Raw genomic sequence first — 144,179 nt, forward strand, 5'->3', positions numbered from 1 at the left:
TATCACAGCCAGGTGTGGCCACATGGGGCTCTGTAACCCTAACTCTATGAATGGTGGAGATAGATGGATCCTGGGTGGCTGTCAGCTTAATTCCAGGTTTAGCAAGAAATCCTGTCTTGAAGAAATAAAGAAATGACATAGCAGGTGCCCTACATCACCCTCTTACCTCTGTATAGTATAAAGGCACATGTAACTCCGAATATACAGACATGCACAAATACATACACAAACATATGTACACCATATGTACACACACACACACAAAGGTTACTGAGACAATTATTGTTCACTTGTGTATTGTTTTCCTCTCTCCTGAAGCCAGTAAGATCTCAATTATTATTTTTTTTAGATCTCATTTATTTTCAAAGAAAATTTGTCTAGATATTTAAGGCAAGTAGAAAACCCTGAGAACAAATACATTCTTAGTCCATTTAAAAAAGTACATTGAGAGATTCAAACTTTGAAAGTGTTGGAAAATCCTCTTGGGGGAGAGAATTATAGGCTAGCCTTCTGACACAAGCTTCACTTGTTAAAGTACTCATTTTAATTTCACTTGGTCCAGCACTTACAGCAATGATACAATTCCCTTTGCTCCTTTATAGCTGAGTAAGACAGCAACTCTTACTGGCCTTCCTCTCAGACTAAAGTGAGTGTTAATGGAGTACCATATGCTTAATAGTACAGGTACTCCTGTTCTTTTAGAGGACTCACTGCCAGGGCCTGTACCACATTTGAAACTGCATTTGTGAACCAAGGCCTACAAATCTTTGTGTTCCAACATCATACCAGTTAGCAAGAGACAGCTCAGTGCCAGCTTGCATTTTTATTCTCCAAATAAGGGAGGTCATGGTTTAAATTTTATTGCCATGAACAGGAAAAATATTATCATTCAAAATGAATACCTCACCTCTATTAGCAGGAATCTAATAAATATTAGAAAAGTCCTCTGGCTGCAGATTCACTAACAGCTTTTACAACTCAATGGGATGAGGCCCCTCACTTGGTATGGAGGGAATGGATATTTATTGATCATCTTCTTAATACTCTGCTAAGTGTTTCAGGTACACTCTTTTCATTAATGACTGTCATAGCCTTAGAAAGTCACTTTTATGGTTATCTATGTTTGTGTTTGTGTGAGCGAAGGCTGCGTATGCACATATGAACACACACATGAAAACCAGCCTCAGTGTCATCTTAAGGCACACGATCTGCCTCCTTTGAGACAAGGTCCCTCACTGGCCCACTCAGCTCACTGAGTAAGCTAGATGAACTGGCCAGCAAGGTCCAGGGATCCACCTGTCCCCAACCACTGCAGGTTGGGATTATAAGTGTATGCTACCATGGACAGCTTTTTATGCTATTTTGGAGTCAATGGCAGGCCCCCTCTGCTTCAGATGCAAACACTCTGTAGCCTAGAAAGGGGAATTAATCCACTGAATCGTGAACTGGCCTTATTTCTTGGCATATATTGAACAGGATAAGGCAGAAATGACAGGTTGCCATATCCAAGATTAGGTTACAAAAGATTATGGTTTCTATTTTGGATGTAGTCGTTATTATTGTTGACTGACAATTTGACAGGATCTAGAATCAACTCAGGGCATGTCTGTGAGTGAATTTCTACACTGTGTTAGTTGAAATGGAAAGACACACCTCCGTGTGGCTCACACCATTTAACTGGCCGGAGTCCTGGACTGACTAAAAAGATGGAAGTCAGCTAATCCTTCATCTCTCTTTGTTTCTCGACTTCTGAACCAATGTACCCAACCAGATGCCATGAGCTCCTGCCACCAGGACTATGGCCTCAAACTAGGAGCTGAAATAAATGCTTCTGTCTGGAAGTTGCAGTGAGAAAGCCTGTCTCAAGAGAATAAGGTGATGAATGCTAGAGCCTGACCTGAAATGAACTCCAGTGACCTCCTTATGGCTTCCCATGGCCTAACCAGACTGTGACTATTATATCGTATTCTTTAATATTTAACCCAATTTTATCTAGTCTATTTGAGTGATAAAATACATGGGCCAAATGCCGAAAAAAAGAAAGTCATCTAAAGAGAGAATAACACATTGTAGTGAATTCTGTGCTGCATGATGGTCCAGAGCACTGCAATGGGATATTTGTTTGCATGATTTCTCACAGGTTCTGTTGACTGATCCAGATGCCTCAACCCCAGCCTCGTACAATTGTCCAACCTCATTCAATACTTGCCACCTAGGAAAGCACAGTGTCACTTTATGATTACAAGATACCCATCAGCCAATAGAAAAAGAGGGACAAGGTTATATTCTTCCATGTTTAGGAAACTCAGCTTAAAGGCTGGAGAGACGGCTTTGTGATTGAGAGCACTTGCTGTTCTTCCAGAGAGACCGTGCTGGTTGCTCACAACTACCCATACCCCAAATAAAATGTCCTTTCTTGATTTCAGTGTGCACATATCCATATAAATGAGGTATACACAACATGCATCACACACACAGACACACACACACACACACACACACACACCTACTTCCCAAACTTTAGTCAACTTACTTACGATCAGTTAGAAAAGTTTCATCACCTCCAGAGGACAGACATAACAGTATAACAGTACATACTTAATACCTTTGAAATATATTTAGCCTAGAGACATGGGGAAGGTACTATACCCAATACCAAATGACTTGATAGATTTTGATGATCCCTCATGGAAGGCCTCACCCTCCCTGAGGAGTGGATAGGGGATGGAATGGGGGAATCAGGGGGCGGGGGGAGGATGGGAACAAGAAGGAACTGGGAATGATTTGTAAAGTTAGATGAAATGAAACAATAATAATAAAAAACTTCCACCCACCTGAGCAAGACTAACTACTAACAAATAATGAGTAACCAAGTAAGCAAGCAAACAAACAAAAAGAAATACAATTGCTAAAGCTCATGAATATTAAATAAAACAGGGAACTGTAAAAAGAAATCCCCAATATCTTATAAAAGTATGACATGGGAGCCAGACAAATTCTAAACAAATCCTTAGTTCTATCGTTTTGAAACCTATGATTTTGGAGACACTTTTGTAACTCATGATTTGCTAATGTGTAACGTTTGAAAAATAGTATTTCCTTGCGTGACCATGGTAAAGATGATACACACCATGAGAGATCTCTAAAAAAGACTAAGAAGACCACTCCATAGATGGTACAGTGTGCTAAATAGTCCTGGATGCGAAATCTAGCTCCCACTACAGAGACAATTGAGGAAGTACACATGGTGAATTCAGACAGTTTCTGTTTGTGAGGTAGAGCCATCCCTTTCACGTGTGCAGTAAACTTGCCACCACTGGGCCATCCTTCATCCCTAAGTATGATTTGGTAGCTTTAGGCAGAAACTCAGCCTTGGTTAACTTAGGTGAAGAATAAAGCATTATAAACAAAATAAAGAAGAAGGGAGGAGAGGAGGGGCAATGTAAAGCAGGAAGGGGCGGAGAGTGGAGGAAAAGAGAAAGAAAGTTAAGATAGATAAGGAGGGGAGCAGAGGGAAAGGGTTATTATAGGGACATCTGCAATTACTGTACCTGTGAGGGTCTCAATTCCTTGTCCTGCCACTTGCTTAATCAGGAGCTTCAGAGTCCCACCCTCCAGCATGAGCATTAGGGTCCCGGAGCCTTCAGACAGCTCTGTGGACAGTAGCAGGCCATCCCTGTTCCATGTTCGAAACTGGAAACTCACTGACAGTCCATCAATCTGGGGAGTGCCGGGCAGTAGCAAATAACTGCTTCTGGGGTTGACAAATGTGATGGGGACTATTTGTGGTTCTGAGCAGGAAAAAGTGACATTGCCCTGAAAAACAATAGAAAAGCAAACATATAAAAGCCATTTTTTATTCCACAATCTGACAGTTGGTATAAGCAACCATCCAGCAATGACCTTAATTTCAGGACCACGCCACATCCAGCTCCGAGATCTTAAAGGGAAAAATATGCTATCTTCGCTCAATCAGGCTCACAGCACTGCTTCCTGTTTATGTTTTAAGATCTTTGTGCTATCTGTAAAGGCAGTCTGAGATTCCAGGGAGAGGGAAGAGGAAGAACCAACAATCTTCTAGTTAACCCCCCAAAATAGAAACATGATTATTAGATTATTACATTCACAGCCCAAGAAAAGCCAGCTGTATGGTGAGTCAACTAGGTGACAAACTTTGCATAGCATTAAAAGCAATACACATAGGAAAATACTAGCACAAAAAGGAAATTGATCCCTGGCTCCCAAGGAAGAATGGTATGGGAGAGAGAGAGAGAAAGAGACAGGGGGAGAGGCTTTCTAAGCAAATAATGCTCTCATGAGAGTGAGGTGGGCAACTAGAGGGAGGAATATGCTATGAGTGTAACTGCCTGCAAAGAATGCATTGTATAACCTTGGGGAAATTAGCAAAATGGAATTATTGGGGAAGAACAGAGAAAAGGAAGGGGCGTGAAGGGATAGTAAATTCCAAAGATAGAAGTCAGAAACAGAGATCAACACTAAAGTGATGTTGACTGCATTTCAAATTTAGTAAATTTATTTGCAGTTACATGGGGTAGCAACTACAGGAGAGGACTGAACCTGGGAAATATTATGTGTTAGTGGCTGGGTAGTGGTGGTGCATGCCTTTAATCCCAGCACTAGGGAAGCAGAGGCAGGTGGATCTCAGTGAGTTCCAGGCCATGCCTGTCTACAAAGTGAGTTCCAGGACTGGTAGAACTACTACACAGAGAAACCCTGTCTCTAAAAACAGGGAAACAAACAAAAAAGGGTGTATTAGTAGAGAATGTAGCTCACTTTGTTGAGTGCTTGCCTACCAAACACACAGCCCCTAAACCATCTCCAGTGACACATAAGCTAAACATGGTGTTGTACAGCTGTAATCTCTATATTCAGGATGTAGGGGCAGGAGGATCAGAAGTTCAGTTTCACCCTGGGCTATTTACTGAGTAGGCTATATCCCAGAGATGCAGGAATAGTTCAATTTATAAAAATCTTTCAATGTAATCCATTATATAAAAAACTGAAATAAAAACACCCTACATGATCATCTCATTAGACATTTTAAAAGATTTTGACAAAATCCAACCTCTTCTTCATAAAAGTCTTGGAGAAATCAGTGATACAAGGGATGTACCAAATAGAATAAAGGCAATTTACAGCAAGCCATTAGCCAACAAACATCTAATTAAATGATGTGAACTCAAAACAATTCCACTAAAACCAGGAACAAGATAAGGTTGCCTTTTTTTCCATATCTATTCAATATAGTACTAGAAGTTCTAGGTAGAGGAAAAAGACAAATAGAGGATAACAAGGGATGCACATTGGAAAAGAAAAAGTTACAGCATCCTTATTTGCCAATAATATGGTACCTCAAAAATTCTACCAGGAAACTCCCATAGCTGATAAATACCTTCAGCAAAGTGGCTGGATACAAAGTAAACAACAAAAACAAAAAGCAGTAGCTCTTCTATATACAAATGACAAACATAGTGTGAAAGGATTCAGGGAAAAACACACTTCAAAATTGCCACAAATAATACACCAACCTAGCCAGAAAGCCTTCAACATTTAGTTTGTCCACACTGTAGAGTGTTCTTGGACCAGAGCCTAGCAGAATTGCCATCAAAGAGACCAGAGATTTCATGCAGCACTTCAGAGGATAAGATGCAGTCCCATAGTCAAACATTAGGTAGAATGATCAGAGGATGCAAAGAGGATAGATAGTGACACCACAAGAATATGACCCGCAGAATAACATGTCTGGGATTGATGGAGTCTCAAAGAAATCAGGGAACCTGTAGGAGTTTGACCTAGGACCTATGCATATATATTATAGCTGAGTAGCTGCAGGTTCTTGAGGGATTCCTGCCAGAGGGAGCAGAGGCTATCTCTGACTCTTTTGAATATTTTTCCCACTGTAATGTCTCATCCAGTATTGATGTGATGGTATGTGCCTGGTTTTATTGTAGATTGCTATGTTGAGATTGGTTGATATCCCTGGGAGCCCTCATCTTATTTGAGGGAAGACAGAGCAGGGTGGATCTGGGGAAGAGGGAAGATAGAGAGGAGAGACTGGGAAAATTGGAGGGCTAGGAAAATACAGTCAGCTTAGAATATAAAATATGAGAGAAAACTGAAAACAACTAAAAAAAGTTCCTTCCAGATTTCAAACCTGCCTTTGGTTGTACTTGACTCCTGTGCTTTCTGAATAACAACCTGGGTAACTACTACCACACAACTCCCTATGCTCTATATAATGATAGTACACGCACATTCACCACTACAAATGCTTGCCGTATTAGCTACTTTTGTTGCTAACGGTCAGGCTGTGGTCAAGCACCTGACAACAAATAACTTAAAGGATGAAGAGTTTATTCTAGTTTACAGTTCAGGGGATACAATACATCATAGCAGAAAAGATATGGAATCGGATGTTTTTGTTGTTTTTGTTTGCCATAAAGAGACACCATGACCACAGCAACTCTTATAAAGGAAAACAATTAATTGGGGCTGATTTACAATATCAGAGCTTTAGACCATTATAATCACTGCAGTACATGGCGGCATGCAGGCAGACGTGGTGCTGGACAGGTAGCTGAGTGTTCTACATCTTGATCTGCAGGCAGCAGGAAATGAACTGTGTACCACACTGGGCATAGCTTGAGCACATGAGAACTCAAAATATTAAAACACATGAGACTATGGGGACCATTGTGTTTCAAGCATTCCACTCTCTGGGCCCCATATACTTATAACCATAACATAAAACAAAATTCATTTAGTCCAATGTCAAGTCTCCAGTGTCTTTAACCATCTCACATTTTCCTAAATGTTCAAAGTTCAATGTCTTTTCTGAGATTCATGAAATCTTTTAAATGTAAGCCCCTATAAAATCAAAATACAAAAGACAGATCACATACTTCCAACATACAATGGACAAAGTGGCCATAGTGAGAAAATACTGGACCAAAGTACTAGCAAAAACCCAATGGGCAAACTGCAAACTCTGCATGACTGACATGAAATTGCTCTTCATATCTCTAACTCCTTCAGATTTGTTGACTACAACATATTTCTTTCTCTTGGGTTCCATCCTCTCTTATCAGATCTCACTGGCATTTATCTCACAGCTCTGGAATCTTCAACATCTTGGGGTCTCCAAGACAATCCAGGCTTTATCTTTATAACTTCATACAGCTGCCCAGCTTCAATAGCTTTCCTTAGTTATGAAGGAAGATTCTATAATCCCTTCCTTGTATTCTGTACTCTACAACCCAAACCACTTAGCCAAATCTCCCAAGATCTACGTCTTGCTACATCTGGAATATGCCCCACCTAGTCAATTGCATCTTAACCAAGGTTTACATTTTCCATGATTTTCTTCACTTCTGAAGCTTGGTTGTCCTGACACTCTATCTGTCGACAAGGTGGTCTCAAACTCAGAGGTGTGCCAGCCTTAGCCTTAAGTACTGTGAAGAAAGACATGTAGCACCATGCTTGGATGTAGGATGTTCTTTTATTCCTTTTCACAACTTGTAAACTTAGCTGGGTAGGATCTTGTGTTGGGTTCACCACTCCCTTTATTTCATTTCTTAATAATTTATCTCCTTGAATACAGGAATTATTTCCATTCCACTTGCTGGTGTCCTTTTTGCCTTCAAAGTATACATTTTGTGTATTTCAGTGCTCAGCTTGATCCTTTTCATCATAGACCTGTAAAAGAGTGGCTACTAATAACCATACAGCAGAGTCAATACTAGGATATTTTGAGAATTCCTCTGCCAACAGAATTAGTTCAAAACTCTTCCCTTTAGCTTCAGGCAGACTTTTGGGACAAGGTCAAAAAGCAGCCACATTATTCATCAAAACATCATAAAAATGATCTCTAAGCAACATTCTAAAATTCTTTTGAGCCAAACTCTCACAGTTCAAATCACCCTCGACACCAGTTTTTTTTTTCCTGTTCTTACTAGGATAGCCTACTATGTACACTTTAAAGTATTCCATTAGGAAATTATAGGTTTCCTAATGTATAATCCTAAAATCCCCATTCCTTCAAACAAAAGCATGGTTAGGACTATCACAGCAATACTCCAGTTCATAGCACAACTGTGTCTTAGCTAGGGTTTCTATGGCTGTGAAAAGACACCATGACCATGGAAACTATTATAAAGGAAAACATTTCATAGGGACTGGCTTACAGTTTCCGAGGTTTTGTCCTTTATCATCATGGCAGGACATGTGACATATAGGCAGTTCTGGTGCTGGAGAAGGAGCTGAGATTTCTACAACTTGTTACACAGGCAAGTGAACTGCGTACTACGCTGGGTATAGCTTGATCATGTGAAAACTCAAAGCACACCCCAACAGTGACACACTTCTTTAACAAGGTCACACCTCCTAATAGAGCCAGTTTTTATAGGCCAAGCATTCACACATATGGTTCAGTGAGGTCCATAACCCATTTAAACCACCACATCATGTGAGGTAAACATGATGGTATAAGCTTGAGACAGATGATCACATTGTATACACAGAGAATTTTGGGGCACCCTAACTCCCTTGATCGAATTTTCTGCCTGGCTAAATTCTGCTGTGCCATTCGCCAAAGCAGCTTTATTCGTCCACCAGTAAAAGCAACACATATTTGCAGGAGGCAGATGCCCCTCCCACATCATCTCCCTTTTCCTGTCTCAATAAAAAGGAAGGTTGGCTAAGCCTCACTCTGTTGAGCCATTGGGTGAAACAGCTTTATTAACCAAGCAGTAAGAGAAATGCAGAGCCTCCATATTTCAGTTGCTGTCTGAAATTAAGGGGCAACCTGATTCTGGGCACATATAGTGCTGTGGGGGTACTCGCTAACTATGGCATTGGACCGCCTGCCTAGAGTATTTCTAAGACATCTGTTTTGTCTGGCGAGGAGAACGTCTCCCCTAAATCACCCAGTGCACTATCCCCGAGGTTACTATTTCTCTTGTCCTAAAGGAGAACCCATACCCGTACTTTTCTCTCAAACCTCCCTCTCTTCAACCCCCAAAACTAACACTAATTATATCAGCTTTCCAGATAGGTCCAACCTGCAACCTTTATGTTATGAACAGTTATAACTGAGGCCCAGCACAAAAATGTAAACTGACTGAAATCATGGGAACTTTATTTTATAATTTAATAGAGTAGTATTTAAACAGGAACTCTGTAGATGAAAGTGTCTAGACAAGAAATATTAGATCACGGTACTTCCCAGACAGCATAATCCAGTTGGCAAACTCATTGTAAAGAACCTTAGCATCAATTTGTCTTGTGTGTGTGTGTGTTTGTGTGTGTGTGTGTGTGTGTGTGTGTGTGTGTATGTGGAGAGAGAGAAAGAGACAGAGACAGAGACAGACAGAGAGAGAGAGAGAGAGAGAGCTTCCTGGAGAGAGGTAGTAACAGAAAAGTCATTTCTAACTCTTTGGCTACTGAACTATTGAAACAATGAACTGCAAGAAACTGAACCTGCTCCAGGAATCGCAGGCTGGGAGAAAGACAGAAAGACGGGCCCAATGTTCCAATGTTAGCCAGAGTAGGAGCTTGTCTCTCTGAAAGAGATTTTGCAGTTATGACAAGTTTCCTATCCACCTTGCAGGAGATATTGGAGCCCAGGTACCGCTGATGGGTAGCTGTGGTTAGCTATGAATACTGCTTGTCTGTTTTTCAATCTAAGCCTCTGATTAAGATGCCACGGATGGATTTGAGGTGCACATTAGACCTCTTCACTCCTCATGGTAGCACGGACAAATTGAACAGATCCCATCCTCTGCTTTTAACTACTACTTGTATGTTTAGTTGGCCTCTTGGAGAAAGGCACCTGAGCCAACTATGTCAGGGCTCTCATAGTCCAGTCTCTAACTCTAGCAAGTATGCAGTGTGTGTGTGTGTGTGTGTGTGTGTGTGTGTGTGTGTGTGTGTGTGTGTGTGTGTGCGTGCGTGCGCGTGCGTGTGCGCGCACACACACCTTAGTTTGTTCTATGGAGAAAGAAAGCTGACTAGTATAAATAACAAAATGAGTAATAAACTTATTTTCAAGACATATTCAGGTACATTTGGGTGAGAAAGAGAAGCCTGACTCCTGTAACCCTTTGCTGACACCATGAATAAAGTTCAAGCAGGAAAAAAATCTCATGGTTCCAAACTGCTAAATGACTATCATCTGCCTTGTTTTTGTGTTACATCATCCCTATTCAAGTGTGAAAACACTCTAACAACAAATGAAGCTTTTAACTCAGTCATCTATCACTTGATGTTGTTTCTATGGCAACCTGACTCATAAGTACACCTGGGGCCTGTTTCCTATAGCACGAGTTACCTCTCCAGGTTCACAGCCACCATCCCATATTCTCTGCCAGTTTCCCAGTGATCTGTCTTCACCCACACCTAAGCCCCTTGTAGAATCCGCAGCTTCACCGGTCCTGCCTTCCACGGTGGCTTTAAAATGGTGTGTTTTATCTGTAGACATTTGGTTATTTCCAACAATACCCTACAAAAGTTTTCTGCTACTTTTTGTTAAGAGTGTAAGCATATAATAGTGTGACAGAAAGTAGGTATGTGGAGACAGAGAGAGAGAAATAGGGGGAAAGAGGGAAGGAGGGAAGGAAGGGAGATCCAGGTTACCATATAAACAGGCCAGCTGACAGAAAAAGACTGAAAACCCTTCTCAACCTGGGTTACTTGTAAACAAACAAACAAACTTGCACTAGAAATACCAGGTAATGGGGAGCAGGGTTAATGATGCCTGGCCCGGGGCTTTGGAGCACACACTTTCCCCACAGAAACTGAACATATATATGTAGATTGCCGTCCATTGCTCAGTAAAGTAGAGATAGAAACAGACAAGCCGGGCAGTGGTGGTGCACACCTTCAATCCCAGGATTCAGGAGGCAGAGGCAGGCAGATCTCTGTGAGTTTGAGCCCAGCTTCCAACTTAGGCTACAGAGTGAGTACCAAGACAGGCTCCAAAGCTACAGAGAAACTCTGTCTCAAAAAAAAAAAAAAAAAAAAAAAAAAACAGGCAGAAACCTTTAATGGAAGCTGCTTACAGATGTGCAACCCATGACTTGCTAAGACTGCTTTCTGAAACGATCTGGGACCACCTGCCTTGGGGTGGCACCACCCACAGTAGGCTGAGCCCTACCACATACATCACCAATCAAGAAAATAGCCCACAGACTTGTCTACTGGCCAGCCTGATGGGGGCACTTCCTCAATCGAGGATACTTCTCTCACATAATTTCCACTCCCTCACTAAACAGCGGGTTTTCCTTTCTAACGAAACTGTCTGTCTTCTGTTGTTCTGTGTTTCTGGTCAAATGATTTATGCTAGGAAATGAGGAAACCGTGGCCGGTACCCTCCACATCCCTATCTGCTCCTGTTACAGAGGGCACTAGAAACGGAATACAGAGCAGTCCTGCTTTAGATTTTGAGAAGAAAGCAAGAGTGTGGCATTATAGCAGAACTGGATTCCTACTGTATTAGGAGAATGGTAACACAGGGCTTAATGTGGGTGGAAAGAACCCATATGTAATACTGGTCCTGCCTGGCACCTTCCTTTTCCCAGGGCTTAGATGAGTTTTCCTGTTTGTGACCTAGGATATTGGAGCAGATGGTTCTAGTATTCTCAAAGGTTCCCACATTCTTGGAGACACACACATCTCTGTGGTACCTCTCCTTTGTAGCAGGAGTCATAGCTGAATCTTTCTATTTTTGCCATGAGAAGTCTAATTGAGCATTTCCATCTTAAAAGACATTTTCCTTGGGTGAAACTGCACATACAGAGGGAATAGTGGGCTTCCTTCCTTCCCAAATTTTTGACACACTGCAGGAAAGAACCCATCATCAATCAATATGGCTGATAACTATGAATATGCGTGTGTGTGCGTGTGCGTGTGCGTGTGTGTGTGTGTGTGTGTGTGTGTTTGGAAGCTCCTCTAAAGTACCACATGGGATGGGAGCGATACCCCCACACTTTTGAGACAGAATCACTCTCTGTTAACCAATTCAGCTAGACTAGCTGTCCATTTAGACCCAGACATTCTCTCATCCTCTCAGCACTGACAGTACAAGCACATGACATTCCACCCTGCTTGAATATGAAGTGAACTATCTCCTAGTCAAATGATACATGCAGATTAGCAGAAGACAAGATATGAAATTTAAGAAATGTTATTTTAAGTGCCCTTAACAAAAAGTGGCTATTCCTTTTCCCACCCCTCTCCATGCTAAAGCATTTTCTCAGGAGAATGCTTGGTTAACACTGAACTTTATAGAGAGTTCGAGTTGCTGACTTCACTGGAGATGATGGACTGAAAGAATTATATGCAACAGCTTAGCAGTGTGCTGGTCCACGAGCTACACAATGAAAAGCAGAGGTATGAGTTCTTATCAGGCTTCTCCTTCTAAATATATTCAGTTCATTCTGCCATCACATCTGAAGTATGTCAAATGCTGACTGAAATACAATAAAATCCATCCAACTAAAAGCTTTCAACCGTGGCAGAGGGGCTCATCAAAACTGAGATCTTGTAGTAATAACACAATTATAGTGATTTCCTCATGATTGATGGGTGGGATATCATGGCAGCAGCTCTTGTTCAAGGACTTCTGACAGGAAGGACTGGGTACCATTTAAGTCTCTGTGAAGGGACTTCAGTATAAATCAAATGCATTGGCACTAGTCTTCTACAAACACATCAGTTCATAAGATGTTGCTTCTCTGAGACACTGTGGACACTGACATGAGCTTATGTGTCTATAACTCAGGGTAAGAAAATAGATATGCTTCTTTGGGGTTATGGACTGTAGTCTAGAGAAGTAGACAAGATCTGAGTAAATTAGGAATGTGGAATGGAGGAGGAAGAGTGTAAGGGGAGGAGGGAGAGTGTAAGGGGAGGAGGGAAGGAAAGTGGGGAGGAGGGAAGGGAAGGGGGAGGAGGGAGAGTGGAAGGGGAGGAGGGAAGGGAAGTGGGGGAGGAGGGAAAGAAAGTGGGGAGGAGGGAGAGTGTAAGGGGAGGAGGGAAGGAAAGTGGGGAGGAGGGAAGGGAAGTGGGGAGGAGGGAAGGGAAGGGGGAGGAGGGAGAGTGTAAGGGGAGGAGGGAGAGTGTAAGGGGAGGAGGGAAGGAAAGTGGGGAGGAGGGAAGGGAAGGGGGAGGAGGGAGAGTGGAAGGGGAGGAGGGAAGGGAAGTGGGGAGGAGGGAAAGAAAGTGGGGAGGAGGGAGAGTGTAAGGGGAGGAGGGAGAGTGTAAGGGGAGGAGGGAAGGAAAATGGGGATGGGGAAGGGAAGGGGGAGGAGGGAGAGTGGAAGGGGAGGATGGAAGGGAAGTGGGGAGGAGGGAAAGAAAGTGGGGAGGAGGGAGAGTGGAAGGGGAGGAGGGAAGGGAAGTGGGGAGGAGGGAGAGTGGAAGAGGAGGAGGGAAGGGAAGTGGGGAGGAGGGAGAGTGGAAGGGGAGGAGGGAAGTGAGGAGGATAACATGAAGGAATGGGAAGGTCAAGTTGGGGGAAGGGCAGAGAAGGACAGAAAAGAAAGAAATATCTTAATAGAGGGAACCATTATGGGATTATGGAGAAATTACAATGAATACATGAGGATGACCCCAGGTAAAAGTCTAAGGAATAATGAAGAGGGGAACTGAACTGGCCTTCCCCTGTAATGAAGGGATTGTAATTGCCAAGCCTTCATCCAGTAACTGACAGAAACAGATACAGATATCCACAACTAACCGAAAGGCCAAGCTTTGGGAGTCCAGTCAAAGACAGGAAGAAGGGATAATGTGAGCAACAGGAATCAAGACCACAGAAACAACTGAGCAGAGCTAGTGAGAGCTTGCCTACCCTGGACTGACAGCAGGGGAACCTGCGTAGGACGGAACTAGACTCCCTGAATGCAAGTGACAGTGGGTGGATGGGGCAGTTTATGAGGCCACTGGCAGGGAAACCAGGATTTATCCCTAATACATGAACTGGCTCTTTGGGGCCCATTTTTCCATAGAGAGACAACTTGCTCAGTCCAGTCACAGGGGTGAGGGTGTTGGTCAGGCCCCATCATGTTGACGGGACAGACTTTGTTGAGTCCCTGTGGTAGACCACATGCTCTGTGAGGAGAATATGGTGGGTGGGGTAAGAGAAGGGTGTGTGGGGTTGGGATAAGGGGAGGGAGAACTGAGATCGATATGTAAAATTAAAAATAAAATTAAATTATAAAAGAAAATACATCTTGTTGTAATCCAGGCACACTGGGCTCTGCCCCTTGGGGGCCTGGCAGAGTGTCCAATCCTACACACATGGCAGGCAATACCTTGGCTCTGTAGGCAGATGCAAAGGTCCCTTTAAGAGACAAGCTCTACCCACTCCCACTCTCTCTTTCCACCATTTTTCTGAGGAAGCAGACAGATCTGTGTCTTTCTGACCCACCTCTCTGTCTCTGTCTCTTCTCTTCTCTTTCTTTCCCCCTTCCCCAGCTTTCCTCCCTTCCCTAATAACCCTTCCTTCCCATGTTAGTTTTGCCTGCTGGCATATCTGTCCCTTACCCACTATAAGACTCATACCCCACTCATAACAGGTCTGTTTGTCTTCCTGAAGACAGAATCAGGAAACTCCTGATACCATTGATAAGCTCAAACTGCCCACTGAGTCAAGCATATTTCCTAGAAAACTCTTAATTGTGATGTCAAAATCAATAAACACAATACTTTATTAAAACCAATGTGACCTAAAACCTAGAGGGCTCTTTTTAGTGTTCTATCTCATTCATAAATCTAAATAGTACACTTCATAAAATGAATGTAACTTGAGAGCTACCCAAATTCTCTATGTGGGCATATAAAGATACGGAAGCATAACTTGCCTTTGATGATCCCATGCCTATGCTATTAGTGTGATTTCAAGAGTGTCATCTTTATTGTTCTAATAAGTCTTTAACTATGTTTCATACTGGCTCATCCTGAAAATCTTTTCTTAGTGATGCCATAACTCTTGGGATTGATCTGAGTGGATATCTCTGTAAAGACATTGTGCTTCTGCTGGTGATGCTATAAATGTATGGTTCCACCTCTGCTGCTGACATTTCCAGAACATTCTGCACCCAACATGCAATGTAGGTCCATCAGTTAACAGGCACTTCAGCCAGATTGCAGCATTTGCCAAAAATATCATAACTTATTAAGTTAAGACAAGCAGTTTGTAGGACTGAGAATTCTGAGAGAAATTTACAAAGAATAGACTGCTGTGAAACCATTTTTTTTTTATCTTTATAATTAAACAGTACCCATTTGGAACAGAACAGTTTGAAAAGTGCAGAGATAAAATAAGAGTGAATTCATAAAGTAAGAATGCTGTACAGGGAGGGATTAACCTTGCTGAGCTCTGGAATGCAAGATAAGCAAAGCTCTGCCAAGTTCACTCTCCTTCCTCTGCCTAGTCCTCTGTCATAGTCCATACTTCAGGGCCAGGGAGAAGCATTCAGTGATAGTTCTCCTCCCTTTATCTGTCACAGGTTTTATTTTTTCACATGCAAAGTTAGTATAATAACAATGTATTTGAACGATACAGAGAAATCAAGCTAGATGTGAGCTGGAAGCTTCCTCCCTGCAGGTTATTTTTCAGAGTCCCAGAAGGTCCTATCCATGCTGTTGTATATGTGTGTGTGTGGTGCCATCAGCAGTTTTAAACATCTGTGAACCCTATGAAATATGAGACCAATATGCCAGGTTATATGTGCCTACTTGTGATTCAATGGCACTAATATTATGATGGCAATCACATTCTGATTAGATTTGAGGTCTACTAAGTAGGAAAAATCCACTGCTGCTATTGTAAATCTGGTCAAAAACCCATGGCCAGAGAGGTCATTGGGCCTAAGGGAAAACTGAGTGTTGATGTTTAGCTAAATACAGCATCAAAGTAACTTATAAAGTATCTGCATTTATACCCATAAACAAAAGCAACTTTTAAGTTTAATAAAAGAACCTCTTCTTACAGTGAATAATGGTAAATGAAGAGACCTGACTGCACAAGGGCCTAAGAATAAGGATGATTGCTCAGACAGGAACAAGACACTTATAATGTCTCTTCCAAGGCTCAAAAAACAGTACAAAAAAGAGAAGAAAGAATGTAAGGCCCAAAAACCAGAAGGGTCATGAATGTTTTTGTGTAAGACACAGATATTGCATTTATGAACTCACAGCAGCTACAGATGCCTGCACTAAGTTTGTACCAGAGTGGGATCAGCAGCAGCCAGGCATGGTCTCTAGATCCTACCTTTATATGCTACCAGTAGATTAATGGAGAGAAGAGGCATTGCCTCAAATTATATAGCCCCAATTACCTTGCCTTGCTCCAAAGGATATTTCCAAGCCAATGGTCACACATGACCCTGACTAAATTAAATGGCTTTCAAAACATAACTAAAAGTCATGAATCTTAACAATAGAAAGTTAGGGAACAGGTCCACTTGGACAGGATTAGAAGGGAGATAGAAGATGGTGAAGAAGCGAGTAATCTACATGTTTAAAACCAATAAGATGAAACTACAGGCATCTTAGAGACAAACATATTTTATACCTGAAAATTTTACAATATTTTTTTGTTAATTAAAAATAATGTGTTAACAGGGATATAGGAGGTCAATCACGAAGGAAAATTCCAAAGAAAGGTATAGAACAATTCTCTACTCCGTGTCTATCAAAGAACCTATGCTGAAAGAAAACACTTTTCCATGTGCAGAAGCCTTCTTTTACTCTAGTCCAAGAGTGTCCCTTTTGAGTATGGGGACTGCTCTTCCTTCAGTTGTATAATGAGCAAGCCCAGACATGAATTAAAACCATCTCCATCCACTTCTGTCTCCAGTTTCATTTTCTGGAGGCTACACAGAGTAAGACTCCCGCTGACCCTGTTAGCACTTTAGTTGAGTTTATTGACCTATAGGACAACTTAAACCCTACCAGTAAAAAATAGCTCACTGAAATTTTTACTAGTGTGGCATGTCCATTTGCTGGAAATCTACCCTCTTTTAAGTTCTTACTTACTTGCCATTCTGTCTTGGCGTTGTGAACCATGAGTCATGGCAGAAAGAGCTATCTATGATTCCCAAGTATGGGCAGTTGTTTTATCCCAGCAGGGCAGCTATGGCTTGCTGACTCCTAGGCAAGCTGAGAAAAAACAAGGTCCAGGTTCACAGAGAAACATGGTCGAAGGAATAGAAGAAGAGTAAAAGAGAAGGACACAGAGGAGCTCTTCTGGTCTTTGAACATGTGTGTAGATCTGCACACATACAAGTGCAATAACACACATATATAACTATTAAATATATAATTACTCATGATATACCATAAATGAATAAATATTTAAAAGTAAGGAAAAACTATCATGTCCTTTGCTTTAAATTATAACCAGGATATAAAATATAAACAAAGCAAGAGAGGGAAAGCACTAATCTTTATTTATTTGTTTTGTTTGTTTGTTTGTTTTGGAAACAGGGTGTTTCTGTTTTGCTTTGGAGCCTGTCCTGGAAATAGGTCTGTAGACCAGGCTGACCTCGAACTCACAGAGATTCACCTGCCTCTGCCTCCCGAGTTCTGGGACTAAAGGCGTACGCCACCACTGCCCTGCTAAGCACTAATCTTTAGTCATTCTCAGTTGGCCTGGTGGTTCACCCACTTCTACTACCAGCCTCTGCCTTGGGAGCTTCGTTTCATAGCAAGAGTAGGGACTAGAGAGGAAAACATCAAAAACAGAATATGAAATAAGCCAATCAGAAGAGAAAGACTAGAAACCATTCTCTAAAAACAGCATATGTTCAAGAAAAACCCAGGATAGATAAACATGGGGAAGGCAAAGTTCCATAAATAATCTGGGAAGTATCATATGCTCGTGGCCTTACAGCCCAGTACTTCAGGGCTTACTCTTAGTTCCCAGCTGACCTCTCTTTCCTCATACAGTATCTTCACTTTTATTTCTAATCATGGGTCTCTGGCCTGGGACCTGAGAGCCTGAGAACTTTCTAATGCACTGGAACTCACAAATATGCCTACAATAATTTCACCATTCAAACACTGGTCATTTTGGTTTTTGGCAATAAACCCCTGGGCTGGGCTGGACTCTCCTTGCAGAAACACAAAGGGGATAATGAATCTGGTCACCATTTTAAAAAGGCCCAAGGTCACAAATGAGAATGGGATGAGGTTAAGTTTGAGTAGACGACTGACCAAGGTGGAGGTTCCCTGGACTGGACTGACATATGGAGAGCAGATGTGCAGGTCCCTGGAACGCCCCAAGTCTAGTCAAAATGAACTGTTAAGACCTTCCCTGCATACCCTGTTTTGGTTGTGACTGGAGATGTATCAGGTATGGTTGATACCTTTTGTTAAGATTGTCTTTTAAATTGTGTGCCTTGGGTAGGGGCCATGCGCACAAATGTAGGAGCCTGTGGAGGTAAGAAGAAGGCACTCGATTCCCTGGAGTGAGTTACATTCTGTTTTGCATCCCCTGATAAGGGGGTTAGGAAACAAGCCTGGGTCCTCTGCAAGAGTGATGCTCACTCTTAACTGCCGAGCCATCTGTCTGCCCCTTCACCCTAATTTTAAGACACACCCCACAAGAATGTGAAACAGACCCAGCTTGAAGCTTTTCTTTCTTTGGCCGATTTTCGATTTTGTTAGAGGGGCTATTTACAGCGTTCTATCACTGTGCTGAACAGTTATTTACAAAGAACGCTCATTGTGGGCGCTTGTTGGGTTTCTAGTCATCATTCAACCACTACCACACACTGCTAGGAAAGAAATAAAGCAAGCAGTTCAAGGCTGAGTTTCAGTCACGAAGCACCAAGCCGAGCCAATCAAGCATTTAGAGGCTGAGGAAAACATGATCTTGATTCAATCTAATTTGTGGGGAAAGATTTCAAAGCCAATTCTTGATTTTTTTTTCCCAAACAACTATAACCATTTCTAATTTGATTTATCTGAAAACTAGCCAGCGTGACTGGCATGCCACCAGCAAATGTAGGGAATAACTGTCTATGTGCTTCTTGATTTACAAATTCAGGGAGGGCACTGTTTCAAATTAAGGCTCTTTCCATGTCTATGAGAATAATAGGCTCCTTCACAGATTCGTTTGCTTGTTCAACAGATGTCCATAAGCAGCTCATTCCAGTGATGCTTGGTTCTCAGGCTAAGAACAGAAGTCTGGAGGAAACCATTGCCCACCTGAAGTTTGCACAGCCAAGTAATGAGCCACAAAGATCATGTAATCAAGACTATTTGATCAAGAGCCATGAGGGTGGCATGTATCTCCCTGTCATAGCAAGTATCAGTTTCTTTACATTTGAGCTTTGTAGACATCTAGGAAGGATTTGAGATGGGAACAGAAATTGAATGAATTGACAAAAAAATGGAACATAAAACAGAAAGGCATCCATGCATAGTTTGAGACAAAACAGTGTGCTTAACATCCAGATACAATGGATACCAATAGTTTGTTTCTGTGAAAGGAGGCCTTCCAACCTAGAGATCAGGCCCTTCTGAGGTTCAGTTAAAGAAGATTTAGAGGGGAAATGTGGGTGATATTGTAGGGAGAACTCTACCAATGGGCAAAATGCATAAGGGAGGCAGACATCTCCTTGTAACCCAGGCCTGTCAGTCTCCCCCCCCCCCCCCACCACACACACACCCAACAAACATAGGCTCACAGAAAGTAGCTATTGCCTTTGGTCTTAGTGTTTCTCTCCCCCTCCCTCCTTCCCTCCCTCCCTCTCTCTCTCTCTCTCTCTCTCTCTCTCTCTCTCTCTTTCTCTGTGTGTGTTTGTGTGTATTTGTTTAACCATAAATGACACATTGAGGTCAGAGGACAACTTGTTTGTGGGAGTCAGATGCTTCCTTGTACTAAGTGAGATGGGAGACTTGAACTCAGGTGGCAAGCGCCTCTCTACACTAAACCATCTTGCCAGCACTCCATCTTATTTTTGCGACAGTGTTTGTCTCGGCACCTAGAGTTAATCATCTCAGCTAGATTGGCAGGCATGTGCCGCCATTGCCATATTTGTACCTGGGCGCTGGGTCGTGACCTTGGCTCTTCACACTTGTGTGGCAGGCAGTCCACAGACAGCCACCTCCACAGTCCCCTGGTTCAACCTTTGTCTTTACCACTTCTTTTCTGTCACTAAGCCTGAGGCCTTGGATTCTATTTTGATTCCCCAACTATTGACATCTCTGTTTAAAGCCTAAGTTTTACGTTGTTCTCTGGGGCACTAAAAACACAATTGCTATCAAAGCATTTAATGTCTCAAATAATTTTAGCCTTCACTTGTAAGACAAAATCCAGAGTAAAAATTTGAGATTGAAGATTGAAAATTAGACCCATGATTAAGCTTAAAGAAACTTAGTTTTAAATTAGAAGCAACTTTATTCTGAATACTTCTATTTTCAAATTTTAATTAAAAGTACTTAGCTGATAATATAAAAACTGTACACTAATAAGACACCTACCTTATGATGCTTCAAACACATAAACATATCATATAAGATCTAAATCACGTTAATCCTGCCTGTCTTCTCTATTCTGAGTCCTCTTTCATTATAAAATAGAATAAAGCCATTTTGGTATATAAGTTAAAAAAATTCCAAAATGTTAATACTTTTTTTAGACACAACCCTCTAGAAATTTGTTGTAAAGGAATAATCTGAAACTTATAATATTCTGGAATAGAGATATATTATATATATAATAATAAAGGAATAATCTGAAATTTATAACCCAGATATTATTTATAGTAAAATAAAACTGCATGTAAAATTACAGGAAGAATTAAGCAAATGTTTGCAAATACATGTGATATTTACTACATGTATTTGAGGAAAACATGAAAAAAATAATATCAAATTGAGTGAACTGAACACAGAGTGTGCATACAAATGTGTAAGTATGCATTCTTGTTTGGAAATAGGAATAAAAATCAGGTGGATTTTTTATTTTATAAATTCTGGGTAACAGAATCATGGCAATTTTCTTTTTCATAATTAACATTTTCTATGCTTTCATGACATTTAATAAGGAAGAAGCAGGGGCTGGAGAGATGGTAGAGTGCTTAAGAGTAGTGATTGCATTCCCAGAGAACCTGGGTTTGATTCTCAGCACCCACATGGCAGCTCACAACTGTCTGTAACTCCAGTTCCAAGAGATCTACTGCCCCTTCTGGCCTCCGAGGCACTAATTACACGTGGTGCAGGCTCTGAAGACTTTAATCATGTACATGTGATCCCTTGGAAGTGGCAACATGTGAAGAATGACCAAGTAGCAGAGGGGTGGTGGTACTGGAAGGGTATGTTTATGGTTTCCTGTGGGATTTTGTTTTCTTTTTCTCATTTATTCTTGCAGGGTCCCACTGCAGCCCAAGCTGAACTTTGATGTCTGAGCATCCTTCTGCTTCAGCCTCCTGAAAGCTGAAACCACCATCCTTGAATTGTGATTTCTTTTCTAAACTATGTTTCTTGGTTAACAAACAAAGTAATTACATGTGCACAGGTGCGAGCACATAGCTGCATGTGTGTGTGTGTGTGTGTGTGTGTGTGTATGTGTATGTGTGTGTGTGTATGTGTGTGTGTGTGTGTGTGATTGTATGCAGGTATGATTGTATGCAGGTACATGTGCACATAGAAGCCAGGCATCAAATTTCAGTGTCTTTCTCAATAGATTTCCTTCTTGCTTGTTTGTTTGTTTGTTTTGAGACAGAGCCTCTCACTGTTTCTGGCACTCACTAATTAACTGGATTGTGTGACCACAAGTCCCAGGGGCCTCCTCTCTGTGTCTGCACAGTGCTGAGAGTTCAAGGGCAGGCACATCACCACATCGAGCTTGTTTTACATGGAGACTGAACACCGGTTCTCATGATTGGGAGGTAAGCTTTTTCGTGACTGAGTCAGCTCCCTAGCACCCATTATATACAGCTTCACTTCAGACAACACTGCAGTAAGTTAATTGTGAAAGTGATGATGTTGAACTTAACTAGTCATCTAGATCCAAAACAGCAGAGGAACCAACATGTTCTGATGCAAGTGGTGTTTTCTAAGGAGGACACATCACTCTGCTAAGCCAAGAAAGGAGACAGTATCACCAGAGGGAGGCATGAAAAGCACCTGACTTCATGAAGTGAGGAGCCCAACTATGCTATGATGTTCTTTGTCATGTGTTCATATGTGTGTACGTGTGTTAATGTATACATGCTTGTGCTTGTTGCTTGTGTGTTTCCATGTATATGTGTGCATGTGTGTATCTGTGTACATGTATGTCATTTTGTATGTTCATCTATGCATGTGTTCATGTATGTGTGAATTCATGTATGTGTGTGCTTGTGTTCATTAAGTCGGTTGTGCTCATGTATGCTCATGCATGAGTGTGTCTTTGTGTATCTGTCTGTGCATGTGTGTTCAGGTGTGTGTTTGTATGTGTGGTCATGTGTGTGCATGCCTGTGTTTGCAAGCATTCATCGGAGAATGCTAGTGCATAACCTTATATGCCATGCTTCAGGAGTAGCCCACCTTGAGTTTGAGACAGATTTTCTCTCACTGGCCAGGTCTTACCAGGGACCCTGCTGTCTCTGGCCCTGTCCCCCAGTACTAGGAATCCACTGGGGCATTGCAATATCATCTTTTTATATGCATTCTGGATATTAAGCTCAGGTCTTCATCCATGGTTTTAATTAAGATGTAAAAATGGACTAGGAGATAGGCCAGTTATTTACTTATGAATTGTTGTGCCAAAGTCACCCTTCTTGGCTGAGCTTTTCATAATATAGTCAACACCCTAAATTTTCATCTTTGGTCAGGTTCCTGTTATATATTTGACTTTGTTACTCTGCCATCCAGGGACCACTGTTGGGGATAAGAGAAGTTTCTTCTCTCCATCATTGTTACTCTGTGCGAAGCCCAGGGTTTCTGCACATGTAGTTTACAACTTCACTTCGTTTGTACATGTGTGTGCATGCATGTGTGTGGAGGTCAAAGTGGAACACAGAGGTCCCAGAGCTGCAAGTCAGGATGCTATCCTTACAGCAAGTCCTTCTATTAACCAAGTCATCTCACCAGTCCTAAGCATCTCACTGCTTCTGTTCCGTCCTTAGGCTTTTGTCCATGCCATTCCCCTGCTTAGAAGAGCTTTTGTCTCTGCCTAGAACTGTCTGGGAGACATTTGCTCTTCAAAGCCCAGACCAGAAAGCTCAATTTACCTAAGAGGAGTAGTAGAAGAGCTTTGGGAAAGCTAGGAAAGTGTTTCTTGGGAAGCACTTCATCTCGGACAGGGTGCTCAGCCTTTGCATTCAGTCAGGAGGATGAGCCCAGAAGTTGTGTCAGAAAGCAGAGGTGGGGGAGAGGAATTAGCTTGTCTAGATACCCTACTCTTCGCTACCACCTCACATAGTCTTGTCAGAGATGAAGATTCTGCTCCATGATCTTCCTTCTCACAAACTGCCCAGGAGAGATTTCTTAAGTAATTATCCAATGAGAGGGGCCATTTCTATAATGGCTTATGGATCTTTAATACCCAGTTGAGCACTGTTGTTCATAGATCTGCCCAGCCTTGTGAGCATGCATTGGTGAATGTTTCTTTATCCCTGCCCTTAGATTTGAAAGTCACTCAGGACCTCAGGAAAAATAATGTATAATAAAAAAGCTGATTGTATCATGCTTCCAGGATGGGAACAAAGGGGACTGTGAATGGCAGAGTCTCCGAATTCTCATCATTGGCATTCACCAGCCCTGCCTATACACTGTGCTTTCACATAAAGTGTGGATGGTAATGGCTGCTCTAGACCTGCCCCACACAAATGAGTTGGGGACAGAGGCAACCAATCCAGCCCCAGGTCATCAGTCATCCCTGTCTTTCTTGTAGTGGCATCCTAATTTGACACTCCTTCTCTTTAAGCTCGCTCTCTCTGAAACACATGTCTCCAAAGGAAAAGGCCATGTCTGCTATTCCTGTAGGGTTAAGAAGGAAAGGGTAACCTGCTTAGCTAGTTAAAAAAAAAATCAGAAACTGGGGTGACTCCAGTCTCTAGCAGTTTTCATTGTCATCCAACTGTTTAAAATTCAGAATCACAGTAGTTCCTTCAACTAAATATTTTACAAACATAAACAACTCAAACTTCAAGCAGTTGACTGTTAGTGGAATACAGACGAACTAAAGAAATGTTTAATATCCAAACAGATTTTTTTTAAAATTTTAACAAAAATGTTGAAGAGATTAAAAATATTTAAAGTAAAACTTAGCCTTAAAATAAGACTTTCAGCCTGGGTTGATCTCTCAGCTGATGGTTATCTTCCCACCTACACAAGAAGCTCTTAGATTCCTAGAACCTCCACATAAAATCTTCTTGTTTAAGGTGGTAGCTCTCTGAATTTGGAGCTCACAAATGCAAACAACTTTTAATGATAATTGCTTGTAAACTGGACACTGGGAAAAGAGACAGACATCTTGGGAGCTTGCTGATGGTGAGCTCCAAGTTTGCGACATACCAACTTATTGAAAGGAAACATCTCACATAGACTCTTGGTGTGCACTGCACAGACACACCACACTCACTCACACACTCACACACATTAGCATACACGCTCACACACATATTCACATACACATTCACATATGCACTCACACACACACATATTCACTCTCACACACACTCTCACACGCACAGACACATTCACATACACACTCACACACACACAATTGTATCCGCCATTCACACCATGATCTGTAAAGCATATATTTACATATGAAAATGAAATACATACAGATAAGGATGGTGCTATGTCTTCTGCTATTTTTTTTTCTTTCAGTGTTCTGTTTTCCATAGGTTACATCTTCATCAAGAAATATATAAGGTGATTCAGTGAATAAAAATTCTTACACAACAGAACCATGAAGCCAGAGTTCATGTCTCAGAATCCATGGAAAATAGGGATGTGCTAGTATGTATCTGTAATCCCGGCACTCCTGTGGCAATGAGTCACAGGCAAACCAGCCTGAAGTATACAGAGAGTGGAAGGAAGAGAGAGCTTGCCTCTTTTGGGAGAAAACTGACTTGGGCACCTTTCCCTGTTTGATGGTTTCAATAAGAATAACCATCAGAGACTCATACATATGAATGCTTTGTCATCAGAGAGTGATACTACACTAGAGGATTAGGATGTGCGCCTTTGTGGGGCAGCTGTCCTCTTGTTGGAGAAGGTGTGTCACTGGTGCACTAGACCTAGGGTCCCTCTCTTCCTGCTGCCTCTGGATCTGGAAGTAGATTCTCAGTGACTTTTTCCAGCACCATGTCTGCCCATGTGCTACCATGCTTCTCGCCATAATAATAATGGACTGAACCTCAGAAGCTATAAGCAAGCCCCCAAGTAAATGTTCTCCTTTATGAGAGTCGCCAGGATCATGTGTCTCTTCACAGCAACAGAATGCCAACTAAGACCTCCTGGAATCTCCACATGCACGGCATGGTATTCATGTTTACTCTTCCATACACCGAACAGATACACTAATAATAATAGGTGAAGTTTACTTTTTACATTAATAGAGATAGTTTTACAGACTTCCTCAGGAAGTTTTGAATCAATAATTTCATGTAATTATTTCCTCAAATGAGCTGATTACCTTAGAAGAATGTTGCAACACTGAATGGAGGCCATTTTCAGAGAAGATTGCCTCTGAATTCTTAATTCTTGCATCCCTTGAGATTTCCGCACTGAAACACAATCTCAAATGTAAAGGTCCTACAACAATTACCATGTTGCATACTCTGTGATGCCCCCTTTGGTCACCAGACTATTTAAGATGGGTCCTAAGAAATGGGAATTACACTAGGATTCTCATGCTAAAAGAAGGAAAAGACGGGCAAGACGCCACAGAAGATGGGATCTCACAGTGCTGACAACTTATCAGACCCCTGTGTGGGAGAGGCTTGAACTCAGATTATAGCATGCCAATGATGGGCAGAACCAAACAACCTTGACCAGGACTACTTAGTCATGAATACCTCTTGCCGTCTATAAATAACCCCCATGTCAGGATCTATCAGGTGCACTTGGGGACAACTTGTCTTCCTTGTTCTTCATTTCAATGCGGCCACATGGAATTAATCTTTTTTCTCCGTTTTTCACTATTACTTGTTTTAATATTTTATTGAACTTACTTGGCTTATTGGGAATAGATGGCTGAACTTGGCATGTTAGCACTACCAGGAGCCAGCCTCTGACCCTGAGGACTCTTGAACCATTAAAATGATTATTTTAAGAGGGAGGCCTTGCAGGAGATGCTTAGATCCTGATTAGACACTTTTCTATAAAGACCTAGATAGAGGTAGAATACTGTCAACCCAGAAGCTGATTCTCTCGACACTAAACATACTGCACTATGAAATCTAGGCTCCCAGCCTCCAGAACTGTCAGAAATAAATTGCTCTTGTTTATAGGCCACCTGCTTTATGGAATTTTATTCCAGCTGCCCAAATGAATTAAGATAATGACCATTGCACTGTTCACTTATTTTACTATTATTTAACTTTCAGCCACATTATTCTTCATCTGACCTTGAACTATTTCATCTCAATTTCTCAAAGAACGGATGGAATTGAGGCTCAGGAATCTAACAACTTAGAAATCATTTTTCTTAGGGGATGAGAAACACACAGCAGCGGGGCAGGTGATGTGAATGTCAGACTGGTCAAATGGCTAAGGAAGACAGCCATCATCAAGTGAAAGTATCATTTGCCACAGGAAACACTTGCAGAGATGAAACACAATCCTAGGGACAAGCTGAAGAGATTATAGGCTTCACTAGACAAAAGGTAGTATTCTCCAAGCAGCTTAGATGAGTGTCCGTGTCATAGGAAGGTAAACCAAGTTTACTCTTCTTGTGTGTGTGTGTGTGTGTGTGTGTGTGTGTGTGTGTGTGTGTGCGTGTGTGAGAGTGTGTGTGTGGGCACGCACCTGCCCAAATGACTGCAAGATCCCATACATTTACACATGTACTTTGTAGTCCCTTAGTGGCAGTTTTTTTTCCTGGCTACAGAGGAAATGAATAACTACAAATCAGTAAGTTTTAAGCCAGTGCAGGTGCAGACAAATAATGACAAACTCACAAATGCTCACTGCTGCTCATTTATATGTCTAGTTCATGCAAGTCCAGGAGAAATCAACTTCTATATTTCTATTCCAAAAAGTCTTGTTTTAAAAGAGCCAAGCATTTAGTCAAGACTGGAGTGATCATTACATTTCTCCAAGTGAAAGAGATAGACAAGATTGTAATAATATGGATATTCAAAGCCACTTTGTAATTGACACAATTCAGGGGCAAATATGATTTAGATGCAATCAAAGGCACAGAAACCATGTGTCACCCTATTCTTGCACTTTGTTAAATGGCAGGTTAGAACTGGCTCACCTGCCAACTTCAACAGGACACTTTACTCAACAACTTAGGATGTCAGGCATTCAGGTATTCCCTGTTTTGGCATTTAAAAGGAGGTACCATAATCCTCCCAGTCTTCATTAGTGAGCACCAGTATGTGGTACTTGCCCAAAGCTACACAGCGAGTGATTTGTGAATCCTCTGTACTCCCCCTACCGGAGAGCCAGGAGAGTTTATGGCAACCCTGGTTGAGGAGACCATCATGTCTGTCTAGAATAAATGAAAAGTAACATGATTTTTCAGCAATACTAGCTAGCCATGTGGCTGTGATGTCATGGTATGTTTAGTCTTGGCCTCTGTCCATCCAATGCCTTGACTTCAGCTACTTGGAGGCAGCCTCACACACGTGAATAGACTTGATCAATGGGCTTCGTAGATAATTGTATAAAACTTGCCATTTTTGCTTTTAGCTATTTGCCTTTTTCTCCTCTTTGATGGAAGACCAAGTCAAGTAAAATGTTTCCTTTGTGCTGTGGTGTGCTTGCATCTGCGTGATAATGTGTGTACATGTATGTGTAGGTCAGGGCACAACTGTGAGGTACTGTCACTTCTTAGGTATTGTCCCCCTTTCTTTTTTCTGCTGATGACAGACTCTCCCACTCTCCTGAAACTTGCCAACCAGACCGGGAATCTACCTCTGCCTGTCTCCATCTCCCCAGCATTGAGGCTTTAGGATCATTTCACCATTTGAAACTTCGTTTTGCTTTTCTTATGTAGGTTATGGTGAACCAACTCAGGTTCTTGTGCTTACAAATGAAACAATTTATAAATGTAACTATCTCCTCAAAGCTGAGCTTCTCTATTTTTCCCTGAGACAGGGTTTCTCTGTGTAGGCTTGGCTGTACTGGAACTCACTCTGTAGACCGGGCTGGCCTCTAACTCATAGAGATCCACCTGTCTCTGCCTCCTGAGGGCTGGGATTAAATCCATGCACTGCCACAGCTTGGCCACAGCTGAACTCTTAGGTTTATATAAAAAGAAACATCATTTGAATCCTTACATGAAGGGAATGGGAGTTAGCCAATGACCAAATCATCAAGTTACTCTCCTTGTGTCAAAAAAGAAGGGAACACACACTCACAAAAGAAAGGTCACAAGAAAACATCACTTCTTATAGAGCACAGAGTTTGAAATTAATCATGCTCAGGAAGCTATCAAGGCAATATGCTTCCTATATTATGTGTATAATAATCCACATTACAGCTACTACACGCACACTTCAATGGACCATTTACTTTCTGATTATTTATTATATGGAGCTATATTAGCACAAGGAGGTGGATTTGGGGAAGAATAGCTAGGTATTTTTTATGTCTACTTTAAGCTGTTAGTTTTACTGCATTCTGAAATGTGGAAGATGGTCCTGTAGTCAAATCGGGCTATAAAGACTAAATTGAATGATCCCCATGGAGCAGCTGTTAAATCTCCAGAGAGTGGGCAGGGATGATGGAAGAAAGGGATGATGGATTGCAAAGGGGATGCTGCCTGAATACAGCCTACAAGAAAGACTTGTGCTCCATGACTCAGAGGGAGGGCTGAATGGCCTTGAGCCTGGAGTCAAAGTTTGTAATTTATAGGCATCAACTCACCCTCTTTATTTTTTCCCTTAATTCTGCGAATCTTGTGATGAACCCTGAACTTCTGTAGCCTCCTGAGGATCACCATGAGTACTGGAAAACAAATAACACACAGAAAACTGAACCCCCCTTTTCTCTAGACTTCTTAACAGCACCACAGTGACTGTGTGACTTGGAACAAAGTTGACTTTGAGGCATATTAGGTGTCTTCAGGGGAAACTTTAAGCTTGGTTACAAGGATGGAAGTATCTGTGCTTTTGTATTTAATAATGTGAATCATTACATCACTTGAGGATTGCCAAAGAAATATACCAGATGTTACACACACACACACACACACAAACACACACACACACACACACACACACACACACACACACGTGTGGGAGAAGAATAATGTGTGTTTCTTTCTTTATATTGATAAGGTGAAAGCTAAGATTTTTCTACCTGCACAGTAAAATTGTGTTTTTTTTAGATTAAATCTTTTCTTCCAAATGCATTAGTGCTAAATGGTTCTCTGTGCCTCATAATAACTATATTGCCAATCAAGCCCTGAGGACTTAAATGTACTAGAAAAGTTTCTGGCAATCTGGTAAATGCTGTAGCTAGTAAAAAGACTGGAAAATATTTATTAACATTTTGATTCAGGATTCACCCAGAAAAGGGAATAAAATAGAGATCGCTGACATCCACAAACCCATATTGTCTCTCTTCACTCTATTGAATTTCACTTCCAGCTGGTCTGCTCATTTTGTGACTGAATTTAACATTGTCTCATCATTAAAGATGGAAAGTCACAACCCTGTGGATGCCTCTTGGTCTCATCAAGAAATCAAGACATGCCTCTACCTCTGTGGTCTGTCCATTAGGACAAGAACAGCCTGGAGCCTGGAAGATGGTTCTGAGGCCTTGGTGGAAAAGTAAATTCAGCTTCCTCTGTCACCCAGCTGCCCAGGGCCATGGCACCATTGAATCTTTTATGCAGGCTAGGATACTAGGGTGGGTGATTACTTAGTAAGTACACAGACCTTACACATACACACACACACACACACACACACACACACACACACACACGCACATGCACGCGCACGCGCACACACACACACACACACACTGTTCCCTGCAAAGGCTCTTTCCTTCATGCCCTGTTAACACAGGGCAACGGACTGCCTAAGGATTGAAAAAAGGGCTCTCTTCCCTCAAAGCTCTCCTTCTTCAGGCCTGATCATAGCTGTTCTAGGAGTGACACCCCTTCACCTAATAACACTTATTCTGAATGGATTATTATATGGTAACCTTTTTTCTAAGACTGTGCTCTTCCTTTGAAATTTCTAATAGGCGGTGCCTTTTAGAATGATGGTGTATAGAGAGCTTCCCTTTGTGGATAAAGCCGAAGGGAGCACGGAGATTTCTACACAAGGCATAGGCAGCCTCTGCCTCTCAAAGATCCAGTATGAGCATACGGCAGAGTGAAAGAACAGACTTCACATCTTGACCCAAAGCCATGAAGCAGAGTTCCAGCACTGGAACCTTTGAAACCTTAAAATCAGCCTTCAGTGTCACACCGACTCCAAGAAGGCCACGTACCCTAATCCTTCCACCAAAGTTGCACCAACTGGAGACCATGAATTCTAACTTATGAGCCTGTGGTGGATAATTCTCATTCAAATCACCATAGTCAATTAGGACCAAATAAGCAATTTAAATAGGCCTATAACCTCTAATGAAAGAGAGGCAGTCATCAAAAGTCTCCCAACCAAAACCAGCCCTGGACCAGATGGTTTCAGTGCAGAATTCTACCAGAAATTCAAAGAACAGCTAATACCAATACCAATTCACTCTCATGTGAATGGCAGCAGTAAGTAGCATTTCAATTTAAGTTTTGGTGAAGGCTAGGGAAATCTTAATTTCAGTCTCTGTGTAGGGCTATTGAGGTGAAACCTCCCCATCCTGTGTTTTAACAGAGTCTACATTTTAAATGGACACTTTATGATTTACATAAAATAATAACCAAAATATCCAGTTTTCCTAAAAATATCTCTTGTTATCTAACTTCTGATTAAATAAAAAGGGGACTGTGAGGATTGTCTACACTAAGATGATGGAGATGTTAGAATCATTGGGCAAACTATAAACCGACCTTGTAATGAAAACTGTCTCAAAAAATCAAATTTAAGAGGTAGGAAAACAGAAAGTCATAGTAACAAGTGCCAAGTCTAAATAAGGAAACAAAATGTATAAAGAAAATCAAATCAAATTTTCACAACCCCAAAATATGGTATGTAAGAGTGCTTCCTTTGCAAGCCTGAGGATGAGCTTCTAGCATGAAAGCTGGGTGTGGCTGTATGCCTGTAACCCCATCACTGCTTAGCGTAGAGAAAGGTAGATCACTGGGAATACTGACTGGCAGCCAGCTCTAGGTTCAGTGAGGGCTCTTACCTCAAGAAAAAAAGACTAAACATAATAGAGCACTCTACATCCTCCTTTGGCCTCCTTGCATACTGGGGCATACACCATTGTATGCCATTGTTTTATACTTCTCATTGTTATTACATGCATGTTTTTCTTGAGGTAAGGGCCCTCACTAAACCTAGAGCATGCACATATGCACAACACACACACACACACACACAGAGAGAGATAAATATATTAAAGTTTAAAAGAGAATAAATGCATGTAATAACAATGAGAAGAATAAAACAGAGCAGTGGTGAATCTATATCACCAACTGAAAAGTATATGGCAAATATGTAAGAATTAAAGCCATTTAGTTTGATCAATGTCTAAACCAAAAGTAGCCTTGTAAACTGGGTAATAAAAGGATGCTGTGGTTCAGAAACAAGATATGAAAGACACTAGCTATAAAAGTACCCAGACAGAGGCTGGAGAAATGGCTCAGTGCTTGAGTGTGTATGTCTCTTGTAGAGGACCCAAGTTTAGTTCCCAGTGCCTATACTGATTGTGATAGATCTTTCAACATCCTGTAACTCTGGCTCCAGGACATACTATGCTGTCTTTTAATCTCTTTGGTTACCCCGACACATGTTCCCACACTACTCCACAGCATCCACATTAATAAAAGTCTATATATAATTCAACATATAGTGATAGAAAGTGGCCCAAACAGGGTAAACTACCAGAAGCTCCTACATTCAAAGACTTGAGAAAAACCTTAACAGGAAAATGCCAAAGAATCACAAGCCATGCAACATCACACTCAAACACTTAACATCAAAGACAGACTTTGATATAATCCAGAGAGAAAATACATAGCACCCTCTCTGGGAAAAAAAAAAAAAAAGGAACCTGGTTGCTGTTGTCACTGAAAGAAGAGGGAAGAGAGTTAACATTTCCATGTGCTATAAAAAAGAGCAGACAATCAATCATAATAGTCCCAGCTGAAAAAAAAAGATATGAGAATTTGGCATAGTTACATATATGCTAAAAAGCACAGCTAAAAGAACGTATCCAAATAGGAAGGGCATAAAAAGAGATTTAAGGGAATAAAGAAGTAAAGGACATAACATATTTTAAAAATAAATCTTAGATTTATGTAAAGCAATGCAGTCTTTATATATATATATTAAACTATATTAGAATGATTTTTGTATTGTTTTTAACAGTTTAGAAAGTGTAATTTTTAAGGTTGTAAAACTCCGCTCGAAATGGGTCAGTGTGACAAATGTGCTCAGTGATGAGTCGTGTCTAACAGTCAGTGTAGCTCTCACAGACACTGCCTCAGTGGAGGAGTACATTGTACTGTTTTGCAACCCTGGTGCTTGCTATGGTGTTTAATGCACAGAAAGTTGAGTCCTCACACCACCAACGGGGAAAAGCAAAACAACAGGAACCACGGGCAGAGCTGAAGCTTGTGGTGCGGGGGTTCCATGCCCATTTATGACTCCTGTTATTTTTTGTTCCCCCCTCCTTCCTTGTGGCTAATAGTACCCCCTCTTTGCTTTCTCTCTAAATGTAAAGTTTACAAAATGAACAAACCCAGTAAGCATCTGGTCTCTTAAATTTTTTAAATTGTGTTGGAAAATTAAAGCAAAAGCAAAACCAACTGATAAGGTTCTAATTACAAGCAAAGAAAATAATAATGAGCACAATTAAATAAATATAAGAGAAGGAAGGATGGATTTAAGAAGAGGTAACTTTCTGTATTTCAATTATATTGATCAAATGATAAAATTAAGCTACAAAAGTTATGTATATACATTACAGCACCTGAGAAACCACATATGTAGAAAAAAAATTCACATATCAAAACTAGGTTCTAAAATTCATTCAACACACATTATTTTTAAAAGTAAGGAAAAGAATTAAAACAATTGAATGAACAGAAGGCAAGAACTATAAATAGGTATTTAAGCTTTCACTTATCAATGATTGCACTGTGTAAATGATCCAAGTGTACAAATTAAAATTTTGAGTAGATTAAAATTTATGACCCAACTATTTAATATAAACAACAAAAAAATGATAGAAACGACGTAAAAGCCAATCTATGGGGGAAAATATAGAATGCAAATGTTGAAAAGAGCTTGATGGGCTGTTGTGGTACATGACTTTAACTCCAAGACTTGAGAGGTGGAGACCAGCTTAGTATACAGAGCAAATTCAAGTCAGCCAGAGCTACCCGGAGAAACCTGGCCTAAAAAAACAAAACAAAACACAGACACACACACACACACACACACACACACACACACACAGAAAGAGAAGAGCTCAGATGTTAATATTATGTTAGGTAAAGTAGAATTCAAAGCTAAGTTATCATTCGAGAAAGAAAATGCTATTACATGACAAACAAGCCTGTTTACCCTGAACAAGTATTACTAAATAGAACTCAACATGAGATAGCATCAAACACAAAGAGAACTAGAAGGAATATATATACATACATATACACACATATACATACATACTATACATACATACATATATGTATGTATTCTGATGTGTGACAGTGTTTTCTAGGTCAGGGAAGTTGTATCCGTCAATCTCCACAATACAATTGCCTAAGCAAACCCTGCACAATGACAATCCAGTTGACATAGCAATGGGGATAGGGGAAATCTCCCTAGAGGATGAGCTGCAGGAAACGAATGGCTGCTAAAAGAGGGATGCTCCAGGGATGAGCCTCTTGACAGGTTATCCAATCTCAAGCAGTCTGCCCCAAAAGATATGCACATGAGCAACAAGAGATGCACTCAGCTGCTTTTATTTGTGTGTGTGCATTTGTGTGTACATGCATGTCTGTCTGAATGATAATTTAAAAAGTAAGAGGCCAAAAATTTGAAAGGAAGTGCAGGGAGATGTAGGAGCAATTAAAGAGAAGAGAGAAAAATTCAAGGATAACTTTTTTTAAAATACCCCTCATAAAAGTCAAGGTGTGTTAAGGAAAACAGATGTTGTTGAATTAATGAGGACTTTAATCCACTACAATTCTAAGTGATCCACAAGGAACCTCTAAGACACTAACATTGCAGTATCATTTAAAGTGTCTGCTTAATATAATCAATCAGTAAACATACAATGTCTTAGCCGCATAACTCAACAGTATCTAGGCTTCCATTGCACTTCTTGGAAATTTTTAAAGAAAATCTTTAGTAGCCTGCATAGATTTCAAATCGTCCACACAGCCAGGAAGGTAGCATTCTCTGACTGTCTGTGCTTGATTTTCCCAAGGAAATTATTGTCAGTGCCTCTTTCTCAGCTGGTTCTTTTTCCATACAAAGTGAGCTAATAGGACAATGATAATTGCTTTATTTCATTTTTAATTTTTTTTAAAGTAGGACCTTGTGTAGCAAAGGTTGGCCTCAGAGTTGTTATGTGATGGAGGATGACTCAAAATTTGGACCTGCCTGCTTTCACCTCCCAAATGCTGAGACTAAAGGTGTGCGGCTCCATTCCAGTTGTGGGTTGAGTATGAAATATTCTCTATAAGCTCAAGTGTGAACACTTAGGATCTAGAAAGGGGTCCTGCTTGGCACAGTTTTGGAATCTTAAGGATGTGGTACCTTGCTACAGGCTAGACACTGGTAGAGGGCCTGAGACTTTTATATCCTGATCACAATTCCTGTCCCCTCTGTGTTTCAAGTGCTAAAGAGATGCTGTCACCAGCCTGCCTCCTACTTCTACTGCCTTGTTTCCTCTGCGATGATGAACTATATCCTCTCACACTATGAACCAGAATGAAACCTCCCTAGTTGAAATTGCTTCTTGTCAGGCCACAGTTAGAATATGTACTAAAACACCCATTATAATGGGGAGCTTGGGATGAAAAATAGGGGTGTATGCATGCTGGGAAGCGCTCTACCAATTGAAGTACACAGGTGAGCTTGGCTGATGAAAATTCTAACTACATAAGATAAACACAGTATGAAGAGGGGCAGAGACAGAGTACCAAAGCCAGGCTTACCCAAGTCCACAAACCATAGGGTAACAGAGACAGTGAACTCACCACAGTGTAGATCTGATGCTTGCGTCTTTTAGCCAAGTCAATTATGTTTACTCCGTTGTAGTAAAGGTTTTCAATACAGCCATGGAAGTTTTTCTTTAGAAAGGTTCCAGGTTTGCTTGGCACTGGAATTCCTCCAAAACTGAGCTTCATGGTGGAAAAAAAATCAAAATCAACTCTTAGTTATATGCTCTGAAGAAGTAGGGATATAAGAGAAGTAAATGCATTCTCTAGGTTTAATTGTATGTGTTAGGCAAGAGGCTTTAGTAATTACAGATGCCACTTGATTACTCATTTAAAAGGATACTGATTAGCCTATATAAAAATAGCTGTAATTGCTTACCTCTTACGGGCTTACTTTACAAAACCATGTTCATTTCTTTCTTACAACTTTTTAATACAAATAAAACAGTAATTTGCAAGGAAAAAATAAGAGAAAGTATGAAATCAACACCTTTATGTTTATCTGGAGCAATAGAGAGGACACAGATATAAAAAGGCTAAGGAAACAGACACTTGGTCCAGCAATACCTAATTCAAAAACTTACACTACCAAAGATCTTTTATGCACAGCATTTTCCCCCAACTGTTATCTATAAAGATGAAAGGTTGAAATGATGACAAATATCCTATGGACCTGAGAAGCAATTAATATCATTATTCTGGAATTGTTAACATGACAATCATTAAATATTTACAGTAAAATGGGAAATGAATGCAATTTTGATTGCAAAATACAGTAATTACTACCCTCTGTGAAGTGCAATTTCATCCATGAGGAAGTTGTGCACACCAGGGCCACACTCAATGGGTAAAAGCACTAGCCACACAGGCTCATTGGCCCAAGTTTGATTCCTACAACTCCTGTTAAAAAATAACTCAAAGTAAAAACCAAAAAAAAAAAAAAAAAAACCAGCAACAAAAAAGCAAGCCAGTTGAAGTAGCCTGCTCCAGCACTACTATGAATAGACAGTAGGGCAGGACAGGAGAATGATCCAGAAACTCATCAGCCAGCTAGTCTGGAGTTAGCACTGTGGCAACTAAAGCAAGAAAGACTCTGTCACAAGGTGAAAAATGAACAACAACTTAAAGTTGTTCTCTTACCTTCACAGCCACAACATAGCATATCTACACATGTATACATGAAAGACACACACACACACACACACACAAACCTACAAAGTTTAGGCACAGAACTACATTTTAATGGTAGACGCCTAGAATAATTACAGATGTTAGTTTTTTTTACTATGTATATATTCAGTAATTTTTATTTTATTATTATTTTTCAACTATTTTTCTTATTTTACATATTGATCCCAGTTTCCTCTCCCTCCCATGCCCCCCAGAACCCTCACCCGTCCCATCCCCCATCCCCTCTCCGGGGAAGGTGAGGTCTTCCAGGAGGGAATCATCAAAATCTGTCAAGTCATTTGGGGTAGGGCCTAGGCTAAGGGAGTATCCCTCCATGGGGAGTGTGCTCCCAAAGTCCTTTCCTGCACCAGGGATTATGTTCGGTAAATTAAAACAAATAATTTATAGTAGATATAGTGAATAACAAAATAACCTTTGGGAATAGTGTTCCTACTGTACAAGACAAGAGGATCATACCTAGCCTCTCAGTTGCAACGCACCACTAGCCAGGAGACAGTTCCTCTCCATTGCTTTGAAAAGCCACACTCTCCACCCTTGCATCTCCCTCCTCTCTCTCATCCATCTCCTTCATCCCTGTGCCCTCTTCCCTCTATTTCTTCTGCCTCTCTATTGCTTCCCCCATCTTCCCTCCTCTTTCTTGCATGGACAATGTTAGGGGAGGACACGTTCTTCCAACCATAGCATCTTCTCTAGTTTCTCCCATCTTTAGTCATATACTGATATACTAATATTATATTGGGCCCAGACATTTATTTTAAGTTACAAAGGATCTTAAATGTTTCTTAATGTGTTGGTGCTATCTCACATTTATTACTTTTCCTTCTGCTTTAGTCTAAACATAATTATGAGGCTTTTGTTCTGGTTTAAACTTGAAACTCTAACCACTATTTGCATATGTTTTTAGGTAATTTCTTTGAATTTGAAATGTACAGTCATAAGATATGCACAAAACACTTCAATCTTCAACTTTGTTTTCTGTATTTTTATTTTACTTTGTTTTTCTAGTCAAAATATTCTAAGACCTAACAAAAGCATTTTAAAATTTTTTAAACAATCATAATATAGAACTTTTTGGAAACAAAACATGTGAACAACTTTCTGTTTTCTAATTACACAAAGCAGTGATTCTGACTTCTTCATTGAAATTTTTCCCCTTATTTCATATATTGGTTATTTATATTTTCTACTTTATTGACATATTATAAATAATAAGGAAATAATTTTATTCTTTGTCTTTTCAAAGATAAATACCATAATATGTAAGAAGTACATGGTTTATTCTACCAGTAAGTAGAATTACAGTCCAGAGTCCTAAGTTCACAGATTCACTGGGAAATTATTGAACCATTCTATATTTCATTTGCCTTAAAATGAACATAGACACATATAAGTAGCAAATAAATTTAAGGTTTAATATCTCTTTGAAGTCTAAATTTTTCTAACAGGAATTAAAGAATTTGTTGATTTTATAAAAATAGTTTGTAAATCTTGAAAAAATTTTAAAAATCTATGAAAAATGTTGATAACTTATTTACAAAGACACTGCTGATTTACTGCATCATCCAAGTACTTTTACTATGAGCAGTTTCAAAGAGTACTTTCTTCATTTGTGATTATTTGCAAGAATTAAAGTGTCAATGTAAAAGTATTATGAGGTACTTCTATTTTTATAAGTTTCATCAGACGATGGTAAGTTTATTCCCCTCATTTTTATGCTAAGCATCTTTAATTTAGAAACTCCATAATCCTCTGCTTCCCACATAGAGAATATTGGCTACAGAATAGTTCTTGAAAAGGCTGAAGAAGAATAAAAGAGCATTGTCTTTTCAATACCAAGACTTCTGCCCAAACATTCAGGGTAGAAAGAGTATAGACGGAAACTATGCAGAATACTGAGTAGAGCAACCCGCAATGTTGTGTGGAAGATTTGGAAAGAGATTCGTTGGGGATGGGAATAAAGCCATGGGGAGTTTGGGGGCTTCCTCTCTGATCGTATGTGGGGGGTTCCTAAGGAGGAAGCGGGCCCTTGTGATGGCTAATATTGATAGTCAACTGAACAGAATGAAGAATCCCTGAAGAGAAAATCTTTGGGCATTTCTGAGAGATGGTTTCTAGGCTGGTTTAATTAATGTAGTTTTGTTCCATCCTGGGGGCTTGGCCTGAAGAAAAAGGGAGAAGGGATGTCGTACATAGCACTTGTCTCTCTCTGCTTCTTGGCTATGGATACACCATGGAAAGCCATCTCAATTCTTGTTGCCATGATGGACTATGTCCACAAACTGTGAGCCAAAATATACCCATCCTTTGTTGTTGTTGTTGTTTTATATATATTTATTATTTTTTCTTATTTTACATATTGATCCCAGTTCCTTCTTCCTCCTCCCATTTCCCCGGATCTCCCTCTATCACAAAAAGAGGGACATGGTATGTCCTCACTCATATATGGATTTTAGACAGAGAGCAAAGGATTGCCAGCCTATAATTCACAGCGCCAGAGAAAGTAGGATACAAGGAGGAACCTAAGATATTCATACAAGGTCCTTCATAGAAGGGGAAAGAAACCCATCCTTCTTTAAGTTGCTTCTGTCTGGGTAGTCTGAGCTACCGATATATAAAGTAGCTAAGAAAGCACTTACACCCTGGTTTGTAAATCCATTATGCTGCAACCCTGTTAGAGTTGCCTAGGACTCAGAATAACCCCTGAGCCAAACCGCTAGGTGAATGATGGGCAATGTGGAAGGCCTGAGAACTTTTCGGTTGGGACTTAGGCATTCGTGTACGGCTGCCAGAGGCACAAGAACAGGAAGACAGGATTAATGTGCTGAGGCTCTCAGAACATGCACGGATGGGGGAGGGGAACTGGATTGGGAGGTTGGGAGAACCCGTGAGACACATCTCACTGGCTACAAAACAAGCATCACATACAGAAGCATCAAGAAATTGTCAGATGATTTTCAGAGACCCCAAAACAGCTGAAGTTACTGGGTGACGTTTGCAGACGGAACAAGTAAATCGCATGGCTGTAGTGATGATGCAAGAAGTCATGACTGCCACCTGATTGGTTAACAGCCCATAGAAGAGAGATGAGGGACTCTATGATGCAGATAGCTTTAAGCATTGACTAGTTACTAGTCGGTGTCTTAGGTAGCGGCAGCTGTCAAGTTGACACTGACCAGCATCATTCATGGGAGTTTGAACTGAGGGACTGCTCACATCAGATTGGCCTTGGCCGGTTGCTATGTTTAAGAAAGATTATCTTGGTTGCCTATTTGAGTGGGAGGGCCCACTGTTGGCAGTACCAGGCTTCAGCAGGTAGGTCTTGGCTATATCAGAAAGCTAGCTGAGTGGAGGTCAGAGAGAGCCAGGGTTCTGTTCAAGGTTCAGATTGAGATCCTTCCCTGAGTCCCCTCAATGATGGATTGTGACCTGGAAGTGTAAGCCAAATGTGACCTTCCTGACTCCAGTTGCTTTGCCAAAGTGTTTTATCACAGCAGCGGAATGAATGTAGGACAGTCACCACAGTTACAGTTATCCGTCAACAATTGTGACTCGTCATGTCTCTCCCCACCATACCCCAGTGCTCATGGGGAACAGACTGAATCCAGCTAAAAAGAGACAATCAAAATTGTATTGAGGTATACTTGACCACGAATATACATTCCATACTGAACATATACTTTTGGCTTTTTATATTAGCAGGGAAAAAATTAAATTTATTTAGGAAAAATATGAAAAAAAAAACCTCCTGAGAATGGAGAGGTTTCCAGTGGACATATATCCTCCACTTTTTAATTATTCCATAGAGAATCTGACATTATAATGGTACTACGAATTGGAAAGTTAGTTCATTTTCTCATAGTCGGGATGGAAAACTGCTTCATATACTAACAATGTTCCTTCATACACAGTATTGATTTCTCGAAATATTTCCCAAGACCATATATGCTGACTTAATAAAGAACTCCGAATTCTGCATTAGTAATCACAGCCTCAGATCAGCAACATTTGATTTTTACATGCTATATGAAAGATTTAATAAATAGTAAAAGTAAAAATTTGGCTTGCAATAATCTCTCTGGCCAAGTCATACTTGTGTGTGATTTACAACAGATAAACTATGGAAGCGATTATTTGCAAAGACTGCAATTGGCGCCAGTGAACTGTCCCAACTTGTTCAGGTAAATGTGACAGATGTCTAAGCTCTCAGTTTGGGTTTTCTCCTTGATTTTATGAACTGAAGTTCTCAGGAAAATGTTGTAACTGTGTCAACCATTCTACAAAGCTGGTTTTTTAATTCTCCCGTTGCACTGAGTGGGAATCTTGCAGGTCTGGGTTCTTTTTAGTCCCCTCCACAGCTATCCGTTGCTCAGTTCTGTGTCTGACCTAACATCCTTGAGATCAGGTAAGATCCCCATTGGAATCTACACTGCTAGCTTCCACCAACCAAAAGTTTTAGAATGTCATCAGAAAACACTGAAGGTCTATGGACACAATCTATACCTGATTGTGTTTTTAAAAATGACCTTGATGCACAGCTTTTGTTATTCTGTATTTCCATGGTGGCACATGCCACTGGAGGCAGTGTGAATGTGTATTCTTAGGTCAGGACCGCTCATAATTGGCACGGAATATACTATTCCTTTGGCCATTCACTGAGCTATACAACTGTATTGCTTAGACAGATTCCCTTAACTTTTCTCCATTGCCTCCGACAAGAAAGCTGTTCCAGGGCAGCTTATAGTAAGGCAGAGTAGCCCTGTGCTTTTAGAATGGCAGTGCATAGTTTATTTTCTCAGTGTTGCAATTGTTTGTGTTTTATGTGAAATCCTCATACAGTCAATGCAGAGCAAATGAGAGAGCATAATGACAGACTTAGCATAACCTTTACACTTTTAACGTAATGTTTACTTTCAAAGATACCAATTTTCGTATCTGTGATGTTTTCTGTATCAATTTAATGAGTTTACCTTTGAAATATGTTAAATTACATTTACTTCAAAGGTTTATCTTATTAATTTTTGTGTATTAATTTTAATGTACGTGTGCATGTGTATGCCCATGTGTATACTGATGGACATGTGTGTACAGGCTAATGTTCAACATTGGCTGACTTCCTCAATCGACATCCACCTTCCTTTTTGAGACATTGTCTATCACTGAACCAGGTGTTTACTAATTTGGTGATACTGGTTGTCAAACAATCCCCAAGCTATCTCCATTTCTATCTTCTCAGTGTTGGAGCACAAGCAACTGTGGCTGCTAACTTTTTCCATTGGTTTGGGAGATGAAATTCAAGTTTTTATGATTTGTACAGCACACACTTTATCTACTGAGGTACCTCTCCAGAATCGTCAATCCTGAGTGTACCATTCAAGCAGAGTAGATCAAAACAGTACTTGTTGACTTAGATCAAAAAGTATGACTCTGCCCTTGCCTTGTGCTTTTTGACAATTTTGTCACCTGTTCCCTTGCTTGTCCTCTTGAATTGCACAGAGTGCCTTTCTTTGATCTTAGGTTCTGTTGAAACGAGGTAGACTATACATTCCACTCACAGCTTGCCTTGGACAATATCCTCTTCCTGGGAATCTGATGGGATTTCTGGTGTCACAAGCAGGCTACAGCTGGCAGAATTGCAGGAAAACAAAGCCCTCTTTGATGTTAAATACATGGCATTTTAAAACTTGCCTCTCTTTTCCTCTGACCTTATTATATTCCCTTTGTCTCAGGTCTGCCCTCTTTTTTTTCTGATCTTTGGTGCTTTGATGAAGACGAGTTCCTCTCTCCATTGTTAATTTTTTTTTTAGCTCAGTTTAAATGTACAGTTTTGCCTTCACTCTGGCAATCAATTTTGTGATGGATGGTCTCCAAGAATGGATGTGAGGTCTTGCCTTCTTTTCCAGTCTCCTCTGAAAGGTAACCAAGCTGGGTGTCACTGAGCTACATAGAAATGACATGACCACAAGAAGGGGCATCACTTCCTTGGAGTGTATCCAAAGTTGATGAATTTGTGCCACTGATACATAAGATCCAAACTCCTATTTTTCTGGTATAAAACTCTTTATTTTTAAATATTGGCTTGAAGGCTGGTGAAATGTTTTTAGATCATGGTATTTATCACAGCAATAGATGGCAAACTAGAACAATGTTCTACGGACAGGAGTCAGGTCCACATTTTTACTAGGCAAGTGTTTTCCAACTGAGCCGTCTCTCCACCATGTCTATGTGTTACTGCATGATTTGGAACTTCAGTAGAGACAGCCCAAACTAGATGTCTGGAATTCAGTCATGGTTGATGAGTTTCTGTCATCAGAAATGAAGCCAGACTTCTGGGTAAATTCTGTATTTTTAAAGCAACAATTTATTTGAATGCACAAATGCCATCACCACTCTGCTATCATAGAGTCCAACCCCTAAACTGTGAGGCTCAAAGAAAATCATTCCTCTGTAAGTTGCCCAGGTCACGGTGTCGAATCATAGCACTAGAAAGGAACTCATACAAATAAATTATCTCCTTTAATCTGGAGCTTGCCAATTCAGCAAGACTGGTTGACCAGGAAACCCCAGGGATTCACCTATCTTAGCTGCAACAACACTGAGATTATAAATATATACCACAACATCCAACACTTTTGAAGTCGACTATCAGTCCATCAGCCAACCCTGGCACTTTGCCACATGCATGATCTTCAAACGCCTGCTACAGCCCTCGGATGAAAAATCAGATGGTAGAGCAGAGTAACAGATGCTGCCAGTGGGTTCTTGGTAGTACAAATTGACCAGTCTAGCTTTCCCACAGGAAGCACACTGTTCATGTGCTATAGGATCTTGCACTTGAGGATGGATAGAGACAACCTTTTACATCAACATTGTTTTGGTTTAGGCCAGCAGAGAAGTAATGCCTATGGCTCCTCCTGCTAAATGAATAAATGGATGTCTTTCACAGACTCACCCCAGGGAATGAACCAGCCAGATTGGTCTAACATAAATTTTATGGGTTTGGTCTCTATGTAAAAGTCACTAGGTTCTTTGGCCAATTGGCCAAATGTATACATTTTATTCTTCCAGAAAATATCTGGTTAGAAATATGTCCTTTAGTGTTCTCCATATGCTGAGCCAGTAAAGGCTCCTGTTGGGACAGGCATTCATCTCTACATCTACAGACCACACCCTACTTCATAGGAGCAGTGTATATAGGCCAGGTGAGATGACCACAACACATCCAAGTCACCTGACTTAAGAGTGCCATGACACCATCACAATAAACAGGTTTTCCCCTCCCATCCCTGTTCTTCTGAGGACAAAGGGGGGGGGTGATGCTCACAGCACTGACAGATGTGGGGATGATGCAGTGGGATTTCATGCTAAGAGAGTTGAAAACACATCTTATTGAGTAAACCCTTTGCTTCATTTGGACCATTTTAAATATTTAGATTACAGCATGGGGCTCTCCATTTATATTCTTGCCCCAGGCTTCCTGTATGTCTGAAAGAGCCTGGCTAATTTTCTATTATTTTATTAATGAATATAGTAATGCAGCCAGTCTTAAAATGGCTGATTAGCCACCTCAGTGAGAAGAGGAAGGCTAATTAAGCCATGCTATCAGCATTCTAGCAGAAACTTGGATAAAACAAGGAAATATCTTATCAGTTGATTCTGTGAATGTTGATAAAAACAAGAAGTCCAGGCTGGGTGGCTCAGGGATGTGATAACAGGTGATTTTTAGGGAGATCAGTAAGAGCATAAGCAGCTTTGTTACACAGAGCCCTCAAAGCCAGGCTGAGCTTTTAGGGACTAAGAATAAAAATTAAAGCTATTAATGAAGTATCTGAGGCAGAGGCTGAGTGGTAGAGTTTTTGGCAATTATGCTTTACAAAATGTCTTGGAAACCATTTGCCTGGGGATCTCTGGTTATTTTAATGACAGAGAAACAGTTGTATAGTGTACAGACAGTCCTTGAATCCTGCATGTGTGAAGAGGGATGTCTTTAGTAGGTAGTGTCAATTGATAGCAAGGACAGCAGCAGGGGCAGGCTCTGAGGATGTGGAAGTTACCACCACCTTCTCATGGGTGACTGGGAGATATCTGAGCTGAGAGAGTGCTTGCCTTGCCCACATGAGGCCCTGGACTCCATTTTGAGAACTGTAAAATCGGGGTATGGTGGAGCACACTCATAACCCCAACACCTGAAGGGCAAAGGTAGGCAAATTGGAAAATTAAGACCATCTTCAATCACATTATGAGTTGGAGGCCAGCAACTTGGGTCACCTGTGACCTCTTCTCAAAAAATGAAAAGAAAGAAAATCTTACAAGTACAGAAGCAGGTTAGGATTAGGTTGATACTATGTTAATTTGCACAAAGAAATTAATTCATTTATTTAAGAAATATACACAGTATTATCAGAGAGTTGCAGTTTATAGAAACAAATGAAAAAGAAACACAAAAATCTCAACCCATATGACGGACTTAAATTCCATGGCATGTGTTTAGTTACTTAATTTGTTAGTTAGTTAGATGTTAGTTGCATATATATATCATCCACCCTAAGTATTTAAATAATAAATAAATGTAATAAAATAAGTAAATAATCTAGGAGGAGAGCAAGACAAAAACATCCAGTGTGGAGCTCTGGCCATCATACATATGTGAATACACATGGGTGGAGACTCACATGTACACAGCAATATGCACATACACAAGACACATTTTAATATGTATTAAAAGTAAACAAATCCCATTGAATATTATATATATATATATATAATATGTACACACATATGTTGTAGAATATTATTTTAACTAGGCAAAGATGTTCCATTTGTTTATGCACAAACCAAAGTGTGTTGCTTTTGTTTATGCTACATTTGTTTAATTCATTATGAAAAGATGTGCTGCATTTGTTTCGCCTTGACTGTCAGAGGAACCTGATTGGTCTAATGTACAGCTAAATAGCCAATATCCAGACAGAGAAAGGATAGGTGGGACTGGAAGGGAGGAAATCCTGGAGAAGGGAAATCTAGGCTCCAGAGAAAAAGGAAGAATGAGAGAAGGAGGAGACGAGAAGGAGGGACACACCAGGGGAAAGAAGGCAGGCAGAGGCCAGACAGACAGATATAGAGAAGCAGTGAATGTGAGATATACAGAAGAAGGGTAACAAGCCCAAGGCAAAAGGTAAAGAGAATCAAATTAATTTCTATTAAAAGAGTTAGCCAGAAATGATGCTAAGCAAGGCTTAGCATTCAGAACTAATAATAAATCTCTTTGTCAGGACTGGGGAGCTGGTTGGTGGCCTAAAAGAAATACATACATACATACATACATACATACATACATACGTACATACGTACATACATATGGAAAGAGAGAGACAGACACGCAGAAAGACAGAGACTGTCTGTCCATTAGCTATGGTTGTCCTGGAACTCACTATGTAGATCAAGCTGGCCTCAAACTCATAGAGATCTGCCGGCCTCTACCTCTCAGAGCTGGTATTAAAGGTGTGTGTGCCACCATGCTCAACAAAAAATGAAACTCTTAAAGAAAAACTTGAATAAAAAGTTACAAGAGCAAGTGATTGCAGAAGGCCATGTAAAGACTATGTCATGAAGCATCCATCTTTTCTGTGACCTCTACTTCTTTCTCAAATGTGGCTCAAAATGTAAAGTTATTCAATGGTAGATATTAAAACATAAGATTTCTGGTCTCTTTAATCTTACTCCAAATTCTACGTCAGCAACTTCATATCCTCCACGTTTTTCTTTTTAGTTTGTTAGCTTCTTTTTAAACAGAATCTCATGTATCCCAAGCAGACCTCAAATTTGCTTCATAGCCAGGATGTTCTTGAACTTCTCGTCTGCCTGCCTCTACCTTCCAAGTGCTGGGATCACAGACACACCCCATCCCACCCCGTTATGAGATGTTAGGAATGGAACTGGGAGCTTTGTGTGTGTTTGGTGGGCTCTATATCAGCTGGCATTCATCAAAGTCCTATACATATGTTCATGTTTATTTAATATTTTATTATATAGTAAATACCACTCAAGTGGCATTACACATTGATTTCTATAATAAATATCTGGGACTGAAGAGATGGCTCAGAGGCTCCATGGTTAAAAATACAGACTGATTTTCCAGTGGTCACATCTATAATGAGATGTGAAGTTCACTTCCATCTAATGCCCTATTTTGTTTTGCAAGTAATACATGCAAATAGGACACTCAGATACATAAATAAATACATCTTTCTAAAACAGAAATTGCATTTCAAACAAAAAGGTGGGTGTTGTGGGGGACACTTACAATCCCACCACTTACAAGGGGTGAGGCAAGTGAATATCTTTGAGTTGGAGGAGTGCTTGGTCTACAAATGGAGATGCAGGTCAGCCATGGCTGTTGCACAGAGAGACCCTTTCTTAAATACACACACACACACACACACACACACACAGATAGATAGAAGATGGTACCATATCAGAACACACTGGACTGTTTCGTTTCTTCTAAGTGCATTATATTTTTAAGTGTTTCTCTAGCATTCTTACCCTCGGTGAGTGAGATTCAATAATATGCAATCTGTTAAATGAGGAAGATAGAAGTCAGTTTTAAGTTGAGCCATTTTTGATTTGCACTAAGACAACAAAGGCCAAACACTGTGGCTCCCCATATACCTTTCTCTGTATGTACGCACAACTAATTTTTATGTTTACAATATCTGTGTTCTTTTTTCTAACCATGTTCAGGTTAGTTGATTTGTCAAAACTATATTTATTAAGTTGTTAAAATATTTTATTTTAACAGTATTTTATGTTATTTTGTGTTATATGATGCCATTAAACATACACATTTTAGTGGAAGGACATTTAAAATATTTGTAGAAATAAAATTATCATATGCCTTATTTATGGCCCTCTAAAATCAATGTAATACATAGAAGAACATAGATGCTTTCAAATGATAAAACTGTTATTTCCTTTTTTCATATAATTCTATAAAGTTAATCTTAAAGTTCTATTGCTATCTCACATGCATGTATTTCATACTGGTAATTCATTCCTTTATAATTTTATTGCATATGTATGTAAATATATATATATACAATTATCATAATCATATTCTTTGCCATTATACTCGTGCATTCCCTTCCCAATGACACTGTTCTTCTAACCAGTCTCCCTCCTGTTCTCATACTTTTTCCTTGTTTGCTTGTGGCCCACTGTATGTACTCCCTTGATTGCCTCATAAATTATTTGTTTGATTTCTAGAAAGTGCCTCAAGTAGCTCAGGCTGGTTACAAACTCTACATAGCCTGGGGAAAACGTCTCATCTTCATGCCTATATCTCTCAAGAGCTGGGGTTGAAGGTGTGTCCCACCTCTTTCTGACACATGCAATTATAGATATTTTTGGCTTGTATTTTATAAAGCCTGATCTGTGCTAAATATTGGATAGAATTGGACCAGACAGCTGCAAACATCTTCTGATGGCAAACATTACCCCAGATGATTAATAAAATGTCATAAAGTCTCTGATGTAAATCCATAAAGTTGTCCCAGTTACCTTTTTATTGCTGTGATAAGATACCACGAGCAAGGAAAATGATGGAAAAAGAGTTTACACATGCTCACATCCCAGAGTCCTTTAACATCATGGGATGGGATCACAGGATCAGGCAGACAGGGATGTGACCGGAGCAGTAGTTAAGAGCTTCTATTTTGATCCATAAGTACTAGGCAGAGACAGAGCTATTTGGAAATGGCTTGGGCTTTTTGAAATCTCAAAGAACTTCCCCTAGTGGCATACCTCCTCCAACATGGCCATATCTCCTAATTCTCCCCAAACAGTTCCATTTACTGGGAACCAAGTATGCAAATATGAGCCTACGGTTGCCCTTTTGATTCTAATAGAAGGATTAGTAGGCACATTTTCAAGCCACTATTACAATATTTTGGTAAAGTTTGTAACTGAAGATAGGGTTGCATAAAATAATTAGCCCTGACATAAACTATAATGGAGGAAATCTGAAAAATATCCTGACATGTTCTGACAGTGTGTTCCAGGAAGTGACCTCAGCATCATTCCAACTGTAGGAATCCATTCTCATGTGTACACAGAGTTCAGGGCAGAAAGTGGAGTGTGGTTTCTACTTAACCGGATGTGCTGTGACAAAGCAAGTCCTCAATATGGACAGCTATGATTATCTGTGCTCTTTCTAACAGCTGCAATGGTTTTGTTTCTGAGTAGCTAAAATGTCAAGTTCTTGTCCTTTAGGTTTATATCCGTGTGTGGGTGAGAAACGACTGGATAGTACATTGCTCTGCACCCAGGAGGCCCTTTTCTTCCTGCCAACTCCTTTGAGGTAAATCTTCAAGACTGGAGACTTCTGACACATAACCCTTGTCTTCCAGTACAGCTGGTGTCTGCCATCATCCTCAATCTGTCTTCTTTTATGATACCTAGAGCAACCTGTCTGTACATGCTGGCAGTCGTTTGAGGTCCCTGAAGTAGCAATTGCTTCAGAGAAATATTTCAAGGCGTTTTTGTCTTAAGAAGAGACTTTCACAGGCAAGGCATACCAGAAGGAAGGGTTCCCAACTTCATGAGCGGAGTGCTATCTTTGAGTTTCATTTCCCTAAAATCTAACAGTTATTTCAATGGTACACAGCTGTGATCTCAGAGACTATCTGTACAAATGAGATCATACACTGGCAAATAGGCTTGCAAGTCCATGGTGAATTAGGTAATAGCATGGATTTTAGAACAGTCACCTTGGACATTAAAGTGTTTGGAAAGTGAATGGTGAGACTGAACAATGACTTCATGGTTTTCCTTCTGTCAGTGTTGTCTTCAAGTTCATTAAAGACAGCTCTGTTCTTTGAGGCAAATCTAAGTTACTGCCTTCTCTTTGTTTCTTCAATCAATCGCACACATTGACATAGGAAAGTGATGGGTACCCAAAGATTTTCAGTTTTCAGCAATTCAAAAACACCTACCTGGCATCTTGCCTTTGGAGTCAAAGGATGTCAATGCGTCTTTTAAAGTCACTGAATGACATATATTATCCATACTATACTGAGCAGAAGATTGGATCAAAGGGAAACATGTATCTTAAGGCTCTTGATAATGATTGAACAAAGAAAAGGTCTGCTCTTATTACTTCCACTCCTTCTTTATACCTCACCCTTTCCCCCATCCCACCATGGACATAAACTGTGTTCTAAGGGTTCCTCTTCATCATCCAACAATCCCTTCTGGTTTAGTTTCTTTTCCTGATAAAGCAACTTAAGGAAGGAAGGACTTCCATCAGCTCAATGTTCAAGGTGCAGTCCATTGTGGAAGGAATGAGTTTAAGGGACCTGCTCACATGCTACCCACTGTCAGGAAACAGAGCTGTGAGTGATTGTGCTTAGTACCTCATCCTAGGATATAGTGTCATCCACAGTACGTGACTTCTCAGTTGGCTTAATCTAAAGAATCCCTCTGTTCCCACTGGTTGTATCTCAACTTCACATAAGCTAAAGTCATTTGGGAGAAGGGAACCTTAATTGAGAAAATTTCCATACAAGACTGGCTTATGGAGAAGCATGGGGCATTTTCTTGATGATGATTTGTGTGGGAAATTCTGCCTCACAGTGGGTGGTGCCATTCCTAGGATTTTGGTCCTTGTTCTGACATATATAAGAAGCAAGCTTAGTAAGCTGTGAGGAGCAGGTCAGAAAGAAGTTCTCCTCCATGATCTCTGCATCAGTCCCTGACACCAGGTTCCTGCCCTATGTTCCTGTTCTGACTTCATGGATAATGGACACATACTTGGAAATGAAAGCTGAAATAAACCCTTTCCTCTGCTGGTAATGGTATTGGTAATGGTATTTTATCACAGTGATAGAAACCCTGACTAGAAACACCCTTATAAACATGAAACATGTATCCCAACCTAGATAATCCCTTATAGGTTCAACCTAAAGCTTGCCACTGGATGGCTATGTATCCTGTCAACCAACTTCATAATTAACAAAAGTTGCCAATTACTCACACATTTGTTTCACCCACCTGAAAAATCAAAGGACATGAATAAATTCCAGAGGGGGAGGGGAGAGGGATCCAAGATAGTGGCCTTCAGACAGGAAAGAGTATAAGAATTGCCTACAGGATTTCTGAGCATAGACAGCCTATCCCTCTCCCAGAATTTCTGACTCAGTAGGTCTGAATAAAGCCTAAGTGGGTTCTATTAAATATATATATATGTATATATATATATATTTGCAGTTGCTGATGCTCTTGCCCTTGAAATGAATAATTAGATTTGTTAATTTCCCTCTAAATAGTAGTTCAATATTCTTTATATGCCATAATTCAAATTCTTTATAAAGGCCTATATATTCTCCATCAGCTAGTTTTTGATTTATCATTTTTTGTTTGCTTGTTTGGTTGGTTGGTTGGTTTGGTTATTTGTTGTTGTTGTTGTTTGTTTGTTTGTTTTTGTTTTTGGAGACAGGGTTTCTCTGTGGCTTTGGAACTAGCTGTATACCTGGAATTAGCTCTGTATACCAGACTGGTTTAGAACTCACAGAGATATGCCTGTCTCTGCCTCTGGAGTGCTGAGATTAAAGGCATATGCCACCACCACCATGCTGACTTATCCTTTTTATTTAAAAAAGTTACATCCATTTGTGGGTGTGGGATATATGCCTCTGAGTGAAAACGGCCCAAGAAGCCAGAAGAAGATGTCAGCTCCCCTGGAGCAGGAGGCAGAGGGAGTTGGGCTTCACCTCACATATATAGGGAACTAAACTCAAGTCTTCAGCAAGAACAATATGTGCTCTTAATCACTGAGCCTCTTGTGCAGCCTCTGGCTTAATTTAGAGCCTTCCTGTCCTCAGTGAGGGACACACACACACACACACAGAGAGAGAGAGAGAGAGAGAGAGAGAGAGAGAGAGAAGAAGAAGAAGAAGAAGAAGAAGAGAGAGAGAGACCACATCAAACACACAATCCCCCCACAGCCACACCTTACCATGCCACACACACACAATACACCCCATATACACAAAAGTATTTACAAGTGCAACTGCATGTGTGTCAAAATCATAAGTGTACTCTGACTAAAGCATCCATTGCATGTAATTCAATAAAGGTAAACAAGGTATTTATCTTTGTTATAGTCTAACTCTGTGTGACAATTCCTACAGGGTACTCTTGAGCCTTTAAGATGTATTTCTCTAAACCTTTATCTGTAATCAAAATTTCTTGTTTTCTTCCTTCCTTCCTTCTTTCCTTCCTTCCTTCCATGAGTTTTTAAGAAAGCAAAAGAAAAAAGATCACTCTTTTCTGTCTAGTGGAACAGGCCTGCATGTCACATACCCAGTAGGCTGAGGCAGGTAATTTAACAAAATCTTTCCTTGAATATTAAAAAATGGGGACTGGGAATACAGCTTTGTTGGTAGAGTTCCAGCTTTAGCGCCACATGGAGAAAATTGTGGGGGTGCACACCTGTATCCTACTACTCAGGAAGTAAAGGCAGGGAGATTAGTAGTTTGGGAGAGTTCAAGGCCAGCCTGGGCTCCATGAAATCCTCTCTTAAAATAATATAATGATTGCAATCGAATTGAATTAGTAACCTAAAAAATGGAGTGTAGATATAGCTTACTGGTAATGTGGCTTCCTAACATGTGAATATCTCTAGTTTCAATCCCAAGTAACACACACACACATACACACACACACACACACACACACACACACACACAGAGGCAGACACATGCAAAAATTAATCTTCAACAGTTAAGCCATAGAAAGATGGACTTTCAATCAAACGTAAGATTTCTGACTCCCAGGCCAGGCCGTTTATAAAACAATGTGTCAGTCTTCAACTTGCAGTTGTATACATCTAAGACTTCTCCAGATGGAGCAGTTACAACACTTCTGGTGCATAAGTAACTAAATGAGAGATAATTTCATAGCAAAATAATTAAAAATTAACAAATTTATTTCCTCTAAAGTATCTCATTTAATTCCCAATCTGTTTAATCAGGTTTGATTATGGAAGCTTTCTACCAGGCAGTTTTAAGAATTTCTGAAACCTGTAGCCTTTCATCATCCTCTTGTACTTAACTGAGTGCTAGGGAGCATTGCTATAGTTTAAACTCTGTCCACGGTGTGGTTTGACAGTCCTGCTTCGTACCTGCTACACACATTCATGACTTCCCTTCTGATCCTGCTAACCTGATCGGTAAACACCCAGTGAGGTTTTCTGCTGGAGGACATTTGCTTCTTTCTATGAGCAAACTGCACTATCCTCCCTCCCACACCCTGGGGGACCCATCCTTCTAGACACTGTCCCCTGGTCATTATGCTTTGTGGTACTTTGACAATGAGACCAGAAGATCCACAGCCTTCTTTATTTGGATGCATTACGCTGATGTCTTTTATTGGGCCTCCAGGTTCAGTCCCTAGTACTACAAAAATGGAACAAACATGTTAGTTAAAAGTTCAAGTGGGCATGGATGTAAAAAGACAGGGCTCCTCTAAGAAAATGGGTTTTAAGACTTCCAATGATTTTTAAAAATTAGACTTCTACTACGTGGTTCTGGGGAACTGAACTCAGGCTTGTCAGCAAATCCCTCTATGGCTGAGCCATCTTTCTAGTTGTTAGTATATTCTGTATTGTTTAATATTGCAGCTAATTAAAGTTTTTGTTAAAGAATGATATATATATATATATATATATATATATATATATATATATATCCAAGAGACAATAAATAACACTTCGAGGCTGCACACACACACACACACACACACACACACACATATATATACACACTTAAAGACACATGCACATTTTATAGTAAGCATTAAAGATCCACTTGATAAAACTTAGAATCTCCTTGGAAGAGTCAACTGAGTTTTTATTAGACTAGCCTATAGCATGTCTGTAGGAGACTGTCTTGGTCATTAATTGAGGTAGGGATATCAACTCTTAATGTGGTCTACGTCATCACCTGGGTTGTGGTCTGAATTGCATAAGTGAGAAGAAATCTACTTTACAATAAGCAAACAAAAATGAATGTATTCTCTTTGCCTTTGACTGAAGCTGCAATGCAACGAAGTACTTCAGTTCTTGCCTTGACTTCTTTGAAATGATGGATTACTGTCAGGAATCATAAGCTAAATAAAGCCCTTGTTGACAGATGTTTTTCTCCTTGTTGGTTTTGTTTCTTTGTGTGTTTACACAGCAATGGAAATGAAACTAGCATACACACACATACATGAGGACAAAGACGCACATGTCTATCCACATACATACATATGTACACACAGAAAGTAGAAGAGAAATCCTGGTTTTAATGCACACTGCTGATCCCTCCTCAGCCACACAGAACTTGGCAAAGGCATTCACCGACTTTGCTGTGTTTGACTCCGCCCTTGTAGCCTAGTCCAAATGGAGGGGCCAGAAACCTCTGTTTACAGGCACCCCTCTCCTGGGAACGTCTAGGAAGGTGACTTACCTCATAGTCGATGTCCAGGACATCCGTCTCACCCTTGGTTCGGAAATGTAGCGTGTTTGTGTCCACAGTGAAGTTCGCCTGCTTGCCCACCCTCTCCAGGAGAACCGAGTGCCAGTGCTGGTCATCCAGAAGGCTACCCAGCATGGCAGAGGGAGCAATGTTGCTGAGTCTGGCTTTGCTGTCATCTGCAGAGGAAGGGAAGCAGAGTGGAGTCTTAGCCCTGGCAGCTTTGAATCCTGCCCACCAACAGCACTGAATACCAGGTACCTGAGTTTTCCTCAAACGCATCTTGAGCTGCCCCTCTACCGCAAACATTACCGGGCCTTCTGCAGGGGTCTAGCTCAAATGATACATACACCCACTTCCTGAAAAGAACCGTAATGTTCCTGAGACACCAGCAATTACAAGGTGATGGGAATGCTTATGGTATTGGCCACAGAAATAAAAATTAAAAGAAACGTTTCCACATTTGGAAAAATAAAAACTAAATTCATACATTTTTTTTTTTTTTTTAGTATTAGGAATGAAGAAAGCAAATCTTGAACTGGCTTGAGTGAGAGGAAGCCAGTGGACATACAGAACGTTTCTGCACAGAGAAGGACATAACCATCCCAGCTGCAACTGTTGAGCATGTATTATATGAACTGAGTCCTTCCAGCAAAATAGTTATGGCTGCTACCACCACACAGAATTTGTCTCAGCTTTCAGGGGGAGCTATCATTACGGATATATAATATTTTAAATCTTTGTACATTTCATGTGTGGGGGAGCACACGTGCAAGTGCATGATGTCCATAGAGTTGCTTCTTTTCTTCTGTCATGTATCATGTGTGTGGTGCAGCGTAACTCCGGCCATCAAGTTTGGCAGCAAACACCTTTACACACTGAAATATCATTTGGGCCCCTTATGCATTAATTTTAATTTGAGAGAATAGTTTATGTCCCCACCCCGTCATAGATTCTGATAGCTAAGTATAGCTCTTCTTTCTTGTACTGTATCATCCTTGACCCAACCTGTACTCATCTGTGCACAGGTGACTATGTGACGACATTCAGGTGTCAGAGGCAGTTAATCTCCCCATGGGCTGCTTACTCCTACCTGGTGTGGCCTAATGGTACTGTCTGCCCCACTGCATAATGATGATTGGCTTTCTCCTGAAGTTGGAGGGTGGATGGCCCACTTAGCACAGTTGCAAAGGGGAGCTGGCAAATTAATGTGTGATGCTGTTTGGTGATTTACTATTCATGTATTCCAGAAGCCTTGAATTCTCACCACTGTCAGATTATGCTAATGCCTTAGTAAATATCCCCTCTCTTCTTGCTGTCCTTCCTCCAACAGATATTGCAATCTAGCAGTACGGGCCATACAGAGAAAACATATGGAGGGAGGTAGAGCTCTCTCTTCTGAGAGTTCCAGTGTTGGTGGATTCCAGCAACAGTAGTGAGGACACATGACTACTTAAACACAGACGAAAGGCAAAGGACAAAGGAGGAAATAGTGTCTACCCGGTTTGAAGAAACCAGTGACTAGGCTGAGGGGTGGTGGGGATAATGGAAGGGTCCCTCAGCAGAGGAGAGCTAGCTGACTGAGCTGGCTGCACCCTCCAGGACAGGGTGGGGTTTCTGCATTCAGATTAACATGGAAGGAAGTTTTGATTAGCAGTCATATAAGATCTGACTGTTGTTGCCAATTCGCCTCCTTTAAAAGTTATGCCAGCTTTAACTCCTAGTGTAAGTTATGAGTATCTGATAGGTAACAATTATATTTCTGAGTAATTTCAACACGTGTGTGTGTGTGTGTGTGTGTGTGTGTGTGTGTGTGTGTGTTTGCCATAATGTACCTCTGAGATCATGGATAGCCTATAATGTCAGCCTTTACCTGTCATTTTGTTGCATACAGGTCTCTTGTTTGCCCCTGAATATCCAACCCTCTCCAAGTGTGTCTCGCCATTTATTCGTTTTGCATTTAGAAACCCAGTTCTTGCATTATGTTGGAAGGCAGGTAGTTGGAGCTATCTAGACCCCATGAGTGCACCATCTCCGATGAACATCTTGAGAAAACATGGTCACCCAGGCTCAGACACAGCAAGATGTGCTGCTACACTGAAATCGGGACATTAGAGCAGGACCTCTAAGTACTGCGCCTTTAACCTAGTCATCTACTTTCTTCAAATGTATTCTAAGGCAATAAATTAATCTGTGCCTGAGAAAAGTCTAATGATTTAAATATTGGAGATCATATTCAGTAGTTTGGAGAGAGATTAAACTTACATATAAAATCAACAAAAGGATATTAGATAGCTGTTGAAGTGGCATTTATGAAGGTCTCATAGCACTTTTAAATATTTATGAGCCAAAACTACATTTTTAGATGAAATTAAAAGTGACAGCTAATAAAATATCTAGCAACTTAAAATTCTTAATTTAGTGTATGTACAAGTAGAATAGAAATGTGTAAATGCACAGTGAACATAAATGTGCAAAATCACTTTAAACTCATAAAGTGCAAAAATTTGCCACGTCAAAAGTACTTTTATTTTCTTCTCTATTTATCATTAACTTCTTTAATATCTAGAATGAATATTCTCTAATTATTATGTTAATCTTACATGAATTACTGACCACAACCTGAATTGCACAGAGTTTCTCATGTGCGTTTCTTTGGTGACTGCAGGATGAATTCAATGTCTTGAATCCATTGTCAAACTATTAATATCATCTACCACTGAGTTATGCCCATATTCACAGGCTCAGTTTTTATCACACATATTTACTGATTCATGGGGACAGTGTGAGTGTTAGCATGCAATGGTGTGGACGTGTAGACCGGAGAAAACATTGTGGGAACTGGCTCTCTCCTTCTGCCTCCTGGATCCCAGCATTTGAATTCGGTCTGTCAGCCTTAACAGCATGCCTGCCCAATGAGCCATCTCAGCGGCCCACAAGGCTACTTCTAACAGACGCAAGAAGAGGAAGATATGAATGAATTCCAACCACTTCTTTATTTTTCACTAAAGCTAAGATATCCTACATTAAAGTGAGAGAGAACTGGTCTGATCAAATACATGCAGGAAAAAAAAAAAAAACCCTGCTATTTGAGTATTAGTAGTTTAGGATTGTATTGATGAAGACAGAACAACGATCATCTAATGAAACCGCCCCTAGAAATCCAGACTGTTGTTATGGAAACCGTAGAAAAACACAATTCCCAGCACACTATCACAGCCTTTATCTTGGGACACCTGTTTCCAGTTTTATCTCAGTTGCATTTGATGTTCAATTATCCCATTTTAACGGCTTTTCAGTTTATTAAGACAAGATAAAAATCCTCCGGAACAGCTGAGAAGAATACAAATGAAATAATGAGGAAAAGCTGGCTCTGGGGCCAGAAACAAAGATATTTGTGTCTAATTAAATGGAACTTTTTTTTTTCTGTTTAGTTTGAAGATGACATAAGTATCACCTAAGCCTTATTGGAATGAATACGGGAAGGGATGTTTGCACTTTTAAAAGATTTATTATCTTTAACTTTTAAAATTTTATATACATGGATATTTTGCTCATATCTGTGTTTGTGCACCATGTGCATGCCTGTAGAGGTTAGGACAGGGCCCTGAGTGACTTACAACTGAAATTCTGGATCAAGGGTTTTGAGCTGCCATGCGGGTCCTGGAAATTGAATTCAGATTGTCTTAAGAGCAAAAGTCTTTTTACTCGCCCAGTCATCTTTCCAGAAGCCCATTAAAACTTTCCTTTTAGTATCTGTGTGAGTGTGTGTGCCTGTATCTGTGAATATATATGTGTGGTTGAGTGCAGGTGCCCATGGAGGCCACGGCAGCACCCCGTCTTCTGGACCCAGAGTTATGGGCAGTTGTGAGCCTCTCTGTGTGGGTACTGAGACCTACATGCCCATCCTCCACTCTTTTAACTACTGAGTCTTCTCTCTAGCCCCAACGCTTACATTTTTACCTTCTTCTTTGTTTTCACTCTCCCCCCCCCCCCCTTATCCTTAGAAGCATAGCATGGGCTGGATGGGCAGCCAGTTCCAGGAATCTACCTGTTTCTGCCTCCCTGCTCCTGGGGACACAGGTTTGTGCTCCACAGTCTTTGTGGACTCTGGAGACCACACTCAGCTCCTCATTCTTAAGCAGCAAACCCTTTGCCAAAGACTTATCTCTCCAGCCCTGTCAAATTTCTTCTTCTGGGTTTCTCTGTAGCTTTGGAACCGGTTCCATACTAGAACTCACAGAGATCCTCCTGCCTCTGCCTCCCAGTGCAAGAATTAAAGGCGTGTGCCACCAACTCCCAGCTCAAATTTCTTATATAGGTAATATTCTTTATATTGTTTTGGTATTTTTAAAGGTGTGTGTGTGTGTGTGTGTGTGTGTGTGTGCGTGTGTCAGAGAGAGAGAGCGAGAGAGAGAGAGAGAGAGAGAGAGAGAGAGAGAGAGAGAGAGAGAGAGAGAGAGAGATTGCTTCTCCTAGAGCTAGAGTTATAAGTAGCTCTAAGCTGCCTGATCTTTGGAACCAAACTCCAGTCCTCTGCAAGAGCGGAAAGTGCTCTTAAGCACTGGACAATCTCTCCAAATCCCAAATCCCTCCATTTTTGTTTTGTTCTTGTTGGTTTTTTTTTTCTGTTTGTTTGTTTGTTTTTTAAAGAAATTGGTTTCAAAGAAGCTGTGTGACTTTCACAAGGACACAGAGAACTGGTCACCACTCAGCTCTGTCTGACCCACAGCTAATACTCTCTCCATTCTTCCTGCTGGCGAAGAAGGCTATCCCACCCCCCACCCCCCGCCCCGTCATCTCTGTGTTCTCATTATCTGCATTCAATCCTACTAGTCTGTTGTTTATGAGCACTAATTCAGACTAGGAGTGGAGAAGTTAAGAAAAGCAACTGGATGAATTGGAGAGCAGAGAGCTGAGCTGAAGGAAAACAAAGGTAGAAGGACATTATATAGAACGCCAAGGCAAAATATCACCCCATGGGTTAGCAGGACTCACAAAGTGGTCTCCGAAGCATGCAAGTGAGAATACTAAAGCCAAGGGAGGTGATTCCAACTGCCTTCTCCCCACCCCACTCCTGCTGCTTTCTCAAAGAGACAGGCCAAATCTCTGGGTGTCACTAAAACAATGCAATACAAATCTGTTTTAGGAAATCCAGTATGGGTTTCTCCATCCTTGGTTCTAACTGGTGTCCACCTTCTGTGACTGTGCCGCCATAGAAAGGTGTTAGATGATGAGTTTATGTGACAGGGTTTAGCTGGTGCATGGGTGCTACATTGTAATAAATGTTACAAAGCTTGAAGATAAAGTGATTGACCAACACAACTTTTTGACCAATGGCATTAATCTCATTGCTTAATTGCTGGTGGGTGATAATTAAAGTTACTGCCAATTTTGCAGGATCCAGAATCACCTAGTAGACAAATCTCTGGGTGTGTCTGTGAGGAAGTTTCTAGACTGGGTTGAGGAAGAAAGACCCATCTTCATTGTCGGCATCAGCTTTTCACTGCTGGACACCAGGAGTGAATAGTGAGGAGAAAGTGAGCTAGAACAACATTCATCTCTCTCTGCTTCCTGACTGCAGATGCCAGGGGACCAGCGATCATCAACTCTTAACCTGCCATGATGGATGGTACACTTGAGTTGTAAGATGAAATAAATCCTTTCCTGCCTGAGGTGCTTTGGTTGGGTGTTTGGCAGAGCAACATATGCTTATTTCACAAGTTGCAGAATTTATGAAGAATCTATCATACCCATTCACACTGTCTAAAACACCAGTCCTCCTATTTCACAATCAATGCCACAGAACTTGAGATCACCTTGGATAATCATCTTTGCAGCTTTACATATAAATGTTGGCACCTGGCGTTTAGTACTTTACTGTTTGATGGAGACGTATAGCATCTTAGTGATTTGTGTCAGGACACTAGGTAAGATCTGAGATCTGAAGAGCTTTCAGATCCATATTCTCAAGGTGTGCAGTCATGGGAATTTACATGATTGACAGTCATCACAGGATGGGTTAAAAATAACATATAGGAACATTGGAGATGTAGCTCAATTATTAGAGCTCTGGCCTAGCATCCATGATGTCCCAGCTTCTAACCCCAGTACTGTATAAACTTGGCATGTGGTGTATGCCTGTAATCTCAGCAGCCCAACGCTGGATGCAGGAGGACCTGAAGTCCCATGTCATTCTCAGCTCCATAAAAGTGTAAAGTCAGCATGGGATGCATGAGACTCTGCCTCCCAACAAAACAAAGCAAAATTAATTGTTGAAAATTCAAAGGAGCTATAAAGTAAATGGTCACCAGTTTCTTTAGAGTTGGAGAAACTTACTATTGTCTTGAGAAACTGCCATGGTTCTAGCCTTTGAACCCTGGACCTGGCCCTCAAAGAACACTCAAGCCTGCTAGTGTTCTATGACAGGCCTTTCACTGTCCTGCATCTGTATGTGCTGGAATCACGCAGCACTCTGCTGCAGTTCAAAACCATTGGAGTCCTGTAAGGATGAGTAAACTGCCTGCGTGCTCTGTGATGTCCCCTTCAGTATTGAACAACAGTTCTCCAGTCACACAGGTCTTTCACCCTTTGATTCTCCCCCTGCCTATTATACCTTTGCCTTTCTACAGAGGGCAGATTGCCATGGGCATTTGAAGTTTGTGAATCCTGGGAGGGGAGTCACCCAACCCCCATTGCCCATGGATTGAAGAGGGAAATCTCATGCCCAGTTAGTAATCCTAGAAGTTTGTATTCTACCCTTGGAAAGTAGGACAAGCACAACTGCCTAGTGAAATTTCACCACAGGACCAATCCGGTCTTCAAAGGACATAGCACAGATAACTAGATACTTGAACAACAGTGTGCTGTGAATGTCTCCAGTTTACCTTTCTTATTTATTGTTATTATTTATTCGTGTGTGTGTGTGTGTGTGTGTGTGTGTATCTGTGTGCGTCTTGTGTTTTTCTTCAATTACTCTCCATGATGTTGTTTTGGAATTTTTGTCTGTTCATTTGATGCAAGAATTCCCACGGGGTGAGAATTCTCCAAGGCTAGGCAGATGGCTGGTGAACCTTAGGGACCCATGTGTCTCTGCCTCCCAAGTACGGGGGTTAGGAGCATTACAAGCATGCACTACCAAGTATGGTTTTTCATGTGGGTTGCAGAGGTTGACCTCAGGTCCCTATGCTTGTATGACAAGAAAATTAGCAGCAGAGTCTTCTCCCCAGCCCATGGTTTATATTTTGCCTTCTGTGTTAGACATCACTTTTATGAAATAATCTTGGAAATTTGTAGGTTCCTTCTTCTTCTCTTTCTTATATTTACCATGGAGGCCAGGAGGATGCTTGGAGTTGCCCCTGAGGAAGAAGCAGCTTAAACGCCTACATTGTTTACTGTTGGGAGTGAGGCTGCACTGTGGAGACTCTCACATTCTCCTGATGACCTAAACACAGCCTGCTCTGGTGTTACCTATGTACCCTGAGCTTGTTCCCAATGTTGAACTATATTCATCCTTCTTGCCTACTTGATAGTAAATATTAATAGCCATGCATTTCCTATCTTTATATTAATAAATATTAACTGGGATACAGGAAGGGAATCTTGGACAAAAGAAGCAGTGTGTGTAGGGCCCAGAAAGATTGCTCAGCAGGTTAAAGGCATGTGCCACTGAACCTGATGACATAGTTGGACGCTGGGGAGCTATGTGGAAAACAGAAAGATCCAACTCCTAATTGTCCTCCGACCTTTATACCTGTGCCATGGTGAACCACTACCACATACAAATAAATGAATGTCTTTAATTTACAAAGCCACTTTCTTTGCCCTCTGGCATACGTCTTTTCTATGAGGTTTCTCTAGATGAGAATTCCTTTGGTTTTCTTCTGTGCCCTAAGGAACTCAGCACCTACCTCCTGCGGCCTGCCTTGTCCTTCCTTTCTTCTGTAAGAAGTCATAAAGGAACTCGTCCCTTTTGTCCTGGGGTGCGAAGCTGGGTATAGTGGAGGTAGACCTACTGGCAATGGAGCAAGCCCAAGGAGGAGCTCACTCATAGGGGTAAGTGGCATCCTAGCATCCTGCTGCACAGAGGCAAAAGGTGCCCTTTGCTACCTCAGCTGCCATCCAGGTCCCAGGCTCATCCTTCCAGGGCCAGGTCATTTTAACACAGGAAAGCCCAGTGACTTAGTTTTTTCCCCTCACACATTTTACCTCCCTAAGATGAACAAAATGATTGCCTGTTTCTCTTGACATATTTTTTAATGTGCCTAGTTAGCTCAAATATGAGAAGCTCATTATAATGAGTACACGCTTAAACTTTTTTAAAGTTACTTAAGAGATTGAAAAAAAAAAGTCAGGTTAAGTATGCACATTAAAAGATATGTAAAAGTTCCATTGTAGCTTCCCTTATATAAAAATATTGTCTTTTATAAGTACTGTTCTATCCACATGAAGATGATATTTTTCAAAATAAGTGTTGTTCTAATTCAATAAAAACAAAGGAAATAGGTCACTTCGATAGTGGTCTGATGACTCCATTTAATGGGCTGAAAAATCTTGCCATATATGTTATAGTGACCTTGTGCAAACATTGGTAAATATCAGCACCCGTGGAACTAAACTTGAACCCCTAGTACCCATATCCCAAAGTAATACAATGATGATGATGATAATAGTAATAGTGATAAACAAAATAAAATTGTATATGACTGTGAGTGCCTACCCCAACGACAGAAATAGGTGGATCTTAATATCTTGCTAAACACTCAGCCTAACCTCAAACATAGGCTTTTGTGACATTAAAAGATCTTGTATCTAAACAATAGGTCAGAAAGAGGGGGTTATCTAGTGCCTTAGTCTGTCTCCTACATGTATGTGCATGTATATACATGTATATACACACATGTATAATTATGTGCACATAACACATACACACACACATACACACACACACACACACACCAAAATAAGTGAGCTATGTGTTCAGTGAACGACTGCCCCAAAACACAAGTTAGGGGTAATAGAGTTCTGGCCTCAACAGTTATAAGTACATATGCATGCAAGAAAGATATCACCACACCCTACCTAGGTTCAAGTACAGGGCTAGTCTGCCCTTCTGTAGCTCCAGGGTGATATGGTCTCCACGTTGACCTTCTCCATGGAACAGAACCCCATCTCCTTGCATGCTCTTGAACTTCAGGGAGATAACATCCTTGAGGGTACTCATCATCTTCTGATTGAACCTGTACAAAAGCGAGCTCCTGCCATCAAAGTCAGCAACATCAGATTCTGGGAGCAGAGAGAAGAGACAAAGAAATATCAATATGTTTCCTCAAGTTACTCTTGCTTTTCATCTTTAGTTCTGCTCAGGTGATGGGAATGTTCCTGAACTCTTAAGAGAGCTCTCTTACAAGGAGGCACATGGAGCAGAACCAACTTAAGTAGAATACAAGGAACCGTTCATTTGTAGGCAGTGCACCCACACCAGACAGGAAAAACTTGCATTAGTAATCATTGGACAAAACAAGAGATGAACAGCAACATGTCATGGAAAGGTGTTGACACATAACTCTCTCCAATGAGGAATTGCACAAGAGAGGCTCGAGATCATGATTGGTCCTCAGACAGGAGGGATATCATTCAACAGAGATATAATGGAGCCTTAGAAGGTAGAGTGGTTTGCTTAAATGCCCTGAGAGTTTCTTCATTAATAGGAAGAATAAGAAGAGGACAGGGTGAGTGAGAGAAATATATAGTTGTTATGCAAAGGATGCTGAAAAAAGCCAGAAGAACCTCCTCAGAGAGGAACGCTTAGAGCTCTCATGAAGAAATCTCTCTGAGGTATCTGGCACCCATCCTTGGATCAAATGAAAGGACCAATATTTTATAACATTTAGAGGTGGCAGACAAATTGCTTATTAAATCCTCTACCTCAGTGAGAGCTGAAGGGAGCTATGGTGTGGTATGGTTAAATGCCCAGGATAAAGGTGCAAGCCCATGGTCTACTGTGATGTGCCAGCCTATGTTTAAGGAAACAGGATAACAATGCCACAGGCATCTGCATTAGGATTTGGGGCCAGTGCCTGGTTTATAACAACCTCTCATGGTTTACCCTTCTTTCTAATTTGCTTCTAACATCTAGAGCCACTTGATCTCTTCATCCCAAGCTCTGGGCTGGAATTGGAAAAGAGACCACCTTTATTATGATAACGCTGGTTGCGTAATCCAATATTTTCAAGAACCTTGTGCTGAGAATTCTGAAGATTCCTTGGGGTTTAGTCAAGAAGAATAATGTATGGAGACTGGCAATTTGAACATATGGTATTATGGTATATATGCCTTGGTCTGGGTTGCTGTTTTAGGGTTCTGTGCAAAATATCCTGTCATTATTATTATGTTTGAAATTTATCCTTGTCTGAGATAGTCCTTTAGTTGAGATATAAACTTAAGGAATTGTATGTGATAACATGTAATCTCTCAATAATTACACACATTGTCTAATGTCAACTCAGAATAAGTATATCTTGTTTCTTAAATATATGAGACTGCTTTGTTGATCAGTATGGCCTGTTTCCTCTGCATACAGCATATTGAACTCATTATTACTTAAGAATAGAGATTAGCTCAGCCTCAGAGCCATGGCAACCAAGTAACCAATGCAATAGACAAGTAGCTAGGTCTATGGTCATAGAAATGGAGCTACTGATGCTGCCTAATGATAGAAGGGAGTGGAGGGTCACCAGACGCTCACCTGGAAGTCAAGCCATTATTCCTTCCTGCCCTCCCCAGCTTGTGAGGACTTGACCTTGTGAGATTTTAATATGTAGGGAGCAGAAGTTTAGGGAAGGGGATTCTTTGCAGTTTACATGAGGCTGTCATCTACACAGGGTTGTCCTCTTACTGGAAGCACCTTTAGTTAATCAATCACCTACCAATGCTCTGTAAGTATGAGTACTCAGTTTGTTTGTTTGTCAAATTAGGCTTTGGTAGGAAGCCTTTAAATCTTGTTTGTTTTTTTTTTGTTTTGTTTTGTTTTGTTTTGTTTTTCTCTCAATTTTCTTGAGATCAGCTTGGCCAAATCCCATGCAAGATATGTAGCATTTGGCATCATATGCCAGCCTCAGTTCATTTAGCATATTGTCACTCAGTCCTGTAAATATGAAAGCCAGAGGGAGAAAGTCAAGAAGTCATGATCTAAACAAATTTATGTAGTAGATGTGTATATAAAAACTGATGAGCCTGTCAAAATATGCAGTGAAGAAATTATTTGACCCTGTGGGGGGGGGAGAAAGAGAGAAAGAAAGAACATACATGGTCACATGTGTATGTATGTGCATGCATTTGTATATGCATGTGGACATCTTGGGTTAACACTGCATGTCTTCTTTAATCACATTCCACATTGTTTTTGTTCTTGTTATGGTTGACAATGAGATTCATAGAGTCAGGCTGTTAATTGAATTCACAACACTGCCAAGGAAGCCATTAATCTTCTCATCCTCATGCCTCCATCTCCTGAGTGATAGCATTATAAGAGTGTCCTATGAATTTGGGTGTTAGATAGTGCTGGGGTCAACTCCATTCCTTGTGCATGGTAAATACACTTTCTGCTCACTGAACTGCCTCCCTAACTCCCATCTTTCACTGAACTTGGTTCCCAGCATTTAAGCAGACTGGATGGCCAGTGAGCTCTAGGGATCCTCTTGCCTCTACCTCAAAGCTGAGATTACTGGCGTGTGCCACTGTCCCCAGCATTTCACATTTGTGCTGAATTCATGGTGCCATACTTGTGTGGCAAGCACATTGCCACTGGGGAATCTCTACCACACCTTGGAAGAATTATTGTTGGTTACTTTCATATCCTTTCACTATTTTTATTACAAAAAAAAATTTTTGCTGTAAAATGTTATTACTCTTATAATACAAAAAAATGTAAGGCAACTTTATTATAGCTTGGAAGGGATTCATGATATACCATCTTAGCAGGGTGAACAAAAGGTGACAGGATATCTGGACAGGATAGAATTATTCTTATTTGAAATCCAGAAGCCTCAAAAACTCAATTTTTCAGGATTTACCAAGCAATTAAAATTCTCAGATTGAGTATTCATAATGATAATAATTATTTTTCCTGTTCAAGGATATAGAATTACCCTTACTTAGTAAATAAAATGTTGAAATAAAATTAAGAATCATGATTTCCTGGAATTACCTAGGAACTAAAATTCCATAATTTATTTTTACATATCCAGGCTCTGACTCCTAACATATACAGGTCATGACCCTTCATTGTAGAAAGAAAAGCAAGATTTGGGGAGGTTTTCACAATCTTTTGGGTTCTTCAGAACCTTCCCATCATAAGCTAGTGCTACATATATGAGCATACTGTGCTCACTGAGCTTCTAGCTGAGCCACCAGAGCTCTTGACACTATTGTCCTATCTTGAGAGCTATAGCATGCCAGCTGGATCACCTCTTCAACTTTATGTTTTTAAGACTTAATTTCATACATAAGATGTATACATTAGAAACACATAAAACACGTCCTTTAGAAAAAGACCCTTCAGGGCTGGGAAGATGACTCAATGAGTAAAATGTTTGTTGTGTCTGAATAAGGACCTGACTGTCCAGATCCCCAGCATTCCTTTAAAACAGGTAGGAGGGCCTGTAATCCTAGAACTACAGAGACAAAGACAGGTGGATCCCTGGGGTTCACTGGCTAGCAATTCTAGCCAATAGGCAAGTTCAAGGTTCAATGATAGACCCATTCTCAAAAATAAGGTATGTATGGGGCTGGAAATATGTCTCAATGGTTAAGTGTGAACACTGCTCCTTCAGATCCCAGCACTCACATGAGATGATTAATGGTTGAATATGACTCTCCAGATCCTGGTCACCCGTTGTACATATGCCCTGCCTGCCCCCCAAAAATATACTGTGGTGATATCTTGCTTGTATAAATAAAGTCTGTCAGAAGATCAGAGAATGGAACTTGCCACTAGCTAACCATAGAGGTCTGGAGTTCTCTACTTACAGACAGGAAGTGAAGTGGCTGGGTGGAAACAGGAAGTGAGATGTCTGAGGACAGTCAGGAAGTGAGACTACAGGGCAGAGAGAGGATATAAGCAGGAAGAAACAGGAACTCTTTTGTCTACTAAGATGTTAAGGAGGTAAAGTGTGGCTGTGACTTGCTTCTTCTTCTCTCTAATCTCTCAGCATTTTCCTCCATATCTGACTCTGTTTTTTTTTATTATTATTATTTAGACCAATTAAGAACACCATCTACAATATACTCATAGTTAAAAGTAAAATAAAAATATTATGAAAATGAAGTGTTCAGAAAAGGAGGAAGATGCCTGATATGCACACCCATGTGAGCAGGAACACACAAGCATAAGCAATGTGTTGAAACAGTCCAGACAAGTTAGAAGAGAAGACTTGGGAGAGGCAGTTGTGATCATAATACATTGTAGACATTCATAAGATTATCAGAGAATGGATACACAAGGAAATAAACAAAGAGATGGATAATCCAATATTAATTGTGCTAATACAAGTCACTTGATAGCACATTAAAGATCTATACCATCTTACCAGACACTCTACTTGTTTTAAATCACCATGAAATAGATTATCAATTATGCCTGGGCTAAGTGGAAGAGCAATGAGTTCATGAACTGAAACTCTTTCACCAAATGCTGCTATTTTATTCTGGTGTCACGGTTTACTGTCCAATGTGTGCCTGGTTGAGCCCTACTGAGCCTTGTTTCCACTTTCTCCAGTGCTGTTGAAATGTACCACCTGGGCAGGTATGTGTATGGTGGATTTCTGCTCTCTTCTGATTGCTGTCCCTCTGACACCATTGAAGCTTTACTGCCTGGCAATGCACAGAACAAGTACATAGCACCCAACCAGTTTCAACAAAGACTAGGAAGGTCCAGATGTACAAGGCAGCATCAGTATGCTGGTCCTGAATAATGCACTTGAGGAGAGAAGGACCCAGCATTACAGGGAGACATGGGAGGACAAAGACCAGGCTACGGGCAGCACAAACACTGATTTCCAGCCTGCTTACTTTCTAAAGGCTATGGTCACACCTAACCAGTAACTGAAACTCAACATTTACTCACAGGTGTGTCGGTCCCACCTGCATGAGCAAATACAGCATTTCACCTCTACACTCCCACGGCATGGAGAACATTACTGCATTCGAGTGTCATTGCCCAACACTGTGGTAAGTCTCTCCCATATCATCCCATTGTATGTGCAGGGCTGAGTTCAGAGGGCACCTGACTCCAACCTTTTGTACCCTGGGATAAAGGATTGCACCGGAGACACAAGAAATAGTTTGTTAAGAAAGGGAAACCGGTCCTGAGGGAGAGAGTTGGCTAGTGAGCAGAGGGAAAGGCATGTGTTCAAAAGCCCCAGGCCAGGAGCTACATGACACACTTCATAGGATAATTGTACAGCACCTGTGTGCATTCTTTTGTGTAGCATATGCATACTCTACCCGTATGGCAGCCTGCTGAGGAAGAGACCCCAGTTCCCTTCTGCCTTTCACTCGTGTGTTAATCTTATGCTGCAATGTCCAGTCCCTATTCTCATTCCACAATCCTAAACTAGAAACTTGGGAATTACATGTAGTAGTGTCTGACACTGGTCCGGCCATGTTCTGTGTATGTTGTGGGGAAACAAGGATGGACGAGTGTGGTTTTGCTTTATGGAAGCCACAGAAGACTACTGGAAGAGGGCTGCCTGAGAGCTTGAGTAGGATAAACATGTGCTAACTGCTGTTAATTTTTAAAAAGCAGCACAAGAAGAAGACACCATGCAACATTGAGTTCAAGGAGAATGTTCTTTCATTAGGGGGAAGGGTTCATAAAAGAAGGGTAATGGGAACAGGGAAATTGGCCTCTGGGGACAAGAGCATTGGGAGAGGGAGATCATAGTGAATGTGCACAGGTGGTGCTCTTAGTGGCTGCAGCTGAGGATGTATCCTGTCAGAACCCCAAGGACAGACCAGTACAGATGCCTGAATACTAACACTAAACATAGACTTTCTTTCTTTGCAGATTCATGCATAGTGATGCACTTGTTTAAAAAACAAATATTTAACACACACATACATATGTACATGCACACACACACACACACACACACACACACACACACACACACACTTTTGTTATTGCTTTCCACTTCTCTCCACTTCATGCTCTCACATTGACGCATCATTGGCCACTACAACTCTTTGGCACCCGGAGTTCTACATTCTAGAAGTTCCCTTTCTCCAATAACTTCATGGTGTCCCATTCATCACTATCTGTCACAGCTGTGATGATTCACTTCCTCCTTCTTGAATGATGATTGATGGGATGAAATGCCAAAGACATGCATTAGTTCGAGGGTAACAGATCTGCATGTTGTTCACAGCATCTAAAGCAGTGGTTCCCAACTTGTGGGTCTCAAACCCTTTAAGGATTGCATATCAGACATCCTGCACATCAGATATTTACATTGTAATTCATAACAGTAGCAAAATTAGTTATGATTCAGCAATGAAATAATGTGATGGTTGGGGTTCACAATAACATGAACCATATTAAAGGGTCGCAGAGTTAGGAAGAACTAACTAAGAAAGAAACTAACAAAGAAACCTGAGCATCTTGTGGAGGAGAAACAAGCATTTCCTTCAGGCTCTGCAGCTTATTACCTGGGGATTACAGGCAGCTCTGGACTTTCACAAGTTACACTTCTATAGATTATTTGTTGAGGCATATGGAAGCCTAGACTACAAAGTCACTGTGAGAATTTTAGAATTATAGACAGATACATGTGAAAACACATTCAGTATCATCTGATCTCAATATTAATTCCAATTTAGATTTCCAGTGGAAAAGAATGTGTAAGAGAGATGAAGATGGTATGGACAGGTGGTAATAAATTCTTAGGGATTTGGAGTGGGGAAGTCATCATAACTTTTCAAAATTCTGATAGTAAGTATGAGTATTCAGCTGTAGTTGGGACATCTGTGTCAACCTGCTCCCCAACTCCCCTGGCTCAGGGGACATCACAGGAGGAAGTGGGAAGAATGAATGAACTGAAGAATGTGTGACCTGGACTCAGAAGATTATACTGCTTTAAACACATAAGGAGTGAGATACTATTTTTCACCCTAGAAGAAGTGTCAGAGTGAAGAAGTAAACAACTCTTAAGTCTCAGGAAGTTTCCTGAAACATATAAGATTAATAAAGCCCTCTTCAAGGTTGTATAAGCCATAGTGACTGAGGGGAGAGGAGATTTTCTGATCTGTCCAGCAGTTTCCAAATTGGGCAGGAAGCTCCAGTGATGTAGCTTGGTGATTTGTCACCTATTGTCATTTGTAGTGATGCAAAAACAAAATTGTGATGAGTCATCCTCACTCCTGTAATTAAGTCTTCACTCATACTCCATAAGTAATCCCAATAAACTCATGGGTTTTCCAAACTGGGATTTGGTAAATCTGTTTTTGGACTGTTTTCAAAGCACTGTATGAAATGAATTTATAGTTGCATCTCCCTAGAAAAAGTCACACAACAAATAGTGACTCAAGGCAATACCTGTGGATCATGGTGATATGATTATTTGCTGAATTGTCATATTAACTGCCCACCATTAAGTGCTAGGTGTTCATTCACCCTGAAAATACTTATTCTGAACAGAAAAATGGTTGCCAACTTGTCATGACCCCTTTGGCAATTCTCTGTCTCCAAAAATATTTACATCATAATTCATAATCGTAGCAAAATTATAGTTATACAGTAGCAACAGAATAGTTTTATGGCTGGGGGTGAGCACAGCATGAGGAACTGTATTAAAGGGTCACAGCATTAGGAAAATTGAGAACCACTGCTCTAGAGGCTTATGTTTGCCACTTGACCTGTAGTGACTGCAGTGTCCCTTATATTTGCTGACTCTCACAGCAATAAGATGTTCCCTTCATTGAGCACAGACTCAGACTATCAAAGAACAGCTAAGACAGTGCAAGCTTTTCACCTACCACCGCCAACATTTATCAACAGAAACATTTTGCTCTTCCAAGAGAACTCAGGCAAACACCCTGGACATTTGCAATATTAATTAAGTTGCACATGGATTGCTACAGCCATTTCACAGATGGAGAAGCAGAAGGTCAAGAGAAGTTTTGAAGAAGAATTAAGTGCAGTCCCTGAATACATAATCCCTTCTCCAGACACCAGAGAGAAACTCAGAATCCCCAAAGCCATTTGGATAAGCAAGTTTAAAATGTAATAATGGCTCATAATTTGACTGTCTCTGCCAAAACAAAAGAGATACAACATACTCTAGATTTTCATCATTAGTATTATTATACCACTGTTCTGATTGCCTTGTTTGGACTTTAGTTTGTAGATAGTGTCCAGTTGTGCACATTAAAATCTTTACTTGTATTGTATAAATATCTTAGCAGATTCTTTGTAAAATAAGATAATGAAAGAAAAAATTACAGCATGCCTTAAGATGCATCCAGATTACAAATGAGCTCTTATTTTGAACACTTATTGTTGTGTGAGTATGATTTGCAAAGTGTGTGTGTGTGTGTGTGTGTGTGTGTGTGTGTGTGTGTGTGTGTACATATACATTTCTGTGCTGTTGTGTGTATGTGGATGTCAGAAAACAACTTTCAGGAGTCACTTTTCTCCTTCCACCTTTTTTGAGTCAGGGTCTTTTATATAGTTTCTGTACCTAAGATGTGTACTCCAAGCTATGTGGCTTATTCTCCTTCCACCTTTTTTGAGTCAGGGTCTTTTATATAGTTTCTGTACCTAAGATGTGTACTCCAAGCTATGTGGCTTATGAGCTTTCAAGTAGTTCTCTCTGTTCCCAATTTTGTTATAGGATTGCTGGCATTTCCAGATGTATGTTCCCACTTTTGGCTTTTTACATGGGATCAAACTCAAGTCATCAGGCTCTCATAGCCAACACTTATAGCTACCAATCCATCTCTCCAGTACCACATTACTGCTTATTAAGAACACCAGAATAGTAATAGACAGAACTAAATATACCTTCCACGTTCTCTCGAAACTTTGCAATGGCTTATGTAAATGTTGTGCCCTGGGTTAGATAAACTATCCCTGGGTGATTTAAAATGGTAGTAGCACATGTTTTACTCCATTTAGTGGATTTACAGTCCTGTGTGACCTAGACATTTCTTCCTTTGGAAAATGGGAACTTACCGACTCAGACGTCCATGTACCTGCTCAAAAGCATACACAAGGCAATGAGTTGTTTGACACTGAAGACAAGGATTGCCTCATTAAACAATGGGGGTGTTTTAAGTATTGCATCACTTGTAAAGAACTTTGTGCAGATTGAATAAAACATACACTGCAAAGTGGGCAAAAGATTAAGTGGCTATTAGCCATTAGGAAAATGATAAGCAAGCCATAACCCATAGACCCAGAGAGGCTAGGTAAAGTAGAGGGTACAAGGAGGAATGCATGAATCTCCCCGGGAAGGGAAAATAGAAGAAATTGTTGTGGGTAGGCTGGGGGCAGGTGGGGACAGGAGTAGGAGGGAATGGGTAAGGAGAGGACATGGGATGGAGGAAGAGAATTCTAGGAGAGACATCTGGAATTTGGGGACATATTGGGAACTGTGTGAAAACCTGGTACAGCAGAAATTTCCTGAAAACCACGAGGGTGGTCTTAGTGAGGACACCCAGTAATAGGGGTATGGAGTCTGAACTGGCCATGTTTTGTGCCTGGGAAAGGTTCCCAATGGCAGAACATGGGTACATTCATTGAGTTGTTGGCCAAGAGGGTCCCATATAGATCCCTGAACAACACAGGCTGTTGCTAGGACAGAGGGTTGCTTCCTGCAACAATGGAGACAACAAGTCTCCATTGTTGAGGCCAACATCTACATGGTTCATTCAACAGGGAGAAGTACAGCCAACGCCTGCATGGAGCTTCCGCTTCTATGCTGTAGTCTCTTTGGTGCAAGAAGGTACTCAAGGGGCTATCCAAAGAAAAACACGGACACCAATCCAGCAATGAAACCAATGACCTACACAGTCTCTCCCGCCTAGAAGATGTGTTGCAGCAATTGTAGTACAGAACTTGTGGGCCAGCTGATGTCTGATTTGACTTGAGTCCGACCCCATGAGAGGAAACTCATGCCCTACACTGAATATATATCTAGGAACTGGATACTAGATAGCCCAGAGACCTGGGGTAGAAGCAAACATTACTGGTCTAAAAGACAAAAATTCAATGAAATGATCCCTAGTGATATTCTGTTATACATAGCTTGGTGCGTTGTCCAGTCATTGTCAGAGAGGCTTTCTCTGGAAGCAGATGGGAAGGGTTGCAGACACCCACAGCCAAACATTATATGGAGAGTCTGAATTGGAGGTCTCCATCAGGTCCCTGCCCTCAGAGTTTTGGGGTGTCAGAGTCACAGGAGATGGAGGACACCAAGAGAACATGGCCCATTGAAACAACTAAGCAGGGTTCATATGGGTTCACAAGACTAAAATAGTAAGCAAGGAGCCTTCATGGGTCTGGACCACATGCTCTGCATATATGATGTCTGTTGGCCTGCTGCTTTACAAAGACTCTTGGCTGCGCCAGCTGGTGTGTCTTTGGTATGCCTGTTCTCTCTCTGGAATCTTTTCCTCGTGTTGAGTTGCATGGTTCAATTTGAGTATGAGGGATTTTTCTCTAGCTCCTTGTATTTTGTTTTTGTCATTTTTGGTTGTTGTCTCGTGGAGACCTGTTCTACTCTGAAGGGAGACAGAGGGGGACAGTGGACCTTGGGAGAATGGATGTGGATGGGGCTGGGAGGAGTGGAGGGAGAGAAAGCTGTGGTTGGGATGTATTGTATGAAAGCAGTATCTATTTTCAATGAATAACAAAAAGAAAAGATGTGGAATGAAAGAGGACTAATCAAAGGAAAATGGAGATCAGGTAAAATAGTCCAGAAAGTAAAATGCTCCTATGCAAGCCTAACAGTCAAGTTCAATCCCTTCAACACAGAGGACAATAGAAGGAACAGACTAAACAAAGTTGTTCTCTGACCTCTGCATGTGCACCACAGAGTATTATGCACATCCCAAAGTATGCATCGCACATGCATGTGTACAAACACACACAAACACACACACACACACACACACACACACACACACACACACACACACACACTTTTAAAATTGAGTTTCTTTTCCTTACATGTTAATGAGAACTTGCCTGGCTCCTAGTTTTCTGCATTGTTTCCTGCATACAAAGGCCAAGGTAATCCAGAGCAGTGGCTTTTCATGAGCGAGGCTGAGCAAAAACACTCATGCTTGGAAATCTTAGGGGTAGATTTGGCTATAGGCATGGATTCAAGGCTGAAGATCGCCCACATTAATATCTATGTTTTCACACCCCCAAAACAAATAATTGGATTGGAGACAGATGGAGTGCTGGACGGAGAGACAGTTTATGAGCACTTTGTAAAGTGGGAGTTGGCCAGAAAGTCAGAGGTCTGATGGCAATGGATCATGAATGTTGTGACACTGTGTGTTATTTACAAAGGACCACTTTCTCCCGAATCCATGCACCACACATGATCAGTCCCTTTGTAGAACATTTGCTGGTGGGGATGAACCTTTTAATCACCCATATATCTATCTCGATACCTTCCTTCAGTTCTATTCTCCGGATGCCTACTAGGACCCTACTAGGGATATTCTTTCTAGTTTATTTGTATGATCTCATGTATTCTTGGTTTACACTTGATTTTTCTTTTTGTTTCTTGGTTTATGTGTGCATGCATGCATGTGTGTGTGCATGGATGTGTGTAGAGACTGGGAGGTCACATAGGCATGTGCAAGTATGTGCACATGAAGCCTATAGGTTGATGTCTAGCAACTTCCCTCATTGTTCCCATTTTATTCATTGAGGCAGTCTCTCACTTGAACCCAGAGCTCACTGACAGATCATCTAGCTTATTGGATTGCTCAAGGCATTCCTCTGTTTCTACTTCCCAAGTGCTGGGATTACAAGTGACATTATACACCTACCTGCTATCCATGTGGATGCCTGGGGTCTGAAACGAGGTGTTCACACTAGTGCACACATGCTTTTCACATGGAGCAATCTTCCCAGCTCCGTTGCTTATCCTCTGTTAAGCCTTTTCAGCATAGTGTGCCCACATTCTGGATGTGCAGCATGGGTGGAAAATAACAACCTTGACAAAGCTCTCAGCTGGATAGCACAAACACAGCTTTCTGTCCAGGAGAAACAGATCAGTTCTCTATGCTGGGGAAACCAGAGTAGAACTGCTCCACCTTCTCCAAGGTGAGGTAGAGTGTCATGGGTATAGCAGACCAGGAGAAGTGCTTGGGGGGATCAAGGGTATTGCCAGTAGAGAGATGCCAGCAACAATGAACACACAGGGTCAGATTTGGGTCTGTAAGGAACAACTGGGTCTATCCACATCCTCATAAGACAGCAGCATTCTATGACAGGGACACAGGTCCAAAGTACAAGATCTAGGACCTCATTGCAGAAACTCTGGGCATGTGTAAGAAATAAAATCTGCTGGCTCATTTTCAAAAGGAAAGAACATTGAGGCGACTTGTATTCAGGTTCAGAGAGACATCAACTACTGGGAGACCCTACGCTAGCAACATTACCCAAACTCTGTTGGCCTGACTACCTTAGCTATCCAAACTGGAAGTTTAAAGTAGAATATTATGAACAGCCAAGCTTGCCTAGCAGCCAGCATACATGACAAAGTCACCTGCCTGATAAGCTCTGGGAAAATGGGTTATAAAACATAGAAATGAACTCATGTATGGTATTTCTTGAAGTGTCAGAGGAAAAAGAAGAGACATCATGTGAGATTGTACACGCCTGATTGTTTAGCCAATGATAGTGGAAGGGCGGGGGGGGGGGAAGGAAGGGGAGGTCTGGGTTCTGTTTCTGAAACCTGTTTTCTGTTCTCAGTCACCTTGCCTGTCATTCTGGGCTGGCAGTTTCATACAGTAAGAAGATAATCTGTTCTGTTTCCCCGCCCCCGCCCACCCCTTCCCCCCACAGTCTCCAGTTCTTTTGTGAAGTGAGGGTCGACAGTTCTCACAGCATGAACCTCCAGCAGGTGCACTAAGGAGTCCCTTAGAAGACTTTGGTGATGCCGGAGTTCCCAGGACCCTTTGGGTCCCTTTGCTGGTTTCCAGCTGCATGCACCAGGCTATCTGGTACACCGCTTCTGAGAGTTCCCGATTTCACCTACAATGTCAGTGACCCGGAACACAACTGGTGTGACTAGTCTTTCTCTGTGTCTCATATTTGTTTGTCCACGCCTCATTATTATACACTTTCTTGGATACAATCTCTAGTTTGTTTCAGTGATGATTCACCAGCAGGTAATCCCCAGACAATGATGGATAGGCCAATCATGGTCCTGAGAATCGCCCAGTAAGGGTAGGAGGTACATTTTCCCAGTCTGGCCTTCCAGGTCAAAGCAAATCCTGCCCAGCCATCCTCTTTCCCTGAGGAATTCAGAATGCCAATGAGGGCTGATGCCTCCTTGGCCCCATAGTTGCTGACCCAGATGCCAAGCTTATTTTCTGAGAAGGACAGAGTTCTCCGGGCAAATTCTGGGATGTTTGATGGGTTTTGGAAGCCTGTCAACAAACCAGGTTTAAAAGAGGCTTTTCTGACTACAACAGCCCAAGCTTGAATTCCCAAGTGGGCTGAAGCACAGGGCCCGTGAGGATATGGGTGTAGGAGCTTTGTGTTTCAGAGACAGAAAGCTGAAGGTCAAAGCTGACAGGAGAAAATACTGACCCAGCCTGAGACATTAAGTCCCACTTGAACTCCTCAGCAACTCAGAATAAACAATATTTCCAATACAAATACATTCTGAAGCTCTTCTCGTGATACATTTTATGAAAATAAATGTTATATTCAGATCGTATGCATGCACTAAGACCTCAGGGCTTTGGCTTGTAATCCACAAACCACAAAGGTTTCCACAGTCAGCTTGAATTTTCACCCATCTCCCACACACTCTGGGATGTTTCCAAGCTTTATCAGCAACTTCAATGACCTCAGATAAACCCTCAGTACAATAGAAACTTCTAGAATAAACTGTCAGAGCTTGACAATAGCTCTTCGAATAGAACTTCAGGAATTCCTGTGTTTGATGAGCAGGTGAAATAAATAGGAAAAGGATCAAGGCAACTTACAAGCAAAAGTTAAAGCAAATAAAAGACAAAATTCTGGATTCCAGACCTAACCCAAGCACATGTACTTTAGGGTTCATATAGCCATCTGTCCATCGGTCCATCCTTCCTTCCGTCCATCCATTCACTCACCTCTCTTCCCATTCATCTTCCCTCCATCCCTCGCTCCCTCCCTCTCTTCCTCCTTCCCTCCCTTCTTTTCTTCTTCTTTCTGGTTTACCTGAAACAGAGTCTCTAGTAGGCCAGTCTGCCTCAAACTTGCTGTGCAGCTGAGGGCATCCTTGAACTTCTGACTCCCTTGCTTCCACCTCCTGAGTACAAGGATTCCATGTGTGTGCCACCAAGCCTGGTTTATACCATCAAGGATATGAACAGTGGGATTTGCCAAACAGGTAGTCTATCAACTAGGTTCTGTCCTCTGCCACCAAGCTAGTTTCTTTTGGTGTGTGTGGGGGGGGGCGGTTCCTACGTATTTTGTTGCATGGATCTGAGAACATACTTAAAGTTTAGAGTGTAATTAGATTGTTCACAAATTACAAAGATCATATCAGAATTGTGTTAGAGAACTCCTGTAGTATTTTTTGTTTTCCCTTTGTTTACACCTGAGTTCACTGTAGGCACTGGGCATATCCACCCCTTCTGTGTATGGTCATGAGTGTCTGTACACAAGAGCAAAGGATATCCTGTGGTTTCTGGGAGCCATCTACACTGAAAGTAGAATAGCGTGCCCCAGGGAACTCTCTGCCTCTGTCTCACACAGTCTATGCTATCATACCCAGATTACTTCAGCTCAGTCTCTCTCTCTCTCCCTGCACATGGGTTCTGGGTACCCAACTTCTGTCCCCATGCTTGCATTGCAAGCACTTTACCACTAAACCAGTTCCATTTGGGGACGTATTTTGAATTCATTTTGGTCACTTCTCTCATAATGCAAAGATGATGAAGATGATGGGTCAAGCCATCTGGGGGATCACCCACAACACTGTGGACATAAAATGAATCACCCTGATGGAACAGCATGTAATGAAGAGGAACGTTGATGTGTTTTCTACAATTCGTTACTGCAACAGGCCTTGTGGGAGTGAAACAATAAGATGCAGATAACAAGGCAGGGACAAGGAGAATGGGGAGGACATTGTGGAGCAAACTAGAAGAGGAGATTTGAATGAAAGGAGCAATGTGGGCAGGCATGAGAGGTGAGAACTCATTTACGCAAGGACAGATTAACCAAAGGTTTCATTAAGGGGGCAATGTTTCATAAACAATTTTCACAAGTCACCAGAAGGAAAAGGGTGACTCTGGAAGTGGATGGCTGTAGGAGCAGCCCTATGAAAATGGCCTCCTGCAGTTTGTAGCTGTGTACTGGTTTACTCCATCCTCAGGGGTCTTCCCAGATCTAAGATGCATTTGCTCCAGTAAAGACATCCGTTTGATATTTAAACAGGAGCAGAAAGCTGCTCAATCTGCCTTTAGTGATAGTAGGTCTGGTGTTCTCAGTAATCGCCATGGGCCAGGGGAGACTTTGTGCTCAGTAAAGTTCTTGCTCTGAACATGTGAGCATCTTGACTGCAGCTCTACTCTCCCCTTTTCATCTAAAAAGCCAGGTGCAGGGCTGGGGATGGCTCAGTAAATAAGAGTATTTGCTTTACAGCAAAAGGTTCTTCTGAGTCTCCAGAAACCGCATTAAAAAAAAAAAAAAAAAAAAAAAAAAAAAAAAAGGAATGTAGCCATTTATTTGCATGCCTGTCATCACAGTGCTGTGGAGGTCAAAGATAAGAGGATCAGTAAGGACTACTGGCAGCCAGCCTAGTGCCAGGTTCAGTAAGAGACTTTGTCTCAAGGTAACAAGACAGCGATGGAACAGAATACTTGGTGTTCTTCACCAGACTCCACACTCACAAGGGAGCATGGACCCTGATACACATATACCACATAGATCTTTCTCTCTCTCTCCCTCTCTCTTCCTCTCTCTCTCTCTCTCTCTCTCACACACACACACACACACACACACACACACACACACACACACACATACACACACACCACATAGATACACATAACCAAACATACACTCAGAGCCACCCAAGCAGAAAAAGCTGATACTATAGCTACAGGTGATACTATGTAGCTTGTAATCTCAGAGCTCTAGAGGTGAAAACAGGAGGATCCTGGGATTTGCTGCCCACTTAGCCTAGTGAATTCCCAGCTCAGTGAAAGGACTGTCTCAATAAAAATAAAATGTCTACCCCTAGGTTCCACATAGACATACATACATATACATTACATCATACATACATATACATTAACACATACATATGCACACATGCACACATACATACACATAAATTAACATACACATATGCACACTTGATATGTGGTATATATTATATATGTGTATATAAATGGTATACACTGTTGATAGTATTCCCCTTTTTCAGCTTTACCTTCAAGGACTTGGGTTCCTTCAACAAAAACTGTTTGTTTTGTTTATTTGTTTATATATGTATATATGTTTGTGTGCATGAAAGGGCACTTAAATGCCCTGTCTGTGTGTGTGTGTGTGTGTGGAGACCAGAGAATAAAACCTTGGCTATTATTCCTGAGGTTCTATCCACCTTGGGATTTTGAGATGAGGTCTATCACTAGACTGTAACTCACCAAGAAGGCTAGTAGATAGGCTGGCTAGTATTCCCCAGAGATCTGTCTGACTCCACATGCCCATCCCACAGATTACAAGCATGGAGGAACCTGCTCACTGTCTTCCTAAACATGGGCGCTAGAAATGAAACTCATGTCCTCCTGTTTGCAAGGCAATACTTACAGACTGAGCTTTCTCCCTGTCTATGGGCATTCCACTGACAGCTTCCTGAAGCTTCTCACAGTTCACATTTGTACTGGGCAAGTGTTGCTTTCTGCACCTCCATAGCCCAAAGACAGGGGTGAAGGACAATGATAGGAGCCTTCAGATTCTCAGTCAATTAGAAACATCATAAAGAGGACATGGGATAAGGCAGAAACACTGTTTCTATGTAATATATACCTCTATTGCCTACATCTATATCCTCATTTTTTTTTTCAGTTATTTCTATGAGCAAGATAGGTGGAAGAACCTTTGCTCTGGTACACATGCACCCTCCCACACAGTAGCTTCTGGACCTCTGTTTTCTTAGCTCCTAAATGAGTTACAATGGTTACAAGATTGCCCAGCTCTTACTACTAAATATTATATTTCAAAGTGGAATCTGGTACCTCCAAGTCTCAGATCTTACCACTGTCAGGCTGCCCATACCTCCAAGGCTGTCCTGGCAGCTGTGACCCAGACCTTCTAGCATTCCCATGATAAGACTATACTGACCATTGGACCCCAACGATGAAATGTACAATTTTCATGACTTCTGCTACTTATGACAAATGACTCTGGATGACAAGAACAACAGCAAAGAAGGCAGCTGAAGCACAGGCGATAAGGGATTTATGTGGGGAAAGGAACATGACTTTGGCTCAGAGGGTGATGAATTTTGGATGATATCACTTGGCAGTAATTAACCAAATAGGAGCAAGGTCTTGTGTAGAGGGAGGAACCTGGGGGATGAAAAGAGGGTTGTAATTCTTAATGAGTCTGGGGAGCCTGGCAGATCATTATGCTTTATCAGAATTTATAAAGCTTTTTAAAATTAATTAGCTTCCCATACATAAAGAAATTCAAATAGAAGCCCCAGAGAAAATTCAGTGTAGCTTAAAGTCTCCAGATGGCTTGATGGAAGAGGTCAAAATCCTTTAGGACCAGGAATGTAAAAACCCAGCCACTTACTTCAAAAGTACTAGAAAGATGTGTCAGTGAATAGAAGGGGGAATGGGGAAAGTGTGACTTAAGTATCTGAGGAACAAAGATTATTGGAGGGAGAGACATATGCCAAACACCACTTGAAGGCATTAAAACAAGCACAATTATTGTCCCCATTTTTATAGCGGACTTAAGATTAACCAGGAGTTCATGCTAAAGTCAGATCACCCAGTAGCCATCTTTAGTGTTTTAAGCCTAGTCCATGTGTTGGATTTGGCCATGAAGGACCTTAGAAAGTTTTCAAGGAAATTGGGAAGATAGTTCAGTTGGTATAGTATTTGCCATACAAGCATGTGGATCTGAGTTCAATCCCCAGATCCTCTGTAAAACAAACAAACAAAACAATTATGGTGGTAATTACATTTCTGTAATCCTGGTACTGGAGAGGGAGAGCTAGGTGGATCTCTTGGGACTGGTGGACATGCAACCTAGACCAATTTCCCAACATTTATTTATTTACTGTGTGGGAGGGTTCAGGTGTAACATGGGAGGTGGATCTGTCTACCACCATGTAGGTACCAGCGGTCCAACTTAGGTCATCAGGCTTCATGGCAAGAGCCTTTACCCACTAACCCATTTTACTGGTCCTACTTGAAAATGCTTAAGATTCACAGTTATTTATGAAAATAGCAGTGCAAACTAACAAGGAATTAACTATAAAAACTAGTTACATAGAAATGGAATTTAAGAAAATGGGCTTAAGTTCTGGATCTTTATTACATAAACATCATAAAATTCTGGTGGTCAGAGTAGGTATGGTTATGTTGTTTTTCTTTTGAGACAGGGACTCTGGTCCATACTGGCTTCGAACTGGCTATGTAGCTGAGGTTGACCTTGAACTTCTTCCTGGGCTTCCTGAGTAAGTGCTAGAGACAGGTAAGCACAGTGCCAGTTCCATATGGTGTTGGCACTTGAGGCTGCACTATGTGCATGCTAGGCCAGCATTCTTCTAATGGATCTCTGCTCTGTGCTCCGGGGACTTATTTAAAAACCAATGGAAACAAGTGATTCTTATGCAGAATTAGTTGTGAAGTTGCAGGTGAGGGACACAGGAGTAGAGATGTGTGAATGTAGGAGCTGTTGCTCCTGGCAACAATTCAACTTTGTCCCCAGAGCCACTTAACGGCTTGTGTTCAGAAATTGTAGGTTACTGTTTTTGACTTTGGGAGTGAAAAACTACCCTGGGTGTCAGAAGATTGATTATGATCTTTTTCTTCCAAGAAAATGCTTTCTGCTGCATGACTGAACACTTCCAGACATAAATGCAGGGCCACGAGGGAAGAGGAGAGCCAGCTTTGCTGAGACCCCAACTTGCCTAAGCAGCTATGGGTTCATTACATTAGAGATGCTGTCCCCTAGGTATTCAATTACTACTGAGTAAAATTGGTCTTATCTGTGCATAGTACTAGAGATCTAAGAACATCACTTTCTTGGCTGAATGGAACTCATAACGTGGTAGGTGATACTGCTAATTCTCAATGAAACATACCTATGTTATTAAACAAAGTCATTTGAAATAGATGGATAGATGATAGGTAACAGATAAATAATTAGATTCAAATATGATGAGTAATGGAAAAGTAGATGATAGACAGGCAGAAACCTCATCAAGGGGGATAGTAAATTCTGTTAGGGAGAGTATTAGGAATCCCAGACTCAATAGGGCTTCCCCAGAGAATTTCTGCTAAAGATTCTGTGAGCCCAATCTGATGGTATTTTCTTCTCTCTCTCACTCTCTCTCTCTCTCTCTCTCTCTCTCTATATATATATATATATATATATATATATATATAATAGATGTGTGTGTGTGCGTGCGCGCGTGCATGCGTGTGTGTGTGTGTGTGTGTGTGGTGTAAGTAAGTGTTGCTGTCTAATTTGAGGAGGGTAGAGTAAGAGTTACTATTGAGTATCCTCTTCTGCAACTCTTGCCCTTATTTATTTTCTTGAGATGTGGCCCTCACTAAACCTGCAGACTAGTTGGCCAGCAATCCCCAGAGACCTCCTGAATCTACATCCTTAGCACTTGGGTCACAAGTACATGCTACCAGGCTCAGATCTTTTTTCCATTTAACATCTGTCTGTTCAGGAGGCAAGGACTTTATTGATAAAGACACCTCTCCAGCCTTAAAGCTACTTTTTAATAAGTCAAATGGTAGTTTGAACTAATGCAGGTGGAAGGTATTTGTCTATGTGGAAGCCACTGGCAAGTTAGGAAGACAATACTTTCCATGGAGCATTCTGCATAGAGTGAGTAGTGTCTGTACGTCATCGGAAGAATGAAGAGTGTGAATTTCACCACACAGATCACTCACTGATGGCCTTGAAACTGCCACCACTGCAAGTACTGTCCAAATGGAGAAGGCCTTCTTCATCAGGAATCTGACTTCTGCTCTTAAATCAGCCCAGTGTTTGGATCAAGCTCCCCTAGATTATTGAGTGTTATCTCCTTTACTGAAAAATCACTGGGTTACAGGGCTGGAGAGATGTCTCGGAGGTAAAGAGCACTAGCTGCTCTTCCAGAGGACCTCGGTTCAATTCCTAGTGCCCACAGAGCACCTCACAACTAATCCAGTGCCCTCCTCTTGCTTCTTTGATCATGGCATTCACGTGGCACCTAGACATACATGGAGGTAGAACACCCATACTCATAAAATTAAAAGGAAATAAATAAAATCAACTGCTTGCATGCCTAACCCAAATAAAATCTCAGCAACACTTGGACCAGCATGCCTTAGGACTATAGCCCGGCCATGTTGGCGATCCAGCTAACCCTTAGTCGTCCAAAGATCTTGGTGAAGTTCTATGCAAAGAGAGGCAGGCAGAGACAATAATAACTCAAGACAGATTTTAGAAAAATCATTGTGCGGAGAGAAGATGATTAAAGGGGGAGGGAAGTCCTAAACAGGGCCACAGGGTCTTTGGGTAGGGTTGTTTGGTGACATTCATGGCAGAGTTTTGTGTTAATGGGAACGGTAAAGAGGCAAATGGGGACACAGTGATGGTGGAAGGCTGTGCCTCTGATGGCTATTTTTCATTGTCAGCTTGACATGCCAAAAACGGGGCTTCCCTAAAATCTTCCTTGCATATTCATGGGGGCATTTTCTTGATGGCTAATTCAGGAAAGAGAGCTCCTCCCACTGTGGGAAGTGTCATCCTTAGGCAGTTGGGTCTGGGCTATATCAAACTGACAGGTGACTATGAGCTGGGGTTAAACAGTAAGCATATCCCTCCATAGATTTTGCTTGAACTTCTGCTCTGATCAAGTTGCTTTGCTCAGTGTTTTAACATATCAACAGAGGAACAACCTAGAATAGACTGGATGCAGAAGCCATGGTAAGGGCTTAGGTTTTTATAGAGAGAGACATATGTGTGGGGTTGTGGGAAATAAATATCAGCTATGGGTACAACACTAGGAAGCTCATTATGTTTAGAATAGCTTCCCAAGGTGGCTATCACTCCATTGATGGCCGGTTTTACTGAATGAACTCCATCCTTTTAGGTAATTCACCAGATATAGGATATCCTGCAATGGAGGTAGCAGGCCTGAGTTCCCTCAAAGTCCGGAGTACCTCAGATTGAAATAGAGTTGGGTTTAGCAAATCTGTATGTATCTTTCTACTTCAGAAAAAAATGTGCATGTTTTCTGGGGAGAAGATATTTTGTTGGCATAGATTATGAAGGAATCCATCATTGGATCAAACTAAAATATTGCTCAAAGATACCTTTCAACCTATTGGCTTATTAGCTCTGAGTTATCTCTGTAGGGTATATTTGCCCAGAAAACACAAGGGCATTAGTTTGCTTCCCAGGCCCTATGGGAGAAGGTTGGAGTGGTGGTATATGCTTAAAAGCGGCCTAGGTTCACTGATAGGCCAACTTGCCTATTAGTCATGCCCCAGTAGAGACAATAGGTGCTTATGAGCACAGCCTTGAGCAGGCAGAGATAATCAGATCCCTAGGGTTCAGGCAGCCTGTTAAACTCCAGGCCAGCAACAGGTCTAGTCTCAAAAAAAAAAAAAAAAAAAAAAAAAAAAAAAAAAAAAATCAAAAAAGAAAGTGGGCAGTGAGCAGTACCTGTAGGAGGATAGCTGTTGATGACCTCTTGCCTCTGCCCACATGCCCATACATGTCCTGGTAATCCTGTACTGACACATGCATCAACACACACATTCATGTATACACATGAAGTAACAGTTGGGATCTGACTGGGACCATAAGCCTTTAAGGTGGGGGTACAGGGTGAGTCAGCGAAATGTGTAATCATGAACAAAGTCATTGGGGGGGGAAGCACTAAAACATGGGGACACGTGAAAGACTAACAGAAGTTACTATACCAGGGCTAGCCAATGCCTCCTTCAGGAGTAAGTGTGCTCGCTGCCAAGCTGAACAACCAGAACTCAACCCTCAGTATCCACATGGTAAAATGAGAGAAAAATCTCTCAGAAGTTGTTTTCTGACCTGTGCATGCACACCATAATGTCATGGGCTGTGTGTTCACATATGTACAAATACACACACACACACACACTCTCCATGTCTCTCTCTAAAATGTAATTGAAATTATTATTAGATCCAAAGAGATCACTGTCTAAGTGACATAAATAAACTTTCTCAAGTGGTTTCCATCATGAAGTTTCTTAACAAACCATTAAACAAAAATCAACGACAATCACAGACTCTTCCCAGAAGTGACAAATAGTCCTCACAAAGAGAAAGGTACAGGGAGAAGTAAAGGCCACAGACTGCAGGTGGCAAAATTCTCCTTGAATAGGCTGTTGATACATCTTTCATAAATCATACTCTTTCTAAAAGTGCTTGTCCATGATAAATAGTCATTTCTCAAAAAAAAAAAAAATCTCCTCCCTGCCTGCAGGACTTCATTTTTCTGACAAATACACCTTAGCCTATAGTTTAATTAGGGAGCCATTAACATTTTTTTTTTTTTGTATTTTCATTCCCCAAAATCTTAATTCAGTGCATGTAGAATTGTGGATGCAAATGCATTTTCATGGAGCACTTCAAATGCTTCTGAAGCCAGTGCTGTTTTGACCTGGCTTGTGGGTCACATGTGAGGTCCTCCCACGACCCAAACCAGCAATTCACTGAACTGCTGTGCTGGCTTCAATCGCCTACATGAGAGCAAGGAGTAGCCTACAAAGATCATTTCAGTAGGTGATTGTCTCGATTAGGTTGGTCTACGGCCATGTCTAAGAGAGAATCGTCTTGAGTGTGTGGAGACACACCCACTCTCGGTGGCACTACTATCTGAGAAGGGCACCCTGCATTGCTGAGTGACAAAACAAGTTGAGCATTAGCATGTGTCCATGCATTCTTTTCTCTCTGCTCTTAACTGTGGGTGTGATGCTACTAGCCTTGTCGGCTTTCCGCCATGATGCTACTAGCCTTGTCGGCTTTCCGTCACCTTGACAGCATGGCAATGAAGGATTGTAACCTGAGATTGTAAGTTGAAATAACTCTCCCCTTTCTCCTTGAAGTTGTGCTGCCAGGGTATTTTATCTCAGTAACAGGAAAGAAAGCTAAGATAAGTGTGGTTTTTAAAAGTGTGTTGATTAAGTGTGTGTTCGCTACTTATTACTCATCACTGGATATTAGTATAGGAAATAATCAGGTGGTTGCCAGGGCTTAAAAGGAAATCAGTTCATAATGACACAGTTCACATGTTCAGCATCATGATTACAGGCAGGAATTAGGATGGCAGCATTCCTGCATGACTCCTTCCCTCTGTAACTATCCATTCAGTTCTATCCATGTTTCCAGCCCCTTCATGCTTAAGATGGGTCCCTACATCAAATTCACTATAAAAAAAAAAAACTCTCAGGATAACACAAGGAGAGCATAACTGCAGAAGAAGACAACTGAATGCGTTTCCCAATGTGAACATTTCCTCTTCTTCTAGGATGCAGAGAAGAGCATGTTCCTTTCCTAGGTCTAGGATAGAGAAGATCTTCTCACTACATCACCACACTTTCCGGGATAGGTTGAGCATAGCTACTTCTGATTGCAAAAGGGAAATGGTTACTCAAGCTCCGAGAGCTCTTAACTTTGAACTTTGTATTGAGGATTTATTGCATTATTTTGTGTGTGTGTTCGCGCGTGTGCGTGTGCCTGTGCGTGTGCCTGTGCGTGTGCCTGTGCGTGTGTGTGTGTGTATATGTGTGTGTATGTAATCTAAAGTCCAGAATAAAGTGAGATAACTATAGGCCGGGGAAATAGCTATGATAGCTATGCTTTCTAAAATGCTTGCCTTGCAGGCATGAAGATCTGTATTCCATACCCAGAGCCCAAATCAAGATGGATGTGAGTGTGTCCACTAGGAAACCCAGCAGAGAAGAAAGGCAGATGGCAAGACCTCTGTGAGTCACTGCTCAGCCAGCATGCTCTGAGCTGCAAGTTCTAGACCAAGAGAATGGAAAGTGTTCTTCAGGAACTTTGTAGGTTTCCGTCCACCCTAATTTTGCACCCACACATGTGAGCTCACACACACATCCACACACACTAATTGTAATTGTCAATATGAATAAGCCAGGATTCCATGGGCAACGTCATTCACATGGGTGCTATGTGACTCTGTGCATGCGGGTACTTACTGTAGGAGCATCCGTAGACCTCCACTCTCATGCCCATCTTCCCACTTGGATTCCACTCTAAGGGCACAAAGCGGACGAAGCGGGTTCTCACAGAGTGTAGCAGCTTGTGGTGCACCACACTGTCAGCATTCATGTTCCCTACAAATGTCTGAAGAGAAAGGGAACCTCAGTGAGCTCTGCAGTACCAAACATGTCAAAAGAGGTAGGCGTGCTTTTCCAATCAGACTTTTGGGGAATAACAACAATAAAAACCCTATTTCCTCTGACATTGGTCAACTGTGGGTCAGACCAGCCCCATGCTTTACAGTTTGTCGTTAGTGCCAAATACTATTCTTTAGGATGCTCTTCTCCCTATCCTCAGTGCCTCGATGCATTTAATGAATAAAGTAAGCTGCAAGATATGACCCCTGAAGCTTTAAAGTTAACAATAGCATGGCATCTCAGTTTACCATATTTCAAAATCCATATTCACAGTGTACTATAATATAACTGACAATCCTTTCCTGGAAGCAAAAGGATTTTACTAAAATAATTATCACTTTTTGAGGCCAGTTATTACACTTAGCATGGAACATCCTCATCACCATTAAATAAATACATAGACAAAACCCAGTTCAGGAAGGGAAGAAGGAAATGGATCTTTAAATCACCCAGTCTCTCAGTAGTTAGAAATGATCTTGGGGCTGAGTTCCAGCACTGTCCTATTCCAAACCTCTTGAAGAAACCATCCTGAATGAGGTAACCCAGTCACAATAAGAGGAACATGGATTTTAGACCTTGAGCAAAGGATCACCAGCCTATAATCCACACCACCAGAGGAACTAGGATACAAGGTGGATTCCAACAGGTTCATATAAGGTCCCTCACAAAAGGGGAGAGGAGCAAGTTCTCCAGAGCACAGGAGGAGTTGGGGGGGGGGGCAGTGAATGGAGAGGGAACTAGGAGAAAGAGAAGGGGAGGAGAGGAAAGCTCATGCTCATGTTTGTAGCTCCCACTCTAATTACGCAAATATCAGGGGTTGCAGGAAGGAACAATCGCGCATTTCATTTTTCTCTTCATTTGTGATTGATGCTTATTTGAAAAAAAAATAGCACATAGTCTAAAGAGATGGTTGCTGTCCAACTGACTACACTTGCTAGTGTGGTCCGGGATCTTAGTAAAACACATGAAACCACCACTTTACTAAACCAGAATAAGCTCTAACTGCATTCTGATTTTTTATTCTTATACACACAGATAAATGAAATTCTCACCCCTCATCAAGGGAAATTTACCTTGAAACCGAGAAACCACGAAGATCAACCCTAGACAAAGAATTACAGGCAACCAAGGGACCCTGAGAGAGGGAGAATAGTTCTCCCTTGAGAAGTACCCCTCAGTTGTTATCCACTATCAAATATTCAGACCTAAAATCACATACACACATACTGAACATGTTTTATACAAACACATACACATAAGGACACACACACATACACACACAGACACACACACATATATATACATATATATGTTACATGGTATGCATGTGAATATACAATATATATGAACAATTTATAGAAAAAGAGGTCATGAATTTGAGGAAGAACAATGAGATAGTACATAGGATGATGCACTGGATGGAGGACAGGAAAGGAGGAAATGCTATAAGTATATTTCAGTTTCAAAACTAAAAAATAAATCTTATTAAAAAACATGAAGAACATAGTTTGGATCCCAGCACCCATATGATGAATTTGGCATGGCCCCAGCACTAAGCCTGGAAGAGATAGTAAGGTCATGGGACTTGCTGGCATTAGTCAAATCCAACAGCTTATAGTTCAACAAGAGGGGCTGCCTCAAAGGACCAAGCCAGAGAATGATAAAAGAAGAGAACATGTGAACATCTCCCCCGGACTTTGTGCATTTGCACAGGCAAACTCCCTCATATACACATTTATGCTTCACATGCAAACATGCACATACACACTAACACACAAGCACAGAAAACAGCACAGTTGCTGGTTGGTCCACTTGCATTATGCCTCACAGCCTTCATCTGCATGACTGATTATTCTGTAATTACTTTTCCCCCTGCAGATGGAATCCAAAGGCTTAAACTTCATCTTAAAACAAATAACATGGGAGGCCAAGTGGTGGTGGCCCATGCCTTTAATCCCAGCACTCAGGAGGCAGAGGAAGGCAGATCAGCCTGGTCTACAAGAGCTAGTTCCAGGACAGGCTCCAAGGTGACACGGAGAAACCTTGTCTTGAAAAACAAACAACAAAAACATTGGCATCAAATAACTGTAAAAAACTCATTGTCTAAGCCACTTAAAATACATAATGAAGAGTCAGTAAGTGTGCTGAGCTTGTCACGACAGTTGTCTCTGTCCCCATATTAGGCTGTGCACTAACATTCTGAGGTATGTGTTTCACTGAGTCAGAATTGTCCTTCTCATTTTCAGTAATGTATACTGAATCTACCTGCTCATGTGCAGTGACAGCAACCAGTAGAGATCTGATTTCCCTCTAATGCCACAGTGAACATGAAGAAAAATGATTTTCAGACACAGAGAGGAAGACAGAGGAGGAAAGAGAGGTACAGACACAGACTGGTGTTATATTGTTTATGATTCATTAAAGCCACTGGAGATGAAAATAGCAAAGCAGCCGTACTAGTTAGCCACAGAAGCCACACACCTTTAATCCCAGGACTCAGGAGACAAAGGCAGATGGATCTGTCAGAGTTCAAGGCCACCCAGGGCTACATGGGATTGAATCAGTCTAAAAAGTAACAGAGCTCACTGCTTTAACCCAGGACTCATGAGAGGTATTTAAGAAGGGAACTGGATCACAGAACTGGTGTTAATTCTCCAGCCACACTGAGAAGAGGCAGCAGTCTGGAGCTTAGTTCAGAGAGGGTAGAGGTAAGAAGTAGTGGCTGGCTGCTTTGCATTTTCTGATCTTCAGTTTGAAGTTTGAACCCCAATATTTGTCTCATGGTGGTTGATTTATCAGGTTACAAGAGACAAAGAAAGATTCCTAAAGGACATACTTATGAAAAAAAAAACATTGTTTGAAAGTATATTCTGTATACTAAAATAGGGGCTTATTGACACCTGGAAGCCCCATGCAAAGCATTGGAAAACCAACATTTCTAAATGCCATTCAAAGGCCTGTCTCTGAAAGAGGGCAAACTAAAGGGAAAGAAATACTGGAAGCTAACAGCTAATCACAAAGGCATTTTCTTATTTGATAAGATACTTTTAATAAGGCAAGAGGTAATTAACATGCAAACCACAGAGGTAAAGCTGAAATGCATACGTCCACTTCAACTTCCAAGTTGCCAACTGCTCTTCTGGGGTGTGTGATAAAGTAGATTTCCATCAGGCACTCAGATAATGTAAATGAGAAAGTTCTAAGCAAGGCATTGGCCACTACTAGTGAGCGAGGTGGATTGTAAAACAATATATATTTAGGAGATAAAAGGGAAAATCAAAACACTGAATTCTCCTATGTGTTCTACCTATTTTTGTGATGAATGTCATGTTAAATGAACAGAATAGTTCCTGCTATTGTACAGGCCAGTCACTGATTTACACTCCCCTTTTGATGGCCCTGCAGAAATGTAGTTGTCGCTTTGTGGTTAGTGAAGGGAGATGTTTGATCTCTGTTATATATGTTTCCTCTGGAAGTAAAAGTTTCCATTCTGCAGAACGCTCCTTAAGCAGCAAGGCAAACAACTCACAATAGCTTCAGGACATCCCTGGAACTGACCAGAGCAGGTTCTGTTCACTGGACCCTTATCTGCAGAGTAAGCAGTAACAACTGATAGCACCCTCAGATCAGGATAGCCAAGCCTCAAAGAAGACTCAGAGACCAGACCAGCTGCCTGAAAGAAAGCAGAATCCAGGCAAGCTGCCTGAAAGTGCTTTACCCCAACTGAGGAACTGGGAAAGGATGCTCTCCAGTCTCTTCAGATGCCTACAGGCTGTTCAGTGAGCTACAATTTCACGGCATCATGAGCTGGCACCCATGGGTGTGGGCCTTGATGACACAGCTGTCATTGAGTATTTGTGGCCCTGTAAACAACCTCTCATTCATACTTCTGTAAATAACCCCTATACAACTCAACTTGTTGACCAAGTTGAACTCTGGTGGTTTCCATACTTTTGTCTGTCATGGGTTCCTTATTCCCATGGAGTAAGTAAACATGTTTTCCATCTCCCTAGTTTATCACACAACATCTTCCCAGTGGTGTCCTGCCCCCTTTTTCTGTTTTGGCCTGGAACAATTCCAGAATTTAAGAAAACACTACTTCTTGACTGACATGGGTACACATTACTATCAGTCAACTTGGAGATGGTATAAAAGTGATACTGATTTAGTAAAATCTGTACATCCTGTAATGATGAGTGGTCCCCTCTCCTGGTATATTGAACAATATGAGTGAGTGGACACTGCTGTCAACCACCAAGATAACCTTTCGGCACATTTTTGCTGAGCTGGGTGTAGTATGTTATATGCATTTATAATGTCCAGTGGACTTATCAGAATGTAAAATTATGATGGATGTGTAGATAGCTATCAGGGTATTATGATTGTGACCAATGGTGGAGGTAAGTTAATGATACCTGTGCTGATGGAACCAAATAAGAACAATCTGGCACTGATGTCCATCCTTTATCCCTATACCACATATGACATGCATGCTGACTCCAGTGTCTCTCTCCTTAGAAATCCCTCCGGGGACTTTGGTATTTTCTCTGTACTACACACCCCTAATCCAGTCTCTGACACTTGTGATCTGCCATGGTAAGAGGCCACCTGGGCAGCTGTTCCTCTGCCTCAGTTTTGTATCCTCAGCTGAAAGTCACTCTCCTAGCCATAAAAAAAAAAAAATGAAATAACAAAGGAAGTCCTAATTTCGTCCACTTTGTTGTTAATCTACCTGTATTAAAGTTTTGACTGTAAACCTTATTCATGGGACTTTTGAGATATACCAGCTAGAACTCCTTCTTCACTTAACACAGGTCCCTTTAAGGCCCCAGTGACAAGATGCTATAAACTTACCAGAAATTACATCCTATCCCAAAAGGGTTGGGGGTAACATTTCAATTAACACCTTCATCTACTAGAGGTGCCATTAGAAGAACACCAATAAGATCAAGACAAAACAAAAATAAAAACAAAACAAAAGTAACAAGCCTGCCCTGGGTATGTAGAACCCTATGACCACGGAGCATCTATATCCTACCTCTAAATCTCTTCCTCAAATCCTAAAGGTTAGGAACTGTTTCAGTCAGGGAAGTGTCCCACATACAAGCATGCAAACCAGTTCAATTTCTTGAGCTCATCTTAAAAGCCAAGTAAGTACATGAGTGCAAATGTGTAATCACAGCACAGGGCAGGTGGTGAAAGGACCCTTGAAGTTCATTGGACAGTAGCCTAACTAAATCTGATTGGCAGGCTCCAGGTTCTGTCTCAAAAAATAAGGTGTAGATGTGACAAGATGGTTTGGTGGACAGATACTTATGACTAGCCTTGAAAACCCAAGTTCAATCCCTAGGTACTGCAAATTAAGCAGAGGCAGCTAACTACTGGAAGTTCTGACTCTACATATGTACTGTTGCAAATGTATCTGAGCACACACATGCACAGATAGATAGATAGATAGATAGATAGATGATAAATAGATATATAGATGATAGATAGATATATAGATGATAAATAGATACATAGATGATAGATAGATAGATAGATAGATAGATAGATAGATAGATAGATAGATTCTTAAGAGGTGGAAAGGAATTGAGCAAAACCATCTTATGTGAACCTCTGGCCCTGTGTGCTGTATCCAGACCTATGCACCTCACATGCACACACACACATACACACACACACACACACACACACACACACACACACACAAATAAAAACTAAAATGTGATTATTCCATATCCTATTTCCTTGTTATTTGTCTAGTTTGAAAAACCACTGTGATTCATTAGAAGTCATTTTTACTCTCTTCTATCAATAGTTTAAGTCAAACTAAAAGAGATTTAGGATGTTCAGAACTGTACACATCAAAAAGGTTTACTGAAAAAGTGATTTTGAAGTAGAAGTGGATGATGCCTCAGATTACCTTGTCCTGGCCCATGCATACACTAATAACCAAAAAGTACCTCCAGCTCCTAATAGCAATAAGACCCTTGTCAGCTGTACCAACAGTAGAGCAGCTTCCTTATGATAACCAATGTGAATATGTTGTTCAACTATAGCTACAAAAATAAATGAAACATGTATGTGAACAGTGTTAGTCATTTTACTTGCTGATGTGACAAAATAGAGGAACTTAATGAAGAAAGAGTTTATTTTGATGCAGATTTAGAGGGGATCCAGTCCATCAGGAACAGTGAGGCCTGCTGGTCATATATTGCATCCAAAGCCAGGACACTGAAAATGAACAGGAAGTTAATCAGGAGTATAGAGCCTCCAAGCCCACCACCAGTCAGTAGCACATTTCCTCCAGTGAAGTTCTATCTTCTAAAGGTTCTATACCATTCCCAGATAATACCACTAACTGGAAACAAAGTGCTCAAATGCATTAACTGATGGGGGGCGTGGGGGATGTCCTGCATTCACACCACAATATCAAACAAGGAGCAAATAGCTATTCTGGTTTTTGCCTATTGACTTGGTTGGTTCAGACTAGCAATTCATAAAGACTGAAGGCACAGGACTGTTAAATTATTGAATGCAAATGGTCCAGCAAAACCTTCCATTGCTGTTGAGCTTTTGCAGCTCCTCCTGCATGGAGGATAAGGGGTGATAAAATGACTGTTGACAAATGTGTTTATGTTTCCATCTCTACACTGCGGGTGTAACACCAATATGTGTGCAGCTCTGTCATACGCTGCACACTTGGGAAGACTGAAACACTCAGCAAAAGCAGTCTATTCACATTCCACTAAAGAAATGGAATGTCTTTGTTCTTATGAGAAACAAATAGAAAGCTTTCTTCTCTATGCTGTAGAGAGCTACTATATCAGAGTTGACAGCAGGGCTGGGCCTTCTCTTATTAGATCTAGGGCAAGATGTGCAACCAGCCCAAAAGATAGGAGTCAAAGGTAAGACACCAGGACAAAGGAGGCAATGAAACCGAGATAGAAGGCTGGCGAAGCTTCTTAACCAGTTCACACAGCAATGGCTCCCAGGAATGTGATCATGGTTGTATGCTTGTAAGTGGGGCAATGACGCTAGAAAGTTCCTGCTAACTGTAAGCACTTACGCATATGCTGCTCTTATTGCCACTTGGAAAATGAAGTGCATTAGACACGAATGTGTGTATGCACAAGATTTTAAATGTATCCCCCATCTATCTCTATCTTGTATTTACCATGGATCAATGATTGTGTATCTTCCTGCCATCACACTGAAAGCTGCATGAGACAAATCCTCTCAGAGTCACAATGGATACCTGATGGTCAAGAGAATGACCACATCCTGTCCCTAAGGCACACTCTTAATATTGATTCAGTAGTAAGGGCCGCTGGATTGTCACTGCAACTTAAAAGTTTCTTCCACTCCAATAGATGACCACAGGGCTCTTCCCTCTCAGTCTAAAGAGCTATAGAGGACCAAGTAAATCGCCAGCATGGAGAAGCCTGCAGCCCCATGCTGGCAACCCACCAGGAGGGTGAATCATAAGGTATTGGTGGGTAGTACTTTCTGGTTCCTTCTTGATGGCGCCTCTGACGGTGATGGTCAGCTTGCTGACTCCTCCAGCTAGACATGACCACAGAATGGCTCCATGGTCTTTTGCTTCAATTAACCTGGGACAGGCGTGAGCATCAAATGATGACAGAAAGTTGCTTTTGCTATATTATATAGTATTTCCTCTCAGAGCTTCTCGGGCTCCTGCCTAGCTATCAGAGGTCAATAGATAAGTACCTACTCCTGTCAGGTAAGCCATATCCTTCCAAGATCACCTAACTCATGACTGAGACAGCAGATTCTAGCTGGAAAGGGGGCAAAAAAGCAGATAGTATGTGTTCTTTCCTTTCACTGTCCTGAGATTTGGACCTCAGCAGAGGCCATGGAAGTTCAGTGTCAGCCTTTGGCAGGACTATGTAACAGACCAAGCTAATCAAAATCTCCTCTCTCTTGCCCTCACTTTTATTTCTGTGCTTACTTAACTTTATTGGGCAGCTGGATCTAGAAAATCATTAGGTTGTTCAAGCAGTGATTTCTCCCATATAGGAGAAAAAAAGAAACACAAAGGTATTTTCAATGGAGTAAACTCCATTACAATGGAGTAAAAAAAGAAAAGAAAAAGAGTCAGAAAACATCTCCATGCCAAAGGAAGTAATTTCTTGTACCAGCTTTGCTGATAAATTGAGATCAAACCCTTGGCTGTTCGCTGCAATCTTTGAGGTTTGGCCCCAAGTGAAGGACAACCAAATTAAATACCTGGCAATGTGCTTTTGACAGTAGAAAAGATGGCATATGGTGCTGGAGAGATAGTTCATCCAGTAATGCTTGTTGTGCAAGCATAAAGACCTGCATTCTATCCTCAGGACCCATGTACAATTTTGGACCTGGGTACCTATCCTCCAGTGCAGGAAACAGAGATCAGAGGATCTCTGGGGCTTGCTAACCAGCCAACCTCATTGAGATAGTGAGGTAAATGTTTGGTGGGAAACAACTGATATCCACCTCTGGCTTCCTCATGTGTGACAGGACAAGACAGTGCAAAGGTTCGTCTCTCTTGTATTCTTGCTGAGGCCTTTTCAAGTTTAAAGAGAACTTGATCTCTTTGATGGAGAATCCACTGGAAAATTACCCATCTCTATTCTAGAAACCTGAGCTCAAAATACCCCAGCTAAATTATGCTAGCTTCTCTTAAACTGTCTGCTGGTGAAACCTGTTAATCCCAACCCTAAACAATACTCACACAGCTGCAGAGAGAGATACCAGAATATGGTAGTTGCCTTTATAGCTGCTAGCTCTAAATGCTTTTGCCTACACTTAGGTCTCAACCTGAATTTAGTCCCAGCCAGCTGGAGTAAAGACTTGAATTAGGCTATAAACTGTGTCTTGTGTCTGACTGTTAATCTCTGGTGAGCTTTCCCATTACATAGTCATATGCATAGTTATGCATGTGAATTCACAAACAAGTGGCCAACACGCAAGGGGAGGAGGGAGAAAGAGAAGGGAGGGAGGGAAGGAGGGAGAGAGAAGGCATAATGTGATGGTAGCAGAGGAGGAGAAATAGAGGATATATCTAAACGCTGAAAGAAATGCAACCCTAGTGGCTAAGGATGTTGAGCAATTTCTTAAGTGTCTTTCAGCCTTTTTAGTTTCCTCTATTGAGAATTCTGTTTCATTCTGTACCCCACTTTTTAAATGGATTGTATGGTGTTTTGGTAACTAACTTCTTGAGTTCTTTATATATTTTGGAAATCAGATGTGAGGTTGCTGCAGATCTTTTCCAATTCTGTGGGCTGCCATTTTTGTCTTGTTCACTGTGTCCTTTGCCTTACAGAATTTCTCAGTTTCAGGAGATCCCATTTATTAATTGTCAATCTCAGTGCTATGGGAGTTATGCTCATGAAGTTATGTCCTGTGCCAATTCGTTCAAGGGCACCTTCCACTTTCTCTTCTATGAGTATCAGTGTGGCTGGATTTATGTTGAGGTCTTTAATCCATTTGGACTTAAGTTTTAGGCACGGTGATAGATAAGGATCTATATACAATCTTCTACATGTCAGCATCCAGTTATGTCAGCACCATTTGTTGAAGATACTTTCTTTTTTCCACTGTATTAATATCTGGGTTTTCTATTTGATTCCATTTGGTCTACCTGTCTGTTTTTGTGCCAATACCAAGCTATAGCTCTATAGTCAGCTCTATAGTCTGAAGTCAGGGATGCTAATGCCTTCAGAAGTTCCTTTATTGTACAGAGCTGTTTTCAATCATTAGCCATTAGGGAAATGCAAATCAAATCAACTCTGAGATACCTGTCCAAATGATTAAAATCAAAAACACCAATGACAGTTTATGCCAGAGAAGATTCGGAGAAATGGAGCACTCCTCCATTGCTGGTAGGAGTGAAAACTTGTACAGCCACTTTGAAAGTCAGTATGATGGTTTCTCAGGAAAATGGGAATCAGTATACATCAAGATCCAGCAGTTTCGCTCTTGGGCATATACCCAAAAGATACATATTCATACATCAAGGACATCTGTTCAACCATGTTCACAGCAGCATTTATTTGTAATAGCCAGAACCTGGATGCAACCTAGATGCCCCTCAACCAAAGAATCAACGGAGACAATGTGGTACATTTACACATGGAGTACTATTCAGAGTGCAAAAGCAATGGAATCCTGAAATTCACAGACAAATGGATGGAACTGGAAGAAAACATCCTGAGTAAGATAACCCAGTCACAGAAAGACAAGCATGGTATGTTAGACATAGAGCAAAGGATCACCAGCCTATAATTCACACGTCCAGAGAAAGTAGGAAACAAGGAAGACACTAAGAGACACACACATGGTCATCTGGAAAAGGGAAAGGGACAAGAGCTCCTGAGCAAATTGGGAGCATGGCGGAAAGGGGGAGGGAAGTAGGAAAAATAGAAGGTGAGAGAGGGGGAAGAGAACATGAGGGATCAGGAAGACTGAATTAGGGGAAGAATAGAGGAGAGTAAGAAAACACACACACACACCTTAAAAGAGGGAGCCATTATAGGTATAAAGAGTAATCTAGAACTAGGGAAATGTCCAGAGATCCACAAGGACGACCCCAACTAAGAATCTAAGCAATAGTGAAGAGGCTACCTTCAATGCCTTTCCCTCATAATGTGATTGATGACTACCTTAAATGCCATCCTAGAGCCTTCATCCAGTAGTTGATGGAAGCAGAAGCAGACAACCGCAGCTAAGCACTGAATCTTACTTCTGGAATCCAGTTGTAGAGAGGTAGAAGGGATGAGCAAAGGGGTCAAAACCATGCTGGAGAATCCCACAGAAACCGCTGACCTGACATGGACCCCAGTCCAATTTAAACATTTTTCCTTTATAAGAGTTTCCATGGTCAATGGAGTCTCTTCTCTGTAGTACAAACCCCAACTAAGACAGTAACTCTGTTGAAGCAATGGATCCCAAGAAATTAGACTTCATTGTGAGGGGAGGAAAAGACCTAGTACCAGCTGGGAGGGGAGCTTGTCTCCCAGCAAGAGATTTCCACAGTGCTGGCAACTTATCGGACCCCTTTGCCCAAAGGACTGCACTGGAGCTTGCAGTGGGCAGGACCACACCCTGACCTGCACTACATTTTACCTCTTGCCTTCAGTTTAAGTCTAACTAGAAGACCCCTTGGTTTGAGAAGTAGGAAGGTCTTTTGACCCTATCTGTGGCCATGCTGAATAATCTACTTTCTCCACTTTTAACCATTGCTAGCTTGTTTTGCCTTCCTGGGCCCTGGCTCTGATGCTCACACATATGTTATCAGTATCTTTAAAGATGAAAAGAGGAGATCTCTTCCTCTCTCCTTTTCTCCCTATCTTCCCTCCCTTCCTTTTTCTCTTCCTCTCCTCACCATATACGGACACAGGAGGGGAGAGCTACCTGCAGACCAGGTAGAAAAGTCCTCAGCAGATGATGGTTTTAAGTATTTGTCTTGTTCTTTCTGGCCCCAAATATATGAAAAATACATTTCTGGTTTTTTGGTCTACCAAGTCTACAGTGATTAAAATGACCAATGTACACTGAATAACTTTACATCTAAGCACAAAGAGCCCCACTATACAAACTCCACGGCAAAGAATGTTCTTGATCTCTCCTGGCAAGGAAGTATCACAAATTGTTTGACATATGGAGATAGCTTAGATGATAGACTGTTTTCAGAAAGCCTTGGGTTTAATTCATAGCACTGAAAACAGGCATGATGACACACATGTATAACAATAGCACTCAGGAGATGGACAGAAGAGGAGGAGAAAAATCAAAGCCATTCTTGTCTATAATGAATTTGAGGTCAACCTGGGCTATATGGCAGTCTGTTCCCATACCCCCAAATACCTAAAGATCTTTAAGATTGCAACTTCAAAATGTCCTAAGACAATAGTTTCAGAATCAAAAGACTCCCTGGTGTCATGTGTTAACTCCTGTTCAGCAGCAAGAGCAGGATTCTTTATCCCTGTATTGGACTAACACTAGTCTAGAGTCCACATAACCTGAGACAAAATACCCAACACTGTGATTTCATTTACCATACATGCCATATGGCTCCTATTGCCACTGATGTTGTTGGCAGATTATCTGAGCTACTGAGTCCACCCATACAAAAATAGTGAATTTACTCAGCTAAGAAAGTGTAAGAATTTTTTTTTCATTCCCATGGCTTTTTGGAGCATCTACAGGCAGCTATTTATTTAGAATAGCATAAAATTGAAAATAAGAATCTGACATTGGATTTAAAACAGCAAGCTATTTTTAAATTAACAATTTGGGAGTAAAAAAAAAAAAGGAGGAAAATTATTACCTACTGTATCCTGAATTTCATTTGTTACTTAAAACGAAGTTATAGACTATTAAAAATTTGAAAAGGATAAAAACAACAGCAAAAACAAGACCAAAAAGATGCCCTAGAACTGAGAATTGATCAGGCTTTTCCAATTGCTCACAACAGTGCTTCCTCCACTGGCATTAATCATGCTCTAGGCTGCTGCTCTCAACAAAGACCAGAGGGATCAGGAGGCTGCATCTCCAATGCAGAGGAATAACACTGGATAAATGTGTTCACACCATGCTGCGATGAGGGAGTGAAACACTTGGGTCTGTCCAAACTTCACATCTTTCTCAAGTGTAAATAGTGATTTTTTCCACACTATCCTTAGTGATAATTCAACACATGGCCTCATTTCTCAATTAAGAAATTTTGCCAGCAGCTAAAAGATATTCTGAGTGTCTGAGTGTGGCAGGTGGCTATTTCTCCTCTTCGTCTTTCTTTTTCGAGGTGTGTGTGTGTGTGTGTGTGTGTGTGTGTGTGTGTGTGTGTGTGTGTGTCTGCCATCATGCAAGCACACATGTGTGTGTACCTACCTGCATGCATGCACGTATGTGTGTGTGCATGTTGCATGTGAGCACATGCACGCGACCTCATGTTCGCATGCACAGTGCCTGTAGAGGCCAGAAGACTGTTAGTTATTTTCTTCAATCACTTTCCTCTTCATTTGTTATAACAGGATCTCTCAATGATCTGGAGCTCACTGCAGCCTCTAGGCTGGCCCTCCAGTCACAGAATCTATCTCCAACTCCTAAATACAGGCATCCTGGGTGTTCTCTTTCATGTCCTTTGCTATGATAAAATACTGGCCAAATCAACATGTGCAAGAGTGGTATTTCAGTTTCCAGCACATCACGAGGGGCAATAGAAATGGGAACTCAAGACAAGAACTGAAGCAGAGGCCATGAATGAATGCTGCTTATTGACTTGCTCCTCATGGTTTGCTCAGCCATGGTTTTGTTAACCCTCCCGTTTTTGTGAGGATCACGGAAAGAACTGCCCTGAAAGAAAGGTCTAGTCCACCATGAAAATGGTGAGGGAAAAAGGCCACCTTACCACATGAATATGCTAGCTACCTCATAAATATTCACAACAATATCTTTAAGATCTAAATTGCTACCTATGTTAAGACAACAAACTTTGGTCTCTCTAGTGTTTGCTTTGCTTAACTTTGCTAAATAGACTTCTGCTTAAACTGTCTTTATTACTTGAGGGAATTCTTCCCTTCAGGAACACTCAAACTAAAAGTGGGTGTACCCTGTAACACTAGACATACACACATGCATGCACACATGTATACATATATGCATACATACTGACATACATGTATGGACACACACACTCATGCACACACAGGCAGGTACACACACACACACACAAACAAACAGACATACAATACACAAGAATGTGTATATAAATAACTGTTTATGTGTGCAAAATGTTTAATACAAATGATAGTAATTAATACTAATATTAACTCTATAAATACATTAGGCATATTGACCATAGAATGCTTACATACTCCTTAGAATATTTCATCCATGCAGTATGAAATTCTGACATAATGTATGATCTCTATAAATGTTTATTACTTTAATTGCTAGTTCCACATATTTAGTTAACTATAATTATTCTTCACAGACATGTCAAATCCTCACTCCTTTATTAAGCAGTTCTCAATTATCCAGGAAAGTGAAGAAAACAGCTATTTATTAGATCTAGAGAGTACCCCAAGGAGAAGTCACACCAGTCTCTGTCTCATCCTTTGTCATGCCTGGATGTTTTAGAAAGGAGAAAACTATAGATGTGCACAGTGTCCACTAGGGATGTGAGCCTAGATCTCTGATTATGTATAAGTCTCCATCATCCCGGTTGATATCTCTCCTCCTGTATCAGTCTCATTTATCCATGCTCAGATCTCTCCTCCTATATAAGCCTCCATCATCCCTGCTCAGATCTCTTCTCCTATATAAGCCTCCATCATCCCTGCTCAGATCTCTTCTCCTGTATAAGTCTCTATCATGCCTGCTCAGATCTCTTCTCCTGTATAAGTCTCCATCATGCCTGCTCAGATCTCTTCTCCTGTATAAGTCTCCATCATGCCTGCTCAGATCTCTTCTCCTGTATAAGTCTCCATCATGCCTGCTCAGATCTCTTCTCCTGTATAAGTCTCCATCGTGCCTACTCAGATCTCTTCTCCTGTATAAGTCTCCATCATGCCTGCTCAGATCTCTTCTCCTGTATAAGTCTCCATCATGCCTACTCAGATCTCTTCTCCTGTATAAGTCTCCATCATGCCTGCTCAGATCTCTTCTCCTGTATAAGTCTCCATCATGCCTGCTCAGATCTCTTCTCCTGTATAAGTCTCCATCGTGCCTGCTCAGATCTCTTCTCCTGTATAAGTCTCCATCGTGCCTACTCAGATCTCTCCTCCTGTATCAATCTCATTCGTCCTGCTCAGATCTCTCCTCCTGTGTACGTCTCCATCGTCCTTGCTCAACATTCTTCATTCCCAGGAGGCTTCTCCTTCCTCTGCTCTTACACAGTAAATACTTTCTAATTCTACCATTATCCTGAAAACTTTCTTGTTTCGTATGCCAATGTGGCCTTCATTATGAATTAGTTGCTTTAGAGGAGGAATTCACATCAAACACACACACACACACACACACACACACACACACGTACATACAGTATTCCTAGCTATAGACTTCATATTTGTGCTCGGCGCCATGGATTAAATACGCTCAGTGTTTGATCTCAGTTCACCCCAACACTGTCTGCTTCCTCCTTAGTTTAATCCTGCTTGATGTCTGAGGCTATTTGTGCTTCAGTTATACTGTTTCCTGTTTCTGGGGGGAACTAACTTCTCAGACGTCTCTTTCTCCCCTGCATTTAACATGGGATAAAATACAAGGCACTTCATTAAATATTTTGCTAAGTTCAAAATACATAGTAAGTAAAAGATGCAACATGAAACCCTTAAATATTGACGGAAAACTGAACACATACTGAATGCATTCATCTCAGAAGAGGCACACCATCAAGAGTAAGAGCAAAGGTCAACCAGATGACTGTTCTCTCACCTCTATACAATGGACCTAGTCAAGGTGACTTGCCTCTCTGTACTTTGTTTTCCTTCTCTGTTAAATGAGAGCAACAGACATGGAGATACCAGTGGAATATTATAATGATGGCAGGAAAAACTCGGGTGATGGTGGTCCTCTGCAGAGAGCAAATACTCTTCACATTCAGTTTCCATATTCTCATTTCTGTTGAGGCAGGATAGGTTCAAGATCAGGTCACTGCATCCATAGGGACCTACAGTATTGTGCCAGCACCGTGCCTGTGATTCTAGAGCTGCAATGTATCACCTGTGCCTCTCCAATTTTTGTGTTCTTTATTCTTGCTTTATTAAACGATTAGAGAAAGCACAAAATGCCACTAATAATTAGGTGTGAGCTCCACTACACCCTGAGCATCTAAAACTCTAGAACAACTCAGAGCTTGAAAGGAAGGGTCCTTTTCATTCCTACAGTGGAAGAGATCACAGATTTGTTTGGTGAAAGATAAAGCACAATGCTATGATAAGCCTAAGCAAGGCCAAAGCTTTATCCAATAAAGTAAAGCCTGAGAGCCGAACATGTCCTCAGGGATATGTTCAGAGTCCTCAGGTGGATGGGGTAACTTTGTGCTGTCCCCACGGCACTGGTCTCCAGAATAAACAAGAAGTCTGCACTTCGGGTTCAGGTTCCCACATCTGCGCCATGGTATGGCAAGGGTCTAGTCAAATGAGTCACCAAGTGTCATGCAGTAAGAGAGGCAGAGGCACACCCAGCAGCAGCTGATAGACTATGAACAAATTCAAATGTAATAATCAGGATTGGGGAGATGACTCAGTGAGAAGAGGACCTGAGTTCAAATCCCTAGACCTACAGTTATAATCTGCCTGATTGAGACGGATTATGAAGCTTCCTTTCCTTTTGGATCCAGCCATGATAGAGATTGAAAACTTGGCTGCTTATCTTTTGGAAATCAGAGAGAAGTAGTACCTGAAGATACCACTGACTATATTACACAGAGTTCACACATTCATTATTCTGCAATAGACAGTAGTAAATCCGCACAATTTGAATCTAGTGCAATCTATATTGCTTAATATGTCTTTCGATTCTTACACCTATTATAGAACAGAAAAGGAAGAAAAGATAAGATAGAGCAAATGTAAAAAGCTGAATAATTTTAGTAGTGTCTTGGAGCATATTCCCAGCCAAATGGATTGTTGACACAAAACAGGATAAATTCCAGAGTTTTGACGGGCATGATTCCTCATGATTTCCCAGTTACCCTGAGACCCATATTGCCAGAGCAAACTGGCTGAAGCTTTTTGTTATCGTTTCCTTTCTTCTTTTTCTCCCTTCATCCACCCCCTTTATGGCAAAGAATGACAAAATGCAAATCACCAGTCAGATTTATTCAAATACCACATTTAAGGAACATAGCCAAACAAATTATTCAGAGCAGGAGCTGGGGACTCTGAGAGAGATGACAGGGTTGTGTGAATAAATTTCAATAGGGGCTTTACTTCTTGGTGTATAATCTCTGTCTTAATTTCCAATGAGGCTGTCAAAATGCCTTCGAGCTCTGACTCCGGTATGGCCACTTTGGAGTTTGAAAGCTTGCTGGCTGAGTGTTTAGAAGTTTCATTTTTTTTTTTTTTTTTTTTTTTTTTTTTGTCAAGCCAACTGCTTTAAAGGATCAACCATCTTTTAACTGTCTTCCATTCAAAGGCAATCAAGATCATTTCTTCACATCACCGGGGTAATTGTTGAGCACATACCATTTCATCCTGTTTGGATTAAGCGACCTTTCCTTGTGGGCTTTTACAGTCTTTCTTGTGAACATTTCTTCACAGTAAGCAATCTTGGTGTATAGCAAATGCTAATTGGACCTTTAAAAGGTTCCCATGATAAATATCTTTATGCCTCAATTTAAATTTTCTGGGCAGAGAGCAGAGATGGGGGAAGTCACTTTGCCCTGTCCTTCATCTGTATTCATGGTCCTTTCACATCTTTCTTAGTCTCAGCAATATTTGATTACTCCTGTCTCTTGCGGGTGTCCCCAGTACCTCACTTCACCTTCTCACTTTCTGCTAAGAACAGGGGGGGGACTCTGAGCTAACGAGACACTTTCTGGCATTGTCTTCGTGTTCTCTGAAGGAAGGTCCTTTCCTCTGTTTGTATTGTCCTGTTACCGCAGATAAAGAGTGGAGGAAGGAGGGTGTTTCTTTTCTGTCGCTGTGACAATATGCCTTGACAAAGCAAAGCTTAGTGGAGAAAAGGATTGTTTCAGCTCATAATTCCAGGTAACGGTCCATGACTGCAGGGAATATACCAGGAACCTGGAGCATCTGGTCACATCTTATCCACAGTTACAAGCGCAGAAATGAGCACAAGCATGCCTGTTTGCTTATGCTCATCTTGAGTTCCCTCCACTCTCAAGATCTCCTCTATAGCATATGGTGTCACAGTCATGCTCCGGGTCTTCCAATACCAATTATTTGATTTAAAACAATCCCCACCGACCTTTTCTTAGTGCAGTGGAGGTTTTCAGTTTGACCGTTAAAGATAAGCATTATCCTTTCCATACATGATCAGATTCTATCTCCTTTCCATTTCTTGCTTTCTACCCTTTCTATTTGAATCATCATATATGAACAAGCTAACATCTTGTTGTCTATCCTGTCTAAAGTATTTTACTATATACATTCTTTTCGATAACTTTTGGCATCTTTTATGCAGGTTTATTTTTCTGTTAAACTTGCAGACCGAGCCACAATTTCAGTCTGATGGTGGTTGACTCCCAAAATAACAGATTTTTCTACTGATGTTTACAGAATTTTGTCAGAACCAAGTACTCCAAACTGATGTCTACCATACAGACCTTTAATAACTCTTTCAGCCATACCGACTTGGAGGTATTCAATTTCAGTCTTTTGATTTTATAAGTGGTTTTGCTTTCTCTAGTATTCTACAACAAAAATGCTGGACCTCATTTCGTGATTTTATGTCATGTCATTTATGTACCTTCTATAACAAACTACTAAAACATTAATCATTCTGGCACTAAAAGGACTAGGCAAATGCTTTCTTTTTGTGCTTAACCATACAAGAAATCACTAACTTATTATGAAGTTGAACATGTGTCTCTGCCGGTGCGGTTTAAGTATACGTCCCTGCGTCTTGCCAGTCTTCTGCAGTTACTAGGTGAAATGATATTTCCCGTATACCTTATTCTTCTCTAGTAGGGGCCTCCCATTATGCTCCACTGTTGCCTACTGCAGCATTCTCTTTTCACAACCTCCCTTAATACAGCTAGAGCCAGCAGGTGGTGGGCCTGAAATGTGAACAAGGACTGGTAGGCTATTATGCTGCTATTTTCATTGATAATTCTGTGGTGAAAGGTTACCCTCCCTGCCTTGTTTGAATACATGTAACCACATGGGTGGAGTTGTCATATCATAATTACTGGAGTTGTTAAAGTCACCCACCTGCCTCCAGTAGAAGAGTTAAAGGCACACATTAATAGTGAAAAGAGCAGAAAGGGGAGACTTGTTCAATTGGCTTCACCCTTAAGTCTTTAGCATCCTCTGAATACAGAGCAAAAGAAATACTCAGACAAGCCATCCCATCACGGTGTGATCTTGCCCGTCATTACCTTATCACTCTCTGGAGTATAACAACAGATTGTCTGCAGTGTGTGAAATCTTTTGTTCAGAAGACAGGTGCCCTCTGGCTGGCATCAGGCTCCAGCCTTTTCTTTCACCTGAGCATGAAACTCTTGGAAAAGTCCAATTTCTTAGAGTTCACACTTTCAAGAATCTGATAGGAATGAAGTGTCTCTTCAGAATAACTCTGTTCCTTTCAGGATGTTTTCATACACTCGTGACAGTGAGCTCCAAGTTGATTAGTGCAGAGAGGAGAGGGAAGAAGTTGTAAGAGAATGCAAGTAAATCCCAAATTACCAAAACTACAAGTAGAAATCAAAAGCAGAGATGCACTTTGCATACCAAAGTCCCTTGACAAAAAAAAAAGAAACTTAGTGGTGTAAAGGTTTTTAACTGTAGCTGGATAACGCAAGTCAGTAAAAGGACTTGTTACTGGAATGGTCCAGCTGGGTTCCCTTTTGGTCATGTTTTGGGGACACTTGTGCCTAAGTTTTTTGAGTGAAAAGACACTGTAAGGTGGCCTTTGCATCTGGGAACAACCAAAATATTTTTTTCCATCATGCCTGCTCACATCATTTGTTTGTTTGCTGTTTGTTTGGAAAGCCCTGGCATGCTGGTCCTCCCTTTTGGTTATTTTGGCCTGTGAAAGGCAGGGATGCTTTGTATCATGTCTCAAAGCAACTGGTACCAAATCTCCACTAGGAGTTGTTAATCCACTTGTTACATGTATATGCATGCTTTTCTTCAGACAAAACTATGCTAGCCTGACTTTGAAAAGCATAGAAGCTAAAACCAAGTTTTGAGAACAGAAGCTAGTCCCTGTGAGATAGTAATTAGCCATATTGAAGACTGTGGGTTAGGAGTCAAATGAGTAAAAACTAAACAGTGCCATCTTCTTAATTAACGAGCATCAGAAAACTGAGAGGGATTTGAACATGGGTCTGGTAAGGAGGACAGAGAATTATATTCCATCTCCAGCTCACAGTCTCCTCTTCCAAGTGGGGGTAACTCAGTTTATTTTAAGTAAGACATTTCATTAGTTTCCAATTCCTTGTTCATGCCTCTTATCTGAACCTAAACATTACAGGATAGAAAATATTGCTTTCTGTTTGTTTGTTTTTACCAGCTCTATCTTTTACGACATTCCATGCATGGTTTGGTTGTACTGAAATGAGACTCTGGAAAACAATCTACACCAGGAAGTCCATGGGACTCCTTTACCTTGTCATGTTGCAGTGACTAAAAGGAACCACTTTGGAATGGATAGAGCCTGTGCCTTCCTGTGTCTGGGGCTCTTTGTGACCTGGGATGTCAGTAAAGGCATAAGAAATGTGTTCTATGTTCAGAGCCTAAAGTAAAGCTGGCTATCAAGAACTCACAGGTAAACTCATAATTGCAAAGAGCATTCTTAGCAAGCCTCTAACCCTGCACCTGGCATGGAAAGTGTTCCCAGTGAATGGATGCTCCTTACAAAAATGTCTAGGCTCTTCTGATGCATGGAAAGATCACAGTCCATGCTGGAAAACTGGCCCAGTCAGTAAAATGGCTATACAAACAAAAGGATCTGGGTTTGACCCTGGCAGTCCATTTGAAAAGCTGGGAGTAATAAGGTATGTTTGTAATCCTAGCACTGCTTAGGCAGGAACAGTTGGATCCCTGGGCAAATAATAGCCAGCTATCCTATCAATCAGAGACCTGCCAACAATGGTCTCCACAGACATGCATACAAATGGGTACACTCATACAAACACACTTGAGCACACACACACACACACACACACACACACACACACACTGGAGAGTGTGGGGCATGGCTTGTAGGTGCTCTTCAAGTTATATTCAGAGGCTCCTGTATAGCCATGTCCTAGCCTCCTAGAGGGACTTTTGCACAATCTCACCTCCACAGACTTGGGGTCCTTCTATGGTAGCTGCTTCCTAGCCCTCAGCCCCAAACCACACATCTGACCCCAGGCCCTGAGGCATGAGACTTCAGGGAGTGATCTACTGAGAGTGTTGGGAAAATAACACTAAATTCTTTCCCTGGGACAGAGTACAGCTGGTGCAGTCCCTCTCTCACAAGCACAACGCCCTAAGGTCAATCTCTAACCCACATAAACCTGTTAACCACTCAGGAGTTTAAGGCTAGTCTCAGGTTCACAGTGAGTTTGAGAGCAGTATGGGCTATACGAGACCTTCTCTACTAAAAAGGAAAGTGAAGAGAGATGTAGAGAAGATGGAGAAAGAATCTTGCTCTTCCATCACTAACTTCTCACAGTCTCTCTGAATCCTTGGAGGAGAGGTAGCCAGTTTAATACCACACCTTTCTGTTTCCTGTCTTTCATTCTCAGCCTACTTATCCGTGGATTGCCTTCCTTCTAGAACCTTGTGCTATGTGGAATCCACTATGAGGATGGTCTGAGGACTGTGTGTGGAACTGAAGACTGGATGACATGACAAAAGCTCAGAGATGAAAACACTATTTCATCAGAAATTATAATCATAGTAAAATTCCCAGAAGCTCGTAGAGGTCAGAGCTGCCTATTCTCAGCCTCAGTGTCCCCAGTAGAACTGGCTGCCTGCTCATTCTTCTAAGGTTCACCTAGAGTGAGAGCTTTGAAAATGAAAGTTTTAGGCTTAGGATCACTCATCATTACCATAGATGGAACAACACTGTACACTTTTCTCAATTAGTTGCTATGGCTACAGGGCCAGGGTAATTTCTACTCCAAAATGACACTCATGTTGTTACCTCAGAGAAAAAGGAAGCATGGGTCTGAATCCTCATGGAAGACACTTAGGTCATGAGAGTTAGTGCAGTTTGGTGAAAGTAACTGGACTCCCTGTTTGGCAGGTTTAGGTGATGGTGGAAGACTGAGCATGAGTCTTTAACTATCATACTCTCCAGCTTACCTTCCACTTTCTACCATGAGTTTAAAAAAACTATTAAGTCTGATCCTGAACTTCTCAGTCTACAGGAATGTGGGCCAAAATATACTTCTTTTCTAACAAATTTACTTGGCCTCAAGTATTCTGTATTATGGCATGTACTAACCCAATCATGGTAACTGGATTACTTTCCAGAAGTCTCCAGATTCCTTCATATCAGGAAGATGGTTTTGACACCTGACTTTGGCAAGCACATAAACGTCTATCAAGGAAAGTGGCATCTTTTTAGAAGGATGTTTAGAGAACTTGACCACAAGAGTGTGCTATTCTAGAATGCCATTTGCAGTGAGATTGAAGTAACACCATAACGTGTAGGGAGATATGGTGAGGAAGCATATCAAGTCTCCATCAGATGTTGAAACTGTTTGGATTAACAATGCCCCCAGAGGCCTGTGCTAAGGAATTATTCCTTGTTCTGAAACTATTAAGAGGTGGTAGAAGATACAAGGCAGAGGAATGTGATCATAAAGGAGATAGTGGAATCCCAGACTCCTTCTGTCTCCCTTTTGCTTTATACAGCATCTGGTCCTGACATGCATGCCACTTTCCCATTATCCTGAAGGGATGGGGTCAATAAGTCATGGGCAGGAAACCTCTCAAAATGTGAGTTAAAATAAACTCATGTTTTTTTTTTTTAATGTTGATTATGTTTCGCTTATTTTTTTATAGTAATGGAAATTTGTTTGCAAAGGTACGACTGAATAAAGATTTGATTCCTTTTTATAAGTGTAAAGCACAAAAGTAGAAGAGATTGGAAAAATCTATTGTAAGGAAGATGCCTTACAATAATGAAATAATGAAATAATGAAAGCATGTTCTTGAGGGAAAGGCTGCTTAACCATAGAAGAGATTAGATGCTGCGGCAACCCATCACCATGCCAACATTCTTACACCTTTGTAGGGTTGTCACAGAAGGGGATTTCTGTAGGGGATGAGAAACAGACTGGATGATTGCCAAGGTTACAGAAGTTGAGTCTGGATTTTCAGTCAAAGTCGGTGCTTCATTTAGAGGAAAAGTGTGTTGTGTATCTCTAGAGGGCACAGAACTCCTCTGCTTCCTGGACAAGGTTTTAACACAGTGTAGCAGAAATGTAAGAAGGAGCATTCAACAGCCCTAGGACATTTTGAACAGATGCCATAGAAATGCTGGGTTTTGGTGGCATTAGAGCATGTGAGAAAGAGGATGGTTCCATCCATCACTCTACAGGAAAGACGATCCAGTGTTCAAGGTCAGCTGAGCACATATCCCCTGGTACACTCACCCCAGGCACATCACTTACTCATTGAGTCACTTATTCATCAAATACACATCAGTGCAGCCTAGGTAAGGGTTACTGCAAAGTTTCACAAAGAATGATGACCTCTGTAAGACTCCATCGCCAAAAGGCAAGCAACAGAAAAGGAAGAATACAGCATGACAAATAGAACATCGAGACCTTCAGGCTGGCCTGGAATTGTTCAGATTCTGCCACTTCCTTGCTACTTAAATCCACAGAAACACAACCCTATGCAATCAGAAATGGTTGTGCCACTTGCTTATTTAGTGGGAAGTACCATGTAAGATACAGAAGACAGGGTTTTGAAATGAAAATAGATATCCTGATCTAAAGGAAATACTTCTGTGAAATAAGACAAGAACCATCTATTGCTCAGTAAATTCCTTATAATTTGAATCAATGTTCTGTGGCTGTCATACAACACCCTAACAAAATGCATTTTGGAGGAGATTTGGTTCATTTTGGCTCACAATTCCAGGTTATACTCCATCATTGTGTAGAAGCCACCAAAGTAAGAATGTAAAACAGAAAGTCACATTACATCCACTGAGCAGAAAGAAATGAATGCACATGTACCTATCTATGTTCAGCCCCCTCTACATTTTATATTTTGAGATTCCTTGCTACCCATGGTGGGTGGGTCCTCATGCCTTACCTTCACAATCAAGACATCCCACTGACATGCTCATAGGCCAGCTTAATGTAATGAAGCATTTGCTTCTCAGATGACTCTGGATCCTGTCAAGATGAAAATTAAAACTGACCTACACACAGTTACATTGTACCAATACAGTAAGAGAGTTGACTAGCAGATCTAGTTTCTCCATCACTACCGCTAACATTAAGCATGCCACGCTCATAGTATTGAAATGGGTTAAGAGAAATGGCATGCATAAGATGCTGAGTGCCATGTTTGGCACAGCAACTGATAGCTGAGTATTTGCTGGGTATTATCTGTGCATTCAATGTTCACTGCCATGACATCTATTGCTCTCCTATTAGGTCCCTTATTATTAGAGCAAGCACGAACATCTTCAGCCATCTGCAGGTCTTGCTTTCCTGATTTTTCTGGATATGGTTCCCTTGTGTTCTAGATTTATAATGATGTTCTCAGAATGACTGAGTGATCAATGAATATGAAACGTGCCTAGGGTAGGTAAACCAGGGCATATGTGCCCAATTGACTTTGAACACTAGCATTGGCTTGCCTGTGGAGTGGTGGACGGTACTTCTATTCTCCCACACATGCTCTACTGTGAGCCAAAGCACTGTATATCTGTGACATCTACCTGAGTTGGGTAAGTACTGGGGGAATTTCTTTTCCATAGTGTGGTCTTTTGAACCACAGCAGAAATCTACATCCGTTAGAAACTTGCCTCACCAAGTTTCCCTCAGTGACACACTAACTTCCTTTCAAACTCAGAAACACAGACAAATGGATATATTGAAGTAGAAATGACAAAACTGGGTTGTCTTTATTGACGAAACTCAAGGTTTGATGAAGAATCGCTTGAGGACCTGCCATTCAAAGTGACCTCTAATCATTTGCCAAGTGCCAGCTGCTTGTTGGTTAAACATTTGTCTCATCCTTGAGACCATATGGCATCCCTGTCTTCTTCTGGGTCCTTCGAACTGTCTGCTACTCACCTGTCAGAAGCTGAGCTGCAGATGGACAAGGCAAGCAAGCAGGGGATACCAAAGGACTGGTCATGCACCTGGCACTGTGCTTATCTCTGCCTCCCACAACTAAGGAAGCCAAATAGCAGAGGGATAACAGATTTGAAGAACAAGAAACACAGTCTATTTTGGGTGAACCTACTTATTTATCTTTAATCAGAAGGACGTTATAAAGGACATATGTGTTAGTCTTAGATATATTGGGATTAGAACTGCAACACTGTAATCAAATCGATTTTGAATTCAAGAAATGTGTTTTCTTTTGAAGATCTCAGTTTTCTTGTGTTTAAAGATACTGTGTGTGATGGTCAGTGTTAATTGCTGACATAAAGCAATTTAGAATCACCATAGAAACAAACCTCTGGATGTCCATGAGATTCTCCAGGAAGGTTTAAGTGAGAAGGAAGATTCACTGACTATGGGAAGGTCCAGTCCTGTCCCATGGAAGGGGACAATGATTTAATGAAAAAAAAAAAAAGAGGTGCTAAGCACCAACATTCATCTCCTTCTGCTTCCTGACTGGATACAATGTGAGCAGCTGCCTCCAGCCCCTGCTGCCATGACTTCCCTGCCATGTGGGACTGTATCCTCCATCTCTGAGTCAGAGTAAAATAAACTTTCTCTCTTTAAGATGTCTGTTTGTTTGGTGGGGTTTTTCATTATAGCAGTAAGAAAAACAACAATGTGTCTCTTTTAAATGGAGACTAGGATACCACAGAGGAAGGAATACATACACACACACACACACACACACACACACACACACACACACACACAGTGAGACAGAGAGAAAGAGATGCACACTATTTGTCAATGACTTCTCTTTATCAAAATTTAGTTACTTTTTCTTCATCTATTCTACATTGACAATGAAAATAAATGTTGTCAAAATAATATCAATAAACTCCAGATATTTCACGATAGCAACAAATTAAATTAAGAACACATAATGTTGTTACAAAGGACCCAAGATCAGTTCCCCGCCTTCGCATCAAGGCAACTTAACAACTGCCTATAAGTTTTGCTACAGGGAACCCAATGACATCTCCTGGTCTTTGCAGCCACTGTACTTATTTGCACATACCAATCCACACACATAATCACAAAGAAAAACTAAACCTTAAACAAGGCCCAGTGACCCTTGCCTTGATCTCAGGATTGTGGAGGCAGAGGCAGGTTGATTTCTATGAGTTCGGAGACAACCTGGTCTACTGAGCTAAGGTTTATTTTGATTATAACCAATGAGTTATAATCCACTGACAGCCAATAAGAGTGAAAACTATGAAGAGATATTTTGCATTAAACCACCTTACCCTTCACAGGAGTCTATAATTCATTCAAGTAAGTAATTGGAATTATTGGGATTCAAATATTTTCTAATAAATGCCATGGTCTTTTTGTCATTCTGTTTGTGTTTCAATGTTTCTTCATTATTATTTCATTCTATTTGCTGATGTGCATGTGTGTATATAGACATATGTGCATGTGTGAGTCCCTATCACTTACCTGGTTCATTGAGTAGGCCAGACTAGCTGGCCCACAATCCCCAGGGACCAACTATTTCTGCCTCCCTAGAACCAAGTTGGCAAGTTCCTGTCATCACACACAACATTTTGGGTTGTTTAGATTTACTTTCTTCTTAGCTACTTATATGTGCATGCACCTTAGTGTGAGTATGTATGCACACCTGTGAGTGGTGGTGAGATGTCAAATCTGGGTGCTGGGAACTGAATTCTGATCCTTTTCAAGTGCAGTACATGTTGCCAATCACAGAAGTATTTATCTAGCCCCCATCTAACCACAGCCAGCATCTTGACCAGGTATATTTTAAGGGTGTGTTGGAGATAAAACCCAGGTCTTTATTCTTGGAAGGCAGACCTTTCCCAAGTTGAAACATGTCCACACCTCTCTACATGTTCTTTTGTGCTTTTCATAACACATTGTTCTCTCTAGACTGTATCACCTTGGTCCATAGTGCTGTCCCTGTGGATATGTATGTGGTGGAGAAGAGAACGAATGACAGAGAATCTTCTACACTGAAGAAGAGCTGCAATGGGTCTCCACAGATGTCTTTATGTTCAGCATTATTAAGGACATTAAACTAAAATGACCTGGATAGACACACAGACTTTCAGGACCTAGATCTTTTCTGCCTACAAACTTCATGTTCCTGTTAACTTCAGAGTGGAGACAGGTGAGAAAGTCAGGCCATAAGGATGCCTATCATATGTTATAATGAAGAACCACTATCATTGCTCCAGTGATGTTTGCCAAGTGTTTACCTCTCCCCTGAGGAATGGCGGCCTGCAAGTGCAAAGGGACATTGTGATACTAGGCAGGGACCTGCAGGGCTGGAGGTAAGAAGTAAGGGGCATGCGCAGAGAGCATCACAACCAAAGGAGCAACTTGGCAGCAGCACACTGGAAAACATGACATTTCCAAACACACACTGATTTCACTTCAAGAAAATGCCAGAATCTGAGAAACGTTAAGAATGCTTTGGGGTGGTGGCGGCAGTTTTTCCCCAGTTAAATATTTCTTTTTGCTTTAAAAGAAATAGAGATTTAATCCTCAGACTTCAGATACAGATATTGATCAAGGAGGAACCCAAAGAATCAATTGAGCAATAAACAAAGTCACTGACATTTGTTGTTGGTGAATTTTCCAGAGCTTTTTTCCTGCTCTTCTTCCTTTTCTTCTCTCCCTCTCCCCTCTCCTCCTTCTCCCTCTCCCTCTTCTCTGTCTCGCTCTCTCTTTCTCTGTAGCCCATCTCTTTGTGTCTCTCTGTGTCTCTGTCTATCTTATGTCTCTTCAAAACATCTTCTCTAGTACATATCACAATATTACAGATTAGATGGAGTCACACCATGTTCAGAATTTTATTTGTCATTGAAGGGCTGATATACAAAGATGTCAGCATCATTTGGATATGTATATATGTTGGAAAAGGTATAAGATATGTAAGAATGTGTGAGTACTTGTTTGCATGTGTGTGAAAGCCAGAGATCAACCTTGGCTACATCCTAGGAGCTGTCTACCCCTATTTATTCTGTTTGTTTGAGAAAAGATTTCTCCTTGGCCTGAAGCTTTCCATGTAGAAGGCTAGACTAACTAAACCCTAAGCATCCTCCTGACTCCAGTTTTGGGACACTAAGATTACAAGTAGTCTTCATTATGCCTGGCTTTTATGTGGATTCTGTAAGTTTGGCTCTGGTCATCTTAAGTGCAAGGGAAATACATTACCTTCTGAGTTATGTCCCTACTCCCAAAAATTGATATTTTAAAATTCATATTGGCAAGAAATCTAGAGTGTTATTTAATATGTACATATATATGATTAAGTAATATTTATACATATATATATATACATGCTTATATATATATATATATATATATATATGTATACATACACACATCTATATCAATCTGGGAATAATGAGCTAAGACTCAACTCTTTTGAGATTTAAACTGCACAGTGGTTTTCCCAGGTAAAAGTTTTCCCTACTTTAATATGATCTCTTATGTTCATGTCTGCCTCCCTGCTAGATGACATATGCTTGTTCTCACTCAGTTCCACGCTAAGAGAATGACTTTTTAAATCTGTATTAGCAGCACCGCAGTAGAATAGTCCCACCTATTATAGTTCTTCCGTGGCCTGCATCCCCAAAGTAAATGGTAGTGTCAGAAGTTCTCTCTATCTCCTCTTTGATGTCTTACCTTCCTACCCACCACATCTTTGCAGTGGTCCTTTTCCTCATGAGACCACTTTACCTCCTGGGTGATTAGTTTAGGTGCCAAATATGCTATAATAATTCTCGCTACAGAATGAACAGCACACAGAAAGCAAGCCAACAGAACAGTAAACCTGCCCTAGGTTCTGCCGCCTGACTCGGAAATCTCCATTGGTACAGCTGATACTCAGACACTGAGCCCTTACCTTTTACTTGCCCCTTCACTATCTCCGTTAGCATCTCAGGTTCTATGGCTTCTTTTGTTAACTGTGTCACCTGTCTACTCTCTCTACGATTCAGAGTAACTCTTTTTCTAGCCAGCTTTGTTAAAGCCAAGGCTGTAATTAACATTTTCAGTAGTATCTCCAGCTGCATGTCAATGGTACCTTCTAGGGAATCTACTGTTCATCTAATGGGTGACTCAAATTTGGTACCAAAACTAATCATTGCCCATCTTACCATACTAACACATGTCAGCTTAGCACATGTCAGCTCGGCATGGGCTCTACATTTGAAGATTCTCCCTCAGGTTGCTTATTTTTATATCGCTGTGATAAAACTGAAAACAGTTTATGGAGGTGAGAATTTGTTTGGTGAACACTTCCACATCATAGTCTATCACTAAAGGAAGGCAGGGCTCTGGTGATACAAACTTAAGGCTGAAGAAGGAACTGAGGCAGAAACCATGGCTGAATTCTGTTTACTAGCTTGGCCTCCAGGGCTTAGGCAGCTTCCTTATATATCCCAGGTCCACCAGTCTAGAGATGGCACTGCTCACAGTTAGATGGGGGCCCCTACATCAAATGTTGAAGACAGCACTCCTCAGACATACTTACAAGTCATTCCTATGGAATAATTTCCTCAATTAACATTCTCTCTTCCAAAGTAGGTTTAGATTTATATTTAGTTGACTTTAAAAAAAATCAGTACAGTGGTCATCATATGCCTACTTCCCCCCATGTCCAGTCAGTCATCCCCTTAGCTTTATCCCCATATTATTATTGTATCCTTTGTACTATGTGCTATCTATCTATCTATCTATCTATCTATCTATCTATCTATATCTATATCTATCTATCTATCTATCTACCTATCTGTATGCGAGAGAGAGGCAGAGATAGAAGAGAGTTACAGGGAGAGAGAATGCTCATATTCATCGCATAAGCTATTTGTATGTAGACCAGAGGTCAACCTGTGGTGTCGGTCCTTGAGTTCCACTGTGCTATGAAAGTCACTTGTTTCTACTGCACATGCCAGGTTAGCTGGCCCATGGGTCTCTAGGGCTCCTATATCTTCATGCCCCGTATCTCAGTAGAAAATCTGGACTTACAGGCTCATGGGCTTCTGTCTCTAGTTTTCATGGTTTCTGGTGATTCGAAAACAGGTGTATGCACTTTCAGGGCACTGACCACGTTTCTCTCCTTTAAAAAAAAAAGCCATACTTTTCACCATATTGACCAGTCGTCATTGAATTTGCACTAATGGACATTTTGGAATGCCTCTAAGGTATGATAGAGGAAGATGGACAATGGTTATAATTCTGTGCAAACCAAAGGAGCTTAGGCTTAGTCCTTTTTTGTTTTTCAAAGGAGTCAGATTTAGCTTCTTTGGTCTAGAACAAACAAGCATATTCCTTACAATGCTTTTCATACATTTTGTGTTCCTCAGAACTAAATTACACACTCCGCACAGCTCATTGTTTCCTTCCCATGGGTTTATATTATATCTTTCCAAGCTTGCAATAAAGATTGAATTGAAAAAAATCACTCCCCTAGATGCTGCTTTTGAACAAGAGTCAGCCAGTCAATATTCTCAGGGGGTATGCTGAGTGCAGGGCAATATCATAGCCTCTGGGGAGAAAGCAGTCACCAAAACAGCCTGCATCTTCAGGAAAGTTGTACTCTACTGAGAAGCAAAGTAGGAAACACATATCTTCTCAAAGAACGAGTAATGTCAAATAATGATATGTGTTGTACATGAAAGTCCCCTACTGCTCTATGAAGTACAAAGGATGTGACATGTCCCTACAGACCTTGGCAGTAGAGAGCTGGAGTCTCTAGAATGTGACACTTGAGTTGAGCTTTGATGGATGAGAACAAATATCAATGAGAAGTGATTTGGGGAGGCGAGCTTGACCCAAAATGGAATAGAACACGGCTATTTATATGTAGTCATAAATAAGAGACTGACACAAGTGTGACCAGAGGCAAACACACATGTAGAGAGGATGGAGGAGAGGGAGACAGACCTGGGAAGGCTTTTGACTTCATATATCTGTGAGTAAATAACAAAGCTAACCCTGCGTTTGCGTGACAGCTGGGATCTATTTTGCTCGTTAGCACGAGTAGACAGTTCATCTCGACTGCTGCAGAGACATTCCTTTGGTAGTGTGAGAAACCACGTCTTCCAGATTCCACTGTAAACTGATGATCAGCAGTCCTCTAAGAATACTCTAGGTTTCCAGCACCATATTAGAACTGCTGAGATAGCCAATCTTGTAGGCTGAACAACAATGGGATTCTTGGACTCTTGGTGCTTAGTCAGTCATTGTACTATTGAACTATATCCTGAAAACCATTCTAATAAATACTTAGATTCCGTGTGTGTGTGTGTGTTTGTGTGAATCTGTATGTGTGTGTATGTGTATATGTGTTTATCTATGTGTAGTGTATGTATGTATGTGTATGCATATATGTGTATGTATGTCTGCATATTATGTGTGTGTGCGTATGTATATATATGTATGTTTGTGTGTGAATCTGTATGTGTGTGTATGTATATATGTGTGTATCTATGTGTATGTATGTGTGTATGTGTGCATAGTGTGTGTGTATGTGTATTGTGTGTATGTGCATGTGCATGGTATAATTTTTGAGGCAAAGGTTGAATACGGGGTCTCTTCCTCTGTTGCTTTCCACATTATTGTTGGAGACAGGATCTGTCACTGCTCCTGAAGCTTTCAGATTGTCACACAGGTTGCCCAGCAAGTCCCTGGGACTTCTACCCATGCTGAGATTACAGGCATACATCAGCATGCATGACCAGATTTTATGTGGGCATTAAGGATTCAGACTCAAGTCCTCATGCCTGTAAAGCAAGCCCTTCACTCCCAAGGCCCAAAAGTTTCTTTATTTCCAAATTTGTAAATTGAGAGTAAGCATTGTCTATGGATGTCAACATTCCCACAAAATAACATCTCACAGAAACAGGCCACAGCATCTCCCTCATTAGTAACACAGAACACATTCACTAAGGTCCACGCGCTGTTTCAAATCCAAATACCTAATTACATCAACAGTACTTTTCCCAAATCAAGGACTGTTAAAAAGAAGATTGTTCTTGCATTTCAGCTGCTATGATTAAAAAAAAAAAAAAAAAAAAAAAAAAAAAAAAAAAACTTCCCACTCAGAGCAAACTTGGTGGGGGGGATTGATTATTAAGCTTATAATTTCACATTATCAAATGAGTTTGTAGTGCTGGCTTGCTTGGTCTCAGTTTTCCTCATTCTTATATAGACAGGGCCTAACCTTCGGAATCATGCACCTGCAGTAGGCTGTGTCAGTTAGCAAACAAAACAGTTTCCTAGAAATGCCCCCAGGCCCGCAGATCCAAATAATGCCTCATTGAGATGTTCTTCCCAGCAACCACCATAAACATATAATGTCATTTTCAGTATCCATTTTAAAAATCAGAAACATGAATATGCATGTCACTTCACATCAGCTATATGTCCTAAGAAACTATTGTTAGTAATTTTGTGACTGTATATGCAGAGAAGTTTTGAAAAATATACACAAATATTAAAAAATAGTTATCTCCCAAATATGACTGTTAGGAAAGGGTGGAGTTGGTGGAGGGAAAATAATTCCAGTTTTATTCTCTCTAATTTCTACTTAATAAATAATTAGCTGCTTTCAATACATTTAATTTTCATTCGAAATTGTGTTTGTTTGCTTTGGAGGGGGGGGGTGTTTATATACCATGCTCCAAGAGTAAAATTCAGAGAACAACAGTTTGTTCTCTGCTACCTCTATGTCAGTCCCTGAATCAAATTCAGGTTCTTATGCTTGGTTGGAAGTGCCTTTACCCAAAGTGTCATTTCTTACCTCTCATGTGCCACTTTTGAAAACTGAAAAATTACATATACTTTATTCCAGGGAATGAATCCAGCTTTTTTTCTGATCATCATAAAGTCTTTTTTATGAATTTATTTATTTTATGTATATGAGTGCTCTATCTCCATGTATGAAGGCGAAGATGTAACTGTATCTCTAGACCCAAGATAAATGTTAAATGGATGTTTATTGGGGAATAATTGCACAGTAAAATATAAGGAACTGCTGGGACATTTCCCTGCTCTTCCTACTGGATCTGCTGACCCACCAGAAAGAGCTCACAAAGGGAAGTCACGCCTCAAGCTCCTGCCTCTCAGCTTCCCTGTGCCTGAGACCACTTCCAAGGAGGTGTGGCCACTGTTACAAGTTCACTGACAAGATGCATACAATTCCCCTTTTAGTCAAAAGAAGAAGGTTTTAAACCTGGTGCAAAAGCTATATACAATGATAACAAATGTCAAGTAACTCCAGGAAAAGGAAAGGTAAACATACAGTAATTAAAACCTACTCTCAGTAATAGCAGCATTGAGCAATAGACCTATACTACATGTCCAGTAAATGCATGACAGAGATTGCTCTGATAGCAGTCCTAATCTGGAAAGTCTAAATCTTGTTTATCTAAGATAAGAGAGGATATAGCTCTGACTGTCTAGTCTTCAACCTCATCAAAGAGCCGAGAAGGAAAATAACAATATTAGGTTAGGCAGGAAATGCAAGCATACGACTTCCAAAAGTCCTACTCACTTTGGCAGCCCATATACTAAAATTGGAGCAATACAGACATTAGCATGGCCCCTGTGCAAAGGAAAGCCACACCTCAAACTCCTCTTTCTGCTTCCCTCTGCCTGAGGCCACTGGCAAGGAGGTGTGGCCACCATTAGAAATTCACTGACAAGACATCTATGTGTATGCCTACACACCAGAAGAGGGCATCAGATCCCACTAGAGACATCTGTGAGTTACCATATGGTTGCTGGGAATTGAACTCCGGACTTCTAGAAGAGCAGCCCATGCTCTAACCATTGAGAAATCTCTCCAGCTCAATAAAGTTTCAACTATAAGTACTAAAATCCTTTAAAAATGCATGCATATGGATATATGCATGACTGTCAAAGAGATAGACATATCCCATATCAGTCCTGGAACTGAAGAGATATTAAAAGTTCTTGTTCTGTTGTAAGACCTTAGTTTACTTTCCAGCTCCCAAGACAGGGGGGTCCAGCTCCAGGAATTCAAAGGTCTCTGTGTACAAGAATTTTTAAACAACATCTGAGGCATTCCCATCAATTAGTTGATTCACAGGCTACAATGACTATGAGTGGCTCCGTTTCTATCTTTTCAGCCCAGGAGTCCACTTGAATCAAGTCAGTATAGAGTATTTGTATGCAAGACACATGAAAATGTTCTTTTCATAATTCATACATATAGCTCATATCCTTCTACAGTTCCTAGAATTACAAAAATGTTCAATTTATATGCACTTCACTTTTTTGATAAACATAAAATGCCATAAAACTGAATTCTTTTTTTTCCCTAGTGACTGTGTTTGAGTTGCAGGAATTATTGGAAGTTCTTAATGCAATTTGCCTTTATAATTTCTTCAGTGCTTGCGCCTATGATATTCTCAATTCATTTTTTCAGTAACCAATGATTCCCCCTACCCTTTAACCTTTAAATACATAGGAAGGGACTCTTTGGAAGACGAAGTCCTTTCTCTGAACCAAGTCTTTGGGGCAGCATGCCCAGATGTGGATGGCCACTTTTTAGATACCTCTTTGGTGAGCATCGGTGTCCTACCCCCTGCCATGTAAAAAGCCTTGCCAGTGACTGCTCTCAGGCTGCCATGAGGCCTTTAGCAAGCATCCCCCACTTCTTTCTGGTAGCAGACTTCTATTTTAAAACTTCATACTTTAATGCTTCAAAATGCTAATCTGATTTTGATTGAGATGCAAGACTCAGTCTCACCCCTGCCCTGCCCAAACCTCAGGGGAACCCTGTCCACACACTTTAATAGTTCCATCTAAATACAGGAAATGAGTTGAAGGAGAATCAATCAATGGGTCCTTCCCCACCACTTCTCAGGAAATAGAAGCCTGACTCGCAGAAGCATTCAAAGCATTCCTCATTACCTTTTTTTTTTTTTTTAAACTGAGAAAGAACCTGCCTGTCTGGGCCCTTGTGGATCCTCACACCAAAGGAAGAAGGACCTTGCTAGAAACAGGCAGAATTGTGTATCAACATGTAAACGCGTCTTCATAAAATTATTCAACCATGAACTGCCACCCCTCAATCACCATTTTGCTACAGTCATATTGCTAGTACATCTTTGTCTAATGTCCAAACACATAGGCCTGCACCAAGTGCATGGACTGCCATCAGCACAACATGGGATGTTTTCATTTCAGGGCAGCTGCAGAGATGCTGAAAGAGTCTGACCAATGCCTGGGGAGATGGCTTAATCAGTAAACTGCCTGTTGTGCAAAATGAGGACCTGGATTGAAACCCCCAGCATCCACATAAATAGAGGGTGCTGAGGAAGTAGCCTGAAGTCTGTGAGCCAACCAGTGAGCCCCAGGTTCAGTAAAGGACAGACTGTGAAATATGGTGAAGAGCCATTGAAGTAAACACCCATTGTCAATCAATGTCAACTTCTGGCTTCACACACAAACTCACATGTGCACATGCACTTACTAACATACAGGATTACACATATGAACATATCACACCTACACACACATCCATACCCCCAAAACCACAGCAGACATAACACACAAACACATACAAATGTAGTGTGTAGTGTGAAAGTCTATGACATCAAAAGACAGCTAACTGGTAGGAGTTGATTCTTTTCTTCACCATAGGTTAGGCACCAAGCTTCTTCATAGGTTGTGTCTTCTGCCCAGACTTCCACCAAATTTTTGAAGCACAGTCTCTGCCATGGCCTGGAGCTTACCAATTCCACTAATGTGGCTATCCAGAAAGTCCCTCAAAGCCATCTGCCTCACCTCCCCAGAGCTGGGAATACAAACATGAACTGTTTAATTTTTAAATTAGTTTAGAGGCCTGTGGGTTTCCTTACTAATAAAATGACAATTTTTCCTTTGTAATTAATAAATATCCCTAGAGAGATGCCTTAATATTAACCAATATCTCATCTTCCCTCAAATTTATTTGCACTAATGAGTGCATTTATGGGTGAGTCTTGTGAGTATGACTGTGGGACAGTCAGGGTTGATTTCTTTTCCAAGTCACCATGCTTCTGTTGACCAGAATTCTACTGTTGGGACAGCTAGATCTTCTCCCATGTTTGTCCTTCAATTATTTGTTCACACAAAGGTGGATTCATGGAGAGCTCATCTGTGGACTGGCAATTATAATATACTATGATTTTGATTTATTTTCTCTTTTTTTTGTAGTTTAGGCAGCTGTTTTTAGTTGATTGCTGGAGCATTCTGACATACCTTTGTCATGTTTTCAATTTTTCTATGCTTTTGTGTTTCCCATGGTGCTCTAGGACCTCATAGCATGTTCTCTCTCACAGTTTCTGGTATGAACCTGTTTTGGGCTGTTTCTGGATGAATTTAGAGACCTGTATGTTGCTCTCCGTGAGTGAGTTCTTTCCTATTGGGGCAAGTCTGGTTGATTCTCCATGCCTCTTGTTGTCTGGCATTTCATGCTTAGGGACACACAATAGTCTAAGTCACATGATAATTTTGCCTACGACTCTTGTTTTATTCCCCTGTGTATACATTGCAGTCTATAATTTGTGCTTACAGGTAAAGGACAACCTGCTATGGGCCATGTCTGCTATGTGATCACATTAGTTCTCAATCTCTGAGAACAGTATTGACTTCCTCTGACATATCAGTGCACACAATAGAAATCCATATGGAGAAGAAGACCATGAACTGAGAGATTGTTTCAAGCAACTGCAAACTCCTTTATATACTCCCTGTGACTTGGAGTTCAGTAATTATTGATGATATGAGTTCAATCATTCTGAATCTATAAAAAGTTGTATGTGATAAAAAATTAGAACCTTCACTTTTTTTGTTACAAAAACATTCCTCCTTTTATCATCTCAATATGAATGTATAAAATATTAACCTACGTATAATCATTCTCAATCTCCAACATAATTATTTCTTAAATTATCTCATTTGAAGTTTATTTAGTAATTCATTTTATCTAAAAATAACACCAAATATTTCTAATGTGTGATCACCATAAACTAAAAATTGCCCTTAGGCTAAGGGAAAGTCTCAGTGGGTAATGCACCTGGCTTGCAAGCATGACAACATGAGTTTGCACCTCCAGCATCCATGTAAAGCAGATATAACAGTTAATTTGTGTCATCTCAGGATTCCTACAGCCAAAATTAGATAGAGAGAGAGTAGAATTTCTATAAGCCCATGAGTCAGCTAGCCTGGGATACATTACATCAACTAACAAGAGATCTTGCTGCAATCAAGATGGAAGGTAAGGAACACACACACACACACACACACACACACACACACACACACACACACACACAAAATCTCCCCCAAATACCATCTTCACTGGGTACATACACATGTAACATATGCATAAACACATAATTTGTTAACACTCCACATATATATATATATATATGTTCAATAGCTTAATAATTTCACATCTAAAATTATTCGGGAACAAAATGTTCATAAATACACAGTAGTTAAACCTGTTCATTAGAGCTAAATATTTATCTTCAGAGGCATCATTGGATTGTATACTCTATAAAAAGCAGATTTTGATAGTGACATATTATTTATGATTTATTAAAGATTTCCCAAGGATTCAGAACACTAATTAAGCCAAAAGCCATAGAAGCCCGGCACACACCTTTAATCCCAGCAGCCAGAGGCGAGTAGGTAGTTGTACACCTTTAACTCTGGGACTTGGGATTAAGAGGTAGACAGATCTCTCTTAGTTGGAGGCCACCCAGGGGTACATGAAATTGAATCAGTCTAAAAGATCACATGCCTTTGCCCCCAGCACTAGTGGGGTATAAAAGATAGGAGGCTCTTCAGTATTCAGTAGGAGGCATTCATTCATTCCCCAGTCATGCTGAAAAGAGGTTGCAGTCTAAGTTCCTGGAGACAGGATCAGCCCATTCAGCCTGGGGTATAGGCAAGCAGCTAATGGCCAGCTGCTTTGCTTTTCTGGTATTCAGCTTGAAGTTTGAACCCCAGTGTCTTTTAATTTTTTCATGTTCCAGCTTTCTATGAAGTCATCTTCTCCAATTTCATCTTCATAAAATTGTCTTTTCCAAGTTTATCTCCATCTCAAGATAGGTCCTGAGGCATACATGTGCATAGCTACCAATATAACTGAAAATATACGGGTAGAAGGCAAAGTGCTGGCTTTATTAGCTGTTTTCCTTTATGTCATCTTAGAAATCTCACTTATTCTAAACTATACGCTTCTGGACAGTGATTTGTACATTTGTCCCACTTATGGAATTGTTTTTGCTAAAAATCTCAATTTATGAGTCTAAGTCTCATGCAATTACGTCAACATTTATTTCCTTCATCTTGACTCAAATGTCATAGTCCCTGCTGGCCACTTCTTAAATCACAATTTCAATTTAGATAGTCTCTGAATTGTCTTGATATATGGCTTCCTTATTTCTCCATGGTGGGAGTTTTGGTCATTTTTGATTCACATTGCTAGAAACTCTCCAATGGGTGAGATGAGAGCCTCTGTAGTTGCCAGTTTAGACAATGATGTCTCCTTATTGTTGAAAAACAATAGCTGTTTTCATGCTTGGTCGCACCTTCTAAGAGTTTGAAGTTGCCTGTAAGGCAAATAAAAAATATATGCCATGTTCCTTTCTCAGCTGAGACTCCAAGGTGATATCTGGGTGTGGATACCTTGCTGTCAATGTGTCCTCTTTCATCTGCATCCACCTGCTTACTCTGTCTGTACGGCTGTACCCTTGTCTTCACCCGAACATAATCTGTTCCCTCAAGGATTAGGATTTCTGTGCCTTTGTCTTTTGAATGTCGGGTTTCTCAAACGAATTTAAGTCATCAGGAGTAAGGCATTCCAGACTGGAACATTCATCTTCCTCAATGCATATTTGATTCTAACTTCTGTTATTGTTTCTCTTAGCATTCTAATTCCTTTGGACATAGCTGATTCACCATTCTCTTACTGAATAACATAATATTAATTCTCGGGGATGATGCCATTTTGCTTAGTTTTTTCTGCAATAATAGAAACCTTGCCCAACTGGTTTAAATGAAGGGGTTTTACACACACACACACACACACACACACACGTACTATGTGTGTGTGTGTGTACCTGGGTGAAACAGTGTGTGTGTGCACATATGGCAAGATGTGTGTGTGGAGGTCAGAAGGCATCTTTATGTATTGGTTTTTGTTTCCATCTTGTTTGTATATGTCTGCACATGCCAGGCTAGCTGGCCCGTGAGATTCCAGGGTATCCCTTGTCATTTCCTCCCATCTTATCACGGAAGCATTGGGCTTATGGTCAGTTTCTACTTTGTCTGGCTTAATGCAGATTCTGGGGATCCAAACCCCAGTCCCCAAACTTGGGCTGCAAACACTATAACTGCTGGGCCATTTGCCCAGCCTCAAGTGGAGCAGTTCTATCATATCTAAAGCACAGGTTCTCTTTGCAACTCTCTTATCACCCACAGGGGTAGTTTTCACCTTCATGCTCAGAGTGGGTCGCTTCCCTATAGAAACTGTGTGCTTACAGCTAGTAGTGAGTTGGTTTCTAGGTTTCATTGAGAAGAGAAAAATTAAACACCACCATAAATAATATAGAAAAAGGCCACAGTAAGTGTTTAGCCAAGGATGGGACAATTTTGTCAACTCAATCTCCTCAAGGCTCACAGGATATGATGAAAAGGAGGCAGGAAGATATAAGAGTTGGAGGAGCAGAGGAATGACGTGAAATGCTTTCTTCTGGCATGGCATGGCTATTGTACATAGGAACAGCCAATTGTGTATGTGTCCACATAGGAAGGACATGAAGTTGGGAGAGAAATTTGTTGTGGGACAGGAGTTGTGGGTATGGATGATCAAGATAGTTTGTATACATATAAGCAAGTTTCAAAAAATAAATAAAAATACTATTAAAAACAAATCAAAACCTTGCTTTTTAATGTAATTTGAAAAATGGAAGCTGGGGCTTTTTATACAGTGTGAGAGATGCATAGTATTAGATACCTGTCATTTCTGAAACCAAGAATGGTTTGCTCCCATGCGACAGGCTGAGGCCCTGTACAGAACATGCCACCGTCTTGTGTATGATGGTCTGTCTCCTTTAACACCCTCCCTCACGTTTATTTCGATAACACTTAATTCTTACTGTAAATTGGGCAATGCTTTCATTACAAATGTTACATGTCCATGGCTCAGGAGGCATCATCTATCATATCTGCTGTGACAGCACATTTTGATACACTCAAACTAAAGTCACTCACTTTCCAATCTGACCTCAGCAAGAAACAGTCTTGCTGCATTCTGCCTTTTGGAATCCAGTCGTAATAGTATTCAAAGAAGCAGCTTTGACAAAGGTGATTATAATTTATTTAGTAGCTATTTCAACCGAAATGGCATCTATCAATCCCCTGGTAAACTGAACTCCGCGTGACAAAATGGCTAATGTCAGAGTAAATGATTACTTCCAATAGCTCATAGCTTTTAGCACCTGATTATCCCAAATCCTTTTATGATGAAGGAGTTTGAGGAAACACAGAAGTAGGAAGGTCATCCGTACTTTCACATGGCTACCCAAAAAGGTTCCCTGGCCTTCTTCTGAAGTAGGCTCCAGAACCCTTGTGTGCCTTTCTCAGGCAGAAGAAACGACTTCCTCTCTCTCTGAGAACACATGTGAATAAAAAAGCCTGTTCAGGTCTGGAAAAATTATCATACTTAGGTCACCCTTAGCCTATTCTGTGAGTGTGTGTGTGTGAGTGAGTATGTGTGTGTGTTTGTATGTGTGTATATGTGCTCATATGTATGTACGTACATGTGTACTTTGTGTCCATGCATGCGGGAGCCAGAATCCAACCTCACAAGTCAGGACGTTTTAGAGGATTCAAGCAGACTGCCTCATCAGGGAGCCTCAAAAGTTTGCCAATCCCTGAGCAGCACAGGGATTGCAAGTATACATTACCGTACCCACCTCTTATTTATTGGAGGTCCTGGGTCTTTCAAGGCAAATGCATCACTGGCTGTGCTACCTTCTCAGGCCAAACTGATTTTTTTAAGGTGAGAAATAACATAACAAATAGGAAAGGAAAAGTTGTAGTCTTAAAATTGTATGAATAAGCAAGTTTTCTGAGATATTGTTGCAATGCAAAGCAAGTTTAAACCTTTAGAATATCTGGCATGAATTATTGCATCACATGCATGTGGACAAAAAACCTGTACCCACAGATGCACACTTGAACACATACATAAACACACACAATCATATGCATACATATAAAAATAACTACTTCACAGGCTTCAAAATAAATTTCAAAGAAAAGAAAATTGAAAGATTGGGTGAGTTCTAGCTTCGACTTGGTAATGAGATGCTTTTTTAAAGTTGTCAGAACTCGTATCTCATTCAGTTAGATTGTTGGAGTGAGGCTCACTGCTCTCTGACTCACAGATGTGTATCTTTTCAAAGTGGCCTTGTTAAAACCAATGTGCAACCACGATTAAGAGCTACCAGATTAGATGATTCCTTTAGAATCATGAAATTGACTCTTTCAATTAGTTCTAGGCCCCTCATTGAGATCCAGGTTGTCTCTCTACGAGGTATAGAAGTTCCAAGGCTTTTGCTTATGCAAATAAACAATGGTATTTAATGAACCTTCCATTAGAGGCCCCTGCCTTTTCTGACCAACCTGGACAGATGGAAACGGTTCCCATTATTCCTTTCCTCAAGAATCACTTTTCCACTATTCCCATTTCTCTAGAACCCTGACCACACCTCTCAAGTGCATGTAGTCAGGATCACACCACGCCCGTGTAACCTGCTTGCTTCACACACACTTAACATCTTCCTAGCATTTTCCTTTAGTTTTGTTTTTTTTTTTTAGTTTCATTTACCTTTTTTTTTTTTTTTTTTGAGATTATAATATAATTGCATTTCCTTTCTATTTCCTCCCTCCAAATTTTCCTGTATACTCTCCGATGCCGTCCTACAAATTAATGGCCTTTTTTCACTAATTTCTGTTATGTACACATGTACCTATTCCTAAATACATAAATACAACATGATCAGTCAGTACCATGTTGTTTGTGTGCATGTTTTTTTCAGGGCCAACCATTTGGTATTATGTAACCAACTGATGCGCTCTTCCCCAAGGAAGTTATTTCTCCCACTCTCAGCATCCCTTAGCTGCCTGTAAAGTGTGTGTGTGTGTGTGTGTGTGTGTGTGTGTGTGTGTGTGTGTGTGTGTGTGTGTGTAGAGTTGAAGACTCAGGAGCTTTCCTCTACTGATGTTAGCGTATCTACTGTTTTTATCCTTGTTCAGCTTATTTTTAGGTAGTCATGTTAGTAAGACTTTATATAGGACATACCTTCTGCAATTTCAAGAAGACATAATCTCACAGCAAGCTCCATGTTCCTCTGACTCTTACAGTGTTTCTGTTCCCTGACCCTATGTAAAGAAGTTGAATTGCAGATGTGTCCACTGGGACAGGGCTCCACATTCCTGACTTTTAATTGTTTGTGCTTTTTTGTGATTGTCTTGCAAGGAGAAGTTTTTCTGATTGCGTGTGAGGAATACAAGCCTAGATAAAACTGCTCCAAGCTTGTAGAGACTTAACTTTCTTTCACCTTTGCGGCCCAGAAGATGTCTTCTTGGGCCTAGTGTGAAGTCTTTGTTTTATGGCCTTTGTCTCTTGGAGGAAGCATTGTCAGCCAAAATGAGAACTTAAAAATATATATATATATATATATATATATATATATATATATATATATATATATATCAACTTATATGCATTATAGTTACATTTAGAAAGATATTTAATACTAAGATTCCTTATGGTGATTTTAAATGTCCTTACCATTATTTTCTCTCTTCTATATTTATTTACCTCCCTAATTAATTCCACTACTAGTTTTCCCATATCCTTTATTGGCTTAGTTTATCTAGCTATTCTCCTCTCTATTGTTCTCCTGCCCCCAAGAAATAGTTTCTTTTTACAGTTACTGAAGGATATGTACTCATATCTAAGATTCAGAGCTAGGAATACCAGGTGAGAGAGAACACATGATGCTCATATTTATTGGTCTGAGTTACCTCACTTAACATGATTTTTTCTAGTTTCATACATTTATCTACATTTTTTTCTTGTTTTTAAGTAGATTTTGTTTTTTGAGATAGGGTTCTCTGGAACTTACTCTGTAGACTAGGCTGGCTGGCATTGAATTCAGAGATCCAGGTGCTTCTACCTCCCAAGTGCTGGGAGTAAAGTTGTACACGACCATCTCCCATTATTTTATTTTCCCTTGCAGCTAGGTAGTATTCTCTAGTGTATATGGACCACATTTTTATTATTAATTCTTTGGTTGAAGGACATTTTGGTTGTTTACATTTTATAGTATTGTGAATAGAGCATCAATGAGCGTGGCTAAGTAAGTTTTTGTGGAGTAAGGTATCTATCTAGTCTTTGGGACATATTCTAAGGGTGGTTCATAACTGGGTCACGGGATAGATTTCGTTTTAGCTTTTTGAGAATTCACAATGATTTTACAAGTTGCTGCATCAGGCTGCAACCCCACCAAAGAGAAGAATGGTCTCCTTTCCCACCATTTGTTGCCCACTGTTTTGTTGATCTGTGCCATTTGACAGGGCTAAAATGAAATTGCAAAGTTGTTTGACATGCACTTCTCTATCTGCTAGAGATGATGAATATTTTTGAGTTATTTCGTAGGCATTTTTAATTCTTTGGAGAATTTTCTGTTCCACTCCCAACCACATATTTTGAGTTAGCCAATTATTTGTTTGTTTGTTTGTTTTTTAATTCTTTATACATTCTGGATGGTTATTCTCTGTCAGTTGTATAGCTAGCAAAGGTCATCTTCCATCTGTCGATGTGAATGCTTGTTACGCTGGTTGTATGAAAGATTATCAGTTTTATGAAGTCCCACTTGACAATTATTGACCTTAATTCTTGGGTAGATGAAATTCTATTTGGGCAATTCTTTTCTACATCTGTATCATGTACGAGGCCAGAAGACAGAAGAGGGTGTCAGAGGCTCTGACTCTAGAGTCATAGATTGCTGCGAGCTCCATGACTTAGGTGCTAAGAAACAAACTGAGATCTTCTGAAAGAGAAGCAAGTACTTTTAACCACTTTGCCATCTCTCCAGCTCACTTCAGAGACTTTTTTGAAAAGATATTATTCATTTTAAAGCAATATTTCATGAGGAATCAACAATGGATGAAGCGACTTCCAGGTGGGATTTACTCCCACTGTTCTGCTTGCTTTCCTCCACACAGTGTCCTTCAAGACTGCTTATAACTAAACCTCACTTTTTCTTATTTTAATCACCATAATATTATGAAATGTAGGTGTTTTCCTTCTCAGACTTTTCGCTGATTAATCACTGAAAATCTTTCATCTGTGCACAGTTTGCTTCTTTGTCCTTTTTTATATCACTTCCAATTCTACTCTTCTAAAAAAAAAAAAAAAAAAATGTTTACTTTTCTCCAAACATTTGGTTATCACACACAAGCTTATCCACTGATTTATTCCATGGTCTGCCCATTTGGAGTGTTTTTCTGAGACACATTTGTAGAAATGATGAGTCTGGACCAGGAGATTCATCATTGTAAGTTGGGAGGATGTTGCCAAATCGATGACTGCACAGCAAGTCCGAGGATATGGCTCTCCTCCATCACATCAAAAGAATGATTTGATCATTTCAGTTGGACAAATGGAAGTGACTTTCAGGGAGGGTTTTTGTCTTTTGCTAAAGCCAGTTTTGGATATTAATATTCAAAGCTATATTTTTGTTTCTCTTTGGTTTATGTGTAGAGAGAGAGAGAGAGAGAGAGAGAGAGAGAGAGAGAGAGAGGCAGTAAGAGACGACATGAAGTGTGCATGTTTGTGCATGAGGAAACAAATGAAAACCCCTGGCCAGGTTCCTCTCAGCAATCCAACATGATTTGATGAGACAGGCTCCCTCATTGGCCTGTGGCTCATCAATTACGCTAAACTAGTATACAATACCATGACTCATTTTTTCCAATGAATTCTAAGAATTGAACCCAGGTCCTAATGCTGCCAGGCAAGCATTTTAGTGACTGAGGTATTTCCCCCGTCTCTTTATTTTCCCTTTGTATTGATTCTAGGGTTCAGGTTTATCAACATTGTCATTCATCATTGTGACTATTTCTCTATGCCCTAAAAAGGTTAGTGTGAGAGACAGCCTGGGAATCTGTCTAGTAATTGCCTTGCTGTTCACAGAGGTCAATTCTGTCATTCTATGCAAATTAGTCATCAACATACTTCACACGGCACCATGACTGCATGTACCCTGTGTTTTTTTTTTTTTTTTTTTTCTCATTGTACTTCACATTTTATGGGAAGCAAATACCTGCAGAGACACACAGCGCTGTAGAACAAGAACATTCAGAAATTATCTGCCAGCCCCCTTCCGAGAATTGATTTCTCTCCCTAAGTAATTGATCTTCAAATGAAGGTCACCAAGCAGTCATACTAAAAGAGTTAGCATTTTAGAAGATTTTGTGAATTTTATAATTTTTCCTCACACCGGGGAACCAGACCCTTTCTGTGGGTCTAATGAAATATATTTAAACACAAATCCTTCTCAGAAATCAATTCACGCCAATCTACAAGTTTCAGATGTGTAGTAAAGGCCAGGGGGCTAGACATTGCAGTCACGTCATTGATAGCAGTACACAGGAATGAAAACCCAGGGTCCTGCTACAGTGCGCATTCACCAGTTGAAATGTATGAAGTAGCAATCCCAAACTGAAACTGAGACATTCCAACATTGTGCTTTCCTGCCATTTGCTATAGCCATATGAGTTATTTTAGTATTGATTTAACATCTATCTTCTCTATTTCTCTTCCACACATCTTTTGATAATTTTGTCCATTTTCTTGATCTATTACAAGAGACCTATTCACAGAAGTTGTGATACAAATACGTGGGGTCTCATAGAAATGTCTCTGTTCCATCTTGACTTACTCAGAGAGTTGGAGCCTACTGTTGATCCTTCAAGTTTATACCACAGATGTTTGGCAAAGGTGTTCCTATTATATGTCTTGCCTGGACAACAGGATATTTGGCCTAGGGTGTAGGCAATGGATGTCTTACCTAAACAACAGGATATTTAGTTTAGAGTGTGGTTACTTGATGTTTTGGGTATTTTACAGGTAATTACATTTGTTTGTTCCTTGTATCATGGTAAGGAACTCCCCCCACCTTTTGATTGGAATATATAACAATGTGGAGCAATAAACATGTGGTGGGTCACAGTATTTACTGGATGCCCTCCTGACTCTATCTTCTGTTTCTTGCCTGTTTCTTTCTTCAATCCACACTCCTTCTTTCAAGCATGGGCCAGCTAAGTCGAATAGAATGGACACATGTGTCTAAGGAACAGTGACAGACAATGCATAAAACTAGAATATGACTGATGTGCTAAGAAGATGGAACAGTCCTTCATAGCACAATAGCCATCACTGAACAGTGAAGTGTGCATTGAATTCAGGGGATGAACTGAGTAGGTATAAATGGAATTCACTTTCATGGTCCCATGGAAGGCTGGCACCTGATAACTCAGAAAAATTATGATTGAAAGCAAGGTGAACATAGAGTGTTATTGGTGACATTAGAGGACTTATTCACTCACACCCAGGGAGAAGAGCTTCTTTTTTCTTACTTTTTTCACTGTTATCTTTTGTAGAGAAGTATATAAATATGGCAAAGGTATGTATGTAAGAGTGATTAAGAAAACACAAAGAAAGTTCAAGGAGATTCCTCAGTAGATAAAATGCTTGGTGGTCAAGCATGGAGTCTACCTTTGGATCTGTAGTACTCAGTTTAAATGCTGGGTGTGTTGGCATGAGCCTGTACTCCTGTCACTAAGAAGAGAAGACAAGAGAACCACACGTTCTCCCAGACAATAGAAACGATCCAGGTTCAGTGAGAAATCATGTGTCCACAAGTAAGCTGAAGATAAAGGAACACACCTACAACTTCTGCCCTCCACGTGCATTAATACTACCTTAAACACATACTCATAACATACACACACACACACACACACACACACACACACACACACACACACACATGATCATGAGCATGTACAAAAGAAAACCATTGTGGAAGCCTATGTTTTAGAACAGTAGGAATAAAATGAAATTTGGCAGAACTATTTATATAGCAAAGGCAGTGAACTGGATGGTGGAAACCCTGTACACATTAGTACACATCCTACTAATCTCATTCCCTAGTGTTTGGCTGTTTCTTGAAGCAATTTAAGATACTGGAATTCCATGGATCAACATCTATCAAAATGTGCTTTTTAAGTATTTTGTTAAAATCAAGTATGTGCATATATTAATGATAGCTAAACATAATCACCATTTTTATATCCACTATAGAAGTTGTCTTAATGTTATCATATTTTTATAAAGATTAGACTAAGGACAGTTTGAAACAATCTTGACCCTGTTATTTGATCATAGTATATGGCTGATGATACTTAGAAAGAAGAGAATTTAATTAATGATGTTTCACCTATAATATTATTTTCCTCAACTACTCTTAACACCCACAGAATTATAAAATCCAGACAGGAAAAGCAGAACCACTTGTATTTCACTGGCAGATGTATGATCCCAGCATCACATTTGTTGATGCCAATAGTAGATGCCGTTCTACTGACTAAACAGAGCTCCCAGAGTCAGCCTTTATACACACAGACATGTTCTCCTTCATCTATGACATGCAGAGTGTTTATTGACTCCACTAGATAGCAATTCGAGACACCCAATGTTTTCTTCTGTGCTCAGAACTCTAAACTTGGAAAAACTCAAAACAGACTCTGGCTCTAACAGCCACATGTTTATGCAGCACTTTGCTGTTGCAGCTTTATCCACAGTTCTGAAAGTCAAAGTAGGAGATGCTTAGTTCCCTACAGAGATTGCAGATGGAATCCATTCTCTTGTGGAGCAGGCCAGAGGAAATAATTCCACATCCCTGTGCTTTTGCCTTGTGGTGGTTGGCTCTGATTGCTAACTTGGTAGGGTTTAGAGTCACTTAGGAGACAAACATTTGAACATATCTGTAATGGAGTCTCTAGATTAGATTAACTGAGGTGAGAAGACCCACACTAATGTGGCTCAACCATGGACTGAGAGCAGGTAATATGTGAAAAAGCTGAGCACCAGCATCCATCTCTCCTGCCTCCAGGCTGTGGATAATGTGAGACCATCTCTTCTGCCACTATGCCTAATTTTTCCCATGTTGATTGAATACTCTAAAACCATGAACCAAAGAAAGTTGCTTCTATCTAACATTTGGTCACTGCAGCATGGGTAACTAAGACATTAGCCAAACTGTTGGCTGTAGCTCTCCAGTGAGGGCTCCTGTTGTTGTCTGGGGAAAGTTATTTTTCACCTCTTACCTGTCCTCTGTGGAAAGGAGCTCTTGCTTTTCTATTTCCTCTACTTGTCTGGGACAAAGATGAGACACTTTACATATCCCAATAATCCAATTTCTTGAGGAAAGAAACTGAGACATCCATGAAAACACTTCCTAATCAATAACTTCTCTTCTGATTTATAAAACATCCAGTTACAACAAACCAAGCATTAAAAAAATAAACTATTTGAAATGTAAAATAGTGCCTGCCTTTCGAATAAGCCAACCCACAGCACCCACTATTTTGTATCTGCAAACCCAGTGCAATGTGGTGTTTGTTGGTGATAGTCTGCCATCTTCCTTAGTTCCCTTGCTGTGTGCAGAGATAACTTGCCCTCAAGCGAGCAGCTTTTTAATAATGGTCATGTGATGTTCAGCTATTTTCCTGAATTGTAACATTCCCTGTTGTAGGAAGTCTCCTTAATATGCAGAAGGCAAACTAAACCTTTGAAGTTCAATCTACAAATCTTAGGAAGCCACTGAAACTTACAAGATTCATTGAGTCTCTCCTTGAAGTTTAATGAACCACAACAATTGCTAAGAAAAAGAGACTCTCTGACATTCCAAGCTGCCTACAAATCCTACAGAGAGGTCTACAACTGTAGCTTTTGTGAGTTGTTACAAATGCTGATGTGGACACTTTGGTGATGAAACTGCCCTTCAGTAGTATCTTAATTTTCTTCTTTGCTCTCCTTCCTTTTACAGCATGCTAGCTGAGGCCATTTGCACCCTGCCGAAGGTTTAGTGCATATTCCAGTCTCTTTTTCTCTGTCTCTGACTTACGTTTTCTGAGACTTGAAGCTCTCCTTTTTTTTAAAAAAAAAAAAAAAAACGAGTAAGCCACTTTACTCAAATATTTTATAGGTATCATAACTTTGCCCAGAATTTATAGCATTGTAAGGATGGGTCAATTCTTGAATTTGTGGTTTTCAATTTCCCTGCTGCCTTTAATCAGGCCTGCAAACACCACCAATTTCTTGCTCCTTGCTCATGAGCAGAGAAATTTTTATCTATACCTGGAGCTTGAACCTCTATCCTAAAAGGTGCTTATTTCATCATGATTTTAACTAAAGATGAAAAAATGAAAAAAAACCTTGGTATTACTCTGTCATTCTGCTAGATTGATGTTCTCACTGCATCAAAACAGACAGGTTCAGAAAGCTGTCATGCTTCCCTCAGTCATCAACAATGGTCAGTGGCAGATGTCCAAGCATTCATAAAATGGTCCAAGTCTTTATCCAGACCTCTGTTCCTGTGTACCAGTTTATCCTTTACAGATGGCCCCAGGAGTTACTTAACTCCTGTGAAGTTCAGTGCACCCCCCCAACCCCCCTTCCCCCCTCCCCCTCCCCCCCCGCTTAGGGAAATGCTCTGTGCTCTTCTGGAGAATCCGTATGCTAATTGGAGGGGGACCTTCTAACACATCCTGGGAACTCCTTCCCAGGTGGCTTTTTATATTTTAATGCAATTTTTTTTTAATAAAGAGTGAGAGACAGGTCGGGAAAGAGAGAAACAAAGACAGATGGAGGGAGAGAGAGAGGAGGTGATATCTTGTTTATACTCTAACAAATAAAGCTTGCCTGAAGATCAGAGGGCAAAGCTAGCCACTAGCTAACCTTGGAGGTCTGGAGGTCTATACTACAGACAGAACTTGAGATGGCTGGGCAGACAGAGGGATATAGGTGGAGGAGACAGGAACTCATTCTCTTTTCAGTCTGACGATTTTGTAGCTCTAGTGGATAGTAGTTCTGCGTCTTTGATCTTTGAGCTTTCACCCCTTATCTGATTCTGGGCTTTTATAATTAAGACCTATTAGAACTCATGTTACATATTGGCAGTTGGTCCTTGTGATTAAGAGTCTGTTTTGAATATTGAAACTGTTTAATTCATAACAGATGGTGTAGGATTCACTTTATTATTTATTCAGTTGCAAGAAGTAATCAGAAATATAATATCTAATATCTAATATATATATATATATACACATACATACATACATACATACATACATACATATAAATATATATATCACATCCAATCCCATATGGGTCTGCCAGGCCCTCTAGCCAAGGTAATGATGACATTGACCAACTAGGGGTAGAAAATGTGCTAAGGGTTTTGGAATTTCATAAAAAATATCATATCAATAGCAAAGGTTTAAAAAACTGTTTTTTCCATCACCTGTCAACAAGCCAAGGAAATTATAAGGAAATGTCCTACTTGTACTTTATACAACCAAACTCTACTACAAGCAGGAAGTAACCAGAGGATATTCAAAGGAATAAAAGCTGATAGAGGCATGTGTTTCAGTTTGCAGAATTTGGAAAAATTAATAAGTACACCCCACCAATGATAGCTATTCAGGATTTCAATGGGCAACTGCTTTGAGTTCTAATAAGGCTGATCCTGTAATCACACACTTGTTAAAAGTTATGGCCATCATGAGAATACCTGTAAAAATTAATACTAATAATACTCCAGCATATACGTCTAGTAAATGGAATAGTTTGTTGCTTAATGCAATATAAAATATATATAGAGATAGACCAAACAATCCTACAGGGCAAGCAGTTATGAAAGATCAAATTGAACTGTAAATATATGCTAAATAAACAGAAAGGAGTAATAAAGACCACCAGAAATACATTGTATAATGCTTTATTAACTTTAAATTTTCTGAATGCTAATGAGAAAGAATGATAGCTGAGGAGAGACATTAGATAATAGAAAAATCTATGGAATTAAATCAGCCTGTATACTTTGAAGATGTGCTGACCTCAGAATGGAAACCAGGATATGAGTTACATTGGGGAAGGGGGTTTGGTTTTGTTTCCATAGGAGAAGAAAAGCTACAGATGCCATCAAAATTGATAAAGATTTGATTTGATCAAGAGACATCCCTTGATTAGAAAAGATGATAATTAATCAGCATGGCTATTCAATTTAAACTAACTTTAAAACTAACAAATGTGTTTCATTTGAGCAGATACAACTTGCCAAAGAGAACCTCCCTAAAATTAGGATTGGGGAAAGATTTTGTTTTTTGTATTTGAAGGAGAATGGAGGCATCCAGCTAAGAAATCTAAAGACCACTGAACAAATGAAACATCGGAAGGATGAGGACAAATCACCCAGACAAAATGTCCCAAGAAAAAGAGGAATTTGCCTGTTAGTATATCACATCTCCAACAGGATAAAATTTCAAAAATCTTCCCAAATATTTGTTTCTGCTTCTCTCTACAGACATATAATGCAAATGATTTTTTTGTAGTCCCAGTCCAATTAAAAATTAAAGCAGACTTTAGAGTTGAAGTGTGGCTCTATCCTTCTTGAAACCCAAGCATGTTTGTGAAAGTAAACATGTCAGAAGAGCCACGTGATATGGGACAGAAGGAAAACAAAAAATAAAGGACTATTTTATTTTTACTAATTTCATAATCCTTTGGTTCTGTTTTGAGTCACTGAAATTTTTCTTGAGGTATAAATATTACCGAAAAATTTATAAGATTAAAATATATATCTTTTACAGTTTTTGCCATGATAATAATGGTCATATAAAATATTAGCTAATGCTAGACAAAGGCTTCATATAGCTTCCTGTACATGGTTTCATGTTTGAGTCTTTATCAGGTAACTAGGAATTAAGTTTTTGTACTCTGGATGTACATAACAAATATTGATCCTTTAACCTCTTTGAGATCTGCCACATATAACATTTAAAATGTTCAAGTTTTCTTCAGTGAACCATGACCATGCCCAACAGTGACCTTTGAAGTCTCCAAAAGGATGATGGGGCCCTACAGTGACAATTCTGCCAGGAGGATGATAACACCACTAAGCTGAAAAACACCAACTAAAGATTGGCTTTGGAGTACAAACTGCTCAGGACAGTTTTGAGGTGGCTAGCTGAGATGATCCAGCCTCACAGACTACTCAAACCAGGACTTGAGATATGCCCTGCACTTTCCCATTACACAGAGACTGGACAACAAATGATACAATTACCTCTCCTAGAACTTGACAATTAACCCACAATTTTCTTTTCAAGATTCCCTAAAGATGCAATTGAAGGAAGTAAATTTAAGAATATTATACCCACATTTCCAAGAGGTATGGTGGGTGGTTTGGGGTCATTCAGTGGTTTAAGGCTATTTGTCATTGTTTAGCAGGGTTAGTTACAAGTTGTTATTGGTAATGGTCAGAAAAAAACATTAAACAAAGGAGAATAGATTCTGAGTGTTTCAAAAAGAAAAAAAGGGGGATACAGAAATGGGATTAAAAGGTAGATTATTGATTCTACTTTTAAACAAAAAAGCAACTAATTTTTCATTGGCTTAGATTTTTTTGTATATTGATACAAAGTTGAGATTATTTTTATTAGAACATACTGTACCTACATTTCTAATGTTCAAGGCATAGTAGCTATGCAACTCAGTTTTTAGCTCTTGAGAGTTACTATTACCAACTATTTTAGTATAAAAAGGAAATGCAGCTTAGCAGTTAGTCACCTATTATAATCCAATTTATAGTCACATTAGACATGTTTTCAAGATCAAACATATATATATACATATGTATATACACATATGTATATATATATACATATGTGTATATACATATGTATATATATACATATGTGTATATACATATGTATATATATATACATATATATATGGGGAGATAGATAGATAGATGGATAGATATTGTCTTTAAACACTTCAGAGATCTGTGGCATTTAATAACATAGGGTATGCTGGCTGCTCCTCAAGTCCCAAAAATCTACAGATCAAATTAGCCTGTACTGGAATTTCAAGTGTGTGCCAATATGCTCAACTTTTTCTTATGTGTTTCCTAGGGGTCAGGTTCAGATGCATGTAGATAAGGAATGCAGTGTACTGTAAGAGACATCTCTGATGCCCCACACTGTCTTCTTGTGATACAATCAGTGAGACCAAATTTCAAATCTTTTGAGGTAGACTTGAGTTGGAAGTAGTTAGGAGTAGTTTCAATTCCTTATCTGGAGAGTATTACACTATGATAAATTAGGTTCCCCTTAATGAAAGGGACCCATTTGAATCTGACTTGAAGGACAGCACTTAAAGATTATTTTATAATATCTCAGAGTTAAGAGTGTGTGCAGCTCCTACAGAGGACCTGAGCTCATTTCCCAATATCCATAATGGGGGAAGCTCACAACCACCTTAGCTCTTCCTCCAGAGTACCAGAGTCTCTAGTCTGACCTCTGTTAGTATCTGCACTCATGTGTACATAACCCCACACCCCACACAAACACACACACACTAAAAACAAATAAAATAAATGTTAAAAATATTTTTTCAATGACAAGATAATGAACTGCCTGTCCCCCTCTGGTCCATTCAAATATAACTTCACACAAGTATCCCATAGAGTAAATAACCCTATTCCTCCTCAGGGTGTGATTCTCAGGGAATTCACTCACTATGTTTCCATCTTAAATTGTTTATTTTGTATTGAAACTTCTCAGCTGTAACTGTCTGAGCAGAAATGAATACTTATAAGGACACATTGACTCTGTCAATCTTACTGTTAGCCTGTTAAACCACAAGGACCTCAAAGAAACAGGAATTTCCCCCAGCAGTCTCAAGTTGGGAGAATGAAATACCGGAGACAGCTGGAGAACCATTCTTCTAGAAAGAGGCCTCCCACAGTTCTAATAACTTGCCAAACGACCTGACAGGATGAGGCTGGAACCCACACAGTGTTGGGTCAATGGTGGGTGGCATCACAACATGACAGGGACTTCTTAGATGTGAGATTTCAATTTCACTTCAGGACCTTGAAGAGGGACTTACAGGGTTCATGGTGCTTTTTGTCTTTCTTCTTAATGTGGCCACACTGAATCCCTCTCCTTTAATTTAACTTTCATAATTGGCTTTTTGAGGCCAGGTGTCTGGTGTGGTTTGGGACATAGGTTGTCATATAAAACGGAGTCACAATATCTGCTATAGTTTGATCAATGCTGTAATCCGCACCTGAGACTATCAGCTCCTGGAATGACACAGGCTGTTTCTTACTCCCTCTAAATCTGCCCTTCTGCAGGTATCAAAAGCCCCAAATTTGAACATGGTTGTACATGCCTACTTATCCCAGTACTTGGGAAGTTGGGCAGAATAGTTCCAAGTTTGAGGCCAGCCTGGTCTGCTGAAATCCTGGCTCAGAACACAAAACAGCAAACCAAGTTTCAGACAGTCAAAGGGTGTCACTCTGAATGCAAACTCTCTAATCAGGAACACTATTAACTTTATTCATGACACTTCTCAAACTCAGATATTTACTTCTTTTCATTTAACACACTAGGTAAGCATTCCTACCTATCCCAGATGAACAACTCCACTCCTAAGTGGTGTCAACTAGTACCTTTCTTAAGTTGTTTTTGCTTTGTCCGTGTCCGTGTGTGTGTGTGTGTGTGTGTGTGTGTGTGTGTGTGTGTGTGTGTATTGGTTTGTGCCATTCTTGAATATATGTGGAGTTCACAGACTAAATTCAGTGTCAACCTTCACATTTCTCCTTGTCTGAGATGGGGTTTCTTGTTTGCCACTTGGAAACCAGGTTAGCTGGCCTACTTTCCTCTGGGGATTTTCCTGCCTTCTATGTCCCTGTAGAATGCAGGGATTATAGATGTGCTTTTGCATCAGTTTTGTGTGGCTTCTTGGGACCCTAGCTATGGTCATCATATTTTCAAGACAAGTGTTTCAATCACTTAGACACCTCCCCTCCTTTTTGGTTTCGAGACACTATATGACTCACACTGGCTTCACACTCAAGCTCCTATTGCGGTTTCCCAAAATGTGGGGATTATAGTTGTACATAACCAAAATTGTGTCTTCTGATTTTCTTTACATAAGTGTTTAAAATATACTTATTCATTTGTGTATATTAAAGTGTTACAACAAGTTCGCAAATACACCATGTGCATGCCTGGTGCTCTTGTACTTTAGAAGGTGTGTGGTATCCCATAGAACTGGAGTTAGAGATGGCTGAAATCCACTCAGTAGGTGCTGGGAATCAAACCTAGTTTCTAGGCAAGGGCAACTCATCTTCTTAACCACTGAATCATCTCTCCTGCCCCTTTTCTGATGTGTTTTGTTCTCTCCATATTCAGATGAAAGGACTCCTCCTTCAGGTCTCCCTAGCATTTTTCCTATGCTTTTGTTATGGAAACACTTGTTTTAATCTATCTGAACTTTTCAGTTGAATCCTTATTCTCTGAGAGGAATCACACTTCCTTAATCTTCCCCCAAAGCCCTCTGTGGGTTGTAATTTGCATTTCTTTGAGGAAAGGCTTTGCCAGGAGCCAATCCTCACAGGCATTTAAAGGGAGTAGAATTAAAAAAAAAAAAAAAAAAAAAAAAAAAAAAGACTTAAAGACTTTAATCACTGACCAGGAGTGTAGGAGGCTATAGGAACTCATTTAAAGAACTAAAAAGGGGATTGTAGATGGAACACTGGGATAAGAAAAAGAGTTGAATGGGTTCAAAGAATTCTCAGTAAGAGGCAAGATATAATGAATAGTTCCTATGATGCTAGGCAGGTGAGCC

The 144,179-nt window shown here is 40.6% G+C and overlaps 1 protein-coding gene across 1 annotated transcript; it reads right to left on the reverse strand.

Annotated features, from left to right (window-relative positions):
• Nucleotides 1-672: 672 nt before the first annotated feature.
• LOC127236383 (contactin-associated protein like 5-2-like) lies at nt 673-88,013 on the reverse strand. Its single transcript, XM_051204008.1, has 6 exons — nt 87,871-88,013; nt 63,265-63,468; nt 54,178-54,362; nt 35,525-35,668; nt 3,552-3,816; nt 673-737 (listed from the first exon to the last, which is right to left on the reverse strand). The coding sequence occupies exons 1-6, from the start codon at nt 88,001-88,003 to the stop codon at nt 673-675; spliced, it is 996 nt and encodes a 331-aa protein (XP_051059965.1). The 5' UTR covers nt 88,004-88,013.
• Between the last annotated feature and the right edge of the window lie 56,166 nt (nt 88,014-144,179).

The sequence above is a fragment of the Phodopus roborovskii genome, unplaced genomic scaffold, assembly GCF_943737965.1.
Source record: "Phodopus roborovskii unplaced genomic scaffold, PHOROB, whole genome shotgun sequence".
NCBI classification, from domain to species: domain Eukaryota; kingdom Metazoa; phylum Chordata; class Mammalia; order Rodentia; family Cricetidae; genus Phodopus; species Phodopus roborovskii.

What these genes read in the sequence shown, in the direction of transcription:
- LOC127236383 (XM_051204008.1), bottom strand. Translation starts at nt 88,003, where the DNA reads ATGAATGCTGACAGTGTGGTGCACCACAAGCTGCTACACTCTGTGAGA. An exon ending in AGCCCTGTACTTGAACCTAG is followed by an intron (nt 54,363 to 63,264) that starts GTAGGGTGTGGT and finishes CTTCCTCTGCAG; the next exon opens with ATGACAGCAAAGCCAGACTC. An exon ending in AGCATCAGATCTACACTGTG is followed by an intron (nt 3,817 to 35,524) that starts GTGAGTTCACTG and finishes ATTGTTTTTCAG; the next exon opens with GGCAATGTCACTTTTTCCTG.